The 130,854-nt window shown below is 39.2% G+C and overlaps 2 protein-coding genes across 3 annotated transcripts; one reads left to right on the plus strand and one right to left on the minus strand.

The window, feature by feature from the left end:
- Positions 1–3,021: 3,021 nt before the first annotated feature.
- On the minus strand, positions 3,022–89,832 carry plppr5b (phospholipid phosphatase related 5b). 2 transcript variants are annotated; one of them, XM_065948963.1, is made up of 8 exons: positions 89,609–89,832; positions 82,157–82,244; positions 67,988–68,176; positions 49,016–49,148; positions 30,200–30,450; positions 18,636–18,812; positions 13,033–13,167; positions 3,022–7,662 (listed from the first exon to the last, which is right to left on the minus strand). In XM_065948963.1, the coding sequence occupies exons 2-8, from the start codon at positions 82,217–82,219 to the stop codon at positions 7,633–7,635; spliced, it is 978 nt and encodes a 325-aa protein (XP_065805035.1). In that variant the 5' UTR covers positions 82,220–82,244; positions 89,609–89,832; the 3' UTR covers positions 3,022–7,632. The 2 variants fall into 2 exon arrangements, with proteins under 2 accessions (XP_065805035.1, XP_065805036.1); XM_065948964.1 differs by lacking the exons at positions 82,157–82,244; positions 89,609–89,832 and having other exon boundaries at positions 67,988–68,540.
- A 3,038-nt stretch (positions 89,833–92,870) lies between these two features.
- Positions 92,871–121,303, plus strand: LOC109987512 (phospholipid phosphatase-related protein type 4). The gene is made up of 7 exons (XM_020638616.3): positions 92,871–93,305; positions 106,440–106,625; positions 110,736–110,865; positions 111,106–111,301; positions 114,697–114,754; positions 115,413–115,586; positions 116,547–121,303. Exons 1-7 carry the CDS (start codon positions 93,234–93,236, stop codon positions 118,242–118,244), a joined length of 2,514 nt encoding a protein of 837 aa, XP_020494272.2. The 5' UTR covers positions 92,871–93,233; the 3' UTR covers positions 118,245–121,303.
- The last annotated feature ends 9,551 nt before the right edge of the window (positions 121,304–130,854 follow it).

Here is a 130,854-nt window from a genome sequence, read left to right on the forward strand (position 1 = left end):
GGAGTAGATAAGTGTCCTAGAGGCGACCTCAGTGTTTCCAGGAAGAATAACATCATCAGTCATTCAAGTCAGCTCCATTAGACATCAGAAATGTATATCCAAGCGACAGTGAACACAACCAGATAGTACTTCTGATGGTAACACAGGAAAAGGTCAGGTGATGTCGTCAGAGGAACAAAGTGGACCAAGTGAGGTTTCAGAGCACAGACAATTTTGCAACAGCGAATGTACGCCTTTGATGTTAACATGACAAGTCAGTAGCTGTTGTTACAACACAACATGATATGACCACCATATCAGTGGGATCAAGATAATTATGCTTCATATCACTTCCACTAACTCGTGAGAAAAGGTCACTTACTAACATGTGTCCATTTGCCCCTGATGGGTCATCGGCCAACCTGAAAACATTAACACGTCTGAGGGCCCTACGATACCATGGCTCATGCAAAAAAAAAATGTTTTTACTTTTTTCACCTGATTTAACCTCAAGACTTTGCGAGCAATTACAGACTGCAGGTGATTGACATTTTCCCAGATCTTCTTAATTATAAACATTGCATGGTCCAACTTCAAGCTGAGAAAAGGTCTAATCAGTCAAGATGACATCCCTCAGATTAATGACATGGTTTTTGTTTGCAATTTAATGAGGAGACTGGAGGAACCCGGGAGATGGCAAGCTTACCAATCAGTAGGAACTGATTTTCACACAAGCTGCAATATTTAGCTTGTTTTTGTAAACTTTTCTTACGGCTGTCAAAGACACGTAGATTAAGATTTGTTAGAGTAAACTTATATCTTCTTTTAATTATCACATTTTTGACAATGGCAGATGTTCTTTAGGAATAAATACCATGCTTGGAAATATGAGAACACATGCAATACTTTTGTTTTTCTGAGAATATTTGAGTAACATTTTGAATCCAACATCCCAAAATTCACACCCACTTCATGCCATGGTTGTTCAACAGTGTGGAAGTGAATAGAGAGCCACAATTTCAAGTACTCTCTCCAGCGTTTCTTCATAGCTGAAGGACTATTTCTGTTACTTTTCATATGTAAAACAAGAGAGCAACTCTACTAGGTGTAGATTTCCATTTTTTTGCTTTGCTTTTAACACTGCATGTGAGTGGGGTTGTTCGGAACATCCACACAGTTTGTTTTCTGACAAGTTTTTCAGCTGTGAATTGAAACAGTATTTGAAGGCACCGACATATGTTGTTGTCATGCTGATGGGGACATAAAGTAGGCTTCTACAGGAGAATAACTTCCCCTTAGGCAGCAGATGCTCTGGATTCCATGAATTTGGGCGTTGGAGCTCCTGAAGGAGCTATAGATATACTAATACTTGCTTATACTTGACTGTTGGATTTTAATTTAAAAAATCTGTCTCCTCAGTTTATCTATCCTTTAAATATTGTCAATGCTTTTTCAATGTTTATTTATTAAGATATTACGTTTCAGATAGAGATATGGCTAGAGTATAACTCAGGCAACTGCTTTAAGGACTCAATGAATCCTGAAGCGAGTCATACACAAGTCATTGTTGACAATCCCCATTTCCACCAAGCAGTCCGGTTTGGTTCAGTACAGTTTGGTACATTTCGGTACGGGAAACCCTGAACTTGCTTGCCTTTTCCACATCCAACCGTCCCCTTATTTGGTAAGTGGAGTGTAGGCCAGATGGAGATAGCCAGGTTAGCTATGTAATAGTGTGACATCACAGCAGCCCAACCCAGTGTAGCCAGCTTTAAATTAAGAGTTAAACGTTCAAGAAGAACAGGGACACGGTAAACAAGGGACCCTTTACAGTCGGATCGGTATCGTTGGCACACCAACAGAAGAGTACCAGAAAAGTAGGTTGGTAAACGGATCCCTCATTTTGGTACCATTCCCAACTTTTGACTGTGGAAACGCCAATAAATGGGTACCGTACCGAACCAAACTGAACCGGGGCTTTAGTGTCCTTGGGCTGGATACAACAACCAAAAATGCTCCCAATGGCCACACTTAGCAGCATGCATCAATGTGTTAGTTTTTGAATGTACATTAAAAAATCAGATGTACTAAACTGACTTTTAATTCCGTCTTTTGTAATCTAAAAAGTGGGCTGTGTCCCACATAACAGTGTGACCAGTATACCAGCATAAAATGCTGAGACATGTGCCGTTAAGACTACAGGTGTAGCCACCACCAATATCAATGTAACACTACTTAATGCAGTTGAAATAATGCTCCCATTTATTGCTGCTAGCAAGCAAAACGCAAAACTGCGCAAAACATGCTAGGATACATAGTGAGGCAGACCAGGCTGGCGGCACTACTTTTTAATTACCGTAATCATGGTTTTAAATGGAAGGGATACTGTTAAGTAAGTAATCCTAGTGGAGGATACATTAAAGACAATATGACCAGGTGAGAGGCAGCGTGACTCTAGGCAAATTGGTCTTCATAATTATCAACTACCCTACCAGTAGCTAGCAGGATTGCAAACTCTACATAGCAAAAACAGATGGTACTAAAGAGCTACACAGCTGCACAGAAGCTGCATGTTGTGGACTTTGCTGAACACAATAGAAATTCTCACAAGGGAAACAGTTTCAATCTTTTGTTCTGTCTGGGTAAATCCCAAAAATAGATGTATATACTGTAACAAGTGCAACATATATTTAGAATTTTGAGGTATGTAGCCTGTATGAACAACAAAATGTCTTTATCATATCATGTAAAGTTCTTCCTTGGATAAAAAAGCCACATTCATCTTTAGCCACATTTATTTCTCAGGATTTGGGACACAGGGAACAGTATTCTCAAAAAAAAGTTTTTTTTAAGAACAAGGAGGCTGCTGGAATAAATGGATTTAAAACATCTAAGAAGGTTTAATACCACGAGACGGATTATTAGAAAGGAACCTGATCTTTCAATTGACCTGATTCAGCTGTTTCCAGGAAAGAAAGAGAAAAAAACAGATCCAACAGCATTCATTAAGCAATGATTTGAAAAGAAAAAAGCAAGAGACGATTTCAGAGGAAAAAATCTTTGATCTCTTTTAATGTTTTTTTTTATTCAAAGGCTGTAAATGTCTTATTTTTCTACAGTGTAAAAGGTCACAATTCAACTCAGGTTGAAAACAAGAGAAAATTGGAAGAAAAGAATAATAGAAAAAGAACTGAGATAGAAGAAGAGCAACAACATCCATACAAAATGTTTACCTAGAGATAAATAAATCCCATGACTGAGAGTCTAAAAAAAAGAAGATATAAACCACATGTTTAGAAAAAATTTGGAATTGATATCTTAGAACAAGCTCTTTTGATGAAATATGAGGAGAAAACAGTAGGATATAAAAAAACAAATTTCAACACAAACAACATGAATGTCACTAATCACAAAACATAAAAATGCATCTGTAATTCTACACTATAATTACATGAAAGATCTTTTTGAGTTAAATGTCATGAAGAAGCAATAACAGTAATCTGAGGAATCAAAAGAAACATTTATTGTGAACACTCACACAGTGCACAGGCATAAGAAAATAGACAGCATTAATGTACAGTATGATCAAAAGGATATATTTATTTATATATATATATGTATTTTTTTTCCTTTAAATATAGGATAGTGTAGTAGCTTTTTGCACAGATTCTTTTTTTTTAGTCCTGAATATTCTGTGTGATGTTTGTTTTCAAGCAGCAGCAACATGAGTGACCATTTCATTAGCAATGAGAGTTGAGGAGTTGCAGACTGATTTAAAGTGCTGCTTTTTGCATGTTCCTGCCTGGAGTCCTTTTTCTTTTCTTTTTTTTAAATATAAGTGCTTCAAGTGATCATTACAAAAATAGAGATTTGAAGGGGCAAAATAATTTTATCTTCTACTTGTTTTACCCCGTCTGCTGATGGTAAAGGAAATCGGACATGTTATTGCTACAAAGGACTTCATGACTTAACGCAAACAAGGGCTGGCACACTTTGACTTCATTACAATGCAAATATACAAAATATACGTGTCCATTTATGACTAACATAGCTGTTAGCTAACAGTCACTTACTCAAAGGACTGTTGAGAATCATTTGATGAACCAGATGAAGCTGCATTAATCCATTTTTGGCCAAGGAATTAGAGGAAATGCATCAAAACAGCCACAATGAATCACTGGCTCATTACAGTATGGCTATCCTTTTCATGGTTACTTTCACTTTCTGCAGACAGAAGGCAACAATCAATCATTGATAACTACTTTAAATGGTGTTTGTGTCTGCTAATTAAATTGAAGTCCAATCTCCACTCTCATTAAAGCTCTTGTTTAGTCTCCACTAACTCCTGAGCGCAATACTCTCAGTACTGTTTACCCAGCTGCTTTCTCTGACGTTTGCTGGTTAGCAACTGCTAAAGAATAGCTAACACATTTGTTTTCTGACAAATACAAATCTGGGCCTAAGAAATAATTTTCAGGGACCTGGAAATCTCTAGAACTTACTTTATTATATAATTGAGTCAGTATAAATATAGTTAAGTGACTATAACAACTGGGCCAAAAGCCAAAATGAGATTAATGCAGGTTTAAGTCATTTATCAAGCCCACCGGCCAATCATTTGCAGATTTAGTATTTTGACTCCAAGTAATGTGAGAATGGGGGTATTCATCTCTGTGTTTCATATACAGAGATCACCTTAATGCACACAAAAAGAAAGGAAAAGTATATGAGCTCCTTGTTTGATACCTTTACACAACATTTAAAAATGAAAGAAAACAGTATCATATTCATTACAATGAGTTTGTGGCTGATGTACAAATAAACAAAAAAGTAAACCCGATTACAGTGACATGCTTCCTCCATGTTTAATGTTCAACTTAGCTACGTTTTATGAAATGAAAAAAAGACTAAATATCGGACCTTGCCAATGATCAAAGACATTCCTGTTCTGATTGGCTGTGATATGAAACAGCAGTAGCTGCCAGTGTCGTGGCAGCTCAGCAGGTCTCTGTCTTTGATAGAGACACAGGCCATGAATGTATTCTTTAGCTGAGAAAAGACCCCAAAAAAATCTACTGATTTTTTTTTTTTTTTTTTTTACATCAATGTAACCTGATTTAAAAAGCAGAAAACATCAAACAGGAGACAAGAAGAGAACTAATTGTATCTTACTTATAAAGCATACAAGAAAAATCTCAGTTTTGGCCTGTGAGTCAGAATGACCATTATATTTGATTCAGTATTCATGTAAAAAAAAAGAGCAATTTGCATTCTTTTCACACAAGAAGTTGCAGAGACTGTGATCTCCTTTATCAGGTTCATTCCTCATGTACACCATTAGGCTCCAATCTTCAACCCGAAAACATATTTTACTCACAATAAAAAGAGATAAAAGGGAAACGGAGAGAAAGAGAGAGAGAGGGTGATTGTCTGGTGCGACTGAGAGGCCCTTGTTTTTTTTTTATGCAGAGCCTTTGTGTTTTCATTGGTTGCAGTTGACTGTATCTACTGTACACACAGAGAACAACCTTCATACAGATGTCAAAACAACTGAAAAACACATGAGTACAAAGACATAAAGTTTTCCTTATTTGCTACTTTGACCTGAGCCCATATTTATCAAAGAAGTTGAGACACTTTGCTGGACACCCTCCTTATCTTGTAAACGTCTTTCAAATGTGAGACCCCTTCTTCTCGAAGGAAACACATTAAGGCTGTTCTTTCATACTTGGCCTCCACATCACCACATAGACTTTTTCTAATGGCATGGACAGACTTGTTAGGGTCATAAAACATGCAGGCAGCTAATTTTCAATTTATGTTTTGAAAATAATTTACAAAGACATAAAGGGACTGAGGCTGCAATAAGGGTTATCCAAAGATACGCGGATATCTCTGTGGGTCTTAGTGTGTTAATGGTAACCACAGGAAACAGAGGAGCCAACATACACAAGCAGACGTGTGCGTACAGCAAGCTGCACTCCTGCCTCCTAACTGCTGTCAAAAGGGCTGATTCATTAATGTAAAGAACAACCACAAATATGTCTTATACTCTAAGTCCATGCAAAGATAAAAGCAACAGCATATGATCGTGTCACTTCCTGTAGTCTGGATAGGCATGTTGCATCCTAAACTCATCCGTTCTCCAACAAATGCATAAGTCAGAAAAAAAGATATACTAATAAAAAACAAAACCTTGAGCTCAAGCTGCTTTCAAATCTCAGAATATATCAAAAACCATTGTCTGGAGAGAATACTGTAGATGCATCTGGGAATAGATGCCAATTTCTTAGTAATTTCAGTTTATCAGCGGTTGGCTTTAAACAGCTTCCAGCAAAGGCTTCCTTTTTTTGTTCAGTGTTCATGTCAAAAATGTAAGTGCCGTCATTTCTTGGTATATTACATCCCCCAAGAGTAGCGCCTGTTCATCTGTTTCTCGTGAATTTTTGTTCTACATTAGATAGTAAATACACAAAAGCTTACTTGAGCTGTATGAGCCTGCAAAAAATACAGATTTTTATGTGATTTACCTGCAATGAACGTGTCTTCAGTTTGCCAAATTAACATTAGGATGTCGCTTTTTAAAAAGTCAAAAAACAAAGCTTTTTTAAGTCTGTCCTACAGATGAGAAGAAACTTAAAACCTCTTGTTTGCTGAACGCAGGTCAGATTTTTCATATCCGATGTGTTTTAGGAAGTAATGGAATCTAAACACCAAATGGCTTTCATGAGTTGAATTGTTTCATCTACACGTGATTGTTAGATGCACTTTTGTGCCAATATCTGTGCGTTGTATGTAATTTGCCTGCTGACTAATTCTGTCACTTTAAAATAAAAAAAGGAACTAAGTATATACCACATTGTAACACATCTGTAACTGGAGATTGACTTGCTGTCTTGTTAAGGGCTGTTAACAAGACAAAAGCTTATATTTTAAGACATTTTATTAAAGTTATGGAAAGCAGCAGCTACAACAGGCCTGTTGTAGTTAAAAAGGAAGATAATATGTGACCTTAAGAAAGCACTGGAGATAACTTTGATCAATGATCAATTGAAGAAATACTATGTAAACCAAAAGGATTTTTAGTTTGAACCTAATTGATTCATTTGGTAAATATGGGCCCAGTAGTTAGAGTAAAAATCTGATTTTCACAGCAATCCTTTGAATGTCATGATGAAGATCTAATGAGACAAAGAAATCTGAGGGGTAGACACCAACAATAACAACATAACGAAAGCGTGTTTGATTGACACTTTCTCTCAATTTGGACAGTTTTCATAAAATCCACCTTTTAAACAAACGCAGTGCAATCTAGTTCTTCACCTGTTTTCTTCTGTCCGTCGATGTGCAACAACTGTTCTCCTGTCGCCTAACAACAAGCTTCGTGTAGGAGTCTAAACAAGATTTAGAATAAGTGCATAGATGGAGAAAGCAGGAACAACTTGTCCCGTTGAGTTACTGACGTTTTTCTTTCTTTTTTCCTTGGAGTACAAGAAGCTGCAGAGGACAACAAGGGCCTGATTTAGACAACATAGAACGACATACTGACAATTGGACACACACAAGATAGGTTTAGCGCTGCACACTGGTTAATTGGACTGGATGGTGAAGAGTGTGGACGTCCAATGGGTCTGCCACACGGCCGACTCCACGTCATGTGACCTCAGCGAAGGCGATGTGATTCTGTAAGAGAAAGAACCCAAATCAGAATACAGAACTGCAATGAGTTGAGCACAAAGGCGGAATTGGGTGGGTCGACGTCATTCCGCCTCTGATCCACCATCAGAGGTAGTAACCTTGAAATGATTGACAGTGTGGTTGTGTAACTATGGAGATGGCAGGCCAGATCACCAGTATGTGTGTGTGTGTGTGTGTGTGTGACTGTTTGTGTATATGAAGCTCTCACTGTGTGATTACACACTGTCTCTCCCGCTTCTACCCCGCGAGAAGTAAGTAATGCAGCGGGAAATCAGATGCTGGGACACCAATACTATGCCATTACGGATGTGTGAGCACAAAGCAGGAGGGATGGCAGAAATTGATTATGGCGCTGTTGTAGCGTCGCAATCTTCAAAGAGCAATTTTAGCATTTAAGCAACATAGAACACTGCAGTTATCCCTTCATTCTCACTCGGAGAAGCCTGGCCTTTTAACCACAATGGAGATGTGAGGACATCATATGAGTGGCCAGACAATTTTCAAAGGACAATAAAAACTTTTTATAAATGATATTTTTGGCCATTTTTGCCTTGATTGGACAGCTGAGGAGAGTTGGGAAATGTTGGGGGGAGAATGTCGGGGATGATATGCAGCAAAGGGCTGAGGTCGGATTCCAACCCATGGCAACTGTGACAAGGACTATATTCTGGGACACGCGACAAAGCCACTAGGCCATCTGGCGCCCCAAAATAACTGACTTTTCTCCTCTTGTTAAATATACTATCCAAGATACTGTTTGCGACTGCAAAGTTGAGGGTTGTGTCAAAGTAATCCCATCCAGCAGTCTGCTGAGTTTGCCAGTTATATCAATGATTCTGCCCCCTTTTCAATGTTGCCAAATTTTCAGTGGATTAAGTAGAGGTACTAGCATTTTTTTAGGTGCAAATACTTCCCTTGTGTTGCAGTATTTTAATAAGCCAACATTTCATCTGTTAAAATTTAGAAAAAGGCCGATATGATGCAGAATGTTAGCGTTACATTTGCTGATTTTGCAGGTAAATCCCTCAGCATCCCCCCGGCATTGAACGGCTCCCAGCTGGCTTCACCATGTGGTGGAGACAGAAAGTTATCACATTCCATCCCACCAAGGAACAAAAAAATGTGAGATTAACTTTTGCTGCTCAAACATTCATGTCTGCTTTGGCATTTTGTTCACTTTGGCTTGTTTAGCTGCAGGCATCTTTAGGCTGAGCTATTTTGGGAGCAGGCAATTTTCCACTGAGCCTGTCGCAGCTGAGGTGAGAATGTGAGATTCTGTGCTCTTTTTAAAACAACGGAGCGCAGGCTCTCGAAGCAGGAAGCTGTGAATTGACTCATCAAATAGGAGCCGCGTATTTTCAACGTTTCACTGCTGAATTTGGATCCTGTTAAAGGAAGCGTGAAGAAAACACAGCAGGCTAGAGTAAATAGAAATGTGTTGCTGTTACATCCAGCAATATGAATTCTGAACATGTAAAATAGAAAGCTTGCAGCAAAGAGAAAGTAGAGAAAGCACTGCAAACACACAAGCAAAATACTCTGGACAGCATTAAAAGTGGCTGAATCATTTTCTCTTTGACTTCATTTGAGAAAAACTGGTTCGATCAGGATGGCTATCAGCCCAACAGATGGGTAGTCAATGGGCCAAAGAGGCTGGGTTTGACCAATAAAAATAGATTTGCTCAAGGGAATCCCACTTAATTACATTTGGCTCTATTTGTTGTGGTTTTGTTCATCATTGCTTTCAGACATTAAATCACTGTACTCAGCAAAGTAATGGCTAAGATCTGCTGGGATTTATGGGCTTTACGATTTACACTTCATTGGCTATCCCATACCTGCATTATTTCTGTAGCCAATGCAAGAGATTTTGAACACAAATACAAAACAATGAAGAATTGGTTGACTGACATCTTTCTGTTTCTTGACCTGTCTTACTGTTTTGTAGTGTTAACAATGCTGTGATATTAGTTCCACTTGTGCTTTTCTTGGTATCAAGTGGAGACTGTTGAAATAAAAAAAAAGAATGTAGACCATCAACTATTCTTAAACTTAATTGCCAAACACATTTTATTCCTGGGTATTGGTAAACACATGTAAGGATTAGAACTGGCAAGCTCCTTGTTAATTTGATAAGTTCAACCCGGGTCTGCTAGCTTTCATAACCATTTATGCTACCAGCAGATCTAACATGTGTCCATCTCTTTAGAATAATATCAGAAACTCTTCGCTGTCTATTTGAAATGTGGAATAAAAAGTAAAGTAAATGCATCCAGAGATTTGGCAGAGGTCGGGTTTCAAACCACTCCAAAGTGTGTTGCCTTTTTCTTCTGAGACGCTGGAACCAGTCAAGACCCTGCAGCCAGCCCAGGAAGGCCAGGAAGCGCTCCTTTATGTAGCAAGACTCTTCATCTTCATCATCTGTCTCCTAGGAGACAGTGTGTGTGGGTGGGTCATTAGACGTTAGTTGGTGCTGCATGTACCATTCTGACCCAATGGGTGGTACTGGAGCTGGAAAGATGCTGTGAGAGCAAGAGCTAACTGAGAAACATTTACCTTGGCAAAAAAAAAAAAAAATTATATCCCATCGGGTAATCATAACTAAAGCTGTGCAGCTGTGACCAAAAAATGCCTTTGTTTATGATCAATGTTCAAAATCTCAAAGGAAATCCATTGATAGTCTTGTATATTTTGCCGTCAAAGAAATCAGTCTATGCAGGATCTTATCTTTTTTGAACTAACACTTAAATGTGACAGGGTGTCAAACTTCTTTCTAAAAAATTATCAGCTTATTTTAGTGTATGGTCTGCCTGCCAAACATTTTACCCCATAGAACATAAAATGAACATCTTCATTTTCAATCAATTTTCATCGATTGTGTTTGTACCTTTTTTTTAATGTAAAACAAAGACCAAGATCAAGATCAATCAACCAATGAAATGATGTCACCCATTCTTCAATGACTGATAGAGGTACTCAGTGTTGGGAGTTCTAAATAAGGTGGGGGTTAAAAAGAAAATAAAAAAACTGCACCACAGACAGCATGACAGCATCATGTGTCATATGCTGCTGGGTGATTGTGTGTGACATCTGTCACTTTACATTTAGCCGGACTTAAATGTTCAAGGTTTGCAGCCAAACCTTTACTTGTAAGGAATATTGGTGACATGGGAGATTTTTATGGCCCTATGTAACCCTGTCCTATCACCATGCTTTGCCAAATATAGCTTCAGACTAAAACATGCTTTAAGGTTTTTTTTGTGTTTTTTTTCTACTTAAGGTCAGTGCTTTGATGTTAAAGATTGGGTTTAGGACATCCTTTGTTACTTATATCTCACTGTTGGCTTGGACCAATGTTGATGAAGTTAAAGATTTACATCTAGCTCAGATGAAAACTAGATGACATCATCTATAATTTAGAGTAACATCTGTTACAATACAAAAGTTTGTTTTTCGTTAATCAGTGTAGGATTGAACGATATATTGTTTCTATTGGTGCGCGCTGGTGGCGCAATGGTTAGGGCGCGCGCCCCATGCATTGAGGCTGTTGTCTCCAGCGGGCGGCCCGGGCTCACATCCCGCCTGTGGCCTCCCTTCTGCATGTCGCTCCCCACTCTCTCTCCCTGGCTTCCGACTCTATCCACTGTCCTATCTCTCCATAAAGGCACAAAAAAATTGTTTCTATTGAACTAATTTTATAGTCATACCGCGTGATATGCAATGCCAATCATGTGACCTGAGGTACGCCATGCTGCAACTTTTCTGTTATTTGGTGCAAACAGAAACTGCCAGGTTTCTTTTCACAATCAGTGCTCACAGAACTGACTGTTGTGTATGCGGACTCTGAGTATCCCCTGTGGTAAATATCGCAGCCATATCGAGACATGCAGACACTCTTTTACGCGTGTCACAAGTTATACGTTCAGCGCACACAGTGAAGTGAGTCACAGGCAGCCAAAGACAGTGAACTTTCATTTAATCAGAATTTACTATCACTGGTCTGTTTATGCAAACCAAACATTACTTTGAACATTACTCTCAACATTGTTGATAACATATAAGCAGTGTTTGGCACGTTACTGAAAAAAGTTCCTAGTTACTACTATCAAAAACTGAGTTAGTAACTTGAGCGTTCCCAACAACGTGTATAAGTAACACAATTATAAGCCAATGTTTGTCAAGTTTATTATGGATCGGTCACTTCTCCTGTTCTCTCTCCACATGTTGTCTCTACTTCAGAGGGCTTGACCCAGAGTGGGATGAAAGTAGGAGGTTTATATATGAAATACCAAAATGAATTAAATAATAAAAAGTATGATTCTTTGAATGCAATTTGAATTGATGTGCATAAAAATAATCACTATCTATAATGCAGGATGAAAAAATATTGCAATGTCAGTTTTTTTCCAATCAGCCATAAATCAGTGTAACATCATGTTCACGTCAGGTTTTTTTCTGTTTGGTTTATTGGCCTAATTTATCAGAGTTACTCAAATAACTGACTCTCATTAAGATTTTTGTCTATGCCAATTTGTTGCCACAGGAGCTGTGGTACTGGCCACCAGGAAAACATTTTAAACACAAGTAAACATTTGAGTTATTTCCTTCCAGTCTCCCTGCCCCGTTTCCCTTGCAGAATAATAAAGCTCTGAAATATGCTCACATTTTTCATTGAAGTTTAAAAAATGTTTCACTTGCACAAACATGTGTTTACATAAATTCCTGCTGTCTAAAGTGGCTGACCTTTGGATCGCATCTTTGACTTGACTTTTCTGAGGAAGAGCAAGTTCACATCACTTGTTCATACATCCTTTTTACGGAAGGCTCTTTGGTGTGCAGATTTGTTTGTTTTTGTTTCTTTCAAGCCATTTTTTTTTTTGGATCCAGCACCCACTTAGGGATGTGTGTGTCTTTTATTATCGAAACACCTTTCAAATTCCATTCAGTTCAGAACAACGTAAGATCTAGCACATGAATTTTACATCCTAAACCTAGTCTAGAGAAGAAACATTCTAGAAGATCATCACAGAAGCGTTTAAGATATGTGAGGCTACTATAATAAGTATGAAATTATTATATCTGTAAGTATAAAATAACATTATGTATACATGTATGTTTTTGCATGAAGATTGTCAGATTGTACAACTGAATATTTATCTAATAAGGCTTCAATTACGAAAGGCTTCAGACCATAATTGTCCTTATGAGAGTCCAAACTCCCCCAAGTTGTTCTAAAGCTTGTGCGCTGTATTAGTTTGCAGTTCTTCATGCAGACATACAGTTTTCCAAGCATGAATCCATGGTCCAACTCTATTTAGAACAGGTCAGGTGTCTTATTGTGAATGATGCACTCACCTGTGAAGCGATATACTTCTCCAGGGGACTCTCCATTCGGCCCATATTCAGCATTCCTATAGTGGGTTGCGGCTCCATGGGTGAATCGTCGCTCAGCAGTAACTTGCCTTTGAAGTTATGGACCACACACACCACCTATGGGATGCACAACCACATACAGAAAATGTGAAACACACATCAATGGAACTACAGTCAAAGACACACACACACACACACACACACACACACAACACAAACATGCAGAAGTCTTCCAGGAGAGGAAAGAAATCTGTGTTTAATGGAATTTCAAGGACTGACAGATTCCTGAGTGGTTGGTTGGATTAAGAGAGTAACCCAAGTATGTAGGTCACATATGTGTGTACTGACTCTCTCTGGGAGGTTCCTCTGTATCAATGATGGATGGGGGGGTTGCATTAGTTCCTCTAATAAGGAGCAAATTGTGGCTTTGAGGTTACAAACGACAGAAGCTATTTCAAGTAGGCTGAGCAGAGAGGAGATACACAGAAACTCTCATGGCTATAGGGCAGCGTTCTGCAGTTGTCCTTACAGGACAGTGCAACCTGGGAACTTTGAGGGTCATATAGCTTACTAACAAACTTTAAAAAAAAAACAGCCTTTCAGATTTCTATTCTTTTGTTTTACTTCCTCAGCCAAGTGCATAACGAGGAGTCTCAAAGGAGGTTTGGTTGAATTCCTTCTGCTGCGATATTTGTAACACACTATGTTACATGATCTTTTTAAAAATCTTTCCAATATGGAGACATTTTACACAACAATTAGAATTAACGAAAGGACAGAATTGTGGAAATCAAGATTATTTGCGATAACTACCCTTAAGCTTATCTGACCTGGATCATGAGAGGGTTGTAAAGAATCTCATTGTTAGTAGTCATTTTAGGTAACACTTTCAATTCAGGTCACAATATTGACCATTAACTAGTTGCTTATGCTAATTAGTAGCATATTGGCTGCTTATTAGTCATTTTGTAAGCATTTATTAGCACCACACTCTATATCAGTGGTTCTCAACTGGTGGGGCGGGACCCAAAAGTGGGTTGCAGAGCTGTTTTCAGTCGGTCATGAACATGTGACTGGGGAAAAAAAAGAGTCAAAATGTCTATCAAGGACTCTTTAAAGATGTTGGTTTTGATCCTTCTCTTTGTTCCTTTACACCTTTATAGTCTATATTTTTCATTCAATAAATCTGATCGGTTGAAAGAAATATCAGAAATTTTGGTCACGATTTTCATTTAGGAGTCGGTGGTTGGTCCATAGGCTAGACCAGTTGTGAACCCCTGCTCTATAGGACCATAGTTAAGTGTGACCACGCTTAGTTTATCGCAGATATGTGCCGATAGTACTAGATTTATTCACCGGTCAAATAGCATTTCATTTAAGTGTCATTGTATTAAACTAGCAGTTCCCTCTCACCAGCAGAGGGCGCTATATGGATTACAACAAGCATTATCACCCTCCAGAGTGTTGAGCTGTGAGGCAAGTACATGCACAATTGCTTTGCAGTTGAGTGACCATTTTGTCTTCATATATATATCATTTCCACAAGTGTTTGAGAACTGCATTTGAGGTATCAACGCAATAAATCTATATCTATAACTATAACGATTGCTACACATCAAATATAGATCTAATGAAAAAGATATCGGCTGATATATCGGTATCAGATTTTTCTTTCTCCCCTATATCTGTATCGACCCCTAAAATCTCATATCAGTCTATATTGAAAGGTAATTAGGTCAAACTCTTAGTTAATGGCTTATTAGCTATAGACTATGGTAATGTAGAATACAATACTAATGAAGTCTAATGATGTCAAATAAGCAGCCAGTATGCAACTAATTTGCATGCTAATAAGCAGCTAATAATGGGAAATATTGTGACCTTAACTTAAAGTGTTACATAATTTTGATATGAAAGGCAAGTGGTCCAATCTTTGTAGGTTAGACAAGAGCTGTGTTTACACGTGCAATGTATCTTCAACCCACTTAAAATCACTGGTTGGGGATTCCCACGTCACTATTTACATGGACGCTGAATAAAGGGATTATGAAGTGATCCATCAAGCATTTAATCAGAATGAAACCATTTCAACATGTGTAGAGTTGTCTTGCTGGTCTGCTTACAGCTTCTACATTCAACCAAAAAAAAAGAAGCCGCTCCTCATAAATAAAAACTGCGCTTGGTTGAGAAGTTGATCTGTGTTCTTTGGTACGTAAAGTGCACGTTCCTGTCAATTGGTGCTGGTCAATACAGTTTTAGATCCAGTTCTAACAGAACCCACACAGCCCTACTGTGTGTTCATTCCTCAGTTATTTCTGGTCTGGTTTTTGGTAAGCCCACCATAGTCATTGTGCAAATTGACTCTGCTGCCTGTGTTGTGTACAAACATGGCAGTCTCTCTCCACGCCTCCAGATGTTGCTCCTCAGCTCGCCCCTCACTGTGCACCAGGGATTTAATACTCCTCCTCTCTCGCATCTGTGACTTTGGATTCTGTATATTGTTTGATTTTTTTTCCTAAATTGACCTACATCGTGTGCTGCCAACAATACTCTTTTCTTCTTCTCTCCCAATTGAGCTGCAATTACAGTAGTACGTACTTCTGAAATTATAAACAGGGGGAGGCAGGGAGGGCTTACAGACATGCGCAGTTAAAAAGAGAGGCAGGCATGACCAGTTAATATAGAGTTGCCCCAACCAGGATGAAACGATGAGAACAAGTGTTTGCATGGATACTGATTAGAAAAAAGAACGGCATAGATCACCCATCTCATTCAAAATGAAATTTCTTCCTAATATCAGGCAATCAGATCACTCTCTACAGATTGAGGTTTTTACATGGAAGCCTTTTTATTCACTATACAAGCTCAAGTCCATTTATCATTTTTATTCCAATCATTTGTGAATATGTTAACATAGCTTGTGTCTTTCCTATGCTTTTTTTGCACTCTCACTGTCTCACTTCAACTTCCACGCTGACTCACATAGAATGGTGTACAGCTTTAGTGTTGATTGGATTAATATATCTATAGATGCACAAATATGTGTCTGTGTGTTCCCTCTAAGTGTGCGTATGTCAGTGTGAAGGTGTGGAAAGCCTTTTCAGATAAGGGACACATGTTTTTTTCTTGATTCCATCTGATTAACCTGCAAAAGCTGTAATGTTTTGGACAAGTGGGGGGAAGCAGATACAGAATATGTGAACACAACACTGAATTTGCATCATACTTTCAACAAGTTTTACAGAGCAAGGTAATCCTAATTACTGGCTACTTGACCAATGTCACACCTAACCACACAGGAGCCAATGAGCCAGGAGCTCCATGTCACAGACTGCATTCAGCAACAGTACTGAGGGTAGGTCAGCTGAGTTTTTCTGCAATCAGACACCAGTACGCTAGGTGCAAGTGTACATATATGAAAATACATTTTCATTGCCTTTATGTATGCACAAGCTGACAGGTTACATCTAGGTTAAAACGGACAACTGAAATAATCTCCTATCAGGCCTCTGTGGACTTGCTGTTAGTTTACACACTACTTTCTAGCTTGTTCAACTCTATCCATTAACTACATAATGATTCACAGTTTTCGCCTGCTAGTCTCTAACTCAACCTGTCTGCTGTTTGCTACACAGGTTCGAGAGTTCTTTCTCAAAAACGAGCTGCTCAATGGGAAATACACAAATTAAAAAACACACTGCAAAGGAGGAACTCACAAAGAATGGACTGTATCTGCTGATAGCACCGAGACTTGTGCATCACATGCACCATCTATAGGCCCTGTCTTAAGGTCTAGTGCACAAAACATCTTGTGCTAATGATGTTTCAGTGCAAACACGCCCATAAAGATTTACTGCTGTATGCAGTTGTCCCTTGTTATGCGTCTGATGATTGCTGAGAAGAGCTTTCAACGCCTACTCTCTGTGCCGCAAAGCTAAGCTCTCACGCTGACTGAATTCATTTCCCACCTCCGATAGATGATGAGATTGGACGTGGGGGGTGGGGAGTCGATCTTTTTTTTTGGTTAATTGTGAAGCTCAGACTCGACAGATGTGTTCCTAGTTTTCCCTTCTTGTAACGTGGTTTCCTCCCTGGAGCGTGTGAGCAAGAGCAAGTTCTCCAAATAAAATTAGACTTTCATCATCATCCTTAGTAACAGCTGACATCTGGCAAAAAAAAATGCAACGCTTTGTGTCGGAGTGGAACCGAAGACAACACTGGACAGATTTAACACCTGATTATGATGTCGAAATAGTCTTTCTGTTTTAAGTCATGCAAAGTTATTTCCATGATCACTGGAAGGTCTGTGCATATAATCTCATCGACATGCTGTGCTGCAGTGAACATCATTTTCTAAAGACATTTATAATTTCCCTTAAATTGCATTTTTCTTTCTAGAGTCGAGTTTTCTATCTCAGAACTGGATTTTTCTAGATGAATTTGCAAATTAAGAGGCATCAAAGCAACATTGAATGGGAGGCATTTCACCCTGTGCAGATCCATACAGAACAAAATAGTTCTCCATTGCCTTTGGTGCAGGTTTAGGACTGTGTAAAAGTCATTCATTTGTGTCATTATTATATATGTAACTATATATATATATGTAGCTTTCAAAAATACTGTGTTTGTAGTAATACCGCATGGCTGTTAGGCGAACTGACACCAGTAACCTGTTGCTCGCTCTCCCTCACGTGCTCGTCATACGTGCTCGTACGTACACAAACGAGCATCATCATCGTCCGTGAAACACTGGATATATACCGGCATAATGTTTACAGAGGAGGTAAGTGGTCATACACATGTGAAAGTCTGTGAAGGAGTCTGTGTGTCTGTATTCATTCTCCAACCTACAAACGACAGTCTCAGCAGGCACTGGCTGAGAGCAGGAGTGTGTGATGAGTTTGTCCGCCTTCCAGAGCTCTTAGGGTGGATAGAAGTGTGTGGAAGGCGGCCTCTGGCTGTGCAGGTGAAGACCGGGAGTGTGTGATGAGTTTGTACTGTTGATCTCTGTTAGCGGAGCGGAGTGAGGAGGACGTTGAGAACGCGCATAAAATGTCACTTCCTGGAGCTTTAGCGGAAAATACGACCCGGGGAAACTTTTTATACAGGCAACACAGACAGACAGTGAACATCTACTTTTTCACATCAGTTAACCGATCGCTTATTAATGGGCGATAAAAAAACGATTTATACATGTAAAAAGTTACATATAGCCCCTTTAAGCAGTGAGAGCAAACTAAGACTGTAAGGTTATCCATGGCAGCCCAACAATCACATGCAAAAAATCAGGTAGCCTGTACTCCCTTTAAATAATGACTTTGCTATTAATATTCACTGCACCTTCACAAGACATGCCCACAAACGATTAAAAGGCAAAACAACAACATTGCCAATGGTGAGTAGGTAAGACTATACAGGATTTGTCTGTTTCAACACCCTCTCTTCCATAAACCCTCTCACATCAGATGATCTATCTTAACAGATAAACAGAGAGATTATGACCGCTCTCACAAACACTCCAAATCCCTTTATACCTCTCTCCTATACCCAGACACACTTTGAAGCTTTGAGGACGTCTGTCTCACCAGGAATGTTGCAATGGCCGATCCGATGATGAAGCCGGCGATGACGTCCGACCAGTGGTTGCGGTATTCAGCCACACGGTTCAGACCGGTGAGAAATGCCATACACACGAGCCCGAGGGACAGCACTGGTTTGGCCAGACGAGTGCCCTTAGCTTGCACCGTGCATGTCACATACATCTGCAAGAGAAGAGGCATACACAATTATTGATGTCTCTTTCATTGAACAAAGTCATCCATGCTAATTCACTATGGCACTAATTATACAATATGTTCACCTGCTTCAGTCAGTCTACTAACCAGTTAACTAAAACAAGTACACAGTAAAACCTTTGAAGACATACTCTATTTTATGCTTGTTGTGATCAGAATTTAGACTCAGCCACCAGATTATTTGAAGGTGGATATTTATTTAAAAAGATCATATTAAACCCCTTGTCCCCCTTTTCAAACAGTCTAAATGAAACATCTGTGCTGTGGTCAAAATATAACATGAATCAAGCACCAGAGGAGGTTTGTGACCCTGTATAAACCAGCTCCCTCATTACGCTCAGTTTTGGTGTGTGTGTCTCTTTAAATCCAATTAGCCCCCCACTGAGTTTTCCCAGTAGACATCACTCCTCTGTAGTGAGAATAAAAATGGCGGACCTGCACAAATGTTTTGTTCTAGGCTGGGGGTGGAGTCCCAGAATCCCACTGTGACATAGCACAGCAGATTTGAAACTGAGCATTTTTCTTGTGCAGACCACAAACAAAGGACTGGATGGGTTTATTTTACATTTTGTGGGTTGGTAGACTCTCAAGTTACCCAAATATATGTTCAAAAACACTGTGAAAAGGGATTTCTCATAATAAATCCCCTTTAAATAAAATATATATATATAAATAATTTTGTTACAGCTATTCTTAAACTCAATCGATATTTTCCGTATAAACAAGTTCATAAAATGATTGCATGTAATGTCAGAGGGGGAGATGTGGTAACCTTGGAGCTCATGTACCTGCTAGATTGCATGATTTAAGGCAAATGGGTTTTTTAAATTTTAACCAGTGGAATTTGCTGCATTTGATCCTCTCTCATTCTGGACATAACACAATCAAAGAACCTTGAACAATATATTTTGAGGCTCAAGCAAACCAAACTTTAACTTTAGCAATGGCAGATAAATTCAGTTGGGAATGACGTCACACCCGAGTTGACTGTGTTCCAGTTGCAAGTTGGACAAGCAATATGGACGCCTCCAAGTAGTACAGTACCTTTGTTTTCTTTGCTAATACCAGACGATAACAGCACACTACGTGATAGATTGTGCGCAAAAATAATGCTTGACTTAACAGCTGATGAAGAATGTGGGATTTTTTGGCTCAGAAAGTGGTGAGAAAACTGTAAACAAGACTCAAGTCATACTGCATGTCTCAGGGATGTTTTTGAATATTAACACAATTCAAAACTGGAGAGGTATACTTGACAGAAAAAGAAAACAACACAATGATGTACACAACTTTTCTGGGAATTTTATATTTATTCCAAAATGTCCTTGCTGTTTTTGTAAAAAACTAGAGCTGGTGCAATGTGCAATGGTGAATAGCCATCAGACTGTGTGACTGTGTGCAAATATGAAATTATATGTTAAGTCTCTCCTCAGGGCATCCTTCTATATTATCTCCTGTGTTTGGAAAAGTGCTGGCAGACCTGCCAGTGGAACATGGATAAAAGAAGCAGAAGTAGAGAAATAGCTTGATAGAAAGATGAATTATACACCAGAAAAGAAATAAATCATTGAGATAAAGAGGAAGATATCAGGAGAAAAGAGGACATAACAAATATGTTATGTCAGAGGAGAGGAGAGGAGAGGAGAGGAGAGAAAGGAAGGGAAGGAGAGGAGAGGAGAGGAGAGGAGAGGAGAGGAGAGGAGAGGAGAGGAGAGGAGAGGAGAGGAGAATGAAAAAACCCTGTTACTTATGGTAACTTAATAAAGTCGGAAAATGTTATCTTAAAGACATTAATTATTTCATGGTTCTGTTTGGCAACTCAAAACACTCAATTTGTTGGAGGGATTGTGAAGCTGAAAATGTCAGCCCTAACACAAGTTAAACCTTCTACTTCCACAGTCTTCTACTATAAAGGCTAAACATGACCTAATTGTGGAACTCAGAAATCATGCCTGGACTCTGTCAAAGGACTCTCACCAGAAGGATTTGTAAACCCCATGCATGCACATGTAAAACAGAGACAGTCAAGAGGAGAGTAAAGCCTGCAGCATCCTCCTTATCCCCTCCCCCTTCTCTGTCCCCTCTCCCCTCCTTACCATCTGCGCTTCAGATGAAGTTGCTGTAAATAATACATCGTTTTCATAAGGCCTGCTCACTTGTCACTTCAGCGCAGCCTTAAATCACTTCAGTGTTTATCATTTCATCGGTGTCAAAAGATTTTGAGGCCTTTGTTGGGTCTGGCCAGAAAGACATCATTGAATAAGACTCCTCAAACCCCTTCCTCTAACATACCCTTTCAGCAGTCCACTTCCTTCTCAAAGCCAAATAAATGACTCAAGTTTCTCTCTCTCTCTCTCTCTCTCTCTCTCTATTCTTTCACTTGTTTGAGTACGGTCTCCTGCTATTTTCTAATGTTTCTTGAGAGAACATCTGTAATGAATTAACATCATACAAATACAACTTCATTAATTGATCATCTGATAGTGAGTAGGCATTACCAAAGTGCATTCAGGCCAAATCAACAATGTAATTTTGTCTTAGTTACCCTCCACATCGGAGCAGTCTCTTGAAGAAGAACTATGTGGGATATGCATGTTACTATGCAATCTTGTCTCTTTTGGTGCCATGAAAACAACCTTGGAGAAGCAAAAGAAAACGGGGAGGAAATAGTCTCCCTCAGACAAATATAAACCAGAAGAAACATTTCTATGTTTGGCTCTAGTCACTAATCTGTTGTGTTGAGGCAGCAGACAGCCTCTAAGGGCCTAATTGTATTTTCATTAGAGTGCGCAATCTCCTCCAAGGAATGATCAAATGTTTCCATTCCAGTCTCTGCAATTCAGTTATTTTTCATCTCTCTGGTTATTCAGGATTAAATATCAGGTTTTTCCACTTTTAAGGGGAAATTGTTCAACTGCATAGTGTTTTTAGGAAACCTTTGTGCAAGGCTTTGTTTTCGATCCATTTGGTGAATGCTGCCGCTGCTGTAGAATGGTCCACATTTCTTTGAGCAGACAACTGTATTACAGGGCTTTAGTTATTCACCTCTTCTGTAAAGTGCTGTTTGACAGAAATATCAGTTCACTTTTACATGGGAGATAAAATGGACACACTTTTCAAATAATCAATGGGTAGACTGTAGTAAGTTCTGCCCAGTCAATGATAACATGGCAAATGCACTTCAGTTCATTTTGGAATGGAATCGAAATTGAAATCCATTGGTTACCTGGCTCGACATACTGCTGCCTGCTTGAAGTGTTCATGAAAACCCCTCATCCAACCCACTTCACACTCAAAACTGGACGCTCTTGGGTCCTCAGCAATGCGTCAAACAAGTTTGATATTAATGTTATTTAATTTTCTTTAGATATGCAAAACACACAGTGATACATTCATACTTGCATTTTGACATTACTATAACCATCTTATACGTTAGATAAAACTGCTCAAGCACCAACTTTTTGAAAAATAACTTAATTAATGGATTGTATTTATGTATGGAACATCAAAAATCTTAAAAGATGATTTTTCAAGCTTGGTTCAGAGAGGGTTTGTCCCAAATTTCCCGAGGCAAACTGAACTCAAGTCAAATCGCTCACATGAACAAACTTGCTATAGCAAGATATTTGTAACGGGAAGTAAAGTGTTTCTGAAGACGTCTTCACACGAACGCACTTTTAAGAGAATTTCAGTACAGCCATGCCTGGTACTCACACATAATGAAAGTGTTGAAATTGCTCATAATTCATCACTAAAAGCCTTTAAATCTTCAGCAATACACTTTTCCTGGACTGTTAATTAAAACTCTGCTTTTCCTGAATTCTGCCTCTGCATTTTGGGTCCGAGTTTTTGTCTGGTTCTGTTATTGCTGCTTTTTGACACTTCTTTCCCTCATATTATTGTAATGCCATTTTGAGAGAGCATCAGGTTAGCAAGCAAATTGTATCATTATAACAAGTAAATTAATAAATCAATAAACTGTTACTCATGAGCAAGAATTTGGAAACTTTGGCAAGGAAACCCTTCCTTTAACAGGCAGAAACCTTGGAGTTCACTCATTGGTGAACAGAATCCATCTGGAGCCTATTCTGAAAATCTGGCCACAGACTACAGATGGAAACTAGCGTTTTGGCTAACCCTGTAAAATAACATAAATAAAATGACTGGATGGTTAAAAAGTAGGATAGACAGACAGACAAAGTGATGAGCATCAGCCCTTTTATTCCAGTGAGTGGATTGGAAAGATGCCCAACACTTTGTCACACTTTGTTCATTTGAATGTATTTATTTTTATGTGCACTTATATGGATATACTGCACACTATAGGTTTTGCTCACTTGGATTCATGACTGGTTGTACTGAAACCTTTATTGAAAGATCGGAGGTTCTGCTTTGTTTGTTTAGGTGTGTAGGTGTGTCTCAGTGTCTGTTGCTTACATCCAGTGTATGAAGCCTCAGCTCCACAACATATCATGTCCCTGCTCTGCAGATATTATATATGTACTTTGACAACTAATATAAGTGGAATGTGTGTGTATGTACATGGTTGTATATGGTTGTCCTTCACCAGTTCAAGGAGACTTCTCCCTGTGAGTCTTTGTAGCTTGTATAAGCTGTCACATCAATGGATCACATCAATTTTATACTAAGATGAACAGAAAAACCCTTTAGTTGACCTCTGTGAAAGACACACACACACACACACATGCATGGACGCACACATGCACGTGCGCACGCACCACATACCATATAAATAGCACATATAAATGTCTCCCTGTTGGACCTTGTTTGACCTAAGACTCCTCGGGCCAACTTGATTTGTCTTAACGACCTTTGCAAGTGTTTCATAGCTGGTTGCAGGCTCGAACCTATATTTTTACTTTTAATGTCAGACATTAGCAGCTGTTGGCATGCTCGCTATATCAGAGGCTTGTCAGCTAAATGGAAAGTGGGACATGAAAAATTCAACCTGGGCAGACGAGGTAGAGCTGCTCGTCCTCCGCTCGACGCAGCTTCGGACATCAATCTCTCTGTCTTGCCGAGTTCAAATGGTGTCTTGTGGTATAACCGAGGGCAACCTGCTTAGATAGAGACAGGCGGACTGAGCTCTGGAGCCAGCACAGCCTGCTGCCTTCATATATCAGGTTGATTTAAAAGGAGATTCTCAGAGAGATATTATACTCTCGGGTCTTCTCGGCTAGTTTTATGACAGAGATATTTTACGGTTTAGCAAGGTATTACCCTTCGAGTTCACGTGGTATTCGTTCCTGTCAGAGTGGTCCCACTCTGATGAACTTGATAAAATGTGTTTTCTCAGATATTATTTTTTACTGCAGCTACATTGTGCACTACCTGTTTTGGTGGGAAACATGGATAGATGAAATATACAATAACACTGCCTCTTAAATGACATTCTGATTAGATTCCACACAAACACTGTTGCCTGTTTTGGTGTTAAACAAAGAGAACACATATTATACTGTTTTTGCCAGTACACACTGGTCTGCATGATCACACATACAGCAATTGGTTTGGTCAATCCAACAAAGGCAAAAACTCCCACCTTGTCCCACCTACTCAGTTTTTGTTTCAAACAAATTATGAGCAAAGAAAAAGTCGACCATGCTAATATCTCTTAATCTTGGTTATCAAAAGTGAAAAGGCCGACTGGAACAACGAGGGAGCTAGGTCAGCAAACATCACACAATTAAAACACAAAGAACATGGCCAAACAACTCAACTTCTTATACTGTGTGTGTAACACTACAGCAAGTATGGAAGGTCAAAGGAATCAGAAGTTTGTTTTGCGGTGCAATTAACTGTGAATGATTTGATTAATAATGGTTGCTTTCCTTGCCACTTCCAAATCAGTGATTTAGATGATTACTTTAAACTGGACTTGTTACAGACCTGTGTAATGGCTTGTATTGTGATAATATGACTATGCGATGAAAGATAAGTGAAACAATATATCCTACATGCATGAGTTAAAAGATACAAAATTACCTTGCAGGTACCATGCAGGGACACCTTAAGAACAAAAAAAAAGCCTCATGTTGCAGCTAAAATGACTTAACCTCACATTGGAGATTCGGGGCAAATGTAACATTAAGTAAATATGACTTTCTATGTTGCTGTTATATAATCTTTTGAATGGGGTAATTTACGAGAGGCATTTTGATAAATCCTTAGGTTGAGCAAATGCGGCATGTCTGTATTTGGCCCGGGCATTGCTGTAATGACCGAGACAATGAGAATATGAAGAGGAGTAATGATTATCTCAGCAGAGCTGCAGGGCTATTTGTTTGTGTGTGTGTACCGTTATGCTCTGTGTCTGTGTGTGCAAACTGCATGTATATCCTCAATGTTGAACTGCACACACAATGGCCTTTGCTAAATGACCTAGATAACCGAGGCAATCTGCTCCCCCCGTCGTGCAGGGAGTCACTGAGGGTCCAAGCCCATGCATCCATCGCTCATGGGCACTGGGGCAGACACTGGCGCTCTGACACAGAAAATAAAAGAGATCTGACCATCAGCACAAAACCAGTGCTGCTTAAAGGATGAGTCCAACATGAATCAGAGGGCACAAATATGCTGATGTACTGCTCTCTGTGGATTTTAAAGCTCATAGGTTGTATGACTGATGACCAACGCATGGTGTATCAGTTAGATATAAATGTAACATACAAAATATACAAGAAAGTCTGCAAACACTCCTTTGTGTCTGTGTTGTTATAATAGACATCATTGGGTGATCACTTTTGAAGAGTTTTAATGACATACCCAACTTCAGTTGAATGCAGAATGTTTGCACACAATATGCCAATTGCTGCGGCCCACTGAGCTTTACAAAGCCAACTACCATGCTTCTGCTGATAGGGCACAACTGGGGCACTGCCAAAGTGTAAAACTTGTACTCTAGAATTTCTGTTCCTCACCTATAATTATGCAAGAAGGGGAAATGAATGGGTAGTGTTTGTGAATGAAACTGTATAATAGACTGTATTTATAGCTACAAGCATAATGTGAAGCCTCAGCCTGTGTGGCAAAAAAAAACATGTCGATTCAAGTACCGGTATTAGTGCTGAAGTGCGAAGCTTATTAAAAGTACTGAGATGTGTGACACGGGCAATTAAAATAACCTGCCTCGCATGCTTCCTGCAATAGCCAGAGTGCATCAACACCATAGAGGATATTTTTAGCAGTTATAAGCACCTTTTGTGAAAAAGATGAGATATAAGCACCTTTTGTGAAAAAGATGAGATATAAGCACCTTTTGTGAAAAAGATGAGATGATAGTCAAATACTAGCCAAGTAGCTGAAATAAGGCTGTGATGGTAAAGCCTCATAACGCACTCTGTATGTTCTTTTACTTCTGCTGCTGTCGAACATGATTTTTTGCCGATTTCACTTCAACCCATCTTTAGTTGTATTTTAAGACTACAGAAACTAAAAACACCATCAAAAAGTGTCAGTTAAAATGTTTCCCAGTAACAATGCGTTACCTTGTCATAAAACACATCTGATACATTACGATTACTCTCTGCAACACATGAGATTAAGGATTTTCCTAAATTGTCTCTAATATCATTAACAAAGAAGAGACAACACAATCTCACAATTTGTTCATGAACTGACTCTATTCACTGTCCTATCTCTCCAATAGAGGCACAAAACGCCCAGAAATTAACCTTTAAAAAAAACAACGACTAAAAACAACCGATTAATGGCTCCATCCAAAGCTCCTTCTACCATGAACCTCGTCACAGTGACTGGTTTTGATTGCACAGGAAAAAGAAGATGCAAAGGAGTATTAGGGCCACAAAAAAAGGGGGGAAAAAATCTGAGATTTCGAGATTAAAGTCGTAAATTTAGTCTATAGTTATATCAGAAGAGCACGGAGTAATAACGTGGAGCATCTTGTGAAGTCATAATTTAGTATAAGATTCACAAATAAGAAAATAGGCTGACTTCCTTGCGTAGTCTGCAACACAGATAGACTGAGTATTAACTCTCTGTGGGAAGACCTGCTTTAAAACAACAGTTTGATCAGGTTGAACAAGGTCTGATAAAATATCTGATTCGTTGTGTTGGGGCTTAACATTTGCAGATATGAAACTGCACATTCTTTTGGCACATCAGCATCACCATTGTCATGAGTATCAGGACCCTGAAAAGACACTGCAAGAAAGTGGGGCTTTTCTGAAGAAAGAACCACACTGACTTGAAATAAATTGTCTCTTTTGTGGCAGAGGAAATGTCTTTGAGGGGTCCCCTTTCATCATTTTCGCCCAGGCGGATGGCTGCTTTTCTGATACAACCTTTCAGAATAATAATTTTAGCCATAGCCTAATTAAAATCGACTAACAAAATTCATATTTGTTCTCATAAATGTACGACTTTAATCCCCTTCATTTTTTTAGAAATATGACATTATAGAGAACGTGGCCGGAAGAAGTAAGGTTGGCCATCACAGTTTTTGTCCCCCTGAATTATATTTGGCATTTTTTCAACAGAAACAAAGGTTTAGAAGAAAATATGACGATGTAATTAAATAAAGTGATATCAATTTATTCCATCTTACATTTGATGATGGTCACATGACATGTTAACATACTATCTAGACACAAATCATATTATATCAGTCATCCAGTACGGTGAAAGGCAAACCGTCTTCACAGTATCAGTACAGCATCACAATGGCTTCAGCCTTGATGAAATAACTTGTGAGCGGAGACAACCACCCCCTCAAATTAATTCAGGAGAGCGTCCTCGTCATTCGCTCACTATCTTTGATCTTCAACTGGACCTTACATAAGACTGTCTAGTGAGAAATGAATCCTGAGTTCAATGCAATGATTTCATTAGAAATCAAAGAGATTAGAATTGTGTCACGCTAAGACTTTTTTATTGTAAGTGCTCAGATAACAATTTATCACAAACGCTTAGACATGAAGTGTTTTAAAGAAGAGGATGGTGCAATAAAGCATCCAGCTCTATCTCACAAGTCTCAATGCAGCCTATCATATATGTGAAGGTCTGATAGGCTGAACCCTAATTACTACACCGCAGGCTTACATCAAAGCCTTTCACTGTTTTTTTTACGTTTCTGTAAAGTATATAATACATATACTATGTGCTACACTACAACACCAAAATGCAGTTTCAAGGTCCATTATTCATACAAATAAGAAAGAAGGAGTTTGATGAAATAAAAAACAGGCTATCTTTGTCTAGTTAGCATGCAACAAAATGACTTAGGTAGAATGTGATTGTAGAGCAGGGGAAGTTAAAGTTAAAACTTTACAAATATTTCCCACAGCAATGTGTTATCCTACATTCTGGTGACTTCTTCACGAGTACAGAATTTGCATTTCCTCTGTGGCTGATGGAGAAGCTACCTTTGTTTTCCGGTGCATAAATATTTCCTTCTGACAAACACTTCGGAGCAGGAGGATCACTTCCAACATGCAAAATTGCAGGTATGAAAAAAACGGACAAAAACCAATATGTTCTGCTCCTTCTGGAGCCTTTTCTTTAACAAAGTGTGAAATCGTATTATTTCTAGGTCAAGGTAGGCATTTATTTTGTATCATTTAAACAAGAAAAAGGAAATGACACAACGACTTGATACATCCATGTGGCAGAATTTAGATGAGGAAGAAGATATGCTTTATTAATCCTGCAAGGGGAGATTTCAATCTAACACTCTTAGAACACACACATACTCTCTAACACACACATGCACAGGATCCTATGGATGTGCACTAATGGAGAGATGTCAGAGTGAGGGGGCTGTCCACAGCAAGCACTCCTGAGCTGGAGGATGTGGAGGGGTTCGGTGCACTTCGGCAGTGCTCAGGAAGTGAATTGTACCTCTCTTTAGCTACCAGATCAATTTCCAGATTTGGTCTGCACTGGGACTTGAACCGGCTTACCTCTAGTTCCTGACCCAACTCCCTACAGACTGAGTTAATGCCGCTTAAAGGCAATGTTTGCTTAAAATAAAGTCAAAACTTAAAAAAACTGAGAGATATCCTGTCACACTATCTCCGTCCTCGGTTTGAAAAACTGTATCAGTGAGTGGTATAGGTCAACAGCTGAGTCATCTGCTTTTGGACTGGTGTTGCAGTAAACTGTGTGCAAATGCAGTTTGGGCTGAATATTATTTGCATAAACATACCATTTGCATTCTTACACCAACAGAGAGTGCAGAAAATTGGGAATGGAAAATGCTAACTTGGTCAGACTTGCTGTGTAATCTGACTTGGCAGCCATGCAATGACTAGAAAACAGAATAACAGCATTGGATCATTCAATATTTTGGAAAATATGGTGAGTTTCATTCTTTCAGAGCAGTGACCTCCAAAGTCTCTGCCTCTTGATGTGAAACCTCACTATGCTAATATGATGACAGTTTTACATATGTATGGAGACTACCCTGATTCCCATGCTTTTAAACGTGTTGCAAATTAGAAGAAAAAAAAACAGACTCCAAAATGTATAGTAATGTGAACATCTTCCAACAAGGAAGGCAATATCCAAAACATTTCAGACTGCTAGAAATCCTTGCAAGTAATTCAGAAATGCAATAGTCTCTGTTCAATTGATATATTTTTGTCATTTGCATTTATAGTATTTTGCACTCTAAATAATTTTCAAACTGTATTGCTACATCTGAGCTTAAATCATTTGAGTTAAGGGGAACATTTTTTTATTTAAAGGTCACATATTTTTGTGATTTTCTAACACTAATATGTGTCCCAAGCCTTTCTATAAACCAATTATGAGAAAAGTCCATCCTCTCTGTCTTTTGCCTGCTCCACTTTTCAGAAAATGTGTGCTAAAACAGGCCGTTTGGAGGTTTTCCCTTCATGACATCACAAAGGGCAGTAACCCCTCCCCAAGGTGGGTGACACTCCCACAGCTAGGAGTTTGTTCTGCCCTCTGAGTCTAACTTCTCACCATAAACAATAGAAAATGGTGCAAGGTCCAACCAAGCCCTTCCAGAGAGGGGGCGTGGTCGAATACAGCTCACTTACAGTTAAAGGTACAGACACAGAAACAGCCTGTTCAGAGCAGAGCTGAAGTAGAGTTATTTATAGGCATGATCAAATACAGGGTCAGAGTATATTTTTGGCACGAAACTTCCCAGACATGTTTTGGGGAGCTCTGAAACTTATTCAAACTTGTTGAAAAGAAGAATAATATGTGACCTTTAAGTCAAGTTTGATTTGAGTTTTTCTTTTACAGCTTAAAACATGATGTTCTTTAGACCTTAACCTAAATAGCCATAATAACATTGTACTCTCTAAAGTTATTACTATAGTTAATGTAGAAGAGTTACTTACAGCCAGGTACAGAGCAGCGTAGACACTTAGTGCCGCCTCCTTGGATGGAAAGGTCTTGCGGGCACGCATGATGTCATCCTGGTTTCCTGTGCAGGCTTCCTGGTGGCTGATATAGCGCAGGGCCTGCTGGCAGCCCAGTGCTGTGTAGTTTGGCTTACAGATCGTCAGGAAGTAGGGTGCCAGGTTCCCAGTCACTACCTGGCCTGCATTGACAAAGATGTCAACGGTGAAGAGGCCAAAGGTGTAGACGCCTGTAAAAGAAAAGAGCAGATGTTAAGAGGATTGGCAGAAGAAGTGTCTGGTAGCCTCAGCAAGGTGAAAGACAAAAGGTGAAGCTGGTTAGACTTAGGCAGCTGTCATCTAAGCGATTGATACAATATTGTGACATCATCACAATATAGGAAGGGAAAAGTTTACACATTTTAGTCTAGCCTCTAGAATGAAAACAATATCAGCTTGAATGTGACATTTTTCTGAAAATTATGTGGATTCTATGATATTTTAAGAGAAGACAATATTGCATCTCTCTGTTTGAAATACTTTTATCCACATTTACCCTTCAGTTAATTTTTCACACAAAATACATTTTATTGTAATCAGCAATTTACTCTATTTTCTTTCAGTGTTAGTTTTCTATAGGAACTATCAAACACATTTTTATTAACCTCTTTCCTGACAATAAAAATGATTAAAACAAATTAGTCCCCTTTTAGAACATAGACTACACAACAATGATTTGGTCAAGGAATAATAATAATCAATTAGCAATTGTTTAAACTATAGTAAATTGATTTGAGCTTGTATAGAGATGGCAGTGTTTGCTATGTAGTGAGACCATCAGAAGTAACTAATCCCATTCATACACATTCATACGCTGCCCCCAAAGCAGCGGAAGCAACTTGGGGTTGAATGTCTTGCCCAAGGACACGTTTGACATGTGGTTGCAGGAGCTTGGTATTGAACCCCCGACCTTCCGGTTTTGAGACGACCGACTCAACTGAGCCACATCCGCTTTACCAAAAGCAGCAACAAATCAGTCAGGACAAACCATAAAAACACACAGGCCAATATTTAGGGAAGCTTGTGTAATAAATAAATAAATAATAATAAATATAACGTTCATGTTAATGTCAGTCAGCTACTTTTCATGTCGCTATCAGAAGGAATGAGTAAGTAGCAGGATCACAGGGAACGGTGGACAAACTAAATCTCCCCTTAGATGCTCAAAGAGGAAACATAAAAGCATTGCAGCGGATCTGGCTTCTAAATAAGTCACTGTTCTGCGATGGAGAGGTCAGCTCAGGTAGCTGTGGTGGTAATGATGGGTGAGAAACGAGATGGAGAGAGAGGCTCTGTATCAACAGATAGAGATTATAATGACCACTGGATTTACTGGGGAGAATAAGTGTGTTGCAGTGCTTCAGGGCACATTACATGGAACACTGAGTGTGTAAACAAGTAAACAGTGTACTCCCCCATGACCATAGATTATAATGACTCTAACCATGGTAAACAACAAGTGTGACAAAAACACAAAAAAATCTATCCATGAAAATTCAGATACACAGAAACAATATTTTGTTATAATAATTAGCAACACTGCCATAAAGCATTCATGTTTCATCCAGCGTTTGAAGCGATGTTTTCAAAATACTGAACTTCTGACTCAGTGTTTCTTTAGACTGTAGCTCTGCTTCTCTCCCTCATCTCCTAAAAAAGGTATATCGTGTTGAGACACCAGCAGAGTGCTTCGTCAAACAACAAAGACGGTAAATCAGGCATTCAACCAACTTGTATTTTTAATGTTCTTTTTTCCCTCGAACATCAGACGAAGCAGAAACGCGCTACTCCTCATATCTTATGATGCTGCAAAAATCAGAAGCATGTACCTTGAAGGAAGATTTGAGGTTAACTTCAGCGGTGGTTATTCAGTGATACGGTGGTGGTAAACTTAAATAGTTATTTTTATATTATTATGACAACTCAGAGCACCGTTACACTGCATCACATTCATACATAAATGTATGGCAGTTGGTGGATGTTGCCAAAGTGCCCATCAACTAACTCCATTCACACAGCTGGCTATGCCACCTATGACAACTTGGGATTCAGTGTCTTACCAAAGGACACTTGAACCCGGGAACTGCCAACCTTCCCATTTAGAGACAACCAACCACTGAGCAACAGCCGCCCCACTTCTGGTTGGCTTCTCATTGAGGTAAACTGAAGGTTATTAATGCTGCACACCGTAACTGCTCCAGAGCAGGATGTGTTGGGAGATGAGCTCAACTGGTATTAATACCACCTGATGACCAGACAAATTCTCAGGATCCTGTGACTTGTTGACTATTGAGGTGAGGGCAAAAGTGTTTAGAGACCAGAACGAACCATTTTGCATTCACACAGATTCTCTTTCTATAACAGGCATTCATAATTTTTAAGTTTTTAAACAGATATCTATGTAAAACTGAGCCTGACTGAAGCATTTTTAAAATATATTCCCAAATCCTTTTGACACCACTTAAAAAACAGCTTAAAAAAGAGGCTGAAACTGCTGTAAATACATTTCATGGAATACATAGATGCACTACAGGTCAGATCTATTAATTTATGCATTCACATCCTATGCCTCCTGAGTTGGGCAGCTTCTACTGTTTTACTTAGAGCAAATTAATTAAGTGTTAAACTTCTTCATATTAGTCTGCCGTAAAGGTTTATTTAAACCACTGTTCTTGAGTTGTTAATGTTTGCAATGGGTTTTGTGCTGCAAACAACCCTTCTTGTATGTGAATGAACTCATGGTCAACCTGGAATTACAATATTCTGTTGCTTACCCATACCAAAGACAAACACATCAATCAATCAATCTTTATTTGTATAGCGCTAATTCATAACAAGTGTTATCTCAAGACACTTTACAAAAAGCAGGCAAAAGACCTTACTTATTGCCATATTACAAAGACCCAGCTTAATCCATCATGAGCGTAGCACTATAGCATAAGTTACAGTGGCAATAAAAAAAAAACGTCCTTTAACAGGCAGAAATCTTGGGCAAATGCAGGCTCATGACGAAACAGCCATCTGCCGAAACTGTGCCCTGCTTGAAAATAGGATAAGGGGAGATGGGATGGAAACGTAGACACAGTTAACTGTTGAAACAGTCACTCAGGTGACACTGTCCGTTCAAAATGTTCCTTACCAAACTAGCCTGACTTTATGTCTCAGTGATTGAAGGGCTTTACAAAAAATAATTGCTTTCCTCCTACAAAAGCCCTCCCTCTGTCACAGTAAATTACCAAACAGATGCTCAGTCAGAGAACTCTCTCTACACACTGATAGAGGTGTTCTTCACGCCACAACTTAAACACACACACACACACACACACACACACACACACACACACACACACACACACACACACACACACACACACACACACACACACACACACACACACACACACACACACACACACACACTGCAGGAGGCACTCTTTTTTGGAACAAGACTTTGCGATCAAGAGTTTGTCCAACTGCAAATTAATGCAACTCATGTAAAGAGTTGCATTGGCTCAAAGACATTTGTTGAAAATGGAGTGAGGCATCATGGCTGTAGAGCATAAAGAATCTTTTTTTCTTTATACAAACAAGTGTAAATCAGACTCCTTCCTTTTCCCCTTCTCGTTTGTCATCAGCCACACAGAGATGTTTGGTGAGGCTCCAGATGCTGACAGGTCCATTTCTTTACAACCCCCTAATAGGTTTTGTCAAGCGTCGTGTGACTCATTCACTGAGAGTGCTCGCCATGCAGCACATCGTTCTGTCGCTGTCCCACTTTCTCTGACACTAACACGGAAATGTGGGCGTTGTGTGTTTTACGGACGACTTGCGCTTACTAGTTATACCGCCCCCCCCCTTCTCTCACATCCTGTCTGGCTTTTGGAACACAGAGAGATGACCAAAATTGCTTATTAGGGCATAAAAACTTCATCCAGTTTGCCTGCTTCAAACAATGCCATGATCTGCAAAGCGGGAGTTTTTTTTTGTATGTTGTTGTGCTCTGGAGTAAAGGTACACATTCTTAATAATAATTGGGTGTATGTAATACTCCTGATGTTGTGTGTGTGTGTGTGTGTGTGTGTGTGTGTTGAAGGGTAAGAAGGGCGGAAGCAATGCACCTCTTCTTTGATCCGGTGCCAGTGTCTTCACAATGCTGCAGTGTGAGGCACACTCAGTCTGAAAGATATCACAGTTTCCCCAGACTCCCTGTGCTGTGTGCTCACAGTCACGCACAAGGTAGAGACCCTAGAAAATTTGGCAAAGCCCCAAATATCCAGATGTGACTAAGCTCGATGTCACAGATATAGACAGTGTTAATTTTCCCTTCTTTCCATCTCCAGGGAATTTTCCCATGACCTTTTTTTTTTTCTTTCTGGGAAGAATAGCAGCGCCAAATCAGGATTTCAGTGTGTTTGGTGCCGCAACCTTATTGACGCCATGTGACAGTATTAGAGATAATGGTACCCATGGCAACTATCATTACTTCTCTGTAAAATCAGAGAGCACATTAGTGTTGTATAGTTGTTGTAGTTGGTATATTGTGAGTGCTAATGCTGGCTTCTCTCTAGCTTAGCATTTCCAGCCATCCAAATATCTTGTGTTTTTGTGTTTTTGAGTAACAGAGCTCAGCGTCAGTTCAAGCAGGAAGACTTGTTATATTCTCTCACACATTCATTTAATTTTCTTAATTCAACTTAGCCACTCCCTCTCCAACACCTCCACCATCTCCCTGCTCTGGTGATCAGCTGAATTTGGGCGTTTACTCTTTAAGTAATAATCCAACCTGATTCTGCCACAAACGCAAAAACTCAAATCCTGCTGCGGTCAAATTTTAAAATCTGTTCTCTCTATCCGCAGTCAGTTTGTCATTTTAGTGTGATCGCTGCGACCCTCCTCCGCCCCATCAGTCACCTCCATTCCAACTCAGCAGAGTTCAGATACAGCCTCAGAAACCCACTCCTCATCACATCCTGCATTCTTCTATCATCCCCACCACCCGTGTCTAGACCCCATCACAGGAGGGTATCCTATCCTGCTGTTGGCCTCACTACTCCTCTGTGTGCAAGAAGTCATCATGACAGAGTCTAATTGCCAAAGACAATGCATATTAATATTTTCCTAAACTGTTAAATAATATTAAACTCTTACTTAAAGCTCTCCTGATTGAAATAACATCGGTCTTCAGTAGTTCCTTCAACTATTCGCTTAGAAAGGCAAATCACGTTGATGCTAATTGGAAAGCTAACTGAAAATGTGCTTCTCAAAAAAGCTATTTAAAATCAAATTCATCTAACTTTGCACCTTGGATGTAATCTATGGGGCTGGATCATTGAACTGAATATATTAAATTGTAGATTTTGGCGGGGGGGTTTCTTTCAAACCTGCAATTTTCTGCTTTTGTATTATGTTCCTTCAGTAATTTAAGTCTAATCAACTGTTATTTCCAACCATGTTATCTGAAGAGTCCAGCTCTAGTTGAGTTGGTGAAGGACAAAAATAATCAGATTTAGCATTTTTCTTTTTATTATTTTATGTTGTTGAAATAACTGTTGTATAAAAGGAATATCACGCTCAAGGCCTATGACTAAATCAAAGCTGTGCTGATATGTTTTACCACATGACATCCCTGGAGAACATCCCTCTTCTCCAGTAAATGTTCCAATGTTCAAAGGTTTTTCTTAATCCACAGTTTCTCACTAGCCGCAGAATCAGATTGTGCACACATAGTAGTCAGTATCTAATCTTTTTCCAAAATGTTTTTTTCTCAACTGCAAATTCAATCGAAGCTAAACCCTCTTAGATGAATTAGGCTCTATTTATTTTTCATCATTGCTCCCCTTTGTAGTGTTGAAGAAAATGTTTTACAGCTGCACCATTGTGAAAACAGCCTTTTACAATTCAGACTCGTGATAAGCTTCGCCAGTGGGCATCATTATAGCAATTAGCCTTCCAATATTGATATGAATGAATCAGCCTGGTTTTCTGCTGCAGCTGCAACATAAGGACACGCAGAGAGGAAGGCCGCCAGACAGTCACCATAAAAAAAACCATAAAACTATCTTAAGCAATCAGTGCTTAACTATTTATACTTCAGAGTACTAGTGAGGCTTTTATTCCACAATCAACTGTTTAACTGGAACAGTTACACATATCTAAGTTCAGATCATTAAAAAAAAAGTATTGTGGAGTATGACACACACAATTCAGTTGAGTTGAGTTGTTTGAAGCTCCTCATATCTACAGTATCAGATTTTGGATTAAACAGGGCATTCAATCCAAAGAGTAAAAGTGCGCGTTACCTTTTTTTTAATAAACCATTTCTTCCATTAATCCTTCTTTTATGGAAGGATAACTCTAGATCACTGGAGGAACTCTTTAAAGCCTCTGGAAACCCAAATCTACCATAGGTTTCTATATGTTAGTCATGATCTTATGCACATTATATCAACTCTATATATTTGCATTTATATTTTTTAGTTTTTATTAAAATTTCTAATTAGTTAATCATGTATTTAATATACATAGTTAAAGTTAAAAGAAATCCCAATATAGTGCATTTTTAATGTTTGGGAGGGATGAGATAAAAGGGCTAAGTTTGGAATAAATGGGTAAATAGAAATGGATATACACATAATGGGGAAAATCTGTAGCAGGCGGCAAAAGAAACTTTGTATTTGATGCCAATAAACACAACAGCAGCCATGAATGTTGCAGCATTGAAGAAGGAGCAAAAAGCAAACACTGTGGAGGCTGAGGATTACCGTTTGGAGAGCTAATTTTTAGAACATTTCTAAAGAGTGCTCATGGTGCAGTGCAACCTTGAACGGAGGTCGAACCCAACCAGAGGAATAAAAGAGGGATGTTTCTGTGTTGAGTGGATTCAGACTGTCAGAGCAGAGCTGTGCTGCATTCAGCAGCCACCAGAACACTTCAACATCAGCAATACTGCAGTCTCTGGAGACGCTGCACGAACTGACAGAGGAGTGTGACAAACATTATGAAACGTTAATGCTGAGAGGTGGAGAGAGAGAGATTAAGGAAGGGCTTTTCTGCTGTGCTGTTAAGTGTTGATCATGGAGGACAGCTCTTGGTTAAATGAGCTGTGAGTCGACCTGTTGTTCTAGCTAATGCAGTGTGACCCAAGAGAGTATTTTCAACATGGGATTCCAATACATAAATCAAGAATGGAGGGGGCTATGGCATCATCAGTCAGCCTTCAAACTTTAAGAATCTTACACCAAACCTGCACTTTAAAAATCCATTTGGGCCAGTGTTTGTTTTTACTGGAAAATGTCCAGACGAACCGTCCAAAATTGCTTTTAACCTAAGAGATAACTGTAATATATATATATATATATATATATATATATATATATATATATATCCATCATATATGCCTGATGAGGGGCCAGTCTGAAGACATGCAGGACTTGATACAGGGTTGCATAGAAATTGTTAAGGCCAAACAAAGTTTGACAAATTCTACAAATGTTCATTGTGATTGACTAACAGCAGTAAAGGACCATCAATGCACGACTATGCATTTGGAGAAAAGTAGCATTTTGTTAAAACTCTAACTGTTATGTCTATTGTCTTTTTTTACATTTGTATTTTGGGCCTTTTTGCCTTTTTTAGATAGGACAGCCGAAGAGAGACAGGAAACGCCGTGAGGAAAGAGTGGTGGATGTCTTGCAGCATATAGGGCCGAGGCCGGACCCAAACCCACAGTCGCTGCAGCAAGGACCACAGCCTCTGCACATTGGGCATAACTGCTAGGCTATCAGCGCTCCAGCCATCACAACTTTAATAGGACATTTTTAAACGTCTTCCCTTACTCAAATATATATATATATATATATATATATATATATATATATATATATTTGAGATTCAAAGTCCTTTGAGGAACTTTCAGTTTGTGTAGATTTTGATGCCCCCTGTGAACAAACCATGACAATTCATCTCTTTGCTGATCTTTTCTTGCACATGTAAAGTAGTGTTTGTGTAAGTACCAACTGTCAACTCAATGGATCATTGGAGTTGAAATATTTTGAAAGGCTGTTTCTGCAGTGTGTTGTTGATTGCCTCTTCTGACACCTACCCTGCTGTAGGGTGACAGGTGTCTAAAATAAACACATAGAAATGACCAATCTTCTACCTGATGGTTAGGCAACGGTTTTAATCTAAGACTGTTTCATTAGCAGCTAAAAACTCAAAGGAACACGGCTTTCATTCTCGTAAGATATTATTTCCTGAATTGATAAATGTTGGTGGAAGTTGTAAATTGTAAAGCTCAGAATTGTCCAACGTAGATGAAACTCCTTTGGAGTGCTGGGGATGACATTACCCTCTTCAAAAATATGCATGGTGCTCCCCCACACTTTTTCTATTTTTACTGGCTTAATGACTCACTCCAAAAATGTCATTACACTCATAACATCCTTCACTGATTTCAGTTGGAACAATGAAGTTCCTCCATTACACCTACAGATGTTAATGCTGGCAGGGTGTGTTTGGTAGAGGAAGAAATTACAAGTCTAAGATCATAAAAATGGGATTATTCACTGATTATTTTATTTTGCACACAGGTACAAATGTCAAGTCTGAAAACTTGGGAATTCATTTTCTGAGGGTGAATTCAGAGGGACTACTCCCTGAAAGAAAAAGTCTACACCAAAAGTACTGGTGTACTCTTCAACTTTGTTAAAGAACAGTGCTCTGTTGTGTCAAATGGTGGCCTCCCATCCTTTTAAACATTTAAGTTTTGCAGACTCCCCTTCACAATGCCACCGAAATGGGTCTGAGCTTAAACTCCCCAAATATCAAGTTCATTTGGCAAAGTCTTAAAACACATGAAGGTAGAAACACACTGTTGAAGTCAAGTGTGAGAGAGCACCACGACCCTAGGCTGTGTTCTAAATTTAATCTTTCCCAAACGGCACGGCTCTGCGAGTCATTATGCAAACCAACGCCAGGCCTGTATGAAAGCGGAAGGTTTTTGAGCTGCAAGATGGCCAGGCTAAACCGATGTGCTGCTCACCAGCAGATGTAAATTCTGGCAACAAACATGTGCAAGCATACATGCTGATGTGCATGAATACACACTTGGGTGCACACAGAAACAAATACACAGACCCCAAGCATGCACATGGAATATGTCACGTGCAAACACTGGCACACTCTGACTTTAGCAAAGAGAGGCATGAAAAGCACAAAAAAGAGGATCCGTGAGCAGCTAGGCTGAAAGAATTCAGCTTCTGCATGACAGCTTCAGGAAACAGCAGAGCATTATGGGTGAGAGACAGCTTCTCATGATCCTGATGCCACTTTAAACTTCTACTCAATTACATTTCAAAAAGACATGGGACATTTGACTCCCCTAAACCAAAGAAAAAGATGGCTTGCACACTGCAGGGCTCCAATGTTCCAGAAATGCATTAAACACATCTGACTCCCCTGAATTTTTTTGACAGCTCTTTTTGTCGATTTTTTTTTACTTGCATACAAGTTACTTCTCATTTTGATTACTGTGACTCTTTGCACTTTGGTGTTGACCGGTCATCTCTTTGTCACTTACAGCTGCTTCAAAATGCTTCCTGTCAGTTTCAGGATCCAGTTTAAGATTTTTACTCGGGTGGGCTAACACCACAACAGCCAATTTGTTGTGAGCATTTGCACCAATATTCTCCAATCTGAGCACATGGTGACCACACCAGATGCTTTCATGATCCAAAAACCAGGCTTAAAACCAGAGGTGACAGAGCTTTTGTGGTGGCCACTCATAAACAGTCAACCTTGGCAATTTGTATATCCTTGCTTAAGAGACACCTCTGTGCACTGACTGCCTAATAGAGGTTGAGCTTGGCATTCAGAAATTTAAATATGACGTGTTTATTGTGTTTTTATTATTTTTCATCGTTAATATTGTTATTTAAAATGTGTTTCTAATATCTTATAAAACAAATTACTTTTTTGTCACTTGCATGTTGATGGTTTTAACCAGTTTTCCAACATCTTTGACTTGAGACACTGAGCCATAGGCTGTATAAAACATGGAAACAGTCTCAGGGACATCACCCAATGATTTTTAAAGCAGATTTTGAAGTTCATTCATGGAAGTCACCATATCAGAAATGCTGTCTCATTCTGTGTGTATGTGAGATCCAGGGCTTTTGTAGCTAGCCTTAAGTGGACAAATGAGTACCTGCCCTTGCTTCCTTTGTTCGATACTGGAGGTTGAAGTTTGCTCCAAACAGAAAAGTAATGTCTAGTCAGGAGTCTTGTCACATGGATATGAACAACAGGACCACAGTCCAGACAGCTGGAGTGTCTGCCTCCCTGTCTGGCCCCACAGGGGGTTGAACATGGTCTCTATAAAGGGCCCAAACAACAAGAAGACAAGACTCATTTATTCAGGATCATAAAAGCCTTGTAGAAATGGGGTCAGAAGACCAGAACTAAATCAAATTTAAGAGTAGATTGCTTTGGGTGTATTGGTTTAAGATCCCCAAGTACTGTAAAACAATTCACCACTAGACATGTTAACTTTACTTCTGCTAAATTAACAAATTGGATATTGCAGTGGAAAACATTTCTTAGACCTCATTTGTTTGATAATTTTTCACCACCTTCAACAACTGCTAGTTTATATATAGATTGGAGATTGCTTTTCCAAAACATAATCTGAACCATAACCCTATGATCTCAAAAATATTGATCCTGTGTCTGTTGATCATTTTGAGTGTTAAAAGCAAGCCGAATGCCTGGGATAGGAGCCAATGTGTTAAACTGCCTGGCTATAAATGAAGTATGAAACTAGCTTTAGCAGAATAATAATACTATATTGACAATTATAGACTTTCCATGGCATATAGTTAGATTGTCCAGCAGCTTATTATGACCCATATTTATGTATTTAATTTGGCTTTAAACTCCAGTGGCTGTAATATGTAAAGCAGAAGCTTCCAATGGATGCCAGTTGACAGAGTTTGATATTGGAGGATGCATTGGAATGGTTTAACAAATAAACAAGACTTTATGGAGTAACACTGTGCGTAAGTCACCTATGAAACAAAATTCAATGATAACTTATTTTAGGTTGCTTCTGTAATGTTGTGTACTTACTCACTCACTAATGTAACAAGCGTACCCTTTTAAACCCAAACCACCATGTTTTCTCATGCTCTAACAAAGTAGTTTTGGTGCATTAACCAAATCCAACTGCAAAACTTAAATGTATGTTCCATATTTGTCCTGTGTAGACATGTAGGTTTGAGAACAAGTTGCCTTTCATTAGAAAGCTCTGATTTTGGGAAATAGAGCTTTGAATTGTGAAAGATGGTCGACATAAACGAATGTGGTTGAATGGGTTTCAGGACTTGTTACAATTATAAAATAAACATCACAAGGCTCTTTTCTTTACAAAAGCAACAACATTAGTTTCATAGGAAATGTATGTACATGATAAATGATCTTGGACTTGTATAGCACTTTCCTAGTCTTCTGACTACTCATTGCTTTTTACACTGAGGTAAAACCTGACCATTCACAACCATTCACACACATATGGAAGCGGATGATAAAATGTCCATTGATATACATTCACACACCGCTGAGACAGAAGTGAGAGAAAGGAGTCTTGCTCAAGGACACATCGGCATATGGCTGCCGGAGCTGGGGATCAAACCCATGGCCTTCCGTTTGAGAGACGACCGACTCTACCACTAAGCTTCAGCCACCCGCTAATTTGATTACTTATATACTTCAACAAAAGTTCAATCTTTGATGATAGATGTTCTCAATAAATGTCGTAGTTAATATATTTGTCTATGTACAACTGTTCCACTCTACTGTCCATAAAAACCGGTAATGTGGAAAAAATCCTGTGAGATGCTAACTGTTGCATTACCAATAACAGGCTTAGAAAACAAGCCAAACATCTTCCCTGCATAGTAGCTGACCGTCCCATCTTTCCAAAACAGGATTGATGATCATAGAGGGAGCTTAAGATTCCAATGAGATATCAGAGAATCTAGCAAAGTTCTGCGTCTGCTTTATCCGTGTAGGAGCAAAATAATCTGACAGGTTCAAGGGTGGTGAAGTCAATATCAACTGACAGATCTGACTGCCCTATGATGTAGTGACTGACATTGACTGTAATACATTCCAGTCCGGCTCTGAAGACATCGGTGAGTTAGAAAAGTATTGACAAGCTTCATAAAAAGATGGCTAAAAATGTAATCTCTTGGAACTGGATTGTAGGCTATATTAAAAGAAAAAATAAATGTTGTCAGGATTAATAGTATTACTTCCATAGGTCAGGACTTGGCTTGTGAGAAAAATAAAATGAACATGTTGTGAAATGGAAACACAGCGAGCCATCCTTTCAGCTTGAGAGGGCCACAGATGTTGTATATGAAACACAGCTGTTGATGTTTCTGTCCGACTCCCCAGCTGTTTAGATGTGACGTGTCTTCTTTACTGAGTTTGTCACTCAACTCCCCATATTATGTATTTTTGACATGTAAGAGATGTTATGAAAGAAAACTTGAAAATCGTGTTGATGGACCTATGCTTTTTTGTAATTTGAAAGAAAAATTAAAAATCCTGTTGTGGGCTGGTTGTCTCTAAATTGTACTAAGCACATATACACTGTTTCTACTGAGACAAGCTAATCAACACACAGTGCACTGTTGATAAGCAGGAACATGTGAGACAGAGCAGAGACATTGCTGAAGACTGTGAAATGCTTTTTCTACCTAACATACTTTAGTGTGCAAGACTACAAATTTAGCAAACAGAATGTGACAACGTGGCAACATGCTTGCTTCTGTTCTTAAGTCAGAGGTAATTTTCTGTCAAATGAGATATAGGTGCAAGGGGGTAAAATTCACAACAATGCTAGCAGGTTACTTTGCCCCAACTGGTGCGGTTAGCTGCAAAACAAAACAACAACAAAACACTGGTCATTGATTGGGCTTGTCTTCTCTGCAGAGGATAGATTTGGTTGAGCAAGACTTTCATATTTGCTGTTTTCAAGACAAACAAAGTTCATTTCAAATATTCACTACAACAACAAAATGCATGTTAAATCAGGTATATTGGGCCATAGATTGGTCGTGAACTTATATATAAAATATAGCAGCTAATACAAAGCATTTTATGTGTAATTTCTATGGTATTTGCTTATATATTTGAGGACATAAAAAATATATGGGCATGGAGCTGCCTATGAAAGACACCTTTTAACTTTTAACTGGCACCAGGATGAATTACAGCTGATTACTTATGTGTATGCACGTTAACCTGCCTTGCAGCCTCTAGCATCTACTCAACTTTATCTGTTTCCAACACTGCATCACATTCATGAATTTCAGGCAGCTTATGTGCAGATGCTGCATGAACGGTGATCACTTTGCCATGTGCTCTCATGTGGGTGAAATCATGCAGCTCCAGTGTTGCTTTGCTAGCAGGTGCAGTTTGGGCCCTACAGGGGAGGCCAGTCACTGTGGCATTTTCCAGCTCTAAAACCGGTAATGCCCTCTGATCTCTCACACACAAATCCCTACCCATATAAGTCAAATCAACTAAGGAGGCCTTTGGCTCCAAGGCTCGAAGAGAGGCAGGCAAGCAACACTCACAGAGGAAGCCCAGCAGTTCACAGCGACCTGATCACTCAACTCAGCACAGTAGTCTCCACTGGGTTCAGTCCTCTGTTCTCTCTCCCTGTGCCAAGAAGCCTGCCAGAAGTAGTTATCAATAGCCATGGATCAAATTCACCATGTAAAATACAGGCAGACACTCTGTATGTAATAGGATTTCCTGATTGTGTATATTAAACAGTGCTTTGTAATTTGGGGATAACTGTCGTAGCTAATGCTGTTGTAAAGTGACACTGACAGCTAACCATGGAACTATTATTTGATGATGCTAAGGAAAAGCAAATGCTGAACCTGTTATGCAGTTTGCTTCACTGAGCCGTAAATGTTTAAAGGGCAGAAGCACTTTTCTCCACCTCTCCCTATAACAATAACAGACAACTACATCCAACTCTAAAATTGCATGCTGTACACTCTCTAAGTTTGGAACTGTTTGGGAAAGGCCGTATGCCATCATCAGTCTCCTCCAAAAATCATGTAAAAGATAGTTTATGGTAAAAGCTAAAAGAAATAGGTTGATTTTTTAACAGATTGAAAATGGCCTCAGCAGCTCAGTGATGTAACCCGGAGGTTGACCATGCAAGGCTTTAAACACAACAAGAACTTTAAACTGTATTCTGAAACTGATGGGAAGCCAGCATATAGCCATAGGGACAGATGTGACATTAGACAGATGATTTCGTCATCAGCTTAGCAGCAGCATTTTGCACCACATGTAAGCGTCTCACAGAACTGACACTAAGACATGTAAACAAAGAACAGCAATAATCAATCCTTGATGAAACAAAAGCATGTAGAATCATCTCTAGCTCGGCTCTGGACACAACAGGTCTGAGTTAAGCTATATTTCTTAGATGATAAAAGGAGGAGCGGACCAAACTGTTTACATACTGGTCCAGAGCCAGACCCATTTGGAGACCTAAATTATGCAGGGCAGATTTAACAGTAGAGAACAAGAAACCAAGATATCTCTGGAACAACATGCTCAGGAGGAGAAATGAGAACCTCTGTTTTATCAGTGTTCCACTGGAGTTGAAAATTAATTGACATCCAAGCATTATGCAGTTCACACAGTCAAGCAAAACAGACAACTTGGAGACATTTAGAGGTTTAAAAGACTTGTAAAACTGAAATTCATCTGCATAACAATGATTGGACACATTTTAAAAGTTACTATAAGATGCCCAGGAGGGAGCAGATAAAACAAAAACAACAAGGGGCCCAAAACAGACTCCTGAGGAACACCACAAGATAGGGTTTCTACAGACAAAGCATGTTTACCAACAGTAACTGAGAATGATCTGTCAGATAAATATGAGGAGAACCAGTGTAAGGCTGTTCCAGAGACATCCACCCCTTTCTTGAGCCTCTCAATCAACACATTGTGCTCCACAGTGTCAAAAGCTGCACTGAGATCTTGGAGGACCATAACTGATCATTCTGCAGCATCAGCAGATCATTAGTGACCCTAAGAAGAGCAGTTTTCGTTGAATGGCGCTAGTGGAAACCAGACAGAAATGTATCTAAGATATCATTCTCATCCAAGACAGATGTAAGCCGGTTAGCAACCACTTTTTTTAAGAACTTAGAAGTAAAAGGCAATTTGTAAATATGCCTGTAGTTCTCAGTTTGCAAATCCGCCAAAAGCAGAAAGAAGATGCAACCATGGAAACCACTCACGGGCTGAGTCTATCCTGCTAACTGTGGATGTTTATTTCTGAGACACCAACAAAGATCCTCTTCCTACGTCCACATCTACCGTGCAGCTCAGAGCATGAAAGGGGGCCGTGCTGCGCAAATACAACATTCTTTGAAGGGGCAGGAGAAGTTAAGAAGTTACGTCTTAAAGGTCCCATATTATGCTTTTTATGGTTTTATATGCTCTTTAGTGTGTTTTCCAAGTGTCCTGTGCATGTTCAGGTACATCTATGTGCAAAGATTCAAAGCCCACTGAAACGCGGCTTCTCCTACCTCCTCCTGTTAGCTATAGCATTAGCCACATGTAACGCTCGGTTCTAGCCCCCCTCGATAAAAATATGTCAGTGCGGCGTCATTGTCAGTGTGAGATCACTGATCTAAGCCCATTTGCTCGTTGTGGCAAGCCCTGCAGCTCATGTTGAAATTTCCGAGACGCATGCTGAGCAACTGACCAATAACGACAGAGCGGATCAGCAGACCAATCAGAGCAGACTTGGCCCACATGGGGCTCTGCAGTGTGGGCTCAACAGAGTGTAGCTGACGGACTCAGAGCGTAGAGGGAGCAAGGAGGAGCAGAACATGAAAACAGACACTTTTTTCGGACTTTAGCTATTTTGAACGTACAAAAGTAGGTACATAGATTAAATATACAAACCCCAAAAAGGGCATAATATGGGATCTTTAAAGCAATTCACTTTGAGCGCGGTTGCATTCACATCTCCCACGGACCTTAATCAAGTTCACATGAATCGGAATGTACAGTACTCGAGTACGGTACATTTGTGTTCTCACTGATCAAATTAACCAGACTTTGGGGTCAAGCGTACTCGGATCCGTGCCAAGGTCCCTAGTGTGTAACCACCATTATGTGTTCCTCTTGGAAATTTGCCACAATATGGAATCAATTTGAAAGATTATCGCAAAGCTTCAGCTGATCTTCGGATTAAGCCTCAGCCTCTTCATTTTTTGTCATATTCTTCTCACTAACACCACAGGAATATAAATATGCAGAAAATGCTAAATAAGGGGAGATATATCATTCTTGTGCGGATGTTCCTCTCCGCCATTGGGAACTACAACTTCAAGGCAAAAAATAATACTTCTTCTGCTAAGAAAAAACAAATGTCCAAAATATTGAAAAAAATAAATAGAGTGCTACTTTTTAAATGACTCACAATAAACTTAACAGATGCCACACATGATTTGGTGAGATGCTTTATGTACAATCTGAGCAGCTTATTTTTGTCAGGGCCTTAATAATATTGGTTACAAAGATAGACACAATCTACATGAACTCACAAAATGTCCAGTTTAGACTGACTTGGTTGTTTTAATTGCTCACTTTTGTTTCCATCGATTTAAGGCCCTTAAATGTGGCAACTGAGGAAATTTAGTTCTCTATCTTGTTTGTCTTTGTGCTAAAGTATAAAGTGACTGAATGTGTCTTTTTGCAAATGTTTCCCCTTCTAAAGACTGTTGAAACACAATGATACAAAGGAATCCACGCAGCTGAATGTGTTTATCCTCCTTCCTTGATTTCCTTAAAGATAAGTCATCATACAATGCTCTTTGTAACTGACATCAATTAACACTTAGACTTAAGCCTTATTCAGATCACTGTACCAGAGCATAATACATGATAACCAATTCCTATGAGTCTCTTCGGGATGAAAGGAGCTTTAGCCTGGAATGAGAGGCCTGTTAACATTAACGAGCAGCGTGAATGGCATGGAGTATGTGTAAATGTGAGGGTAAAGCTGGGGCACCGAATGGATTACCCCCTTAGGGATCTAGGTAATAATCCTCTTCTGCCGTCTTATCTCCTGCTCTCACTTAAGCATGGGAGAGGACGGGGCAAGGCCAATGCTGAGCTGCAATGTTTACGTTTGGCAGACTTAAGAGACAGTGAGTGGGTGTCTGTGAGTGCATCGCAGGTGATTCTGTTGCTTTGTGATTTGTAAGAATGCACGGATAATTGCAATGTTTTTGTATCTTAACTGTATGTGCCTGTTGTATCTGCACAAAGTCAACTCTTGTGTGTGCATGTAAGAATTTTTTTATTTTTTAATTCAGAAATATTCACTCTTCACATCACCTTCTGACACTTATTAGTGTATCCATGGGCATCTGTAAGGAGAATGTCTGCTGAACTGGCATCTCTGAGTAGCTAAATGTACTCTGATGAGATGATGTAATATATTTTTGTGTCCAATATTACGATTTTCCTGTAAGAGAAAAAAAAAATACAGCTAAAGGAATTCTAAAGATATTCAATCAAACGTGCATATTGTCCCTCATCAAAGACAACTTGAATCTTATCTTAAACCTCTCTTGTAATTGTATCTATAAGTTGTCTTCTTATGTGTCTGTTTTACTTTTACTTTTAATCATAAAACAAACTTGAAAAGATGTACTTGCTTTAACTTGATAAACACAGTTGAGAAGCCATTTTGGGCATGTCTCTGATGTAAAATCATCTATGCAGAAATTAAGCAGCGCAAATCAATGCTGCTAGTTTAAAGTCGGAGTCAGGTGCATTTCCATTGCAGATAGTAAACACAACATTCAAACTGGGCCCATCCTCCTGGGCTCATAACCCACGCAGAAGGGCACCCCAAGTCACTGCCGGACTGTAAGCTACCACACGCTAGCACAAGCTTACTGCCAGTCCAACAGAGTCAGGCCAACTGCTCGTTCGCAGGTGAAACACAGCGTTCACCCTGGTATTGGAACGAGTTTTATCTGCTCACAGTTTTCAACTCACTGTGATTATATTTTCTCTTCTTTGCTGCTACGTCCACATCTGTCATATTCACTGGTTTGAAACAAGTCCAGTCGCTGAATTGCATCCACTTCTAAACTCACCTGTTCACTGTCATTGGCTGGGGGAAACACACCAGCTCCCCGCCCAGAAATGCCCAGACTCAACCAAAACAACACAAAAGCACGAAAATCCAGGCAGAGAACCGAGTCTCTGCAGACACAGCCGTCGCCACACATGTATGGAGGCACAGTTAGTGATTATTGGGTATCTTTACTTTTCTTTAAGTCTATATTTCATTTGTCTTAAAATAAATATAGCAGCTAAGATAAAGCATTTCATGTGTAATTTGTATGGCATTTGCTTATATATTTGAGGACATAAAAATAATTGTAAAAAGTAACATTGCTGCACCTCCTTGCAGCTCAAACAAAAAAGTTGACACAAATGCCGAAGACAATGCTTAACATCTTTTTTCAATTGTGAGCAGTCAATTCTATCCAACACTATTTAGGCTTTGGGAAGATTGTAATTCCCCATTCAGAGAAGTTAAGTTTGTTTAACGTAATTTTCAGCAACAAAAAAAAATCGGTATGTTAAAGCACTAAATAAAAAAATAAAAAATAGCCTGAGACTTACCAAGGAAGCGAAAGGTCCTGCGCACCAGCGGGTTGAGGTAACAGCAGTCTCCAGTGGCCACTGTCTTCTCTGAGCGGTCAAACTCTTTGGATGTGTACTGGACCAGGAACAGAACAGTCTCTGTGATTGTGATCTAAGAGAAGGAAAGATGAAAAAAGATTTAAAAAATGCTGAGTAAGGGTTTATTGGTTCGTCAAAGTTGCAATAGCTGGCAGTGTCATTTTCTCACACTCCATCACAGAGCCCAGAGTTTATTTGTTTACTCACTGGGCTCCATCTGTACTCACAAAGCTGTGGAATACACAAGAACATATGTGAGAGAGGAAACGGGCTGCTCTGTTCACTGCTTCAGTGCAAATTCACCGCTCTGTGAATGACGGCGCAGAAGTGTTTTTGTATGCAAATATGGACAATCCTTTTTCGATCTTTAAATGGGATTCTATCCACAGATCATCCCCTTGGTGATTTATTGATGTAGACTGATAGAAGCAGAACAAATCATCACTGAGTGTCAGTGGTTGATTTTAAGTGTAAGCTTTGTTGCATTATCCTGGTGTTAAATAATTTTCAAGACTGATAATAATACAAATAATATTTTTTTTTTCTCCCAGGAATCAAAGAATTGGACTATATGGAATCATAACTCTTAAATAGAATTCTCGGCACATGAATATAATAACAATCCATAAAGGATGATCGTATAATGTATTCTGTTATTCACGAAAAAATCTGCTTCTGAGAAATGTTAGGGGAAAATATAAACGAACGGGGTTTTACATGTAAGTGTTTCGCCTCGGGCAAGCCATATTTCCTTTCCGTTTGAGCCCTTTGTCTCCTTGCTCTCGTGTTCTGATGTGTTTTCTTTTAATTGTCTAATCCCACATGCAGATGCAAACTAAATATGCCTAAGTGTATCTGACTACGTTCTGATTTTCAGTTCAAACCTCATTGGTTAAGTTAATAAATAGATTAGAAAACACACACACAGAGTTCGATTTTTTTATTATTTTTAAAACAACAAAAAAAGAAACAGTTTATTAAAAGGTCTATTTAGATTTTTTTTGATCTTATTCGTTTTGTTCCAGTTACTTAAATGACTCGCTTTCTTTAGATGGATTGATCCATATTAAGTGGGTATATGGAGCAACACGGTTTTGTACTGGAGTCAAATAAACTCCAGTGTGTTTATGTCATAAAGGATCGTGTCACACTTTGTAAGAGCTCAAAACTCATTAAAGTTTGCCAATGATAAAATACAAGGAACTATCAGTAAAGTTTTCCTTTGCAGACATTTAGCTTTTTTGATAATCAAACTGTGAATAAAAATGTCACAAATTTCCTTATGTGTCAGTGCAAACATTCCATTCATAATTAAACAGAAAGTAGAGTAGAGTTATCATGCAAACATAAACATATGATGTATCTAAACATTTGGTTAAATGTCTAATGATGGCCTTTCTCTTAGAGTAAGGGTCTATTGTAACTACTTAATTTCATCCATTCCCCATTAATATTTATCTAACCTGAACGTCATGGGAAACACTGATCTCACCTAAATGTGCTTAAGGATTAATATCCAAATAAAATTTAAAGTGTCATCTGGTATCTAGTTGTGTTTATCTGGGTTTCCAAAATCAGTGCAGTGTCAATTTGTAACAGCTGCTGCATTTGACTGCCAACAGCTTCACAGCTTGCCAACCACAACACACCTGCTACTGTTCTCCATCCAACTGCAGCAACCAGCAACCTCAGACATATTGACAACCACCAGGACATTTACTGCAATGCCACTTAGTTTGAGGCTTACAGCTACTCATTTTGGAAGTCTAGAAAAGGCCACCAAGCCTTTCTTACCAGGGTAAATACCTTTTATATTTACATACTGCAGCCTCCTCAGGATAATACGTATATACAACTAAATGACGGATAAATAAAACCTGGTCTTGTAAAACACTGCTTCTGAAAAGAAAAGACATTACAATGAGTCTTTGAAGTCTTGAAGGATATTTAATGTGTAAACACAGTTCCACTGAATTGCAGTCAAACATCCCCAAGTTCTGTGGTTCCATCCATATCTCCTATACAGTTGTCATGTTGAAATGTCCTCAGGAACCATGCTAAACCCATAATTGATTGTTGTGTCAGCACTCTGCACATATGTGTGTGTGTGTGTGTGTGTGTGTGTGTGTGTGGCATATATTAAATGGGCTTGAATTTTTGTAGTCTTCAGACAACTCAAAGTGCTTTTTACATCGCTTGTCACATTCACCGCTTCACAGCACATTCACGCATTGCTGACATTGAGTGTCTTGCCCAAGGACACATCGACATGTGACTGCAGGGGCTGGGGATCGAACCCCTATCTTCCAGTTGAGAGACGCCAGACTCTACCATTGATCCACAGCCGCCCCCCACTGGGCCACAGCCGCCCCACTTCATGTCATTCAGGACTTATATATATTTGAATGGATGCTGTACTATCATCCATGTACAGTCTTACATTTTGTGATATGTTATCATTTTGTATCAGATTTGTTTTTGCTCTCCCTTCTGACTGGTGGTGCAACTGTGTTGGAGAGAAACATTTTAGTAATCTGCATTATGATTGAATATTTTTTGTTAACACGTACATTACGACTTTAGTAAAAAAAAAAAAAAAAAAAGAATTGATCATCATGCTTTAAGTTGAAGTACCTCATTATAAAAAAACACAAGTAATGAGTAGTTATACAATACATAGCTAAATTAAGATGTGACTTAGGTCTGACTTTCAGTTTGAATTAGTAGATCCAGCATCTACTCCCTAACTGAAACATGCATGCAGGAAGAGTTATTTAATAGCAGTGAATTATTAGAACCACCATGGTTAATTCAGTAATACATGACATGCTAAGTGGCACTATCTTAAAAAAGAAAGGCGCCGTTGGGCTAGAATATCATTTTGAGTTGCCAATGGAAACCTGTGATGTGTGTGCATCGGTGTGTTGAGCTCGGCAGAGCAGTGACAGCTGTGCTTTTAGTCATCAAATTGGGGATATGGTGGATTAACCAAACCTTGGAAATAAAGGGCTGGACAGTATCTTTGCAACACGTGGAGGGTGTTGATAACCCGTGTGCGGTTGTGTCAGCAGGCCTTTCCCTAACAACTTCAGTAACAAACCCTTACAGGACATTTGTGCTGGGATAGAGGTGCAATGGCCGGTCTACATGGGCTGGGTTGGGGCTGCTGGCTAAAGGTCATTGTGTTCTCAGTAAGCTAGCATGACCAGAGGCCAGAAAATGGACATGATAAACACAATAACGGCTGCTTGTCTCTTTAGGATTTGCCCCATGCCCCCATGTCTCCTGAGCCCAGTGTTGTGCTTTCAGCGCTTGGCTGATTTCACACTCAGTGCACTGAGGAATTAATCTTTCATTTGCAGGTACACCCCACCGGGATTTGTACCAACAACCTCCCGACCTTGCCCAGTCTGAATGTTTCTACCTGGCTGAAGCTGCAGATGCACAAAGTCCTGTCAGTGGATAACTCACAGTGCATCAGAGCATGCCTGCATCTGTGCACATGTGCCAGCAAGTGTGTGTGATGTTGTACTTAGGTACCCAAAGCCCAGAGCTGAAAACCCGCAGAGCTCAGGCATTGCCACAGTGATTTATTCAGGTTGACTGGTAAAGTGGGCAGACAAGGTAGAGAAAAACTTTGAAAAAACTTGAGAAAACAAACTTTTTTTTTTTTTTAATGCTGAGACTGTGTTCTCCAGAGTTGTAATGCTTTTAGAAAACATCAGTCTCTGCAACACATTGTCTTCTGTATTTTGACACTGTTTAGAATATTTACAAAAAAGTATTAGAGCCAGTTTCCATTTTGCATTTGAGGAACATACTGTGATGGGAACACAAACAAAAAAATTGACAATATAGAAATGGTCATGTAATATTCTCAATATATCATATTTGCTTTTATGTCTAATGAATCTAGGATAAACTTCACTTCACTTTATGAATTCAATTAGGAAAGAAAAACACTTTTTCATGATATTCTAATAATAGCTGCACCTTATTCTTATCATAGTTCATATACTGTAAACCAGACCCAAAGCAACAAAATATTTCTCATTAAAAAAATTCCAGTAGAACCAATCCTAACTGAAAGGCACAGTTAGACAAATCTAAGCTCTTGATCTGTCACCCCAAAAGTATAATTTAGCAGATTTTGTGCCCAGCACAACCCCTGAGAAAATGGTCTGAATATCTTATTCATTATTCAGAAATCAAACACACAATGCAAAATGTATTAGCCATGCTGATCAAGCCTACAACCTGATAAATAGTTTTATTTCTGTTTGTTTTTGGTGCAACGCAGAGCACAAACAAGTGCAACCAGCTGATGAAAAACTCGTTCTCAGTGTGTGCTTTATCCTTAAGCCATCTGTTATCATGCAAGTTTCTGTAAGAATCTTGGGCCGTGGAATAACAACTCAGCAATTTTGTATCTATTAAGACCTTGCTCCATACCTCAAGGGTTTGGATATCTAGGAGAAGCTAGCAAAAACGGAGAGAATCGGCACAAACACTTCCTATTGCTATTTTGCTGGAACTGTGCTGTGTGGCCCGTCGTGAGATGCTTTACTGCATGCTAACAGAGCAGAAGCTGTGAACATCCCTTTAAGTGGATGACAAACTTCCTGGAAAAGAAGGAGGCAACAGGTAGGGCTTAGAAAAATTGTGTCACGCATTCAGAGCTTCCCATGGTGTTCTCTCACGTTGCTATTCTCCTGTCATGAAAACTCCTGAAGTTTGCAGACACATCCGTCATTAGCTTCTCCATAGTTCAAAATTTTTCTTTTTGCCCTTTTTGAAGGAATCCTTGTTCTGGTTTCTGTCTCCACCACTTTCTATTTCGTGCAAACGTACTCAAAAATGACAAGTCCCTTCATTCTGCGTTCCTTTACTTCAGTATCAACACTGGAATCATCGCTGCAGGGTTAAATGTTGTAGGCAAATCACTTATTAAAATAAAAACTCAAAAGTATTTATTTATCAGCCATGAACAAATCCAGGGCCCTGACCAGATCACAAGATGCTAAGAGCTAGTCATGCACTCCGGCCTAAGGGTAAGGGATACATTCTTGGGTTTCTGCCAATTTTCCACACATTTCATGGGAGAAAAGTATATACGAAGTTGACGATACAACAACAAAAAATCTATTTCCTCATCTCCTTGTGTTCTCAGTTCAAATAAAGCTTATTTGCTGACCTTCTAAGTAAAAGCACATAGAACCTTTCGGGTGCAAGTAATGTGAAACAAGTACAGGAGGCTGTGCTTCATTAAGAACTCAGAAGCCCAGAGCATATAAGAGAAAACTACAAAATGTGTCTCAGTTACTAAAGGGAGGTCTAATATAGGCAAAGATGTCTGTCTTTTTTGTTTTTTTGTAATGTATTCCATGATCACATTTGCTTTAACTGCAACCTACAGTCCCTTTTCTTGCAGCAAACAGCCTATTTATTGTCAGAACAGATCTATTCCTGTATTCTGTATTTCCATTTATAGAAAGATGTCTGTGGGCCGAAGTCGGCATTCTATGATAAGAAAAGGAAATGTCAAATGACAATTGTGGGAACAGACAAATAGGCTTCCCTCCTATTTGAGAAAGCTTTCTCGACTGCTGACACAAACCCCTGTATACGAAGAACATAAAGACAACATTGTGTTAACATTTCATTCTTATACTTGATGTTTTTGTTCTCGCTGACAAAAATAGTTTCTCTCTAGCCTTTTAAAGCCCCATCCACCCACCCACTCATACATTCATACATCCATCCACCCACCAGTCCATCCATACATCCATCCATCCATCCACCCATCCATCCATCCATCCATCCATACATCCATCCACCCATCCATCCATACATCCATCCATACATCCATCGACCCACCCACCTATCCATCCACCCATCCATCCATCCATCCATACATCCATCGACCCACCCACCTATCCATCCACCCATCATCCATACATCCATCCATCCACCCATTCATCCACCCACCCATCCATCCATCCATACATCCTCTTAATTTGTCTGGGACTGGGCCATGATGGCAGCATGCTAAGCAAGGTCAAGTTATCTCTATCCCCAGAAACATTTTCTTTGAGATCCTATCCATACAAATCACACAAAATGATTCAGGAGAGTCACACTTTTAGGAGGCCAACATCCAAGGTAAACATTGCTTCACTTGTAGGAAAAGGACCAATAATGGAACTTTAGTATACATTGCAAACAGCACAAGAAATGTACAACAACAAGATGCCTTGACCTGTACTGTCTGGGGAAAAAATCCCACTCTTAGATCCCAGAAGGAAAACAATCTTTTCAGGTGTTCCTTTGCTATGTCAAAGTAGCTATGAGCAGTTCCTTGTTTGCAATATAAGTGGAGGTAGTGAATGTTTATATAAAATTATTGGTGACACTGATATTTCATGATATTAGTTAAAAACCTGCTGTTTCTAAATAGCTGAAAAATTATAAATCTACAAAAAAAAAAAATTAAAGACTGTATGCCATCACTACCGCCGCTTACATAACCACATCATTAAAAAAACATTGGTGCTTGTTTGTACTTTAGTTTAAACAGTTTTTTAAGCCCTCTGTGCCACTTATGGCTGAACCTCTCACAAGCTTTCTATAAATAATAGCAGCACCAAACAACAAAAACCCTGATTCACTTCGTTCTCGGCGAAAAATATTCTGCCAAACTGAACAGTAATAGAACGCAGTCTGTCACAGGAAATGCAACAGACAATATTGAAGCCTTTGTTCTGCCATCACTTCTTCTGATATTAGACACTACCATTATTAGCATTCATGCACTTTCAAGAGTTAATGAGGAACGACTTCGACAGTGTGTTCAAACTGAAAACAGCCCTGGATTTTAAAAAAGGATTAGTGGCTTTGTGTTGCTCCAGGCGCAGATGGTTAACCAGAAACCAGAATTCTCCTGAGATATTTCAGGATATGAGGAAGAATTTATTGTTCTTGAAAGGTGCAATTTCAGTGTAATTTCATTAAAAATCATGAAAGTGATCTATTAGTAAAGTGGCTTGCTGGTGTGGTGTAATATCACATTTTTTTCCAGATGAGCCTTTGTTTTATTTTCAATAGCTTGGAAGACGACTTCAACAACTAAGAAGACTGCGATTTTTATTCATGGATAATGTGTATCTGAGTAAGGACTTCCACCTGCTCTGGAGAGGTCTACATTTTTAGCTATGGCTTCTCTCACCCTTTAGAGGGTGACCTGTTATCTTCAATTTACACCAGCCTGACTTATTTTTGTCTTGATAGTTGATTGATAAGTTCACTAAACTAATAGCTGGCTAGTATAAAGATGTTCCCAGTAACAAGTTTTAAGTTGAATGAGTTCCCCCTGGAAAGCACATCAGGAAAGTGGCATGTAGTTCCACTTGCTTGGAGGTATGTTTAATAATACTGTAGAATCTTTTGTTGGTGAATCAAAGTAGGCTAATTCTTTGTCTTTAGTTGTCAGCTGAGCTTAGAAAGCCTCTTTGTAGCTTCTCATGATTGAGCTTTGGCTTTGATTTCCCACACAGAGGAACCGCCTGAAGATTAAAGTTGAGGTAGCTTTTTGAAAAAGTGGTCGACATTGGATCATCTGATAAACTGGCTGAACATAGACTAGACAAAAATATTACATGCTTCTTAACCTGCAACTGCACCCTGTCTAAATGGATTGCCTGGAGATCATGAGTTTTCTTGGTGTGGTTTTAAAAAGGTGGCATGCAGTTCAAACCGTGTTAGAAATCACAGGCAGAAAAATGTTCTTAGTGTGAAAGGGATGAAACACAATGGTCAAATACGTATTGACAAACCTGTCATCCCTGACATCAATTGAGTTTTAATGCCTTCTCCTTAGCTGCAAATGCATCCCCTTGTGTTTTGAAAGACACATAGAGTCATTAGTTCCAGTAATTTGGCTTCTGTCTGATTGTAATTAATACTTCAAATAGATTGATGTGCATTGTGCAAGTAGGGGGGACCAATCTTAATCGAAATACCTGGCAGGCAGCTGAAAATGTGATTTAGCTATGGTTTGCATACAGACACAGTCCTGACTTTGGGTCCATGTGGATCTCATGTTATTAAAAGCTGATCCCCAGTTACATGATAAATATCTATATGAGTCTCTTCAGCATGTTATCAGTGCAATGAAAATATGTTGCCATATAAGATGCTACACCACCCAGCACCAAGCAAAAATATTGGCCAGCAAACAGCCTATCATCTCTCAGCAGCAAGACAAATGCTTTAAAAAAGTAAATATCAGACATAGAATACGGCTTTATCTGTCTGTTGAAGTGATTGATTTTAACAACCTTTTATGTTAAACCAGTGTCTGTAATACAGCCCGTACTGCCTCGTCCCTTCACTCTACAACAACTTCAGCTGCAGATTCCCCTCCTACATGTCTTCCACACATTTACATAGCAATCACAGCAGCTACACCCCCCTCCCCCCCAACTGCCCTGTCCTTCACCGCGGGTATAGCTTGAAAGCCTGCGCCCTTGAAAGGCAACCCAGAAGACGTCTATAAGACAGCACAAAGACTGTGCAGCCCAACTGGAATATTCTTCAAGTCAATGTGAGCTTCTCCTCCACTGGCCTCATCTGGCTGACTGTTACTGGTACATTTAAACCATCCAAAGCCTCTGTACAAGGAGAGACAAGCTTGAAAGGGTGGATAACTCTGTTCCCTTCAAAATGCCGGACAGTATGACTTCAGTTTGTGATGCTGTCTCCAGCCAGTTGAGCAATTAGTGCTGCCTATTACTGCCTCGAAGATTTCATTGGACTGCTGCAGATCTAAAGCTTTTACAGTAAATACTTCTCACAGTTTACTGGTCAGTTGTTGCAAGTGTCCTTTTTTATGCTGTTATCTGCTTGGCAGACAGTATGACAGACAAGGCCACTAGGCTGCTGGATACGCTGGGGGCAGAAATCACTGGGGAATGTTATGGTGAGGTAGGCAGTGTACGGTCCATCCTGGACATCTGTTGGTCATCCCTTCCATCTTGCTCAGCTAAAGGACTAAATGGCTAAGTAGATCTCTTGCTGCCATAACCCTCCCACCTACTTCATAATTGTTATTAGCATTATGTACTGGTTTATTTAACATTGTAAACAGTATCTCTAAATCAATCCAAACCTTTGACCATAACATTGACTGGGACAATGCATTTCATAAAGAGTTACTTAGGTAACCCAGTGATACAAAAAGTTACAATAATTACCCAAAAAAATAATGACTTTGAATACGGCCAACCTAACTTGTACAACTTGTGCAACAATACTTCCATGACTATGTTGTAGCCTACTTCTTATCAGCAACTTTTAACGTGTCAATTTATCGTTTTTTTTCCCCTCCAAATATTCATTTATTTCTCAATTTAACATAATCTCATCATGGCTCGTCATTGGACCTTGTGTACAGACTCCCAAATTGACAAGTAGGTAGAAAAGGGACAACAGGCATGTTATTCACTGTTTTATTATGGGATAACTTAGTGTGTTGTTGATATGGGTCCACATTATTTAAGGAGAAACTGATAGCACACAAGAGAGACACTGAGTCAACACATCTGTTTTTACCACTTTTACATCTAGATGTATCAGAGAAAATCCCCAGTCTCCTGAAGTGATATGCATATGTGTTGCCATGGTTACCAAAAGATGTTTCTTGAATAGGCTATGCACCGCTGTAAAGCTACTAAAATTCTACTTCTCAAAATATCTAATGTCTCCCTTGGTATTGTTTACTTGTTTTGGCGATGCACTTGAGAAGCTAAAACGTATTGCCTGTGATTTCATCAATAATGGCAAGTAGTGGCTGAAGGGCTGCCTGAGCTCCAAAAAGCCTGAGCAGCACTGTGACAGCTACAGGCCATTTGTCCCACTTTCTCGTCGGCTATAACACAAGCTGACAGGGCCACAGTGACAATGTGCTGCTTGTTTAGTCCCTTAACTACCTCCCTGCCCTCTCTCTCTCCATCTCCATCACTGTAGAGCTATTCCCCACTGGCTAAGTCATGATGACAGGGCCAGGGTGACCGTGCTGCTTATTTACCAAACCACTCGTCTGGTCAGCGCAGAACTTTTTCACTCCTCTCCTTTCTCTATCTCCATCCCTCTTCTTAAGACTCTGGCGTGATTAATTTCACACCAGTGTATGTCATGACATTAATTTATCTTTATCAGCAATGCAAGGCAGAGTGTAGCCAACAGGAAAAGACAATGACATTGAACCAATATTTGGGCAAGGCTTTGTTAGACAGTGTTCTTGCCTTCAGAAAGGGTTTCCAGAATGAAGCCTGGTGTCTCAATATGTCTCCATTATCAAGTTAATTGGGCTTGCAGTAGCAACAAGTTTGAACAGTAAAGTGAGACAGTGCCTGACATTTGAACAATGGAAGAGGCCTTTGGACACACTTATAAAAAAAATTTCAGGGATAGAGGTGGAACAATGTAGTTCTTGAGGCATGAGTGAAACTGCTGGCCTCTGCAGTCTACAGTGATACATGGCAGTCATTTTGGAAAAAGCTATGAACAAACATAGCAGCAAAAAATCTGCTGAGGGATGAAGCCAGTAGATTGCCTTAAGATGCAGTTCCTCAAAACATCAAACTAATAAAAACTAGTGAAGACCAAATTCATGTCAGAGGGAAAATGCACCAATTGACCCTTTATGTCACGCTGAAGTAAGGGTCTCATTAGTGTACTCTTTGCAATGACTCTTCTTAGAGTCATCACTCAAACAGTTAAACCAGACAGAAGTCTCCAGACATTGTTGCCAAAATTGTTTCACAAAGTAAACTATTCAGCGTAAAGTTAAAACTTAGGAAAGCAGATCATCTTTTGACATTGGGTACATGTATCAGCAGTCATCAAGCGGAGTACTCACCACAAGATCATGTGGACAATTAGTGGCCCGATTCCCCTCTTCCAACAATCATCAAAAATCATGATTCTTAATGATTCTAGAGATTATCTTCCCAGATGTTTCTGTGGTATGAGATGTGTTAAGAGTGATTCGATCTGCTCAGGACCGTCTTGATTGTAAATCGTGAATATGAATAATTTTCATTAATTACAATCTGATTGGCTGCTGTGTGCAACCCAAGGACAGCCGATGCCACACTCTGTCAATTGTCACGTGAACGAAACCAAAGCCAATCAGGAAATGAGCTGACTGAAGAAGGAAGCTCAACAACAGTCAGTTTTTCTCAAAGTCAATTTTTACTCACCTCCAGCTTGTGCTGTAACATGTATAGCCCATGTGTCACTGTCTTAGCAGCTGTATTCATAATTTAACTTATTTCCTTGTGAATTTTCAGCTACAAGTACTTTAAGAACTATCACATTTTTTTCCTTACACTGTTTGTTTACTCTAAAGTCGTGTTTGACTGTGGAAAATGTTTTGTGTTTTCTTTTTTGTATTGAGGATCCTGACTGATTGTTGGTGAAAAAAAATCAGTTAGCGTGTGGAAAGCTGTGATGAGACCAAAACAGTCCACCATACATTAGAAACAAACTGTTAGATCTATGATCATTTGTCATCAGGCTTAACTGTGAGCCGTCCAATGTGCTCCTGCGACAAGTAGCTGGTGGGATACTTCCCTAACAGGCTTGTATTTTCATACCCTTAATCCCCCCAAAAAATGTTTGCACTTGATGCTGGTTTTGGTGTCACCAGGCCAAACACTCACTCTATAAAAGTTCTCAGAGAAGTTCAGTGGGCTATTAAAAATTAGGAAGATAATCCAAACTGCGTTTCTATAATTCCGGGGTTAGAGTGGCGTGTATTTCTCTTGGCTCTCAGCTAAGCCTTATTCCCCACATTCCCACTTTCCATCTCATTTCTTTTTAAACACAGTATGCATGCAGCCATATTTTACAAAGCCCAGAGCCAATGTGTAGACTGAATGACAAATGCAGAGGTGATCAGAGATCGTGGCATTTGCATAATGTGATGTCATCCATTCATAATGTTTGTTGTTATAATTATAAAAGGGTCAGGGGACTTGACCACAAGCTACCCCTCGTAGCTTATCAGGGGCAAAGCCCTGAAGGTGATGCTGGGACCCTATTGGAATGTGGGTGAAAATTATTTCCTCCTTTCTTGGGCCAAATATATATATATATAGTAAGGATAATAGGCATATCAGGCATCTCTAACATGCCCCAAAACTCATTAAATGTGGATTGCCCATCAAAAGTGCCAAAAATATAAGATAATATGGGCCTCGTCCAGGAGTGTGGCTGCATAGCATACTCTTTAATTTTCAAAAAAGGGGTCTGCATGGAGGTTACTGACAGGTATATTTGGTATGCATATTAACCATGTCAAGACCTACAAAAAAGCCTCCTGCACCTATACTGATTAACCCAACAGGAGGCCATCTATTTGTAGTATTGTTTCAGATAATGGCATCTCTTTATCCACTTAAAGGGTCAGAGTCTTCCAGGCCATTGATCACAACTGTGGTTTTGTGATTTTAATTGATAGTGATGTAGTGCATAAAGCCCTTTAGGTTAACTTCTGTGGTTTACAAATGTGCTATTTATAGCGACTTAATTTAAGTGACTTAGTTTGACTTAATTGAGTAGTTCTCATATACCAAACCCTGACACGGACATGACACACACACACACACATATGTCATCTTCTCAAGAATGACCTAAGATCATAGGAATTAAAAACTGTCTTTAAATTGAAGGATATTTTGCAAAATCACTGTACATTTTCCATCCATATATTATCTATCCCACTTGTCCCGTTCAGACTAGAGCCAATCCCAGCTGTCATTGGGCAAGAGGCGGGGTACACCATGGACTGGTCGCCTGTCAATCACATGTGAGCTGACATTCAGAGACAGACAATCAGTCATACTCACTCTCCCAGGCCATTTTGAGTCACCAATTAACCTAACAAGCATGTTTTTGGACTGTGGGAGGAAGCCGTGCACATGCAAACTCCACATAGAAAGGCTTAGTCTGATGGGGATTCGAACCAGCACAGTTCTGCCTTCCATTCTTGCCTTTGTGAGGGGACGGAGCTAACCTCTGAACCAATGTGCAGCCCCCTGTAAATTTCATTTCTATACATTTTAGTACAGTCCAGAGTTACTCATACAATTAATAAACTCGAAGCTCTTTTGAGAACATGGTCTCATATCTTTTTTGCCATCCTTCCCAAAGCCAACCTTGCTCTTAAATCCACAGGCAGCTGAGGAAATCAGCTAAATATTTCAGCCACCTGCCCTGTAATCAAGTAAATCACAGCAAAATCACGCTCTCCAGTGTTTTTTTCTTTCATTATCTGCTGTGCAAAAAAGATTGTTTATTAAGGGAGTACTCTTTAAACTCTCTATAAACTCTTTGAATCTATTATGGTAACTCATTACGAACAGCATTGTCCCAGACCAATTATATCTGTTTCTTTAATAGCACAGCAGAGCAACAATCTATTAGCTGACAGCACCCTTAAAGTACCTCCAGGTTAGAACAAAACCACTCAGATTTTTTAGATTTCATTTGAGTTCATTTCCATGTCATATGACTCAGTCTTGAATTGACTCTGCTCTACAGTTTATCTCACTCTGACTGTCTATTTTTACTGCATCTTGTGATTTCCTTTATGTTGATGAACGACCTTAAACACTTAGTCATAATCCGTCAAATGTGTTCAGCTCTTTTCCTATCCTGTGTCTGTGGGTGAAAAAAAGTATGGAAGCGTATTGCATTCATGTGGGGATTTTTTCTTTTTGCCTGGTTTCTTGTTATTACGAGATCTTTATCTCTTTTCTCGTTATAACAAGAAACCAGGCAAAAAAAATATATTCTCCATATGAATGCAATACGCTTCCGTACTGCACTGTCATTGGTTGTTTTTTAAACATGTTGCAGTTTTCAGATGGGTTTTTATCGCAGTTCTGTAGACCATGATTCAGCATAACTCTCGGCTGTACAAACTACATGGACATCAGGGGCCAATTGTAAAACTGACTTGGTGGATGCTGTGGGTTATAATGCATCATGTTTGTGTTTGCTTTGTTTTCTTACTCAGTTTGTTCTAGAAGCTAAAGTAGTAACAATAAACACTGGGGGGGAATTGAATTTTGCAATCTGCCATAATGAGCCACAATGGAGGAGAGTACGCCTGTGAGTTATATTATAGGTTGATCGTTTTAATTATTTCTTCTTGAATCCCCAGGAGAGCAGAGAGTTTTATTTTGGCAGGCAATTACAAATGAGCAGAGCTTGTCTAAGAATATGTTCAAACATATCAGATTTAGAAAAAAAATGTGAATGAAACTTTATTGTATTGGATAACGTATTTCACAAATAACCAAGATTGATACTGAAGATTTGTTACTGTCAAGTATTTGCTCCTGCGTAGTTTTACTAAATGCCCTGCCTGCCAGCAGCATTCTGTAAGTAACTTCAAATGCTGCCACTGCAGCTATGAGTTTGAGAATTGATTTTAAGATCTTATTGCTCGTTTTAAAAGCCTTAAATGGCCAGGTAGCACATTATATCTGTGACCTGCTAGCCCCCTAAGCCAGAGCGCTGCCTGAAATCCTCCTTTAGGGCCATAGTAGCGGTTCATAAACTCAACTGGTTGCAAAAGGTGAACAAGGCTTTGCAGTTTGGGACACACAGTTCATCACAACTCACTGCCTGGAGGGAAACTTAGTGTCCTCTTTTGACTCTCTTTTTCAAAACTGACTTTTATTGGCTGGCTTAAACTTTGGCTTTGTTGTGTACTTCTGAACAATGTTTTTATTGATATGTGTCATTCATTGCTGTTTTAGGGCAGGTTTTTTAATCACTGTGGCCTTATGTCAGAGGAATACAAAATCTTTAATAAAAATAAATCAGCTTAATATTATGCATTTGTGTTCCATATCAGATCAAACATGCAAAAAGGCACATTTCATATTCATGTTTGTTTGTTTCCTTAAGTAGCCTGAGTGCAATCAGATATATTTATAGTCAAGATGTTTTTTACTTTGATCTTTTTTTTTTTTTCCACAAGTAGTTCTAATGTAAATTTTGTCCTCATTTTGAGGATAAGTCAGGAGATTTTCTTCATTTTTTTCTTTTTCGACGGATCCCATATGCATGGGCTTGAGGCTGAAGTACTTTGACAATCTGGTGTTTATGACCATTACTTTTTCTGTCCCCTGCAGTCTGGTATTTTTTATATAGTGCACAGACGAGAGACGAGGCCAAAAAGAGGGAGTTCAATCAAATAAGGCAGTTCATAGGTAACTGTAATATTGGTCATGAACTTTGCACTGGAAATAGACATCTCCAAACAACATCTATTTTCTGCCTTAGCTGACTGAACGATAGCAAACTGAACACATAGAGCAAATAGGCAGCAGCTATGAATCAATGCTTATTTTATTTAACACTTCACAATCAGCTTAAAACAACGTTTTTTAATGTTTTATTTTAAATTCCATTACATATACAATATGACATTACTGACAATGACATGATTCAAAAGAAACAAAACTGAATGAAAATAGCTTCCAAATGGTGAACACCTTAAAAGTGCTTCATGAAAGTTTTTGTTGTCATTGTACTGATTAATTGTTTTTTCTTTTTTAATTCTCATGCTGAAAGAATCGTCACTTTTTTTTAAAGACCTGCTGAAGCTCCTCCAAGCCGCAGAAGGCAACGCACAAGCGTTTTTTAAACAGGTCGAGAAGTAAAGCTCATGGCAAATATACCGTTCTATTTGTGTATAATTGATCAAATGCAACTTTTTTTGAAGGTTCATTTTAGGCTTTTTTGCCTTTATTTAGAGACTGGACAGTGGACAGAATCAGAAATCAGGGAGAGAGAGAGAGAGTGGAATGACATGCAGGAAAGGAGCCACAGGTCAGATTCAAACCCAGGCCTGCCCGCCTCGAGGACCACAGTCTCCACACTTGGAGCGTGCGCACCAAACACCTACCAGCGCCCCGAAATGCAACTTAATACAGTCCAACTTTTAGTTGCTTAGCTCAAGCCTTAATGCATTTAGAAATTTGAAAACAACTTATATAATGTACCAAAATAAAAAAGTCAAGTCATAAACCTCATTTGTTGTTCTCCTGGTCTATTCAAATTCAATGCTTGGTCTGAAACAATGGACATGGACAATCTGTGTACTACCTTTTGATGTAAGTCCAGAAGTTGTAATTCAGTGTGATGAAGATCGTCATCAATGAGAAAGACTGATGGCAGTAGAGGAGATGGAAGAAAACATATGCTAATAAATCTGCTTAAATGTATTACTGCTGCTTTGAGACTGTGTGCTGTGCAATGTAACAGGATGCCAAGGCTGTGTTTAGTTATTCACAGTGATTTAAACTGTGTGTGTGCATGTGTGTGTGTATGTGTGGTTGCCGACAAGCAGGCAAACAGCTGAGACAGATGCAGAGGCGTACAGACGTTCCTACATCCAGAGCAGGATCACTGTGTGTAAACTTCAGACCAGCTACTGCAGCAGTAACCATTGTACTTAACATTCAAGGCGCACTGCATCTCTGTTGGCTACATATAAGTTAATTCCACAATCAGCTCATAATTGGCAGAGCTAATGAAGGAGCGGTGAAACATAACCCAGGCATCGTTCATTCAGGGGCCAGGGAGATATTATGGTGAGATTACGATGAATCTCACCCTGTTATTTGGTGATTATAATGAGAAACAAAGCTGAGGCATCAACCATAAGATGCAGATGATGTATTCACAGGGACCACTGAAGATCGATATTCTCTGAGATGACTGCTTGGTTACCAAAAACGTATCATTCTGATTGTTTGATTGCTTCTCTATGAAGAAATGTATATGGATGTATAGGCCTCACAAATGGTAAATGGACTTGAGCTTGTATATCGCTTTCCTCGTCTTCTGACTACTCAAAGTGTTTTTACATCGCATGACACACCTACACATTCACACACTGATGGTAGAGTTTGCTATGTAGGGAGACGATCAGATGTACCTAATCCCATTCATAAACATTCATGCAATGTTGACGAAGAAGCAGGAGCAATTCGGGGTTAAGTGTCTTGCCCAAGTACACATCTGACATGTTGCTGCAGGAGCTGGGGATCGAACCCTCGAGACGACCGACTCTACCAAATGAACCACAGCCACCCCCAAATGGTCAAATGGTCTTTTTAACCAAGCTCTGGATAAAAAAAAAAAAGATCTCTATGTCATTGTGAATGTGACCTACTGGAGCTGCTTTCAAAATAAATCTGACTATCATATCATTTCAGTCAGACGTTTGTAATGGTTTGAAATGTTTTAGCGGCAGCAGAACATAGTTTGACTTTGGTGTTTAGGCTCCGACCTCATCGCTCCTCGCAGATTTATTTTGTATGAAGAAATTGAGGAGTGATGACATCATCTTTAACCCCAGTCGGAGCCGGAGGTGGATGCTGGGCTGGTGTTGGTTGGGGGGGGGGGGGGGGGGGGGGGAATTGAAAGCTTAAATGTAGCACTGGTACGAGACAACAAAGCAAGGGAGGGAGTGGAAATCTTGGAGTTTAAACTGACCGCCAAAATTGAGAGGACGCGTTGTCTGCCCTGAACTTGCTCACAGGCAAAAAAAAAAACGTCAAACTTCTTTATACAAGAAAACTGTTTCCTAGATTGAACGGGTCTAAATGTACACCTCAACTATAATTGTATTGTGAAGCTCGTTTAGCTTGTTGTTTTGGCTATCTTATAAGAAACATCAACCGGCTTTGAAGCGGCATGCAACTGCTTTCAGGTAAGTGAACAAGGAGGCAGGTTATAAGGAGAGGGGTTACCATGCTCAAACTCATCACTGTGTCTTGAAAACTGGCAACTCTGTTGGCTGTATGTGCGTTCAACTGTATACTGACACGTTCACCATGTAAACATGTCGATAACGTGTTAAAGCTGTGTTACAACTTGTATCACTGCCCCCATGTGGCAAAAAAAATCCCCCCACACACGCACAAAGAAGAAAAAAAGAAAACCACTGTAACAACGATTATTCAGGACCAATCTTCCAGTAGAGTGATGAATACTTATTTGTCGGGCTGTGCTTAAAATTAATAAAGGCAGTGCAAATAGCTGGTCAATTTCTCATTTGATCTTATCTACTAAGCTATGGCAGGTAATAAAGTCTCGCCATTCAAAATCAGATCAATTTTCTGATATGACATGATGGAGCAAAGATCAAACCCTGCCAGGTTTTGTTTTCACATTGGTGCACGTAGAAGAGCTCAAAGATCAAATATTTCATAATAAATGACATACACTAAGTTATGGGCAGCCTGAATATTCAATCTTTAATTTTTTAAATCTTGCCATTTCTGATATTTCATGGAGCACGCCAGTCAAAAGTTATTCTTTGCAATATACAAAGAAGAAAAGAGCATTTATCATTATTGAGAATACAGTACAGTTATCCTTTTTTTGCATTTTACCCAAAGTGAAAAGTTTTTCGAGAAGTAAAAATATTGAGATGACAATAATTGTCTGCAAATGTCCGCTTCTGGGTAACTAACAACATAGAAGTTGTCAGTTGAAAATTATATAAAACAAAGAAAAGGAGCCCACAGGCTCACCTTGGAGGGGCATCACCTCCAAGAAGTCATTGTTTTAATTGACAAATATTTCAATAATTAATCATCTGTTCAAATTGTAGGTCATTTGTCAATTGACTAATTCAGTAAGTCAAATACTGAGTCAGACAGAAACTGCAAAATGATCACAGTCAAGAGATGAAGTGAAACCAGAATAATTAAGCTTCTATTCAAAGAGAAATATAGAAAAGAAAATCTTGTTTGAAATGGATCATCAATGAAACCTGCAGGTGTGACTGGGGAAGTTTGAAAATGTGAAGTGTGTACTCACCAGCAGCGTGGGCAGCCCAGCCACTACAGCGTACAGCAGGATGGGTGGGACGGCGCTGCTCTCCTCTGGTCCCAGGTAGGGTTTGGTGTAGGCGGTGTCGTAGCAGAAAAAGCCCTGCACGTGCACGCTGAAGGTGTCGGTGTACTCGAAGTAGTAGGCCAGCATGACGGTCCCGGCCATGATCACCAGCTGGAAGTACAGCATGATGAAGACGGAGAGCGAGAGACATTTAATTAGAACAAAGCCTTTTCTCTCTCTGTCTCTCTATCGACTACCCAGCCTCCTCCTCCTCCCCGGCAGTACCGACTCCTGCTGACCGGCTCATGACAGCTCGGCTGCACGCAATGAGCTGCTCTCTGTGGAGGCTCCCTCCGCTCCCTGCTGCAGCGACTACAGACTGTGTGTGTGAGTGTGTGTGAGTTAGAGCAAAAGAGGGAGAGGGAGAGAGTGAGAGAGAGAGAGAGAGAGAGAGAGAGAGAGAGAGAGAGAGAGAGAGAGACAGTGGGTGTGTAGGGATGTGTGAGTGCATGTATGTGTGAGGGAGAGAGAGAGAGACAGATTAGAGGGACATGTAAGTGAGGACTGACAGCTCCCTCTGGGTGCGTAAATGTGTGTGTGTAAACTGGATATAAAACTGAAGCATGTAGTGCAACATTCAAAAGAGAAGCTGAGAAAAATTATAGAATGAAAAGAGAGATATGAGAAGGGGGAGGGACAGAGCTGCAGACGTCATATGTGTCTCGACCACTGGCAGGGGCTGAAGCTCTTTCCTCCACATTCAGCCCATATTTCATCAGAGAGGAATGAGAGAAGGCTGCGAGCAAGTAACATGTAGAAGGCAAGTGTTAGTTATTTCATCTCACTGAGGGAAAGCCTGAGTGTTCATTCTTCAGTACGTTTGTTTCATAAGCTATATGATTAGTCTATATGTGCGCTGAAACAGTTGATGTTGGCTGTGGCACTCGCTCATACTGAGACCCGGTTAATGACATGCTGATGTCATTAACTTGGGAATACAATACACAGTTATCACACCATGCAAAAACTTTGCACTACTTAGCTAATCAGAAGCTTCAAAAGATAGATACAGGTTTTTTTTCTCCAAATTGACATCTTTATAATGCAATTTACATGAAGGAAAACGAAACGTATTAGGAAGGGATCCCTCAATTCTGTAAAAGTATGGAGGAATGATTACTGCTAGCCACACATTTTTCAGTAGGGCTTTTGAAAATGGTTTTAAGACATTCCTATAAAAGTATGTCCTGTCTTTTTAGTTGCTTTTTACATAACAGTGTCATACTGCACACCTTTGCATAGTGAAATAAAGACAAGAGGCAACAAAAAAAAAGAAAGGGGTATAACATCCATTAGCTCCAAAGTAAAAGGTGAATGGACTTGGGCTTGTCTAGCATTTTTAGTCTTCTGACTACTCACAGCACTTTTGCACCACAGGTCGCACCTACCCATTCACACACTGATGGAAAAGTTCTTCGATGTAAAGTGTCCATCAGTATGAATTAATCCCATTCCTGGGATTCACATGCCTCTGTCAAAGCAGCAGGGACTTGGGGTTAAGTGTCTTACTGAGGGACACATCTGACCAACATTTCTCCCAATAGTTCTCTATTTTCTGCACTACATCATACTTGAGAATTTAAGTTATTTCCCTTGAGCTGGGTATTCTGACAAAATGATCTTTTTTTTGATTTATGGATAGGAGAGCTGAAGAGAGACAAGAAACAAGATAGTTGGGATGACATGCACCAGAGGATCTGGGGTTAGTACCTAGTGTGAGCTGCTGGGGCACGGACATGACAACTGAGTACAAGGTGGGCGATTTTACAAATTGAGCTAATCCGGAGACTAATCCAGACAATATTAACTTCGGGTTATTTTATTCTTTATACTTCAAATTTCAACTGACATTATTTTGATTTTTTAAAGAGGACATATTATCCCCCTTCTCCACCTTTTCAAACAGTCCCCTGTGGTCTAAATGAAACATCTGTGTTGTGCTTTGGTCAACATATAACATGAATCATGCACCAGAGGAGGTTTGTGACCCTGTATAAACCAGCTCTCTCAGAACGCTCCGTTTTGGTGTGTGCGTCTCTTTAATGCATTATTCAATAGCGCAACTACATGTTTAAAAGCAACAGCATATATGTTAATTTTCTAATACTGCTGTCTTTTTGTGTTTATCTGCTGGGTACAATCCTTAATAATGCTTATATCTCTCTTTAATCTTTCCAATTCTTGATATTTCATAATGGATGTATTATGCTAAACACCTACCACTAGCTCTGAAGTTATTTCTGCTCTTTATTTCTTCCTTTATTTCTGTTGAATTGATTCAGCCATCCCATTTCCCCACATGGACCATTAAAGCTTCATCCTATTTTATACCCCACACACACTCTCTCTGTATATTCTCCAACACTAGACACACATTTATCTGCTTTACTGGCCCACTGAAATCCATAAGTGAAGGCTGTCAGAGGAGACATAGGGACAGATGAAGAGGATGAGGCACACAGAGATGGAGATAGAGATGGAGATGCAGAGGGTGTGAGGAGTCAGCTGGGTACACGCTGACAGCTTTGAGTAATGGTTGCCATTACTGTGTCACTCCATCATCAACCCCCATTTGGATGGTAACTAGGCCAAACTAATATGTTGCTGGCTTCATGCACAAACATACGAGATGTTTGATGATGCATGTTTTGAATTGCAGATCCAGAGTTGCCAGATTGAGAACTGTATGAGTAACTAAACATTTTGGTGTTCAAGAGATACAGATGAAGAGATTGGAAAACTTGTGATATCTTGTTTTTAATGGTTCAGGATTGGAAAAAGATGGTATGACAATCAATATTGTTTACTGTAATAATACTAATAATGTTTTTTTTATCATTGTAACAAATGAGAAAAGATTAAGACCACATTAAAAGCATACGGCCATAAAAAAAAAAAATGTATACAGTAGTAGACAAGTTGGGTGGATCAGAGAATGTGTTTGGATTGCCATGACTGTCAGAGACACAGTGTCTTCACACACTGATGGTAGAGGCTGCTTTGTAAAGTCACCATCAAAAGTAACTAATCCCATTCATACGCCACTAACGAAGAAGTGGGAGCAACTTGGGGTTAAGAGTCTTGCCCATCGGACATGTGGCTGCAGGAGCTGGGGACATGTGGCTGCAGGAGCTGGGGATGGAAACAAAATCAACCTTTCTTTTTACTGTAAACTATTTAAATTAATTTTACTTGGGAATAATCTTTACATAAGTCCTCATTTGGATATTGATAGACTCATATTGACATGAGAGGTCAATAGGATCGATACTGCTAACAGATGAACTCTTTAACTTTCACACACACAAACAAACAGGATTACTCATGCAGACTCAGACTGGAGCTCAAAATCCAGCCAATCAGAAAGCATTCGATCTAAGCAGTTGTGAATGTGTGAACACAGTTGAGTCCTCTGTAGACCTACAGGCCCATCTGTCACTGTCCTTCTCAGCCTATGAGGAAGCTCACAGTCACTGCTCTACTGCTGAGGCAAACACACACACACACACACACACACACACACACACACACACACACACACACACACACACACACACACACACACACACACACACACACACACACACACACACACACACACACACACACACACACACACACACACAAAAGTGCAAGGGAAGCACACACAACATTGCACCATAGCAAAAAAGAAAATATTTCACTTTGAGGTCCAAGATGATTATTGTCTGACAGCCTGATGTTTTTATGATCCTCCCCCGGTATCCACTTGTACTCCAGTATTAATCATGTCAGACCTGTTTGTAAAGGTTGTGGCGACTACCTGCTCTTTGTGGCAGCTGCAGGGAGAAAGAGAAGGAGGGTGCCTCTCTCATGAAGCTCGCTGCTGCAGCCTCACATGTGACCATGGCAACGGAAATTAATGTGAGGAAAACAATACAGGAGCTGATTTTACTGTCACTGTATCTGAGTGCACTGGATTACACATCTCTTCACCAACAGACAAACAGATAGATCAATATAACAAACAGCTACAATCTGTCATGTACAGCCAGGTAGGATCTGAAGTAGCCAGGAACTGCTGTGACTTTATGTTGGCATGAAAGGACTGCAGCTGCAGTTGTATCTTAGAGAATACAAAAAAAACCCACAATAAATATGACATCAGAGAACAGTATGAAAGGCATTTTTTATTTGTCTTGTTCCTCTCATAAGGAGCAGGAGATTGTTTGTTCCCCCCCTGTGAGGAGCAGCTAATGAGCTCTGTTGTCTGGTGGATACAGGTGCCCCACTGCACAGCAGTAACATTTAGGCATGAAAGACCCAGAGCCTTAAACACACACACACACACTTGTAGAGAACATGAAAGCACTATCAATCAACTTTTAGACTCAGGCAAGTGGGGGGAAGAGCACAATATGAAACCTTCATAATTAAAAATGAAACTTTAGGATTTGCTTTCCCGTAATCGTGATAAGTAAATAGATCAAATGCAAGAATTACATTTTTTTTAACTCAGGTCTGTTTCGGCTTGAACTACTGATACATGTCTGTCAAGAGGAAAGGCAATAGACAGACATTTTAAAGGAGCAATATGTAACTCTGACACCTAGCGTTTAAAAGGGGTGCTGCAGTCCAAATTCAAAACTTTGAAGATAACTGTCATCACCCGCCCCTCTCCTCCTTAGAGTGGATGTGCACGCAGGTTGCTATGTTGCAGACCCTGAAGCTTCAGTGTTTAGCCACCTCTGCATCGATCTATTTTTATAAAGCATTTTGAATATTTGTCCTGTTCTTAACACGTTTCTACGTCGTGGAGCTTATTAGAAAAATGCCGATGCTGTTCAGGTCGGGAAGAATTAGTTATATCTGAACTCTGCTTGCTTCCATCACTGCAACATCTGTTGGTTTGCCGTTTACCTGGCAAACCGAGGGGCAAACAATTACTGTGTGGGGGTACTGTGAATCTGCCTCCTTCTCTGGTAAAAAACAAAAAACAAAAACATATTCTACATTCTGAATCAAAATTTAGCAGGAGGACATACTGGCTGCTGCAGTGTTGTCCGAGAAGTCAGCACGTTAATATAGCATGTCACCTTAATGTCTGATGATATAGTAAAGTCATTTTATGATTTAACTCTGTAGGTATCTTACATAAAGGACCTTTATTATAGCCAAATATTTTTTCAAGGGTTGTGATATTTTGAGATTTTTTATAAATAAGATGCTCAGCATATTTTTTTTTTTGCTTGGAGGATTATTGAATTTAACTTTCATTTACTCATGGAAGATGTCAAAGGATCAGGGAGAGTGCATATGCATGAATTAGACAGAAGTCACTAAGAAAAACAAAGAGTACAAAACAGATTATATTTTGGAGATTATTTTTTTTACTGTACATCCACCTATTTACTTTATCACATAATAATATGATCTTAAACTAAAGACTGACCCATTTGCTCATTTCAAAAATGTCATAAGCCAGTTTGTAGCTTGCGTATCCTAAGTTAAACTCTGTCACAGCACCTGTGCCCTCTGTACAGTAATTTCAATTGTGTGTTCAGCATTACTTTATGCAGTCTAGTAAAAAAATGTACTTAAAGCAACATGTACTTTTACACCTTTTTGATTTTTCCTGAGGAAGGGCCACCACATTTACAAAAAAAAAACGTCATCAAATTAACCACACAGTTAAGTTTATAGAATTCTAAATGGTGAGAAAAAGGCACTATCTGATAGCAGGTTATTCATTGTTCCCACATGTTAATTGCCTCTTTACAGGGTCACAAGACTTAACTGTACATTAGAGTCAATTACTACTGTTAAGTGAAATCTGCCATAGATAGTGTACGACATCTTCAAAAGATACATTACTCGGACTGACTGTAAATCTATAAATAGGCGTTTTGTGGTTGAGATATGAGAAATGCTTACATTGTATTTTATTGCACCATAATGCCAAAGGCAGCAGTGTGACCCAGATACAGTCAATACATCACAGAACTAGGCATGCAAGAATACCTTAGCTAACAAGCACACACATCACTTTGAAATACATATCAATCTTTCTCAGTGCACACATGATTTTTTTTTACATGAATTCAAGCAACAGAGAAACATGATCAGGATGAACTAAATTAGTGTATATTATCGGAGAATATGGCCTAATTGATATGGCTTTCTGAGTTAATTGCCCACAGAAGATTTGATTTCATCATAACATGTTAATAAAGAGCTCTTACTGAAGGCAGAGTGGCAGAAGAGAAAACTTCAAAGTAGCATGCTTCAAGCAGCCCAGGCTTATCTGGTATGTCACACTTCATAAGAAATTCATGCAGTGTCTTTCTTGCGACCCGCTGATGTGAGGACTGCTCCTGCAGGCCCAATGTTTTTTGAATGAAAATAATTGTGGCAGGCATGGGTGGAAGTGGAGACTGATGGTTGGGGTAAAGGCACAGACCATGTTAGCTCTGTTTTCTCTACATGCACAGCATCTCACATCAAGGAGCTACTATACAATAAACAGTTCCAGGGACTTTGCATAAATACTATCATGAGGGTAATGATCTATCAACGAAGCAAAGCTGAGGATATTGGAAATTGTTTTAGTTTTTACCTAAATTCGGTCACAAATCAAAGCCTTGGTAAATTAAAGTTCTGATTATTTCATTGCACTGAAGCAAACTTGAAGTCATCCCCAAAGTTCAATCCCTTGCCTTTTGTCTGAAGAAGTTTCATTTAAACACACCACAGAGATTACATTTTGGCAAAATATTTAATTCTAAGGTTTGTTCATAATAAGGCAACTTCTTAAATGGTCGGTATTTGTTCCTTAGTGGTATGAAAGACTAAACGAAGGTGGTTTACAAAAGCCAGAATCTGGAGCTAAAACATTGCTTTGGTTTATTATTAAACACATCACAACTTGTTGTTTTTCCATGATTGTATATGTGTGTACTGTAGTCGTAAAGCATTAGGGATGCATCTAAATACACTATAAATGCCCCCAGGGGTCTGCAGACGATGTCATCTTCAGAGAGAGTGTCCCTGCAAACATTATGGCCTTGGAATTTACTGATAGCCTTTTAGATATAAATAAGATTGGATCTCCTTTGCATGAGCTTAACAGTGAAAAAAGGTTAAAAATATAAACTTCTGCTTAGAAGAGAACCTTAGCGCAGCACGGTGCATCGTCAAAATTGTCATAAAGTAAGTGATAGTACAATCCAAAATTAAACAATGTGGCAGGTAACCACAGGGGAGGTATTGAGATTGCACTTGCAATCTCCTGCAGAAACATATTCATTAGTATTGGTGCATGTTTATATCTCTGTCTCTCTCTTTCTCTGGAGAAACCTCTTTCCTGGCGACTGGTGGGCAGATAATTACAAAGTAGATCAAGACTCTCTCTGGGGTTGTTAGTGTTTCAATTAATGATGCATCCAAACAAAGTCTTCATGCTTCATAGGCGAGCTAAGCTTTTTACCTCCCCACACTGTCTCAATAACACTCAGAACGAGTCACTAATTAGAACATTTTGCTGCACCACACCAAAAAAACCCAACACATTTTAGAAACAATGTTAAGAGGTAGTTGTGATTTTAAAGGTTGTTCGGGCATTGAAAAGCTGGAAAAGGGCCGCGGTAGCCTATAGCAGTTAGTGCGCATGCCCCATGTAAAGAGGCCTAAGTCCTTGAGAGGAGACGGCCCGGGTTCAAGACCAACCTGTGGCTCCTTTCCCACATGTCATTCCCCACTCTCTTTCCCCTCAGTTTCTGACAATATCCACTGTCCTGTCTCTAAAATAAAGGCATAAATAGCCCCAAAATAACTTTTAAAAAGATGGTAATGCTTCCTAGATAATATTCAATTATCTATCTTTATTTCAATACCTGGGCAAAAACTGGAATTGGCAGCTCTACAGCATGTTGATATTTCGCTGACTTAGAATATTTTTGCAAGAAGCATCTCTTTATCTCTCTCTTGCTAACAGGAGAGTTGGTAATCGGCCAAGCTTCTACTTCTAAACGAGTCTTCTGTTACTGTACCGAATACACTTTGATGCATAACAGTAAATAACCAAAGCACGCATTATTTTACAGTTTAACAGAAGGGACTAACCACACATGTTGTTATTAACAAACAACAACAAGTACTAAAAAGCAAACTTTCTCTGTGAACTCGTTGGCCTTGTCTGGAGGGAATTAAAATAACAAAGGTATCTTATATTGTTTGCTGCTCTTGTGCAGCTGTTTCCTGAACAAATATCAAAACTTAAGTGTTCTGTTATTTGATTAATTCTGTGACTTCACATCTTCTGCATAGTTTATAATAATAAATCAGTCTTATTGTCTTTTTGCCAATAGTACATGCTTGCATAATTATAGCAAAAGGGAGATATGCATGTTAACCTAAAAGCAAGGTACTGAAGAAAAGGAGGATTTTCTTGCACAAACTTCAACTGACAAGGTGCATGAAGAGTGAAAGGCTTAGAAGAGATCAAAATGCTCCAGCAACACTTGTAGTAAGAAGATCAGCTTTATTAACAATTAGGTTAAAGTTAAACAATAAAAGTTGATCTTCTTACTAAAAGTGTTGCTGGAGCATTTTGACCTCTTCTAAACCTAAAAGCAAGGCCCAGCAAGAATATTTAAAAACTACATGAGCATTATGGTTACAATTTGTCCATGAGATCTGAAAACATTGTTTTCTCTCGATAACCTATTTTTGGGGATTTTGTTCTCCATCCATCCATTGTCTTCCACTTTTAAGGGCCAGTTTTCGTTAACAGCTGGCCTTTCATAGATGCTGTCATTTAATTCAAAGTGAACCTACTTTGAAAAGTACTACAACGATTTACTAGCTGTTTGCTGGTTACTCTACACTTCTCAGTGCTCATTTCACAGTGCATATCTGAGGGGAATGTAATTAGTTCTGCGAGGATTAACATTGTAAGCCAAAGTACTTGACAAATTGAAAACTTGACCTGATGACGGCACTAGATTAAAAGTCAGAGAATCATCAAAGTTATTACATTCGCCCGGAGAGCACACATGAATATGTATACCAATTTTCATGGCGGTCAATCAAATAGTTGTGGAGACACTTCATTTTGAACCAAAAATGTCAATCTGTTGGTTGAGCTTGAGGGGGTATGCGCACAGGTTTAAGTTAGATCAGTTTAAAGTGGTCTCTGAAGCTGTTGGAGGGGAAAGTGAAACTTTTATTATCTGAGCCAAAGTAGGCCACAAAATCAATTCTGATCAGGTTAAATGTATTGTTAGAATTAAACTGAATAAGTTTCATGAAATGAATGACCACCTGACAAAAAACAACCCACATCACTTGTCACTATGGAGCTACTGTAATTGTTTGGTTTGGTGGAAATTAGCATTGATTAGCAAATGCTAATCAAATTACTCAGCCACTGTGTTAAACGTATGCTTGTTGCATTAGCTTTCACTGTTGCCTCATACTGAGTGAGTTAGCTTCCAAATATGGTTACTGTTAGCTTAATCAGATGACAGTTTCCATTTAAACTCAGATTTAAAGACAACACATTTGTGCTTGGCACAAACACACCTGAACCCTTGGTTAGACATTACAAGTTACCTGCTGTTGTTCTAGTAATGTAAATAATGTTAGACAAAGTTTATTGTACATCAAAAAACAAATAAATACCCTAAATTCCCACTAAAACATCTTAATATCTGTTTGCTCTAGAGATGTTCAGTGAGTCCACAGTCTCAGTGATGTCACCCACTGGTTTCTTAAGTGGACTTCTGAAGCCCAATGATTCCCATTGGAAATGCTGTCTTTTCAGTCAACCAAGCCAGTGGATTCCCAAAGTGGGGTTCCCGAGTATATTTTGTATAGTATGTATATTTTACCCCTTATTGTGAAATGAAATACAAAAAGGTTGTTCAATTTAATATCAAACCAAAGTCCTTCAGTGAGATTTTATGCTGAAATTAAAGTAAAAGATTTGAGTTTGTGCATGACTACAAAAGTGAAGCTATCTGTTGTGCTCTTTGTGAATATAAATGCCCCCAGACACACTGAAATAATAAATTGAGATGTTCAGACCTTTGCTAAGAAACAGCACACATCTGTTGACTGTCTGCTTCTCTGTCCTTAGAAAAGAGGTGACAGCAGGCCAGCACACAATGTACCCTCTATCATGTTATCAATGCATTAGCTCTCTAATCCAAACTAATTGTTTCCTCATTACTCTCAGGAAAATAAACAAAGCCAACAACAAGTCAATCTGTACACATTCCCATTTACATGATCCCACAAGCCCAGCAGAGAGGATAGGGAAGGAGGAAAGAATGGTAATCACATGTTGCTGCTGTATAGTCAACTCTCAAAAAGTGAATCCTCAAGGTGGCCGCGGATCAAGAGAGGATCCAACTGTGAGCGCTAAGGCTTTATCATGCTTTCTGCTGGGACGCCAGGGCAAGGGTGTCCGACGTTGAATGACCCAAAACATCCGATGACCCTAGATACTACCACTGATGATGTGTCCAAATGCATCACACGATGTATGGTTACAAACAATGCCTTAACTGCTTTTTTGCACATGTAATTTTTAACATGACATAGTATAGCTAGAGATAGAGCACTATAATGTTGCTAAGTGAAAAAAGACAGTCCTTTGAATTATTGATACTACAGATGTATAGCTTAGCGTAAACATATTAGAGAGTACTTAGGTATTCGTATTTAGTTTCAGTCTACATGCAGCTGGCAGACATTTGCAGTATCAGTCATGGACAAACTTAAATCTGCAAGTTCATAACCCCTTTCCATTCCCCCCCTTAACTGAGTGAACAGGCTGCACCCTCCAGTGGTGAATTGTTAAACAACAGCTAAGCGCCATTCAGTCATTTCTTTTGCACAGTAAACAAATTAACAGGCACATTGCTTATACAGCTTTCTGTGGAAGAATAGTCCAAATGACTGGTGTATGATTCCAAAAGATAAGCCTCAATACAGTAAATTACTAATGCCCATTGCTCACTTATGCCTCCCACTTTAATATATATATATATATTTTTTAATTAACAATGACAGGTAGTACCATATTCCTATGACATTCTTTTTTTCAAATGTTATTTTAGGTTCTGACACCAACAAATACACAAGATATGCACCCCAGTTTCAGTGAGTCCACAGTCTCAGTGATGTCACCCACTGGTTTCTTAAGTGGACTTCTGAAGCCCAATGATTCCCATTGGAAATGCTGTCTTTTCAGTCAACCAAGCCAGTGGATTCCCAAAGTGGGGTTCCCTAGTATATCTTGTATAGTATGTATATTTTACCCCTTATTGTGAAATGAAATACAAAAAGGTTGTTCAATTTAATATCACACCAAAGTCCTTCAGTGAGATTTTATGCTGAAATTAAAGTAAAAGATTTGAGTTTGCGCATGACTACAAAAGTGAAGCTATCTGTTGTGCTCTTTGTGAATACAAATGCCCCCAGACACACTGAAATAATATAATTATGTTAAGGCTGCTGTATTCTTTAGTGTTGTTCTAATGTCAGTGTTTGGATAGGCTTTTAGTATGATAAGTATCATATCCATAAAATAATCAAAACATTAAAACCCATTCCCTGTACAATGTGTACCAGTAAAGAAATGATCTTTATCTAATTTGTTTTTGAGCTAATTTTAGGAATAAATTAAGTAAAATAAAAACACTGCATTTTTTTAACAAGCCGGACGCCGCCGCGTTCACACCCTGGTTAAAAATGTGGGCCGTGTACCTCTATATCTTTTGCTGTTAATTCTTAACTTGCTTTACTTTGGTTTGGTATAATTTCTACCTGGAATAAACTGTTTATAAAATGTGTCCTCGTGTCGCTTCAGATTATCCCACGCCGCTGCACACTCCACCCACACACACACACGGACCTCTGAATTCTAACTACATCCATCCGGCCAAGTGAAAAACTTGTTGACTAATTCTTGAAATGATTCTGCACAAAGAGACAGATGGATCAGTCAGGACGGAGGAGGAGTTGGGGATTGAACCCTCAACCTTATGGTTAAGAGATGACTGACTCTACCAACTGAGCCACTGCCACAAACTCATAATAAATAACCCCACGAGCTGCACAGTTTCTCACCATTTACATCTTTGGCTCATAAAGAGCTCCTGTTTGTAGAGTTCTGACATTCATTAGTATACTCAACATGATATATCATGTAAAGTAGCTAAATTAGGCCGTCATAAGTTCCCATAGCAATATAACAACATGAATACTGATTAAATGCAGTTAATACACCTCTCAATTAGAGGCTATAACTATGACTTTATGAGTTTAAGCCCCGTAGTGACAATTGTAGAAAATGAAGGGACATTAGAGTGATGACAGTCTCGGTGAAGCGCTGTGGAGCTAATGGAATCTCAGTTTGAAAGAAGATGAAATAATTCTTACCGTTTCTAAAGTTTTCTTCAATGCTTTCTGCTTCCCCTTGTAATTCTGTGTGACTCCCTGAGCTGTCAAACTGTTTTCCGCAGCTGTCTTTTTTCAGACTATGAGCGGTTCATGGCTTGGGTAATATGCATTAATCATCTGTTTCAAATATTTATTGTAGCAGCAGAGTATAGTTTGCGTTTGGCGCCTAGGCTCCGACCTAATCACTCCTGGCAGTTTTAGTTTACATGCAGTTATGTTTTATTTTACATGGGGGGTTACATGGGGGTTATGTATCATAACACCCCCCCCCCCATTGATCACAATGGACTAGTAGAAGTGACTTTTCAGTTCATCCTCAACATCTGCTTTCCTTTACGTACAAGCTTTTAAGATCCTTTGTCAATGTCAATGTTTACCATTTCAATCCTCTTAGTACTGACGAAGAGCTAATATGATAACTCTATAAATGATACTACATCTAATTCTTGTTGGAAAGTTGGATTTGATTTTTGATCAGTTCTGCAAACAATACAGACACCCTACAAGTATTGTAGGCAATTTCCCCTGCATGGTTCAATTGGACAATACAATAATGACATAAATAGTTATTATAAGCAATAGTAAAACCATTCATATGTTTTGTTTTATAGTAATGTGTCTTTGTTTTTGTTGTTTTTTAATGGATAAAATATGTTCACTAATTTGATCTTTTTATGAATGCAGATATGTCATGGAACAAGATCTCCACTGCAACTCATTTTCTCCAAACGTCTACACCTGTTAGTCCCTCAAGGACACTGGCCAAACGCCTTGAAATATGGTCAAGTCATACCTTATGCCGTTATGTCTGGTTTCATCTTGCCACTAGATGGTGACAGAATACTACACTTGAAGAAGCAGCTGAGGGTTTCAAGAAGCACTGCAGCTGAAGCTCTGTTCCAAAACATCCCAATACTCCAACCTCCTAACTGGTTGAGCAGAAAATGGAGAATGACAGTCACCGCAAAAAAAAGGCAGTTCAGGTCAGAACCAGACCGATTAATCGGCCAGCCAATAATATCGGCCAATATTAGCTTATGCAGTGAGTATCTTATTGGCTAATATTAAAGCAGATATGGGCCAGTATTACTATATTCACCAGTAAAATAGTATTTCAAGTTTCATTGTATTACACTAGCAGTTCTCACCAGCAGAGGGCGCTATATGGATTCCAACAAGCATTATCACTCTCCAGAGTGTCGAGAGGTGACGCACCTACATGTGCAGTTACTTTCCAGTTGAGTGACCATTTTGTCTTCATTATATATCTTTTGTGATAGTGTTTGATAACTCCATTTATGTGATCAACGCAACACATCTGTATATCTATATATCTCTACATATTGAACATAGATCTAAGATAGATATCGGCAGGTATATCGTTTTCTGATTCTTCTCTGATTAATCGGTCCCAAAAATCTCATATTGGTCGGGCCCTAGTTCAGATTACCTGAAAGTCCTCATTCACTGAGACCCAACAACACATAAAGAAACATAGCTTTATAGCGTTAAAGTCATGAAGGACCCGATTAATTCATCAACAAATAGGGATGACAGTCTGTACATCTCTAAACTATCAGGTAGAATCTTTTGCTATGTCTGGTTACTCTATGGTGAGCTGAGAAAAACATATAAATTTCTTACCTCCCCTGCCAGTGAGGTGTACAATTTCCTTTGTTGTTTTCTACTCAGTTGTTTTGGAGGCATGTTGACTGGCTTCTCTGGTCAGTGACTGTAAAGACAAAATAAGCAAACTGGTTAAACTGGAAAAAACTGGATTGACACTTATCAAAGCACAACTAAATTTCATTTCCACAGACTCAATATAACGTGATTTATGTCTCAGTTAACTGAAGATTTATTCATTTGGACAGGGATTAAATTAGTTATGATCTATAAAAAACAAATTGTCTAACAAATTGCAGTGTTGTAGATACCTATTTGCAAACCTTTTGATAGACCATGATAGTAATTTGACTGAAAATGTCAGTTTGTTCTCGGTAATTGATGGAGCATAACTAAAATCGTGTCTCTGTGGTAAGGACTGTATATAAAGACATTGATAGTTAAGATTCTGGGCCCCAGGACAGTGACAAAGTGTAACTGGAAAATGATATAAAAATGAAATAAGTAAAAAAAAAAAAAAAAAAAAGGACAAACTTTACAACATCCAATGCAGATTTTGTGTTAATATCATGTATCATCAACACAGTCTAATTACCGACCAGCACAGCACGCCCACCCTGCTTGAACTCTTGTGACCTTTATCAAGCTGAGCTGCAGTCTGCCCATCCTTATTACACACCCCAATTGCAAATCCCTGAGCACTGGCCTTTTCCAGTATGACTTTATGACACTGTTATTGTAGCATTTTCCTTTGACTATCGTACCCTCTGTGAGCCATGGCTGGAGACAATCTCAACTGTTAACCTAGCCTTGACACACTGTATGGCATTCTGATTCCAGGTCTGCATTGAAATGTGGCTAATTCAGGTTTTTATTCTTACCTGTTACTATTTAAAATGGCTGTTTTTCTCAGAAGAATAATAATTTGGAAGACTTTTAATATGGCACAAAATAACCACTGGAAAAGTTTAAACCTACTCTACCACTCTTGTCTTCCTGAATACACAGGCTGTAGTATTTAAAGGCTTTATATGTGATTTTTCACACTTCAATGTAATAGAAATCAAGTACATCCTCTGAAAATAAATCTGTGAGTCATGACTGTCTACAATGGGTGTAACACCTGAGTCCCACTGTCTGTGATGTTTTCAGAGTCCTATCTCCAGTTTGTTTACATCGCCTGGATGGTGGCTGACTCCTCCCCTCGCGAATAAAAGTTGTTTAATTGAGGGACTAGAGAAAAGAAGAATAACATACTGTACTCACTGCTTAACTGTGTTTCTAGATCACGCTCATTAAGGGTAAGTTTACATGCAGTGTGAAGATACGAGCGTAATAACGATCGCTAGCATTAGCATGCTAACACAACAATGCAGCGCGAGTTGTTTTGGTTTCATACTGGTGCTCAAGGGCGACATCTGCTGGATCAAAAAAAACGCATATAAAGCCTTTAAAGATCATAATGTTCCAAATGAAGTGCTTTTAACAGATTCTCCCACATACCTTACTGAAGAGGAAACTGCATACGGCCATCTTTGCCACTTTCTCAAATAGGTAAGAAAGGAAGTACTTATATAATGTAACACGTTCACAATTCAGGAGTCAATTAGACCAAAAAAGCAGCAGTCAGCTGTGCTCATTTAGTCGACCAAATGGTTAAACATCATCTTGCTCGCTACTCGGCCCTAGACTTACTTGCCAGTTACACAATTTCTGATTTTGCCCACAATGTCGGTCAAATGTAATTCTCAAAGTGCGACACAGCCAAACGCCACTCGTCGGGGCTGATGACAAAAAATGAAGATGAAGTTGGATGCCGGCTGTGTCAGGTTAATCTGGCATATCAACTGGAGCAATGGATGATCATATTTAGCACAGGCATGTGGATGTTAGGCTGGAGGGAAGAACGATGGCTGGTGGTGATAGCCCTGCTTAGGTTAGCCACAGTTGGCAAACCAAATAACATTGTTTTCCCGCCAACAATTCTGAATAAATTGTGCTCCATTTTGACTTCACATTTAGATGTTTAAATGGAATTTAAATTTGAGTTTAAATGACTTCTAAATTAACTCTGCTGGGAACATCCCCAGTAAGAACAAAACTATGATAGAGTGAGTTAAAAGATGCTCCTCCACTAATGCTTCAAACTGACCAATGCATTCCCTTTATTGTTTCGATGATCAGAACCAGGGCTGCAATAATCAACAGGGCTGTTAATGGAAAGGAGGGGGCAACGACAGTAGGGCAGATACATTCCTTCATCGATCTAGTCCACAGTGACTGACATTGATTCTACAGAGAGAGTCCCTGTATGGTAAATCATTTCCTAGTGAGATATCCTAACAAATACACAAAAGCAGAAGCTGTGAGTCCCTGCCTGGTCTAATCATCTCTTAATTGTTGACTTTAAAAGGACAATTTCCTATTGAGACACGCTCATCAAAAGACTGTGCAGTGTGCCGCTCTATCTCTCATTAAAAGACAGTGTAGCTCACTCAACAAGGATCTATCTCCCTCGTCAAAAAGAGGGGACTTTTCTTAATGAAAGAAAATAATCTGCGATCTGAAAGATGGATGTATTGGACACTATTCATAGTGTTTTTGCTCCATGGATAGCATCCAATATATCCAAGAGCAGTGTGCGTGTAGCAATTATAATATTTAAAGTCAACAGAGGAATAAAAGCTGGCTCTTTAGCATAAATGTTTCAGAGAAATATCTTTAAAATAAGGCAAAACAATAGGTATAAGAAAAGGAAACAGTTGTAACGTATTCAAGCTCAGTCAATATTCATATCCTGGCGCTGCATCTGAGACAAACTGTAGATATGTGAGATGTTGCTAAGGACAGAAAAACACATAAAGACGCTCATGCTCTGCTGAAATAAAAAAGTCGACATAAGTTATATGTGTGCTGTATAGTAGTCTGAATTTAAATAACGCAGAGGGCAAAAAACTTCCTGAAATGTTCAGGGCGAGCTGCATGTGTGAACACAAACAGCTGAATTTTCATTCTGACTTTAACCGGAATTGCTTCTGCCGGCTCCCTAGTAAATTTTCTGAGTGAAGTCAAGGGGAGCCAATATGAGAACGCAGCAGAAAATATTCAAGAAAATTCACCGCAAGGAAGTGGGAGGATCCTGCGACTGGCATGCAACGTTTGCAGAACAGTGTGATTTAAGTGTACATTATGAAACTTCTTCATTATGACTTCAGTCTTTAGTTATTAATTAGTCAAACTACACATATCATTAATACAAAGGCAAAATTCTCATCATCTTGTCGGACTCTGTTGCAATTGTCTTCCATCTCCACATTGTTCTTTTTATATCATGTCCTGCCTCCTGACACCTCCTCCTGCAGTTCAAAAGGGAAAGCTTCTAACTGTGGGGTACATGTGTGAACAAGCAACTAAGGACGATTTCAGGGGATTTCAGGAGTGCATATGATAAAACAGCTCCCGAAACATAAAAATAAAACCTATTTTCCTATTTTTTTATTTTCTTACAAAGATTATGTTTAAAGAACAGAGCTCACCTAAATCGCTCCATAGCCACGCAGACAGGTGTCAGTTTAGTTTGTATACAGGCATAGTGCACACCTCACCCTGCCCCTTAACCTGAGCCCCTGACCCTTAATTTGACACCAGATGCAAGATGTCAGCAGTATGTTAGTGCTACAAGTGCAAAGGAAGTGGCCATCTGTTCAATTCACACCAAGTTTGAGCTCTGACAATGTTTCACTGTACTCACAACCAGCTGTCCCGTCAGCAAACTGTGTTTGTACAAAAATAAAATATGTGTTAGTGCGTGTCTGTGCGTGCGTGTGTGTGTGTGTGTGTGTGTGTGTGTGTGTGTGTGTGTGTGTGTGTTTTACATTTCTCTTAAGGTACCTCAGAAAAAGACTCAATGTTGATTCATTTGACACACATCAATCATAACGTTTTCCAAAATCCTTTGCCTGACATGCATGAGCGGCAGATGTCAAAAACACGTCAGAAACACTTGCAACCCAACCTCTGTCAGATGACAAACCACAAAAACAAGTAACACTAAAGGCCAGACTCACACTAAGCCTTGACGCCTGTAGTGTTAGATCCATGATCGGGGAGTACAAGATGGGAGAAAAGCCGTTGGCAAGACAACATAACTTAGAAATAGTTGATCTGAACATCTGTTCGGCCATGCTATGTGATGGGTTTTTTGCCATCGGTTAAACGTTCTTGGAGCATCAGAGAGACATTGTAGTTTTACCCGAGCTGCTAAGGACTGTCTTGAAATAATATAGCACCACTGCACTTTCAACATGCTGCAATATGGTCAATAATAACTACTATTCTTGTATATTTTGTATATTGTGTGTTGCTTCATCTTGTCTTTGTCATGATTTGGTCTCATTTAGTTTTGTATTTCAGCGTTTAGGTTTCCCTGTTTTAATTTCTCCTGTCCATCCTAGTGTTGCTTGTTTCCCTTGTGTGTTTTTGTCTTAATGTTTCATAGTTTTAGTCTTCAGTGTTTCCTGTTTTATTTTCTAGTTTCTTATCCTTGTGTTTCTTTGTTCTAGTGGTAATGTTACATTCTTGAGTTCTGTGTGTCTTTAGTGTTTCATGATTTAGTTTGTAGTTGTCCTCAGTGTTTCTTGTATTGTATTCCTGCCTCTGTGAGTTTCCCTCAGTGTTGATTACCCTCATTGTCTTCACCTGCGTTATTAGTCTCACCTGTGTCTGATTACCCCTGTGTCTATTTAGTCTCTGTGTCCCTTCGCTCGTGTTGTCAGATCATTGTTGTAAGTTCACAGCAGTTGTCTGTCAATGTCAGAGTTTCTAGTGTTCCCTTGTTTTCCCTTTTTTGGATTTTGTTCTTGTAAGTTTTAGTTTTGCATTTTGCCTCTAGCTTTTTTGTTAAAATAAATTGTTTTTGTTAAGCATCTGCACTTGGGTACTGTTCGTTCTCAATCTTTGACAGGCTTTAATCTGCTGGTTGAGCTTACTTTACGAGACAGGCGGACTTGAATGGAAATACAGAAGGGACGCACTGTTGGAACAACACACAGAACAAGACCGCTTGCTTCTCTAAAAAGCATTAATCGTGTGCTACTTTCTCCCTGTAGACGCACCGTACATAGGCTACCGCAGTTTCTCCCTGTGGTCACAGTGATGGAAAAGAACGACACCACTGCTCCTTTGAGTGGCTCGTTTCCTTTCTGAAAAACTCCCGCACAGCTCAGTTGACAACATAGACTGTAAATATTAATGGACGAAGCCTGAGTGACGTCACCCATCTGTTACTGCAGGGGGCTCTGGTGTCACATTGATGGCTCTCACCATGCTGGAAATCCTGTCTCACCCTAACTTTCAGTCAACCTAATGACAGGATAAGAGCTGGAGCTGAGGCGAGTTTCAAGCCTCTTGACAAACCGTTACATTGCATCCATCAGTCAATCAGGTCAGCTAAGCTCCTTATTGTCAATAACGCTTCTCCTTCATAAAATCAAAAGGGATGAGTTATCCAAATATTCAACCCCCGTAGAGTTTGTGTGGATTGAGACGTGGGCAAATCTGACCTATTTCATTATTTGAACCATGTTCATTTCTGCTGCAAAAAAGCTTTTTTTGAATGAGTGTGTATGTGACTTCTGGTGCATATGCAGCCAGCCTCAAGCGGGCCCTTCAAGGACTGCAGGATTTTGCATATCCGCATTGGCTTAACTTCTGGAGGCTTGATCCAAACTGAGTTTTGTGATCAGTTGCACCCCTATTAAGTAATGTAAAACTGACTATGATGGTCAGTTGAGATAAGATGTTATAAGGGAGAAAAAGTAGTAGATGTGGCGTATGGCTCAAGAATAATACTGCCCTACAAAGGCAAAAGACCTTAACTTGCCAGAGTGTAGAACTGAGAAAAATGACTTTTTGTTGTCCAGCCAAATGAGTTGCAGGCAGAATATTGGAAATGTGGCAATTCTTTGTCTTTTTAATGAGGTTATTAATGTTCATAAAAAATATTTAGCTCAAACATGACCTTTGACCCTTATTTGGAAGTTAAGGTACACTGCCTTTGCATTGCCTGTACAATAATAAGAGGTCATGCCAAGGCAAAAGGCATTAACTTCCATTTGATACTGTAATTCACTTGGTTGCATGGTTAAAATAACACAACCAACACTATTTCTTTACTACACTTCAGTCAAGCTAAGTGTGTGTCAGAAGTGCTTGATGACAGATATTAAAACAAAGGCATAACACCTTAACTCCACTGCAGTGAAACAGTAACTTCACTTTGATCTGTAGCAAAACAAAGACAGAAGACCTGAACTCAGTTTGAGCGTTCCTGAATGCTGCAGTACAAAGACCCTGATGAGTGAAGTTACTGGACTCTGCCTTGGTTTCTCGAGGGCTTTTGGAAGTTAAGGCAAATACAACCTACTATTTTCTCAAAAAAACAACAACACAATTGACTCAAGATATCTGTCCACATAATAAAGCACATCTGTAATGTTCCAAAAATGACAAAAACTAATTTTTTTTAAAATTGAAGGTACTGCCTTTTGCCTTTGTAGGGCAGAATAGTATTCAAACATGATCTTTTTTTAAAGATATCTCGAAACAAAAAATATACTACTACAATTTAAAGGGGGGGGGGGGGTTTCAGGGTTTTGGAGCAATAGTCCAAGTAGGCTAAATGTTTCTCTGTTGTCAATGACCGATGGTAGCACAACAGGTTAATTACCTCCATTTTTCAATTAATTAACTTTAATGTTAAAATAGATGGACATGTGGAGAGCCACACCAAGGCCAATAGTTCAGTCACTTATGCAAACCTTCAGATATGCACACCTGCAACCCTGACCCTGCCAAGACTCCATCAGAACATCACCATCACATCATGAAAACCATCATGTTTCACAGGACGAGTAGTACTGAAATCTTACCTTGGTTTGTAAAATAATAAGCCTCAAACACATAACAGAAGCAGTATTTACTAAATCAAACTCATATGTAGGCTACTCAACTTTGTCCTGTCGTCTTTTCTTATAGGAAAATGACTTTCTGAAGGTATTTAGTTTGGCATTATATTGCTAGATATCCATATGGTGTATGTGAACTCCCTAGTAGCAGGAAAAATAGTTGGTCATCTTATAGAAGCTGAGATTACAAAAAAAAGGCGTTTGTTATTTTTATTGTCATGACTATTGCAAAACTAGCGCAGAGTAAAGTTGGCTAAAGCTTTCTGATACTGCTTCATCCATACACTGCACTTCCTGTTCGAGCCAGCCTGTGTTGTCGATGTCTTAAGTGTTTCCCGCAGCTGTGCAATCCGCAGTTTAGAGTATACAGGCTTATGTTATGGATAGGTATAGCTTGTAAGGGGGTATACATTTATCGATAGGGAAACAGTCTTCGTCAAAACACCCGTCTGCCATTGACACAGGCAGCTATACTTGTGAAGGACATCGGGGGAGAGGCTCCTACCTTGGACAGCTCCAGGAGTTTGTGCAGCTCTCAGGAGTCTCGACCGGCTTCACAACAACGCCAAATTGTTCCAGCTGAAGGTTCTCACAGTGACTATATCCGCTCACTGCAGCTGCCATTCCACTCAGGTACACTGGCTCCGGGGTCCTCCATCTCAACGCCTCACTCTTTTCCGCATCTTCCTTTATTTTAATTACCGGAGCACTCCGTGGTGCATCCACGAGGATGTGTCGCTGCTGCTGCGCATGCGCGGAACAGGTTCGGTCTGTGGTGGGTTTAAGGTGAATGTTGCCTTCATGTGATGTCAGGAAAAGGTGCAATTCGAATATGGCTCAGTTCAAATCGGAAACTTAAGGCAGGTCTGTCGGTGGTGCTGTGATGTGTTTAAAAGTTTAAAAGTAAAGAGTAGGCTTTCTATGCCTACTCTTTAATGAAGACAAAAGTAGAACCTATGAACTAATACTCTGTGTATGGAGTTGTTTTTACAGACATTTAAAAAAAAAATTATAACCTGTTAAATCTCTTAAAGGTGCAATAAAAATGTCACAGTCATAAGAAGAGGGTTCTGGGTCCACAAATAGACATTTAAATGAGGGTGCTGATGATGCTGTCAACCTATTGAACTGTTACCCTTGCTCACATCATTTAGGCCCAAGATTAAGGAAAAAGGAAAGCGTACACCTTTACAAAATCATAATATTTCAACAGATGTCTTTTTTGGATGTTAAGATGTCAGAGCTAAGATTGGGCCGTGAAGGCAACCTCACCCCTGTGCGTATTCTAGCAGCAGAAACAAGAGTCCTATTCACCCAGACACTGACTTAATGTGCATGTGGTGTCCTTTTACCAGGCCATGCAGTCATGGAGCAGTGGGAAGAAACCTTGGAAAGCAGCTCGTGTGTCAGAACTGAGGTGTTAGCTCTCACACAGGCCGTGTAATGACAGCTTCTCTAATCGAGACAGCACACACTGAGACAGTGAACACACGGAAATGTTGACAGTTAAAAATGCAAATAAGCATCCTAACATATGGTCTCTTGCACACAGATGCTGCTAGTTTTGTATTGGCGTGAGATATTCAGGAAAATATTTTAGTTGAATAATCAGGATTAATTCAGGACGAGGCCCCACTGTCAACATTATCATGTATCACCATCGATACTGTGAGTTAGAAATTCTACATCTGCAATAGGGTTGTAATGTTTCTTTGTGTTCATCTATAGGTTATTAAATAGTCTGCCTTTTATTAAGTGGAATGTACAGACATGTCTAATGGTATTGTAAAACTATGTGGTATTAACATGTGTGACATTATACTTCTCATTATTCTTTCTGTGCATGGCTAACCTCTTTATCATAAGATATTTCCATTTGACCAATGTTTGATCTCTTTCTTCTAAAATGGTTAAACAATAGGCCTGCTGTTTGATTCTGACCTTGGGGCTTTCTGTGGCTAATTGGTAGGGTTGGTTGTCTCTGAAATCAGGGGGTTGGCCGTTCGATCCCCAGCTACTGCACTCAATACGTCAAAGTTTCCCTCGGCAAGACACTAAGAACCCAAAATTGCTCCTGGTAGCATAGTAATCAGTGTGTGCATGGAGGGGTTCATTAGAACTAATGGGAACTTTGTTTTTCAGCCTCTGCCGTTGTGTGTGAAAGGATACATGTGACAAGAGAAAGAGCCAACAGAAGGGAAAACACTTCATAGCTCACATACTTGACTTTGTTTCTATGTCTGCTTGCAAACACCACAACAATCCTTGTCTCTGGTGGGATGCTATGAAAGGTTAAGGAACTCTGAACTTTGAGTTTTCATTGACATCCAAACAAAAAACTAGTGAGTATTTAGCCTATAAAGCTGAAGGCATCAGTTGAAGAACATTTTCAAACCAGGGGTTACGGCCCTCAGTTATTTTGCCAGATAAGCTGAAGAGGTTTAAGCCCAAGCTATGCATCACCTGGTTTTGATCTGGTTTTGATGTTATGTAAAAATGATGACTGTACCTTGTGTAGTTAAGTCACATAACTGTTCATCTCAAAGCAGAACATTTCTTTCCATTCAGATCATTTTCGAAGAAAGGTAAAGTAAGGAGAAGGGAAACTTAAACAAACCACAACCGACTTTGTTAATAAACCTTCTCCTCGTTCGTAGCCATGGGATGCTGAAATAATCCTTATACAGAAAAAATCTTCATTAACACTTTTTTGAAGGGGTATGCATAAGACGGACATGATGGTTCAAATGTGTTCATATAGTCAAAACAAATCCTCACAGAATGTCTTGAGCTGAAATGAATCTTGAGATGGGTCTTTTTCATCACTATTAGTGTATCAGCACAGACGAGGCACACTGGCTTGCCTTTCATACACACACAGAAATATATAATAATTTGTCAATTTCTCTTGAAAAGTGCAACATTTTGCATTTACTTTTCTTTTTTTGACAGCCATCATGATTCATTTCAGCAAAGATGCATAGCCACTTAATGTGTCTATTGTAACACTGAAAGCAACATAAAAGTATACAGCATGTGTTGGATTAAAGAATTTCCCCCTGTCAGATAGTGTCCCACCTCCCCATTACTATTATCTGATAGCGTCCCTCCAGAAAAGTGTAGTTACTGTTTGATTATTTTTAGTATTTTTAACTTTGTTTTTTGAGGGGAGCTTTGAATTGCCTTCTGTGCCGGACCAAACAGTCACGCTGGCTGGGTGTTTTCCACCCAAGGGTTACGGTAATAATTGCAAACAATTTTCAGTTTATAAAAAAAATGCCTTTTTAGTCACTATCTTTTGCTGAAAGAGTTAACAAAGTCATGATTGACCCATTGTGTTTTGATTTTATTTGAGTGGTGTAAAGTTCACTGTCTCCAGTAATAAAAGTTACACCTATCTCAGGTGTAGAGCTAACTTAATCAGGTTAAAAAAAAGAAGAGAGTATTAGGATGCATACACAAATACTTAAAATTTAAGTCTGGTTGGAATCAAACAACAATTTTCATGTGATTCGATGTCAAAATGTGCCCTTTATTCATTTAGGTGCTGATGGTCTCACTATTGAACATGGAAGGAATGCAGTGGGGAACCTTTGTGATCTTGTACTAATCACTGCAGCTTATCAATCACCAAGAAAACCACGATGGTGTTTATAAAGCCCTATCCTATATATTTTGGTTGTTTTTATATATATATATATATATATATATATATATATATATATATATATCTTTTTTTTTTGTAAAGCTGACATGTTTGCTTGCAGAGTCAGTCTCATCCATCATCCATTGTGTCAGCAGGCGAAGCCGTATGCTGTCAAATGCCTCCTACCCCAGTGCGCATGCGCTCACTCTCCTCCTCCTCCCTCCCTCCGTCGGTGAGTCTCGGTTCTCCACCTGACAGCTCATCGGGAGACATGCACAGAACCAAGCCCAGGGTTTCTCACCAGCAGTGATTAAAGGCCCCGGTGTCTGGAGTCTGGGCTGGATACTGTTCCGGCTGTTGTCCCGCGCGTCTTCCTCCACACAGCGGCATGGAGCGCTCCTGATCCCGGCAGGACGCCTGGAGATCTCAAGCGATTCTTCCCTCATCACATCTTGGATCTGTTTGGATATTCTGAGGCCCGACCATGTCTGCGAGAGACAAGGGGATCCTGACCAAAGACAGCGTCAGCCTGCTGCCCTGCTTCTACTTTGTAGAGGTAGGTTGATGCTTCATGTGCAGAGCGATTCGGCATCCCCATCAGACGATACCGCATAGTAAGGATGTATCACGATGTGGTCGTGCATAACTGGCTATCACGTAAACCTGTATGAAGATGACGATTTGCTGGTACAATTTTAATATGTAGGTAAAAGGAATGCATATAGTATTATACCCGTTTTTTTAGCGAAAGAAATTTGCATTTTTTTTCCACCTGTCAAACGAAGTCACCTGTTCTCATCATGTGCATTGCATCATTTTGTATACTGTTTTGTTTGTTTTGTGTGTTCCCGTGAATTATCACGTCTTAAACACTGATGCACAGACTTGCAAATACTGTTATTCTACAGACACTAGGCATATTGCACACATGGAAAGCTGACGTTTCACTCATGAGCAGCTTTAAAATAGAGTCATGGGGGCAGGAAGGTAAGCCACCATGGACTTGGAATAGGGAATAAGTGAATTCCCAACAAATCAGACTCCTTTGTTATTAATTTATAAATATTGTTTGAACATCGTTTTGAAAGCTTTTTGGGGAGTAATTCAAATGGCCTGATGATGTCAAAGACTTGACCACAGATTGCATGCAGCTTGTGGTGACTGTCACTCGTTCCCCTGCTGTGCACTTTATGCATGCTCTAATTCACCACTGGCCTGTGGCTCCTCAATCAAACTGGCATCATATATTATAGAGTAGCCTGTATACTGTATGATGGATGCTGTTGGAATTACAGCGTCAGGCTCATTGACTCTTTTACAGTAGTGACTTTGACAGGGAATTCCCTTGATTTTGTTTTTGTATTTTCTTAATCCTTTCATTTACATTCCAATGCACTCTCACTACAATTAACATGCCTGAAAAAGAAATTCAGCCTTGAGCTTTTGAAATTGCGAAAGCATGCTGTTCACTAAAGGGTTTTTTTTTTTTTTTTTTACCCTCCATTTTTATGAACAGCAGGAAGCGTTTAAACTAGGTCAATGCTGAAAGTAAATTCTACTCGGTGAACTACAACACTTGTGCATATAATTAGTCAGACTCAGGCTCATTCCCAGAGTGTGTTGTCAGTGGCTGGTTTGCAAAAAGCTGAGGTGGTGATCCGTTCATCACAATTTCATCCGGCCCTCTTATCAGCCATGTCCAACAATGTGTGGAGGAGGTAAGAGTCTGTCAATCAGGATGTATGCGTCCTCCACAGGGAGATTTACCCCTGCATAACTTATTGCTCTTCACCTGCCATATGAATTCTTTATGCTTATAGCTTAAGATCAAGGGGTAAAAAGCTGATCTAAATATAACGCAGCCTGTTATAACGAGTAAGCTGTTATTCACAGCCCAACACTGGTTGCACAAAAAAATGTTTTGAGCGGTTTACTATTTCTCTTCTTTAAAAATCAAACAATACAATAAGCTTTGAAATTACAGTTTACATCTCAGGTTTTTTTTCACAGAAACTCATAGGTTTGTTGCTGATGGTGCATTTTTTTAAGGATGAAATGTAGAATTGATGTTATAGACAGTAAAGATTCTTAGCTGAGCCTGATTTTCACATCATAAATAAAAAACAAATAAGGTTTTTTTTATGCAGAGGTGGTTGAGTTCGGTTAAAAGATATAAAGCATTAATGTTCATGTTTTTTTCTATTTCGCAATGATGCTCCTATTTTTTACTTGTGCTACAAATCCATCCAGCCTATTCCTTAACAGAAGGTTTCTGTGACCTTCCCCTTAAAACCTGAATTCATCAAGACAAGGTTGTGTTGCATTCCGGTCCCAGCATGGCTTCAAGAAACTGAGAACTTTAGTTGAATCTTTTGCTTCCACCATATGGCCATACGTTGTTTCAGAAGTAAGTGTTGGATAGAAATGACAAAGGGAATTAGGGAAATTTGTGTGGAATCAGCCCCTGCAGTCAACTTGTCATAGTGCCCTTGGGCAATACACTGAACCCTAAGTTGCTCCAGGTGGCATAGCCAGCAGGCTGTGAATGTGGATGAATGGAATTAGTTCATACTGAAGGGGCACTTTACATAGCATCCTCTGCCATCAGTGTATGAATGTGTGATTAGGTTAATGTAACATGTCATGTAAAAAAAAATGCTTTGCTTAGTCAGAAAACTATAAAAGTGCTGTATAAGTACAGTACATATGAATTTTAGGAGCCAGCTATTTGTAGTTTTGCCCTGCAGTAGAAAGACTGAAGCCAGGATAAGTCATATTTTGCTCAATTGGCTTGACTATTCATATTTCAAGCTGTCTTGAAGTTTTCCAGCCCTCTGGAGTCATTGGGAAATACATTTAGCTGTAAATCAATCAATCATTATTTATTTGTTTCTCACCAATTCAAACACACCAATGAGCAGGTAAAATACCGTACTCTTCGTCATAAAAATAAGATATCATGGCTTGATAGTTGCTACACTGTACACAAGTACCTACACTTACTGCTGAGTTATTTAATCATTTCTCATCTTCCCCTCTCTGTCAGAAAGAGACAGAATACCCCTTTAACTACAGCCACAGAATTCATTAACACAAACTTCATTCAAACTTAGACATATAAATGTTTTCCTCCTTCACAATTAAGGCAATGCAAGGCAAGTTTATTTCTATAGCACATTTCAACAACAAGGCAATTCAATGTGCTTCACACAAGACACCAAAAGCATCATGACAGAGGAAAGAAAAGAAACATTAAAATAGAAAATTTAAAAATCACTGAAATTATTAAATCTGAACATATGTTCACATAAAAACAATTAAAATGAAATTAATTGAAGTAAAAATATAAAAAGAGTTAAAAGTTACAGTGCAGAGTTAAAGTTTAAAATCGTATTAAAATTGTTTAATGAAAGGCAGCTGTAAACAGGTGAGTCTTCAGCCTCCATTTAAAAGAGCTGAGAGTTTCAGCAGACCTGCAGTTTTCTGGGAGTTTGTTCCAGATATGAGGAGCATAGAAACTGAACGCTGCTTCTCCATGTTTGGTTCTGACTCTGAGGACAGAGAGCAGACCTGTCCCAGACGACCTGAGCGGTCTGGATGGTTCGTAATTAATCAGGAGGTCACTAATGTATTTTGACCCTAAACCATTACTTAGTTAGAAAATCCGCAACAATGAAGGTTGGACTTCATTGGCACATTCATCAATTGGCCATACAAATTCCCTCCTAATGAAAAGTAATATTGCTCTGTGGGGTTTTTGTATGGGTAAACAAGTGATAACCTGTTTTCAAACTATTTCTAGAGTGATATGAGGCACGTTTTATAATGTTTTGTAGCTTGATTTACTGGGTTCTTCCCAGTACATAAAGTGTATACCTCTCTATTACTTAAGCTTGACTGAATAGAATAGGAAGAATACAATGAAGTAATGTAAGAGGCTGCAATATAACTATGGTAATGCCATCGCTGGTAATCAATTATGTCACAGTTATAGATGATTTTAATTCCCGATGTGGCGTTTAGAGAAACTACAGATATGATCTGTTCCCCAACACAGGCTGACAGCTATACTTCTAGTGTGGACTGTGTGCTGAAGTGCAGTTAGTGGAGCCCCAGGCTGATTGTCGTCCAAAGTGGAACAAATGGTAGCATGGGGAAGGCTGAAAAACTGTTATTTAAAACTGGAAAAAAAAAACAAAGATGAAATCACATGCATAACTGTAGGCATGGACATGGCCATTTGCCTTGATAAGAATAAAGAGTATGTTGTTCTTCTAGAAAAGGTCAGCTCTAGGCGTTTCAGTGAGTCTTTAATAGAGAGCAGATCAATGTTGAAGTTTTGAATCAGGAGCCTCATGTTCAGACAGTAGCTGATCAGGTATATGAGACTGCAGCTGTTTACTGAATGTGTCAGATTCATCTAATGAAGATCAATCTCCCTTTCAGGTTGGAGCTACAGGTTGCTTAGCCTTTTTAGCTTCAACCAACTACAACAGTTTTGCAGCCACTGTGAGTGCTGACAGTAAGGTCTGTGGATAAATGGAGAGACTTTCTGAGAGGGGAAGTAACTTTTGATAGTATCGCATGTATTTTTTTAATTAATTGCAACGCATTGGGGGTTGATTTGTCTAAAGCAGTGGTTCTCAAGTGGTTGATCCTCAGGACCCACCAACTACTCCTTCATGAAAAATAGCGACCCAAATTTCTTCGATTTTTTAAATCATTCATTGCTTAAAACAAAGCTTCATAGACTTTTTGACAGCATTTTTCTTCCAGGCACACATTCACAACCCATTGAAAATGGCCCCGCGACCCACCAGTTGAGAACCACTGGTCTAGAGTAGAGTAGCGAAGCATAGCGCCAATTCATAACAAATGTTATCTTAAGACACAAAAGAACAGGAAAACACCTCACTAATAATTGGGTCTACAAAAACCCAAACCATTAATCCATTATGAGCACTAAAGCAACATTTAGCAAAGTAACAGTGGTATGGAAAAACTTCCATAACGAAGCAGAAACCAGCCTCGTGTCGAACAGCCATCTCCAGAAACTTTGTTAAATGGTTCATATTCAGATTCATTTTTGACACATTGACTTAAATATTTGAAGCTAAGTGATGTAGAGGCAGCTAAACAAAATCATTTAACAACATTTTTGGTCCAGGAATGTCTCTTCTTTAATTGGGGAGGCAGTGAGCAAGATCACTATAAAAAGTTTTCTTCATGGTATGGTTTTTTGTATGAGTGAAAGCTCCGTCCTGTCAAGGTGGAACTAAAGCCTGAAAAATACATTCCAGCTTTTGCAATGTTTCTTCATTTTTTTTTTTTTGCATTGATCTAAAACACTCAGCATTACATCTGCTATTGAAAAAAATAGGACCATCCCAGGGCAGGCAGACAAACAGAGGGAAATTTGAAGGACAAAACAAACAAAAAAATATAGTAAGAACTATAGAAAAGGGGCTAGTTGTGATACAGAACAGTACAATATGTGACACAGATTGGTTCTTTGCATGTGACAGAAAGTGAGGGAATGAATGCGAGACAAAGAGCATGAGACATAGAGAGGAGGTTGGCTGTGAGAGTTAGAAGATGTAGGGCAATGGAGCATCTCTGCTGAGCTGAGCTCTCCCCAGAGGAGAAGCTTCTCAGAGAAAGGGAGCGTAAGAATCATTAAGTCATTCTGCTCTGTGATTTATTTCTCTGCCTTTCCTTCACTCTGACTGCTCTCTTTGCCATATGAACCATCAGTCCCTCATCACTGTCAGTATAATCATTAAGATTGTTCATAAGCCGGTCAGTCACACAGATGTTCAGTTCTCGAAACAGGGATAGTCAAGAATCACTCAATCCACAATTACATTAAACATTTTATCATATTAAAGGACACCATTTGATTCAATGTCAGACTCAATCATTTATTTCAGCACTGTCTATGTCAGTGTATATGTTCCATTGCGCAATCATCCTCGACTTAGAAAATGGCAGTATTCAAAATATGAAACATCTTTATTATTCAATTCATATTTCAATGACCATGCATATTTGAAAAAAATATCCAGAATTACAGGTAAACAGAATATCTAATCTAAAGACAGTGGTCAAATTGTGCCACTGTGAAACACGCAGATTTTTCTCAGTTCAGTTGAAGTTGCTTCTGTTATTTCTCTGTCATCTCCAACTCCAACAGCGACCATGCTGTCTTCAAAAGTACAGCTGGAGGCTACTGGTTATCTGTGCTGTGTTTAAATCAGAACAATGAGATCCTCTGAAAAACTAGTAAGTAACCACATTGGCCAGTAACTAGTTACAGCTACTAGATACTATTATCAAAAAAAGTGAAGTCAAACTCCATGTGGTTTGTTGTTCTCAGCTCTGGGAGGGAGTTTGTTTTGTTATGAGGGACTGATAAAGTGCGACATCTACCAGATCAAAAGTCACGTACCTTTAAGTTCACATTGGAACTTGCTCTTTACTCTTTAATTTTCTGTCACACTGTTGCTGCTCTTCATTTCCAAGGGATGAATTCTACTGATTTGCACTCCTTTCTTAACTTAACTGCCACCAGTTATCATATTTCTTTTTTTTTTTTTACAGTTTATTTTAGACGTACAAAAGGATTTTGACAGTTTATGACATGGCTCCTTCCTACCTATCCTGACAGAGGCCATGTTACAGAGGGCAGCTGTCTGAAGCAGGGATCTGTGCAGCAGCAGGACTATCATCTGTTCAGACTTGCGTATGTTCCTCCATGAAGTGTGTATTGTTTAGGTCATTTGTGTGGAGCATATTGGCTGGACAGGGAAAGCTCCTTTCCTGCACCTTGGGGGGGGATTTCAAAATGGCAAGCTTTTTTTGGCTGTTTAAAATAGAAATAATTTTGTTGAATCATTGTTTTTTCCTTGTGTTGACAAAGTGCAATCCATAGAGCAATTTATTTCAGAATGAGAGATTTGAATTTTTACCATTTGGACGCTGTCACTGGGAAAACTTTCTGTCTTTTCAGTTGGCCCAACACTTACCAAAAATAACTGCCAGCTAAAGCCCACTGGAGCCTGCTTTCCATTTCACACATCTATTATTCAAAATGTACTGTCTCTTTCCTGTTCTCTCATCTCTGTAATCACTAAGGGCCCGCCAGGAACATTTGGGAGCCCGTAGAAGGATTATTGTGAGGAAAAACTTTCAGAGGAGTGTTGCATGGCAGAAAGCTGAGGATGTTATCCAAATTTAAACACCCAACGAAGAAGGTGCAGAAAATCAAAACACACTTCTGCACTGCAGAGATAGTGTCAGGGGGACTGAAAATGTGAAGTGTAGTGTTTGTCCTGTAGGTATAGTAAAGGTCATGGGGTTATTAAACTGAATGGTTTGTCCAATGAGGAGCAAGAATTTTTCTAAGCCATTTGCGTAGAAATGTGTTTGTTAGAATGTATTACATTTTGTTGTTATGTGGTAACATGCGTTTTGGTGTACCGCTTCATGCAGTGTAAATGAAAGGGTTGTTGTTTTACTTGATCTTGAAAAAAAAAAAAATCATTTCATGAACTCCTACTACAGGTTCTGTGGTGCATTGATATGAACACAGAATTCTGAATTCTCCATTTTATTTTTTTAAGATTTATTTTTGGGCTCTTCGTACCTTTATTGTAGAGATAGGACAGTGGATAGAGTCGGAAATCAGGGAAAGAGAGAGAGAGAGAGGGGAATGAGGTGCGAGAAAGGAGCCACAGGTCGGATTCGAACCCGGGGACCACAGCCTCCATACATGGGGCCATGCACCAACCACTGCACCCCCCCAAATTCTAATTTTTTTAAAGTAGAAATTAGCATTTCTTTGCACATCTTTAGAACATCTTGTTGCCAGATTGTTAGTGACAGACATTATTATGCACACACTAAACTTTGTCCACCAACATGCCTGAAGCACATAACGAATGACTTCTTTACGTTCTCTCTGGATATCTGTGTACTGGTTTAACACATTAAAAATAGGCACAGGTTTAATCACGACAATAGCAGCACTCCATATGGCTCATATAGCCCACAGCCACAGAATCAATTCAATTCTCTCCTAAGCATGTAAATGTGGCATTATGAAATGCAAATGCTGTGATTTTTCATGTTGGAAAAAAAAAAAAAAACAGCTACTTGCCAAGACTAATGATAATAGTTTTCTTCCGGAAGAAGGGTGATATAATACTGGTGTGACAAATCAGGGAAGGATACGTCATGACAGAAGAGACCCAATCAGCGATCGAATGTGGGTGTGAGCATCATCTTCTAAAAAAGCTTTCTGTATCCGTTGTTCTAACCCACGATTTTCTAACAAGGCCATCAGGTTCCAAGAGTCTCAGTGTAAGTGGCTCTTATTTGCTGAAGTGGTGTGGCAGCTATAGGCTTATACGCAACACTTAAGTGTTTTGAACGTAAAACAGCAATTCAGCCTGTTAGCGATGTCTTACTGTCATGGAAGTGTTAAGATACTTATAGATGACAGGCCCAGTGGGAACAGTACTCCACTGTAGCTCAACAGGTTACCTCATCCCAAAAATCTTGCATAAGGGACCAATTATTCATACCCAGTCCTCCACAATTTTTCCAGGATTAATTGATTCACATTTTTTACCTAAATGTTGGAAAGGCAGTGTGATGAACTGACTGACATCACACCGCTTAGGCGTTGCCATTGTTAGCACATGAGAACTGTTTCCTTCCAAAGAACGCTTTCAGAACTCATCCACACTATGCTAACCTACTCTGTGTGGGAAAGATTTAACGATAGTCTAATGTTGCTATCTTCTTTCTAAACTGCACAGCACACAACTTTGCTGAGATAGTGAGTTAATTGCTTTCTGTACCCTCGTCATTTTTGCGATGAAATGAGTTTTTTCTCAACAACAAATTAAAGGAAATGGCAAGAATGTGTGGGGAGATTCAAGTATTTCAAATAAGATGAACTGCTGTTGGCTTGCTTGAATCACACGGCACTTTCGAAATAACAGGATATGACATCAAATATCCTGCAGAAATCTCCTTTGAAGTATTGAGAGTGTTCCTCTAAGAGCGGCTTCATCTGCAGAGCATGAGCAGTGCGGGTGCTGATGCTGATGCCACTGACCTATATTTCTCATTTCCACGAGCTGAGATGCTGGACGAGAGGTGAGGGAGGCTGACAGTAAGCCAGGAAACAGACCTTAGAGAGGGGGGAGGGGGACAGTGTGGAGCAGTGGAGGGGGGGGCTGCATGAGCTGGTTTCAATAAAGAACCTACACCAATATAATTCCTGCATGAGAATGGCGTCACGCATTAAGTTGTCTATTCAAGATACTATAGAAGCATATTTAAATGAATGATAGAAATGGAATTAAGTATAAGATGTCTTTTAACTCCTTTTTAACTTTCTATTTGGCAGAATTACATTTTGTTTTCTGCAGGTATGAAATGTCAGGTATACTCAAAGATTCAATATCTTCCTCCAGCAGCTGGTGTCCAACACATGTCAGATTATTGTTCATTTTCACCTTCAATATTGGGCCCATTCTTCAGATATCCTTTTCAGTCTTTCTTTAGCCACTTTGACTCTCAGGACTGTAAACATTTTTGTGAGAATGTGTTGGGAAAATATGAGATTCTGGGGCATTTTATTATTTAAATCCTCACCTTTCTCAGTAGTCTGAATTTTTACAGATGTCCACTTAATATACATATTGTAATTGTCTCACTTTTTTCAATTTACATAGAGCTAAAGCAGTTACTCATCTAAGTTTTACAGGTGTTTGCCTCTATTTAAGTTGCCTATAAGGGAATAATGTCAAAAGTATGCTATGATAATGTCACTAATATATCTTACTGCTGATAACACAATCTGATGATAAGACACACATGAACAGCTCTTTATCAATTCATTTGGACCTCAGAATACATTTAAGTCCATTTAGATCAGTCCCCCTGGCAGCACAGAAGTGATGTCACCATTGTCAGATGCAAATATCAAAAATGTTGGTTCTAAACACTTCAAATAAAACTCTTTGCACATCAAACACTTAACGTTTATATCTCCTGCAAACACTAACCGACAGACTGAATCAGACTTGCTCCAAATCAATTTGAAATTGTTAGTCACTTTAATAATGTCAGTTCAATCAGGAGAAGAGTGAACAGCTATTTATTTAACAATATAGGAAATAAATGTGCAAAATCTTTGGGGATTAGACTCCATCACGATGACTTCATGTACTCGGAGGGGTAGTGAGGCCGACAGCAGGATAGGATACCCCCCTATGGAGACTAGACACTGGTGGTGGTGGTGATAGAAGAATGCAGGATGTGATGAGGAGTGGCTTTCTGAGTCTGTATCTGAACCCTGCTGAGCAGGAATGAAGGTGACTCGGGCGGAGGAGGGTCGCAGCGATCGCACTGAAATGACAAACTGACTTTGAAAGAGAGACAACAGGTTTTAAAATTTGAACGCAGCAGGATGATTGGCTGAGGGATGTTGTGGCAGAGTTGGGTTGGATTATTAATTAATGAGTAAACACTCCTGATCAGCTGATCAACAGAGCAGGGAGACCGAGGAAGTGATAAAGAGGGAGTGGGTTGAATGAAGAAAATTGAATGAATGTGTGAGAGAATATAACCAAGTCTTCCTTCTTCCTTACGCTGAGCTCCATTTTTTTGTCATACCCAGACAATGTGGAAGCAAAAGCATGGCGTTCGAAAAAAAAAGCCACAGTATAAGTCTCGTTTTAACCACAGAGCCAAACATTTACTTTGAAGGAACAATGAGCTGGATAGAAGTGGAGGGCATTGAAGCGCAACTTGAGTCTGGATGGATATGAATCGCTCTGCTTGAGTAATGACCGAGTGAATGTGTCAGAACCACTTCCAAACCAGATGCTGATTATCTTTGATAACATCTGTCTGTGCTGCAGTCCAGTGTGATTGTTTCTGCACTGTCAGCAGGTCCAACCCTAACCCAGGGGCACTCTGTGACATGCTTCGTTTGTTTTAATCTGATGTTCCCGCTTCACAGATGATGACATACAGACATACATAACACGACATTAAACAGTAAGTTCTACAGTAAATCAAATAAGAACGATTATGATTGGATAAGAAGGAAGGGATAAATCATGGCATGATAATGGTAGAGGGTTCCATGCTGGCCTCAAGGAAAATCACTGGCAATATCGGGGTGGCTGGGGTTCAGTAGTAGAGTCAACCAGAAAGTCGTGGGTTCGATCCCCAGCTCCTGCAATCACATGCTGAGGTGTCCTTGGCTGATCCCCAAATTACTCCCACTGCCAAGTCAGTGGTGTGTGAGTGAGTGTGTGTGATTCGGATAAATTCTTACTGATGCACACTTCACAAAGGAGCCTCTGCCAAAAGTGTGTGAATGGGTGGATTTGACCTGCAGTGTAAAAAGCGCTTTAAATAGTCAGAAGACTAAAAAAAAGCAGGATAAGCTCAATTCCATTTACCATTATCAGCCAAACCCTTTCATTCTTTCTTTCTTTGCCTTCCCTTTGCCGATAATCGAATGTTTCTCCATTGCTCCAAATGTCCTTATTTCCCGGAGGTTACCAATAATGTTGAATAAATTGCTTTGCACATAACAAGAATCAAACATTGTCTTTGTAAGGAATGACTGTGGTAGAACGGCACGGTGGCAAGACAAGAAAACTAGTGTTGTAAGTGAGTAACCCCTGGCAGGAACATCAAGACAGACAAAAGCAAGGAAGTCAGCAAACAGAGGCCCTCTGTGCGGTTGAATGTGTGTATAAGTGGCTCAGCTCCCAGCAGGAGAGCGCTGACTTGAAGAGATCCCCGTGTATTGGGCTCCTAGTGGGGCCCTTCTCCGTCACGCTGCTCTACTTAGCATTAGCTGAGCGAGCAGCAAGCCTGCCACTGTGTACCAGTGAATCAGGGTATTAAGCTGCATGATAAAGCCTGTGATGCTGCAGGCCACATTCAGCTCCCACTGGCGCATCTGACTGCAGTCCTCTGTGGAACCTTTACTGCCTTCAATTACAATCAGCTTTCTGCCTACACATGCACTTCACTTGTTCCTGTTACACTTTAATGGGACGCCACGGAGCCTGGGGGGGGCTTTAAAAAAATATTTGCGAGGGGAATTTTGACACAACAGAAGAGCAGTGTTGCCGGTTGATATGGAGTCATCGGTGTCTCAAGTCTCAATGAGAAATGTTGAGGAGCATGTGCAAGTTCTTCCAAGAGATATACAGTTCAGTCCTTTATTGAGTTGTAGCTCTCCTTTACTTGACTCAGTTGGGCCATTTCAGTATTTTGGGTTTTTACAATTGTTTATTCAGGCTTATTTTGGTTTTAGCTTGTATGAATTGATTTGGACTATTTGTGTCTTATTTCTCCCTCTTTGGAGAGCCACTGCGTATCAGTTGGTAATTTAAAGGTGATCAATGACACCTGGGGGAAACTGGTGAGAGTGGGAAGCGGGACAGTTTTTTTTCAACCGCAAACGGCAGCTTAAGATAGCCTTTATATGATCGCGACCTGATTTGGTTATTTTATTTTGTTGAGTTTCATTTTGGCTGAGAAGCCTTCTGCGAATAAATTCATAAGTTGAATTTGGAATCCAAATTCTTTTCTTTTCAAAAATTTTTTTTATAGTGTGTTAAACCCACTCAGGCTCAGCAGTGGCTTACCTGGACGTTTTTGTTTGAAGCCATAACACAGCTCATATCACTAATCATAGTGGGCAGTAATGGGAGGTTATAAAACCAGTTGTCAGTTTGAACTTGACTATTACCCTTTTTTTGTAATAGTCATCCTTTTAATTATTCTAAAAAGGTCAGATATCATTTTGCTGCGGATCTGACATTCTGTGAGTTGTAGTGATGGACAGAGAGGAACAGAAATAGAATAATGTAAGGTATAATACGGTACAAAAGTAGCCGTGCAGGCAAGCAACAGAGAAAACTCTCTTTGTGTGTTCAGTGCTTTACTAGTTGTTGTGGTGGTGTCTTTGGTGAAAAGGTGTGTCAGGACTTCTCAGCTCTTCTGTCTTACAAAAGATTGGATACCAACTTCCAAAATGCCACCAACTCGTAGTACACACGATGACGATGACACTGTGAAAGGTCAGTGGTGAAATCACTGCAGCGAGCCATTCAGCATGTCTGAGGCAGAAATTTACATAACCAAGACCCCAGACCGCTGAAGCACTTTCATTCATTGAACTGACAGGAAAAACACTTGCTTTATTACTCCCACTTGTGAATTCTAGGGATTGAGCTGTTGTGTTGTGACTGTGTTTTATGATTATTAGATCTCAAGCTGGCTGTTAAAACATGAATTAGGTGATTCTCATTTTCTTTTGTTGGTATCTGGAGAATTCATTCAGTAGGTTGAGTTGTGCTCAGTGTGAGCAGTTCATTCCACGTGCCTTGTTCCATAACCGTCAGCACCATCCTCACCCTCCTCTGGCCGCACAAACAATTTGCCCTGCTTTGGTCCTCATTATCAAATCAAATTAACACGATCACTGAACCATAAGTTTATGGGGCCATTTGCAACACTCACTGCCTGTTTATCTATTTATTTATTCATTGGCAATCTGTTAAAGTTCCTCCTGCTGCAGCTGTTTATGACTTTGAACCGATTGATATCTCTCTCATTCTGTTTCCTCTGTCATGTCCATCAACAGCTGCCGATTCTGGTATCATCCGTGGTCAGCCTGTACTTCCTGGAGTGGACAGACTTGTTTAAGCCCGTGAAGTCAGGCTTCAACTGCCATGACCGCAGCCTGAGCCTGCCCTACATCGACCCAAACCATGAGGTCATCCCCCTGCTGATGCTCCTTAGCCTAGCCTTTGCCGGACCCGCCATTACGGTAAGGATTGGAACAGGGGAGTTGTAAAGAATGCCTCTATTATTTCAAGGACTATAGTCTCTGTGCATGGGGTAAATCACATAGCTGCTACGCTGTCCGGCACCTCTAGAAATTCTTGTAATGATCAGTTGAATCATCTAATAGGTGTTTCCTTTTTTGGCACCACACTTTAAACTAGTCTTGCTGAGACTGATTTTAACATATTCACTACTAGGACCAAAATTAAATAGTTAAAAAAAAATAAAAAATCTACTTGCTACTGATCTCAACCAGGGGCAGATTTCATGCCTTGCACTTCCATGCACATTAAGATCTATATAAAAAAGATGCATGTCAATATCTCCTCTCTGAAAGTTGATGGGAGACCCTCAGAAGTATTCCTTTTTTTTAATGGGCCTTAATGAATTTGAAATTAAAAGTTTCTTTTGTAGTCAACTCGCATACAATAAACACCAACTACGCCAGACAATGCCAGCAAAGTGTCAAAATATAGACCGCTAGTTTGCCCATTGAGTTCTGCAGGTGGATTTGGGTCTGGGGGGAGCCGATCACTTTAAATCATTTAAAAGTAGTTTGAAGATGCATCAGGTTGTGCTCGATGACTCAGGTTTGGTGTTTGTAATGTTTTATTGTGTGTGTATTGTATGTCTGTAACTTGTTGAATTGTGCTGCTGCCTGTCTAAGCCAGAAGACTCTTGGAAATGAGATTCTTAAACCTAATGATGCTTTCCCGCATGTAATTCCACATTCTCAATCTGTCTCTCCAATAAAGGCATACAAAAATCTGTACACTCTACACTGTAGCCTTACTGCGTTAAAGATTAATTTTGCTGACTTATCTTCAGCTGAATATGACTGAAACAGATCATTGGCCTCTGTAGAACACTACCCTTGTATATTTGTGAACTTACAAACGAATACTTTAGGATGCCCTAAGGTTGCTCAGATCTTCGGAGCAATTTCTCTTAAATGCTTTGTTCCGTACCCGACTTAAAAACTTGTTTAAATGCCCCTGTATGGGGCTTGTTATGTTTTTCCTTTAAGTTCATTTAGGTTTTGTCTTTTTATTCTTTGTAATCTGTCTTTTTTACGATTGCTCTTATTGTCTAACACCCACTCCATTCCATCATTCATTTTTAACTATTGCATATGAATCACTTTGTTATTACTGTTTCAAGAAGTGGTTTAGAAAGCAAACCTGCTTGACCGGAGTTATAATCTGTGTATGCAGGCAACCTCAGCTGCATTGTAAATATTGGATTCAGTGTATCATGCCACCTTGCTTTTTGTCTGTGTTCCTGGTTTTTCTGCATACATAGTTAAAGATTATAATGACTTCCTAATACAAACATAGGATGGAACGCTGAAGTAACTTTCACTGTACATATTAACTGCCTTTTTATTTCTATTTGCTCTGGGACCTAAAAGCAACTTAATTTAGGGTATGTTACTACGTCTTCTGTTGCATAGTTGTCCATATTGAAGTTTGTTTGTATGCCTTGTTTGCATTGATGTTCTCAGATATCAAAGATATTCAATAAGGCAACAAAATACAGGCAGATGCAAGTAAAACATGTCAACATCAATATCTGCATCTAAATTGTGGAGCCATTATTTGCCTAGGGGGACCTCCTGCTGTGCTCCCCTGGGCATGAAAAACATGACTTGTTGTATGAGAAGTGGGATCAAGACCAGCACAGTTAAGGTGATATATACATGATGTGGCCTTTTTAAATGTTGTGTAGCTTGCACCTCTTTGCCAAATGCAGCATGGGAAGACATTCTAGACAATAGAGTACAAAATGAGTGGAGTGTTTGCACTGTTAAGGCCACAGTGTGCTCTACTACATGTATAATGTTTATACAGTTTCCCTACATTTTGTATCATGATCATAAATAGCTTAAGAAAAACACAATTTAAGAGAAGCCCTATAATCTGCAGCCAATGGGACATCAATACAATATCCATCAAAAGATTCTGGAATAAAATAAGTAAATACTTCAATCATGAAACAGGTTTAAGGTAAATTGGTCAATCTGGGCTGATGTTTGCAGGGCCCTAATTATTGTGAAGGACATTTTATGTGACAGTTAGGTTGAAGGTGTTCATGCTACTCTAATTAAGATAACATAGCTGGCATTGCAGGTTAACATGGCAGCTGCTTGAGTGAGAGTTTAGAATGAGTCACACTCGAATCACACTGTTGTGGGCAAAGGTCAGACTCTTCATTATCATAATAGTTACTGATGTTGATATCAGTCTATTGTTACATGTTGCTGTTCCTGCTAATACGACACATACTTCTACCATTGTAAATATAGCTATACATGTTATTCATTGTTGTTGTGTTGCTCTGTTTATTTGCATCGATCCATCTCTCTCTGTCTGCATCTCTCTCAATTTCAACCCCAACACAGAAGGCTGTTCAACATGAGTCTTGTTCTGCTTGAGGTTTCTGCCTGCTACTAGCTCGTTTTATGTTGCCAAGTGCTGTGCTCAGGGTGGATAAATGTAGGGTTTTTTTTTTTTTTAATATAACAAAGTGTAAGGTCTCTCTTTTTGTAAAGTGTCTTGAGATAACATCTGTTGCAGATAGGTTGCTATACAAACAAATACTGATGAATTGACAAGGGCAGATTTGTTCTAAGGTATCACCCACAGTGAAGATAATGTTTACCGTTACAATGCTGAGTAATTGTTTCAAATAGAAAGACTGTAATGTGCACCGAGGAACATTACCACTTAATCTGTAGAAATGTCGCTAATTGAGTCAACGGTTGGAGAAGATGCTGTGTTAATCATAAAGCAGAAGTTTGATGGCTATAATACAGATTTGTTTATAATAAGGATTTTGCCATGCATGAGAAACGTTTCTTAAATAACACATGATTAGGATAGATAATATGTGGCCTGACTACCTGATAGTAAGCAGCCCTTATAACAGAATCATAATCATAGAAACAAAAAGAAGTTATTTGATGGTACTTTATACGTTAAATTCTGAAAACTTATGTAGTTATTCATAATATTTCCTAAGCAGTGAGTACCCAGACTATAATGTTGGGAAATAAAATGTTTCCTCCACACATTAATACGCTTAATAAGCTGTTGTAATGGCAACTTTTGCAAATTTTCTGTGTGTACATACTTACTTCACCACCCTTGGTTTTATATTTTCTTACAGAGAATTGTGTAAATATAAAAACGTTGAATGCAGCTGGGGCCACCAAGTCCCTCCTGATATTTACCCGTGAAGTGGAGAAGTTACCAACAATAATACATTTAATGAACCTAGTTCCACTTTGTCATTGTGTTCTAGATATTTTACAGTTTGACCTTTTTTTTTTAAATTACAAAATGAGAAGAAGGCTTAGACGCGATATATCCTACATTGTGTCAGTGTCAGTGTTATGCAGATCCCATGAGGCCCTCCTTTAAGTACTGCTAATCCCTCTTTCTGTCTGTCAACGCTGCTTTCGTCTTTTTTTTTTTTTTTTTTTTCATTTTTCCATCCATTGTTTCCCTCACTTCTGTGATCATACAATGCATGTTTGCAATTTTCTCGTATTTAATCTGTTTCCTAGATAGCTGCGGTCTGCAGGTAGCCAGGCATCCCCCCTGCGGTACCATATGTCACGTCTAGAGTAGTGTGTGTTGGTGTGTATGAGTGTATCACACAGAAAGGAGCAGTCTTGGCCTGCCCTCTGCTCAAACCAAAGCTTGGAGGGCCAAAAGCTCAAGCTATGGGATACAGCCCACATAAAAACAGCTTCTAGCCTCAGATGTTGCTGTGTACATCCATGTCTAAGTAAGGCTCATTTCATTATGAATTATTACAGGTTAAACCATGCATTTAGTTGCATTCAGTAATAAGAATATTACAATAACACATTGATTTTCTGTAGTCCAGGATGTAGACCACCTTTCATCCAGTGTTTGCTGGGGTAAGCTGCCTGCTGCATGGAAAAACCATACAGGCAACTCAAACTGTTTAAGTAAAGGGGCAAAAGAGTTCTCTGAAAGGGGAGGTGACATGCCAGTCGGAACAACACAACAACCAATGAAGTCATTGTGTTTTACATGGTTTTTTTTGTGTTTTGTATTGACAGATAATGATCGGAGAGGCCATCCTGTTCTGCTGTCTATCACGGAGGAAGGGTGGAGCCGGAGCCGAGGCTAACATCAACGCTGCTGGCTGCAACTTCAATTCCTTCATACGCAGAGCTGTCCGCTTCGTTGGTACGCCGATTTTCCCTCTTAATCTATGTACACTTACCTGAACCTCAGTAACTCACTGACTACTATTATAGTCAGTAGTGATGTGTGTGTGCACTCCAAAGGCTGCTTGTAAAGTTTTAGAGCTCTGAAAATCTATGCACATATTGACGTAGCTTGTGTATGTTATCCCTGTACAGCTCATCCAACAGTAGCTTCAGCAGGGTTTGTATATGTTCAACAACACATTCCCTCTGTCTTCAGGCGTTCATGCATTTGGTCTCTGTGCCACGGCCCTCATCACAGACATCCTCCAACTAATGACGGGCTACCCAACACCGTACTTCCTCACCGTATGTAAACCCAACTACACCACGCTTAACGTCAGCTGTGAGCAGAACCCCTACATCATGGAGGATATTTGTTCAGGAGCCGACCCCACGGCCATCAACCAGGGCAGGTGAGGAGACAATCGTAAAGATCTTTGCTCTAACTAGAAAGACAGACACTCGTTTCAATCTGTAAGAAGCTGCTCTGGTCGATAAGAGTTTGCATTTTACAAGACTGGACTAAAGACTATAATGTATGTGCGGTGGTGAATGAACGCATGTCATGGGAAGGTTGTACTGATTTAGAAAATGGATGTTCTATTAACTTAGTCAAATTACACATGAAATTTCTTTAAATTTAAAAACAATCAATTATTTAGTGTTTAGTGATTCAACACCAACATTTCACATGTTCACAATTTAGTCCTTAGATACATACATTTTTACTTTAAAACACCGCTGAGCACAGAAAATGATGAATAATTCAGTAGTATGAATCTGTAACATACACAGTTTATGGACGCAGAAAGACCACCTACAGAAAATCAAACCTCACCTTAACAAAAAAAGGGAAAAACAAAACACAATATTAATCCAGACTCTAAAGCTGTTACTGTAATGTTGATGACAAAATAATTTAGCTTTAGATTGACCATACAATTTGATAGCATGTTACATTTAACCTACCTTTCATCATCTTATAATAAACATAGTGTTCCCTCTGGCGACAAATATTCTAAATTGAGTGGAAGAGGGGTCAGGCATTTGCAAGCTCTTATATGCATTAAACCTAATAGACCTTAGATCTAATTTACCCACTTTTTCCTTGATGTATGTGGAAGAATTCAGCTGATTGTTATTTTGGTGTGGAATCTCTTTGTGATATTCATTTTAGTAGTGGAAGTTGGTTGAAAAAAAGTAAAAAAAAAAAAAAAAAAAAAAAGACCAGTTACCTTAAATCATGTCATCAAAGATAGAAAATATATGTATTAATTCAAATATGAATTGCTTTCAAAACTTGAGTTTCTGTTTGCAATATGAGGAAACCTCTTTCTAAACAGAAAGGGGAGCATTAGGGCTAAGCCAGGTTTTTAATAGTGGGAGGCGGGGGTGGGGGGGGGGGATGCTTTCAAGAATGTAGAGCATTGAGCTGCTGCAATATCATTTTATGTCACACTCTATTTTCTCTCACAAACAGGGTGCTCTCGTCTCCTTCCTCCTTTAAAGATACAGACAGTGTGGGCTCCCTCTCACTCACAGGCCTTTTCATCCACTGTGGCCTCCACATGTCTCTCTTTTTTTTTTAAGTGGTGTCTGGTCTTGTCTGCTCTCTGGTTCTCTCCCTACTACTCCAGCAGTTGTCTTTTCAGACTTAGGCTACAAGCTTTCCCACTAACTTACATTAGTTAAAGTGCCTCTCTTTCATTCTTGAACAGTTGATTAGATGCTCACATTCATGCAAGAATCAAACACGTGAAGTTTAATTTACTGGGTTATCATAAAGTTCCTTTATCTTTATTTACATGATTTCTCTGTAATCTGTTGTGAGACTCACCGTCTTAGAAATGATACATATTTAATTTTGATCAAGACATCTATCACTCTGATATCTGAAACAAAGAATAAAGAGATCAGTGCATCTCTATCTATGATATTATTAGTAGTCTGTCTTAACAAACTTAATACAGACATATGCAGCACTAGATGATGGCAACAATGACAACTGTGCTGTTTGTTGCCCCCTAAGCGTTAGTGCACTGAGTGTATCGGATTAAACCAGGTACTGGTTTGTGTGACATTTATTTGAATCCTGTCTCCGTAAGAGAGCTATGTCTATGTGTGTGTATGTTTGTGTGTCAGTGGCGGTAGAAAGGAACAGGGATGTGGGGTAAAGGGGGATAAGGCTAGGTTTGACCCAAGCTTTTGGCTCACACATGGATTTGAATGTAGAGAATAGGGGTCTAAATATAACCCACCGCTCCTGGCATAAACACTGTCTTCTACTCTCTCTATAGCAGCTTAAGCCTCAAATCTTGTTTCCAAGGCAGCATGGGAGCGGTTTCATTGCGGTGGCTGTCTACCAGGGGTATTATTAACCTATTTTAACTGAGGTACAAGATGACTAAGAAAAACCACCATGCTTAAGCATTCCCTTTAGCAAGACAAAAAATGTGCATTTTCATAGACTGAACTTTTTGGGGAGCCTTTATTCCTTAGTATTTTGTATTTTGCCTTTGAAATTTAGATCTTGACCTGCAGTTCCTTGACAACAAAAGTTGCCTCCAAAGGATCGGTACCTTACCAGGGTGGAATGTGTTTGAATTGTGCATTTCCCATAATTATTATGACTAAGAACTATTAATACTGCAGCTTGTATAGCTATCTACATTCAATACTGGGTACACTGAGGATTATCATAAGAACAGTGGACAGACATTTCATGTAATTCTAATTGCTGTGAAAGTTATGTGTACTAGTTCGAGACAGTTAATTATTTTGTCTGTCATTTAAAAGCATATAAATCCCCATACATACATGAAAAAAATGTTTGCCCTTTGCAATCATTTCTTCTTCAGACCATTAAAAGACAAGCCAACCTTCATCATACGTTATGGGGAAGAAATCCACAGTCGTCATTTGGGCAAAATATTAACATAACTAAATTGTATTTCTTTTCTTTTTATAATGATATTTAGAAACGTCGGACTGTGTTTATAAAAAAATAAATTTCTAACAAAGAAATAGCAATGTATATTAAACATGCATTTATATCTGTGTTGATTTGATCAGAGCTAGAAGTGGGTCAGCTCATGAAAAAACAGTATTATCAGTTTACATTTGAAAATGAATTTTTCATAACTCCACAGATGTTGTAAATACTGGAAGAGAATACCCAACTGTATAATGTGCACCAGACACACACAAAGATACACACAACTGCATGCATGCAGCAAAACACACACACACACACACACACACACACACACACACACACACACACACACACATTCCCACACATGCAGAGTCAGGAGTAAAGATAAGGGCTGGTAGGAGGAGAGAGTACCAAGAGTTGTCAGAAGTAGGTCATGGGATTGGAGCCAGTGAGAAACTGGGCCACAGGTTCACTTTCATCATGAAGCGCACACAGTGAAACTCCTGCCGCTTCACTGCAGTATATGACTGAAGATTAGACATTTACACTGTGCGTCTGTGTTACGTTGATGCTAGGTTTGTAGCATGAGAATCTCTCGTCGTCATTTTAATGCTGTGGCCCTTGCTCTATTATTTTTTTTTTGGAGGGGAGTAGTAAAGGTGACAAAGGGTAAAAAGACATGAAAAGATGTATCTAAATTGGTTCAGTAATTCTACCCATATCAAATGACTGTGTGCACATGTTGGTTTTAGAATACCTCATTATGCTTGTGTAAAGTTGGCAGTGGTTAAACCCTCTCTCCACCCTCCGTTGACTCACACGTACAGATGTGAACATTGGCTGAGTCTATTTCTGTTCTTTCATCTCTTGCAGAAAATCCTTCCCGTCGCAGCATGCCACCCTCGCATCCTTCGCTGCTGTCTATGTTTCCGTGAGTAATGGTTTTGAGCACACACAAACACTGAACCCTGTTCAACCTCCCATAAGGCCCAATGTATCAGTGGAAGTTAACAGATCGAAAAATCTAGTGGTGGATGATGGAATCAGCCGAGATTTAGTCTTCTGCATGGTTTCTTTCTACCATGCTGTTTTTTTTATAGCTTTTTTAAAGATTCTTGAATTGTAGCCTTTCAGGAATAAAGAAAGAAAGACAGCAAGTAGTTTGCAATTAAGCATACTGATCAGACCAATGCCCAGGTTGGATTTGAACTTGGGCTGCCCGCTTGGAGGACTACTGCCTCTATAAATGGGGCGCACGCACCAACCACTGCACCACCAGCGCCCCCTTAAGTATAAGATGTAATGCATTAATTGTTAGGACAAATATATTTGGATTGATTTTTTGGGTCAAAAGAACAGATAGAACACAAATTTGGTCATTATTGGATAAATACTGACTTCCTTTTTTAAAGATCTTTAGATACCCAAAGCACAGATTGACCCATATATTGATGTTTTCCAAATGAAATTTTACAAGGTTTGAAAATGGTGACTCAAACATTGTGTGACACTAACAGTCATGACACTATAGAGAGAGAAGTCGCTCCAGAGAAGATCAGTAATCAGTACATGTGTCATTGTGTCCTCAGATGTACTTCAACAGCACTCTGACTGACTCGTCCAAACTGCTCAAGCCCCTGCTGGTTTTCTCCTTCATTATCTGTGCCATCATTTGTGGTCTGACCCGGATTATCCAGTATAAGAACCATGCTATTGACGTCTACCTGGGCTTCCTGCTTGGTGGTGCTATTGCTGTGTACCTGGTAAGGGCCAGATTTAAGTATTTCATTCATTCATGACCATTGAAAGCAGAGCTGAGACAGTTAGCCATTGTCAAGTTTCTTTTTGGGAGGGGGGGGGTTCATTCAAAACATTTCACAACAAAAAAGATTAAACCTTGGGTCAGTGAGCAGATGATCAAGAGCTGGGAATACGTGGTCCCACTTTGCGCAATACAGAGCAAAGCCAACCAAAGCATCTGAGGCCAGTTTGTTCGATTACCTGAAACAGACCTATGTGGTCAAACATGCCTGAATCAAAGATAAAGACTTCAAAGGTACGCCAGCTACAGTGCTATCAGATTAATCCAACAGTTACCAGCAAGGATAAAGCTAGAATGCTAAAGTCGTGTTGTGTTTACCATGGTCAGCCTATCAGCGTAGCCTATCAGCGTGTTAAAAAAAAAAAATTCTAATTGAACAGATATGTTATGAGCCCAGTACATATGTGGCCTTAAATTACATCTTAACTTGGCACATAATGACAGCACAAGACGGTAGTCTGAAGCTCACCACAGCTTTCTGAAGAATTCAATGAATCAGTAAATGTGTGAATCATCGATTAATTGTCACCAGCATATGTCATTTTAATCCATTTAACATTCAACCTGCTGGTAGCAGAAGAGTACATGTAAAAGTGTGGGAATTTTCTAAAATTGTGGGTCATGAATAAGTGTACCAAATGCAACGCTGGTGACATGTTTCAATATATCCGTGCAAGTGGCTAGCTTACCAACTGACAGATAAAGGTCCTGCAGAGTTATGAGGAGCCAAATTTATGTGAGCAAATGTAAACCTGTTTTATAGAAACAAATCAAGGTGACTATCTAAATCTAAAACCTCAGTTTTTATAAAGTGGTTCAACAAAAAAAAATTATATTGTCAAGACAAACAATCATCAACAAAACTGTCCTGAACTCATTGTGTGTGTTCTTTTGTTGCCAGGGTTTGTATGCAGTTGGAAATTTCCAGCCTAGTGAGGAAGCCAGCACCAGCCCTCCTCCACCCCTACACCGCCCCCCATGCTCCTTGCCCCACATTAGCCAGGAGGCTGTGCTCCATCACCTGCAAATGAAGGCAAGCCTGGCCGGGGAGCCTGGCATACCTATCACCCCCACTGGGGCCCTCTTGCATCGAGGTCTTCAGCAGCAAAGGCCTGAAGACAGTCTGAAGCACTCCAGTGCAGATGTTGAAGTAATCTCCCCACGCAGCCCTCAGAGCAAAGACGCCTATGTGACCTTTAGCCACACCCTTCCTCGGGTCCATACCCCCCAGGCCATGGCTGCATATGAGGAAGCAGCCAGACGTCATGCTGCCACCCTTCACCATGCCTCCATGGACTCCAGTCGCTCAAAGCAACTTCTGTCTCAATGGAAAAGTAAGAACAACCACAAATGCTCCCTGCAGGTCCCAGACTCCTTCTCCTCCTCTGTAGACTCCTCATCTGGCCATCCCTCCCAACATCCACACCACCATGGCAGTATGGAGCTCCGATCCAGCTCAGATCCGTCAGCTATGGGCATGAACGGAGGATTTGATGCACATGCATACATGTCCAAGCTGGCCACAGGGGCTTGTAACACCCTGCCCAGTAACTGCAGTGGCATCACTGGAGGAGCAAGGATATCCATGCAATCTAGACCTGGATCTTCACAGCTGGTCCACATACCAGAGGAGGCTCACGAGAATTACAACCCTACATCTCCAAGGACCAGTGAAGGAGGAGGAAGTGATGGGATGTCAACATTAAATAGCACAGTTCAGGCTAACTGGCAAAGAGCAGCAGACAAGACTGCGGCCTGCAGGACTAATGATAATGGGCACAACACCCAGCCAAGAATTATGCAAGTCATTGCTATGTCAAAGCAGCAGGGTCTACTACAGACCCACTCCAAGAGCTTAGATGAGAGCAGCATTGGCTGCAGCACAACTGGGAGTTGCCAAGGCTCAGCTCGCTACAGAGCGCTGACTGATCAAGATCCCACCAGCATCACAGGTCCCAGCTCACTTGGTAGCACCACAGGCAGCATTTCAGGAAGTACTGGAGCAATTGTTAGAGTCGAGGCCCACCCTGAAACCAACAGGCCAATCATACAAGCTCCCTCAACAGATGGAACTGGATCATGGAGATGGCGTTCCCTGGACCATGGCACAGGAGCTGGTGGAGGTTCAGGGACAAGTGGAGCAGGAGGTGGATCAGTTGGAGGTGGTAGTTTGAGGCAGTCCTTTGAGCTCAATGATCTTAATAGAGACTCAGAAAGCTCCGACTCATATCGTGAAGGGTCCATTGACCGGAAGCGTGCCAATCATATTGTTACAACCACTGCCACTGTTAGCACCCCACCTATAGTTACTGTTCACACCCAGAGCACCAGCCAGTCAGAGCAGAGGCTTCATCCCCAGGGCCTTTCTACCATAAGGGTCACTCCAGGGGATGGAAGTGGTTCTGTATCTGGAATTGGTGGCGGAGGAGGAGGTGGTGAATCTGCCTCTGAAACCCACTCAGTAGCCTCCAGTCGTGAGTCAACACTACGGAGAAAAGGCAATAATATCATCCTGATTCCAGAGAGAGCCAACAGCCCCGATAACGCCCGAAACATTTTCTACAAGGGAACGTCAATAACTCCTGTTTTTAAGGACTAGTTCATAAATTACTTTTAAGAAGCTGTAGCTAATAATACAAGACAGCTGGATTTGTAGAGAACCCTGTGTCTGTGACAACTGTCAGTACCTACCACCATTGTATATATCACAATAATTTCAGAAGGAAAACAAAAAAAGGTTTTATGAAGCATGAGATTTTTACATATTTACACGTAATCACAACCTTTTTAGTGGTGTAGAAATAATCACTGTGTCCTTTTGTGGTCACTCCCAAGGAAACATTGTGTAATGTCTATTCTGTGCCAGTCACATGGAGGCAGGAGAACCTTTTTTTAAACAGACCTGTTTGGTTTTGAATATAAATCATCACAAAACAAAAAGAAAAAAATCGAGTAGCACAGTAACTTTTAAACTGTAGCAAACTGCAACAAAATAATTGTACCATAGCTGTGAAACCAGTGTTAACTTCCCTGCACTGTATATATAATGTGTTTGTTTGAAAAGGGTGCTACACCAGAAAATACTATTTACTATACATAATACTGTATCATTTGAATAGATAAAGAATGACTTATTTTACAAAGTGAACAACATGACGTTAATATGTTAAAGATATAGAGATATGTTTTGTATTTTGTCTCTTTTCTGTACATAATACTACATATTCAACAGAAAACTGTTTGAACCATAAGTGTGCTTAGCATTCCTTCTGTAGCTATGAAGTAAAATATGCTGTGACTTGCACTGAAATATGTGTTTACTGTACCTAGTATACTGTAAACCCTGACCTTATCTGCATATCCTTACATTTGGACGTCAATTTCAATCCCATTCTACAGCACAAAAAACAAAACAGAAAAACAGTAAAATACTGTGTCTTCTTATCATGAGATAAGTTGTACATATCCTAATCTCACTGCAATACTTGACCTCAATCTTCCCTTTTTTTGCAGGTTTTAAACTGCTTAAAAGCTGTTTTTTTTAGCTTTCAAATCAATATTTCAAGAATTCAAGTTGTAGCTGTCAAATCCAAAGCTAAAGGCCTGAGGGAAGGTATTGTGGGTAGGACCAGGGTTCTGAAATAAACCCCATATGTCACAACTGGCAGTGATAGGTGGAATTCCATGCCTTGGATGGGTATGGAGATCTTCCATGCAAAAACTGCTTCCCAAAAATGACATTTAATGTTTTCATGGTGAGGGACATAAAGGGTGTTAATATAGTACGGTGTGAAAACACTACTTTGCAACTCTTTGTCAGTTTTATCTCTTAGCGTTTACAAAAGAGATACTGTAGGTAGTTTGGGATGTGATTTTGCAGAGCACAGCACAAAGATATATAGCTGCCTGGAGTGTATGGGCTCAGCGGCTGTTGGCCTTAAAATTGTCTGAAAATTGTTGAAAATACTTTAACAAGAAGAACACCATATCTTTTTTTCTTTATGTGTCGATGTTGTCATGAAACACACGTCGTAGTTTGAAGATTTTCTCTTTCACAAATTTGCGATTGAGGCTTCCAGTTTTCACATTCTTTCAGTCTCAACTAAGCTAAACATATCCCAGACATACTTCTGGACTGGATGCACAGAGATGAGAATGATATAGCTCTTATCTTCTGGTTTTAAACAGCCGACAAACATATCTTTTCCTTATAAGAATTTAAAAAAATATTTGCAAATCTTATTTCTTTATAAGCGTGATGTAAAGCACTGTGGTCATCAGTAACAAAGCAACACAATTAGTTCTAGCCTACATTTAAAGGTGATACATGTAGCATTTTTCAAAATGGATGTTGCTGTCACATTAGAATACCTCAGTGTAATAGTTTTCATGGAATAAAGACTTTTCAGTATGTTTGGTTATTCAGAACAGAATAAGCATGTAACAGGTGATTTTTGCTGGGTTTAGCACTCCCCTTGTCCTCTGCTGTATGCACTAGAAAGACAGAACCTTCTTCCACTTTTTGTGCTCTAATTTCCTTTAGTGCCATTAAGCAACCAGCAGATTTTCTACCAAATCTAACCAAGTGTATTCAATTATATGTAGAGGCAAATAGAGGCCACCAATTCAACCAGAAACCATGTGATTTGTTTAAGGTGATATATACTATGTATCCAACTAATATCCTTTTCTTCATTTTTTCTTTTTTTCAAAGACGCAGACGTACAGGGTACAAAATGTTTGAAAAAGCGAAAAGACGACTGTTGAAGAATTACAAAACGTGTTGTTTACAGTGGTTTATACAATGGTGCATATTATTAGTATCCCAGTGGTTAAATAAGCACCCACTGTACATAAGTTATATTTGATACAAAACCTCCAGAATTGACAGCAATTGTCTTGTGAAAAAAATATTTTGCCAGTGTAACTATGTGAGAAAATTTGCCAAAGCTCTTATTTGTTTAATTTGAAAAAAAAAAATATTAATCATCATGTAACTTAGAGTGTTTATATAGCAAGCTTGCAATATACTGTACATGATTTATTCTTTACCCAGGTTACATTTGCATGGTCACTTTTATATAGTGCATATCACAAGATTTATATCATAAATGTACTTTTATTTTTAATTTACACATGTATTTAATGGTATGTTCTTGGAATTAGTGTATCATAGAGAGAGTTATAAGACAATCTTTTTTTATCTGAGGACTGTTGCCTATTTATGTCATGACTGCAGGTTGGTTTTCTGTTGAACTATAAACCCCTGCCATTCACTTTGCATTACAGTCATTTGTAATGTGTATATTACTTAACCGTGCCAAACAATAGCTGATCTCTTTCAGTCAAGGGGAATCAAACTCTCAAAAGAAATATGTTTCTTATGGTAACCAAATTAATAGAATATTTTTAATACAATCTGTTTTTCTTAGTTGAACTGTCAACCTTTGAGTGTTTCAGTTATTCAAGCAAGTTGGTTAATTTGATTTTTACCTGCACCCTGCCCATTATAATCACAATTCATAGCGTTCACCTTATGTCACACACTTATGGAAGCACCCACCTGGAGGGCAAGAACGGCTACTTCTGCACGCCATGGAGAAATTGCCAGTCTCAGTTGCTACTTACGTGTTTTCACCAGTCTGTTTTTTTTTTTTTTTTAAACAAAAGACAGCTGTTGTTCAATAGGATGCACTAACCGGTGAGGAGATTAGCTCACTTTGTGGATTAGATGCTCTGCTCTCCTTTGAGGGAACAAAAGAACAGACGTCTCCTGCTACAAAATATAGTCTTAACTTGAGTAACATATTACTGCCTTTTAACTAACATAACTGACTGAACAGTCAGTGACAGCTGACATTGATCCGGATACTAACGTCAGGTAACGTGAACTAGCTAATTTTAGCTAACTAGCACTAGTCTTTGATGATGGACTTCTTGCCCTTCACTCCCCAAATGGCAGAGTTATTGACCCAGACAAACCAAATGGTTGTGTAAGGGGAAGGATTCTCCACTTAATATATGTAAACAGTGCCAGAGTCAAGTTCTTGGGAGGATTGTGCTGTTGTGTTTAGCTATTCAAATAGTGTCTGGATGATGTATAAGAGACAGAAGTTCCCAAAACTTGCAATTTATCTCACTGTAATATCTATATTTTCTGCAGGTGATGTTAAAGTGTCATTTTTAAGAGATGGAACATTTACAACTCTGTGCTGAAAACCCACAGATTGTTTAATGGTGGCTGCCAGTTTCCTAAGCTCTTTTTGCCCTCCAGGCCTCGGCGCTAATCAATGTGACTGAAGGCTATGAATAGCTAGATCAAGTTTAGGCTGCACTCAAAATTAAAACATAGTATGTCTGAGCGCATTGTGAGAATAGGTTGAACACAATTCATTGAAGATTTAGCAACTTTTTCGTTGTTGTTGTTGTTGTTGTTGACTCCAGACATGTTTACTGTCTTTGGCCAATGATCACGTCTGCACGATCTTACTGGCGATGGCATAACCAGCTCAGCTTTGACGGAGAAGTATTCTGAATATTTTTTTCTGTGTCATTGTGCATTCAAAAGAGCACTTACTTTAACAGCCGTGAATGGATAAGTAGAGCATAGCTTATCAAGAGTTACAATCAGTGGCGATGTACAATGCATGCTTGTTTCTTTTTGTTAAACTATATTTTTTTAATGTGATCAACAAATCCCACAAAAGACCAAAACCAACAATGTGCCAGTCCCTTGCCCTATATTTTTAAAGCTCTCTACTCTCTCTGTGGCTCTCCAACACAGTTTAGAACACGCTCAAAAACATCCAATTTAATTCACAAACAGGATGTAGTAGTAGTAGTGGTAGTAGCATTTGAAGCAGCAGTACAGGTATATGTGGTTGCGTCAACTTGTGCTCTGTGTGTGTTAATCATAATGAAGGATCATTGATTTGTTTAAAAAAAGTTACTGGACAATAATTGAACACAGAGGAATACACAGAACACCTGCAATAAAGACACACTCATTGTTGTTTTGGGTCTTCAAATGAGATTTGATGACAGGGCAGATTTCATAGGATGTATCCTTTGTTCTCTTGTGTTTTCTTAGTCTACAACTTAACTTGTAGATCAACTTAAATCTTGAATTGGCCTACTTTGTTGAAATATTTGTTTTGGCTTACATACTTGATAGGACTTAACTGACTAAAGCGCTGCGAAAAACTAAAACTATACAGCTCTCATTTGCTTTAGAATAACATTTCATACCAGCCTCTTTATAGCAGACATATCAAAGAAGACTGCCATTTTTTACAAGATATATCTGAAACCAGTCTGTATGACAAACGCTGAACTTGTATGACTGTGCAAAATACAAGGAATATTCTTTAGATCAAAGCCTTAACAGTGTCCATTCTCCCTTTAGGATGATGAATAGAAATACAGAAATCCCTCCAGAGTTAGATATATATTATATATAGATTGGATATTTAAAAAAAGGATATGAAAAGAATATTTATATGGCATTGTTTCATAAGATTTGTCTGATTTAGAGTCCGTCCCAAAAGGCCTGTGAAAATCAAAAAGTGTTATGTGACACATGAGTAAATATGTAGATCCTATGGGTAGAACTGTGAATGGATGCTCTCTGCATGTGTAGCCTCTTGTGTTGTCTTTGGATGAATCATTAATGTTTTTCTGATACTGTGATCAGCTGTATGAATTCTATGCAGCAAGAAAAAAAAAGTTAAAAATGGATTTACCATCAGTTGAGATCAAATGAAAAAAGGGTTCAATACTTACGTTATTTTTTGTGTGTGACGGTCAAGACAGCAAAGTATTGATGGCTTAAAGAGAGATGAAGCAATCACACTGAGTTTTCACGGCACGTTTATCAGGTTAGATGGCAAGTTGTGAATTGTCTAAATGACTGGAATAAATGTTTGCTATTGAAACCAATCAATGGGTGTTCTATCATTTATACCGCTGTTGTCATTTCATATTCAAAATCAATGGCATGCTTTACTGAAACCCAAATGTTTGTTTTAGATAAGTAGCCTTGTTGATGTAATGTTAGTGAGTCAACTAGTTACATCATAAAACTAAACTTTAGAATATAGACCATTATGTATTGGGGAATAATTGACTTCAGATGTTTGTTATAATTAAGAATCCAAGTATGAGGTATGTGTATATATCACACATGTAAGCACTTAAAAAAACTGAGGGGATTTAATTCTGAAACATTGGTATGTGTAAGTGAATAACAAGTTTTGGACGTTGTTACGCCACAACCAAAACAAAACATAAAAACAAGAGAAATGAACTCAGAGCTGGTTAATAAACGAGGCGAGTGGAAGCTAGACAGCTGTGCTTACTTGATTGAAGGCGTCTTGTCACCGCGGTCCGACAGACCGTGTCGTTAGCTTCCTTGAGCCGCCAGCCCGTTCTCTTTTACTTTGAGTTCAGATTTTTGTATGATTTCAGAGTTTTGTGAAGAGCGAGAGGAGAGTGTGTCGCACTGGTTGTAGACTGTATCTTTGTGTTCTGCACAGGTGTGTCCAATGCCCAATCAGCTGCCTCTCATCGACAGTTGGGAGGAAATGACGTTGTCTTCCTCCCCAGGAGCCGTCAGCACTGGGATTTGTAGTTTCCACCCAAACAACAAAACTTGATAACACACCTCCTGTTCACAACCAGCTCTTTTATAAACGGCAGAAATAAAGAAATGAAAACCCAAAGAACTGTCCGTAACAATGTTTTATATCTAAATAAATTGTTCACATTTCAGTTCTGTTAAGTACAAAACAGTAACTGCTGCTTGACCATATCAATGTTCTGCATTTAAGATCAGCTATGCTCAGATACGTCTACATTTAATGGTACCCAACATGACTCAGACTGGAGGTATTCTCTGTGATCTCACACACAGCTAGGTGCAGCTGGTTGCTGCTCATAAATTAAGGAAAGTCTTAGACACATGAAAGAATTCATTAAGCAAGTTCTGCACAGGAGAATTATAAATATTATGCATTGATCCCGTCTTTTTCATTGCCTTTAGACCGGCAGGTGGTCCACCTCTGCTGCTGTATCTGCTGGCGCAGGCTTTTGTTGACAGTAAACAAAGGAATTGTTAAACCAGCATTAAACCAGCAAAGTTAACCTGTTTAAACTAGCTAGCAACTAAACTCTGGTTTAATTGACGAGGATAAGCAAATGCTTAAAAAGTGTCCTCAAGGGGCGTCGGTGGCGCAGTGGTTAGTGCGCGCACCCCATGTATGGAGGCTATAGTCTTCCAAGCGGGCGGCCCAGGTTCGAGTCCGGCTTGTGGCTCCTTTCCCGCATGTCATTCCCCACTCTGTCTCTCCCTGATTTCAGACTCTGTCCACTGTCCTATCTCTCCATTAAAGGCACAAAAAGCCCAAATATAAATCTTGAAAAAATGTCCTCAAGCTGGAAAGCTAAAGTACAAATTTGTACAGGTGCAAAATGAAACCTAGGCCTTGAAAAGATTTTGTATTTAGTACCTGTGCTTCCTGTTGGACAACAACATAACTCTTAATATTTTTGGTGACATGTTGATTTGAATGTGGCATGAAAAAATTTGAGTCACAATGAAAACATTCAAGAACTAATTACTGATAATAAAAAAAAAGCTTACTATGAGGTTGAAATCATGTGTATTGTATTCTCCTGTCTTGGTTTGCTGCACTTTAGGAATTGGGAATCATTCATAGTTGAAGAGCAAGACAGATCCTGACTTTAAAAGAAATTCTGCATAGAACTGGGGAAAATATCACAATACAATTGCTTTCGCATTAAAAATGTACCATTCTTAAGCATGGTGGTTTGATCACCAGCTCCTGCAGTATAACATCTCTAAGTGTCCTTGGGCAAGACACTGAACCCAAAGTTGATCCTGAAAGCAACACAGTGGTGTGTGACTGTGATTAGTACTGATGGGCAGTTACTGTATGTACATGTACATGTAGTGTAAAAGTGCTTTGCATGTTGAAAAGACTTGACCATTCTCCATAATACAGCTCTGTTACGTCTATAAGAGTAAACGATAAGATGGAGACTGATATCAATAACATAAAAACAGTGGAGGCAGTATTGCCTAGTACACACAGCATCATTTCCTTTTAATCTTTCTGCATAATGGAGTTTAATGCAGAAAGTCTTTCACTAAAACAAATCAAAAGGGAGAGGCATTAAAAGAATCAGAACAGGTCCAATTTCATGAAGTCTTAAGGGTTCTATCTGTAAATCTAGATCTAAGCTGTTAGCATCTAACAGTGAGTGGAGGCTCTATTCCCTTAATTAGATGCAGTGAGTGGATTAATCGGTTCATACAGCCCAGTAACACTTTAGTCCAGAGCTGTCTACTCTATTTATGCCCCAGATGTGTCATTCAGATGAGAGCTTAACGCTGTTGCATTCATTTAACAAAAAATGAAAGCAATTTTTTTTTACAGCTCTTCAAATAAAAATTGTGTCGTTTTTACTCTTCAGGCCCAAGTTCTCTGTTACATATAGATCAGAAGAAGTGAAGGAAAACCTGTTGTATTGTCATGTAAAAATAGCCACCACTTGGTTTGAAGAAGGACACGTTGCTGAGACATCTATGTCATCAACATGATCAATTGATCAATAGTCATGTGACCTCAATCAGTGAGTTTTGTAAGGCGTTTTTAAGCTAGTCTCAAGATGTCAATTTAAGAATATTCATGCAAATAGTAAAAACACAAGCAAATGAAAACACATCTTCAACTTCAAACATTTGTTTATTATTATTTAGAGAAAATAAATACAAAAGTCCCGAGATTTTCTTTTTTTCCTCCTCATCCTTATGGCAGCGGAGGAGATCATAGGGTCCTTGCATGCCTGAAAACCTGTTACTAGGAGACCTCTGCCTTTTCTTGTAGACTAGATGGAATCAAGGGACTAGACTTGGTTGAATGGCCTCTAAGGATGCAGGGATTTTACAGTCTACAGCTACACCAGCTATTAGTCACAATACCACTAAACCTAAACATATCAGACGGCCGCCTTTTTTGCTAACCTGTGGCTAAGTAGGTTTTTTAGTTTACCCTAGAAACACTCAGACAAGTAAAAAAAAACGTAATCTGACTCAGCAGACCTTGAAACTGTTAAATGGAAACAGAAGTGTCATCAGCGGATGATTTAGAGCCTAGGAACATATTGTCTATTTTCAGTCTTTTTTAAATATTATTCTCTGTTTTAATTAGCCCTGCTTCTGTTTTTTCTGTAAGCAATCTCATGTTATATTTGACAAGGTTGCCATAGCAACAAGGTCCTCTCTGTTTATATTGTCTTCGAAATGAAGACCCAAAATCTCTGTTCCTTTAGCTGGAGGCACACGGTGAAGTAAGAAATCTCACTTCAACCAACCAAACAGGCATCACTGCTGCAGAAAATACACAATGACTTCCCTGCCTTTAAAACTACAACGACACTGAGTGATTGTTTGTTACTTGTTGTATCCACAACTTTTACTATAAGTATCATGAGATAAGAGAGCCTAAATGGTCAGCTCAACGTGGCATTGGCATGGCATTAGACGTTTGAATAGAAAGCCATATTTCATTGCCTGAATACTATCAGATTGTGCGCATGTCATATTAAGAATGAATAGAGATTAAATGTGATTCCCTTCCTCTCTTGTGGGTTTTTACAGTGCTGCTGTTGGCCTTGTCCTACTTTCTTTGGCAGAAATCTTCAAGGCAAGAGCGAGAAAGGGAAAATCTGAAAGTTGCTGAAACCCTCACAATTACCCACAGTCCTGTTTGAGAGATGTCTTTCTTCTTTCTTACATACAACCCTAATCCACCAAGCAATCATGTCTGCCATAAGGGTGCATTCACTTCCATAAATTTGCCATGGTTTCCTAACAAACTCAAAATTTTATGTTCTAAGTTGATAAAAACTGAAAACATTGTAATGCCATGTAACTAGTTTGAGTGCCATGTGTTGTCGATAGCAGGGAAATGGAATGTAGTTCATTCATGATCTGTGCTGAACACAACCCATAGATTAGCCGGCGTGAACCCATGAAACCTTGGGTTAGTTTCCAATCCTAAAAATACAGTGAGGAATACTGCTTCAGAAATGTTTTTGAATTGACCACTCGATTACTCTTTATGTCATTATTTAAATTCAAAAATCCTTGAGAGCATAGCCCTCATTTACAGTGACATATTGAGTAGAAACAAATATTACAATGCAAGATAAACACTGAAAACAAATGAAAAGAAAGATCAGTTAAAACAGAAAGCAATCAAAGTCAATCATCACAACTGCAATCAGAGTTTAAGAAGTTGGTAATTAAGGAGCCAAAAGCAAATCTTCCAAGCTCAGATTGAATTCTAGGAACCTGGAGCATGAGCCAGTCATTAGACCGAGTATAATGTACTCCAGAGGACTAAACTAATATGGAGGAAACATAAGGAGGTAGTATCTCTCTCAGAGTGTCTGTATAAAAGATCAAATATAATCTCAAAGAGCTTCCATTATACGAATAATGCATTATTTTAAGTCTGTCTTCAATGCTTACATCTGGAGTCTCCCATCTGTTTTTGACAGCTAACCCAACTGTATGCTGATGACACAATCCTAAGCAACAAAAAGACGTTCAACAGGTTGCTGCAAAAAATGTAGTACTCTGAGTACTAAATATGGGACCTTTATTTTCTTGTAAATTAAATCAAACGGCGTCTTCCCAGGTATTTTTAAGAGAGACAGAATATAAAAGCTCTTGTTGAATTTAAAAACTTAGCTGATACAAAAAATCCCCCTCACATGTCCAATAGGCCTATTGGAAGAGAGGTGCCATGTATCAGAATGTAACAAACCAAACATTTTTTTATTATTTCATGAACTCATTAACAGTCCCTTTGTTTACTTAAAGCAATGTCTTAAAAACACTAGATTCGTGTCTTGGACAGAAAAATACAACAGACATCAATATGATATAATTGTAGAATATAAAATGTATGCATTGACAACTCCATTCTAAAATCAGAGATGTATATCTGAATAATTCACAGGCTTACCATACCACCTTGTGTGCATTTTGATCATTCTATTAGTGTTCATTCATATGAAATTGATATTTGGTGTTCTGTATGTATATGTCTGTGATTGTGTGTCTGTGTGTGTCCATACATGTGATCCATTTAAAGTAAAGATGGCTGATTTGGCTCTATTTTTTGCTATTGTCATTAATCAGCACATGTGATAAACAACAAATGTTACCTCGTAACGGAATCTAGTAAAAGCATCTGTTCTGTTATTTTTAGATCACTGTTTTTTTATATCCTTCCAGATAAATATAATGAACAAATTCAGTACATTAATAAATAATTGTTTAATTAAAAAATTAAACAATTATTAAATGAATTAATAAACATAATGTATAAATAAATAAAATATATCTCCCAAGTAACCAAAAACATCAATCATTCATTAACCATCCTTGTTCATGATGGTATGAGTAGAAAGATAGTGATATGGACACACACACAAGCGCGCACACACAGACACACACACACACACACACACACACACACACACACACACACACACACTGGCCATCAAACATTATATTTGTGTGTCTGACTTACCTCAAAGAAAATTGGAGGGTTAAAACAAATATGAGGATTACCAAAGTAAAACAAATAAAAAAATCCTGGGATAATTAGAATCAAAAACATGTTACTATCAAAAGCTTTGAAAGCATTGAGTAAATTCATGACTGAATGTCAGGGGAACCTGCAACATGGATAACAAGATATCTTCATTATTAAGATGACATTCCTTCTTGAGACTCTCGGGGGCATTAAAGTGTTGAATAAATTAGGTATCATTGTTCTGCAGAACAATGCAGATGCATTCAGACAAAGCAGAACAAACACATTTCCACAAGTTGGCAATATTTCTTTAGTTTGGTGCATAACTAGCATATACACGGCCATTAGAATAAAACTTGAGCAGTGCAATGTGCATTTCTCAGGCTCCCTCAAACTGTGCGCAAAGCACTCGTGCAAAACAAGAGAAAACAGAGAATTGAAGACATTAAAACTAGAAGTGAAGACATCTAAATTAAGAAATAACATGGTAAAATCTGAATCAAGTGAATGGCATTGGAGTGCTGGTTTATCTGAGTTGGTAGATGCCCCATGTACACAGACTACAGTCTTTGATGCACTGCCCTCTGGTTTAAGAAATGGCCACAACCACTTGGTGCAGCTAGCTACATCATTTGCTTTTACTTGTTTGCTGTTTTAAAATTGTCATCCAGTATAATTTGGATTCATAAGTAATCAAACCTTTAACTGTATTTATTTAACATTTCCGTCATTTAATGAATGGACACATAACCCGATATGACATCACTTGTCAGATGGAACAATTTAGGGCGGAGATAAAGTTCTACAGACACAGGAGGTGCACAGGGGGAACAGTGAGGAAAACTGCAGGGGAAATGGTGAACACTGGCACATGCATCTCTCAATCTAAGAGTTAAACAAATGAAAAGTATTTACTCAGAAACCCAACACACTTAGAATGATTCATAGTTGTTGACACAAAGTCATTTTATTGGACTTGAATGGCCTTTTGTTTGACTTGAGGAGCTGCATCAACAAACATGTGTTTTCAGCTGAGCTTCGACTGTAAATAAATGTTGTAATAGTCATAGTAATATAATTTTTTGATAACTCATCCGTTTGGATTTGATAAAGGAGAAGCGTTATTCACAATAATGTGCGTAGCTGATCTGATTGACTGACGGGCCTTGATGCAATGGTTTGTCAAGAGGCTTTAAACCCGCCTCAGCTCCAGGTTTTAGCCTGTCATTAGGTAGACTGAAAGTTAGGGTGAGACAGTATTTCCAGCATTTCCAGCATGGTGGCAGCCACTGATGGGACTCCAAAGCCCCCTGCAGTATCACGCAGGGTCTGTCCATTCATATTTACAGTCTATGGAATGATTTGATGATCATTTGGGTTAAATCCATTCAGTCCACAGGCCACAGACTTTTGACGAATGACGCAACTGTAGTTTAACAAACTTTAGATATGTTAAGAACTAACTTAGCATCTCTAAACTTAAGAACAAAAAGAGGCTTAGGTGGTACCTCGGAGTCGGTAATAAATGTCAGAGCTTTTCAACCAGTAAATCAAATTTGATTTCATTGATCCCATTGT

This window comes from Labrus bergylta, chromosome 20 (assembly GCF_963930695.1).
Source record: "Labrus bergylta chromosome 20, fLabBer1.1, whole genome shotgun sequence".
Taxonomy (NCBI): Eukaryota; Metazoa; Chordata; class Actinopteri; order Labriformes; family Labridae; genus Labrus; species Labrus bergylta.

What these genes read in the sequence shown, in the direction of transcription:
- LOC109987512 (XM_020638616.3), top strand. Translation starts at nt 93,234, where the DNA reads ATGTCTGCGAGAGACAAGGGGATCCTGACCAAAGACAGCGTCAGCCTG. An exon ending in CCTGCTTCTACTTTGTAGAG is followed by an intron (nt 93,306 to 106,439) that starts GTAGGTTGATGC and finishes GTCCATCAACAG; the next exon opens with CTGCCGATTCTGGTATCATC. An exon ending in GTGCTATTGCTGTGTACCTG is followed by an intron (nt 115,587 to 116,546) that starts GTAAGGGCCAGA and finishes TTTTGTTGCCAG; the next exon opens with GGTTTGTATGCAGTTGGAAA.
- plppr5b (XM_065948963.1), bottom strand. Translation starts at nt 82,219, where the DNA reads ATGCCTCCAAAACAACTGAGTAGAAAACAACAAAGGAAATTGTACACC. An exon ending in ACACCTCACTGGCAGGGGAG is followed by an intron (nt 68,177 to 82,156) that starts GTAAGAAATTTA and finishes CTGTACTTCCAG; the next exon opens with CTGGTGATCATGGCCGGGAC. An exon ending in CAGGACCTTTCGCTTCCTTG is followed by an intron (nt 30,451 to 49,015) that starts GTAAGTCTCAGG and finishes TTTCTTTTACAG; the next exon opens with GCGTCTACACCTTTGGCCTC.